The sequence below is a fragment of the Symphodus melops genome (assembly GCF_947650265.1).
Source record: "Symphodus melops genome assembly, chromosome: 22".
In the NCBI taxonomy this organism is placed as follows: domain Eukaryota; kingdom Metazoa; phylum Chordata; class Actinopteri; order Labriformes; family Labridae; genus Symphodus; species Symphodus melops.
Genome location: NC_136712.1, coordinates 8,594,851 through 8,707,392, shown reverse-complemented (window position 1 = coordinate 8,707,392; position 112,542 = coordinate 8,594,851). Strand labels below are relative to the sequence as shown.

Here is a 112,542-nt window from a genome sequence, read left to right as displayed (position 1 = left end):
GCAGGAGCCTTCTGCTGCTGCCGAGGCTTCGACTGAGCCCCGGTGCTGCTGTCGGCCAGGCTGGACTTGACGCTGGACTGCACCTGTATCACAAGAAAAATTCAAAAACAAACTTACATTGTATGCGCTCTAACGACTTTTTAAAACACACACATGACAAAGCCGAATCCCTCTGTATGCATCGCCATCAATATTTGACACAAAGTGCTCCGTAATTCTCAAGTAATTGCCTTACAAAATGAACTTCGTCCTCGTCCTCTGTTCGTCCTTGATGACGATGACGGGCCCGGGGGACACCCGTCTTCGTCGCTTGGCTGGCGGTGCAGACGTGGTCTCAAACGTCGGCTTCCAGTGAGACGTCCTTCGAAGACGAGATTAGAAGAGAAATGAGATAAAATATAAAAAACATGGTGATGACTGTCTACTTGTGTTTGGGGGACTGTGTGGATACATTGAGCAGATTAAAGTTGTTGGAACAGTGAGAGGAGGGGAGTATATGTTTATGGAGCTTATCTTACCCGGTGCTTCTGTCTGAGGAAGTCGGCTTGGCCATCGGAGAGTTCTGTCTTGCTTGAACTGAAGAGAAGCAGAGAGAGAGAGAGAGAGAGAGAGAGAAAAAAAACCCAACAACTTCATTTACAATTCAAGTTCACATTGGAGGGATGTTGCTACGTAGCTGTGCTAATGACCTGCTATGTGATTGGGTATGCTCGGTTTGTCTGTGGCGGCTGAAGTCAGAGTGGAAGCGAAGCTGGGTTTGGGGACGGAGATGGTGATGGAGGGGACCGATCCTCCTGCCACCTCGCTCCTCTTGAAGTAGGCCGACTCCACCGGGCCCCGCTGAAGAAAAGCACAAACACACACACAAAAAAAAAAAAGTTTGAAAGCTCCAAAAAGTGATCCGATATCACGCTCAGTTGACGTCGACCTTTTTTAATCTCCTCCTGTACCGACCTGATGGAGTTGAGTCTGTGTTGCTGTACCAGTGGACAGAGGCTGTGGGTAGCGGGACGTACCCTGCAACATATCCACGAGTTTAGGAGGGTAGCTGGAGTTATGGATCAGTTCTCTAAGAGACTACATAAGGAGAGAAATCTGGATGAAAGAGCATCTCAGGTTGTCTTGAATCTTCAAGTTCTGCTGTGTGGAAGCCCTCGAGCTTCACTGTTCTTGTATTCACTGACCTGAGCGGGCGGGTATCGCGTGTTGTGAATCATGGAGGATGTTGGACTTCGGGGGTTGGGGTTGGAATTTCCGTATCTGCGTCCCGGCTGCATCAAGCTGGGCGGCCCTTGGGAGGGAGAGGAACCACCGTGGATGGGTCTGGTTGGGGGCGGGGGGCCCGGGGGGCCCGGGGGTCCTGGGAGCTGGGTGTTCTGATACCAGGACCAGTGGTTAGGAGCGGGCTGCCTGTGGGGATGCTGGGAAAGCTTGTCGACCTTTGAACAGAAGAACGAGCACAATCGGTGCACTGCATGTGGAGGCGGAGGGTGGAGGGGTGCGAGTCGGGTCACCGTGACGGAAATCTAACCTGCAGCTGGAGCTGAGCCAGCGTGCCCTGACGCTGCTGGGCTGCTGTGATGCCTCCTGTGACGCCTCCTGTGGGGGCTTCTGGTCTGATCCCGGCCTGATGGTTGGTGATGGGCGGCCGGCCAGGTCCCCTTTCTACGAGCAGAGAACCTGGAGAAAAGAAAGAACACAAAAACGCTCATTTTAACCCTGAATTGAAGCATTTAGGGAAGTAAACCTGTATTTTACGTTTTAATGGATCAGAATTCTAAAGAGCTTTGGCGCCATCTGTTTCAGTCCACAACATTTAAAGGTAGAAACAAACGTCAGCTGAGGGTTACACCTGCTGTTTGTTCACTGTCAAACTACAGAAGACATCAGTAAAAGATCTTCAGCAGAAAGGTTCTAACAACCGCCGTGTTGTACATGTTGTGTGTATTGTGTCTTTAAAACACTCAGCCCGGATAAGATGAACACGTTGTTCTACTGTGTCATCTCTATATTCATAATGCCAGGAAGCATGCAGCGTGCACACGGCCAATCAAATTGAAGATAATGGAGAAGATTCATTAAAAAAAAATGTTTTAACAAAAAAGGACTCAACACGGAGAAGATAAAATGACGTTTTAAAAAAAAAGTTCCCATGTTTATCTCCTGATCTGATGACTTTGCACTCGTTACTGGAAGTCATTTCTTTTTTTAAATTCCTTCACTCCCTTTGACAAACCACAGCTGCTTACAGCATGACCTCACCATTTTAACATCTTTGTCTGTTTCACATTTCATTTGTTTGCCGGTTCTCCTTGGAGCCCAACAAGTTAGGTCAGATTAAAGAAAAAATTTAAAAAAGAAAGAAAACTTGATTATAATTAAGCTTCCGATTCACAGTGAGAATCGGTGGCAGGGATCAAATATCAGGCGAGCGGGTTTTGTCTTTGCGTGTGCTGCCGGTCTTACCCAGGTCTACATTAGTGGCCCAGAAACCAGAGCGACACTGGAATCGAACCGTACTCTGAGGGACGATCGAGGGATTGCAGCTTGCTCTCATCAGGTAATGGATCTGAAAAAGGATCTAAGACCAAACAAAAAAAATGACTTTAGAGGAGACGGGTAAGGTTTTAAACAGAACAGCAGTGACATACACAAACAAACAAACAAACAGGCATGATAAAGTCACTCACCAGCCTCTTGCAGTAGAGGAGGGCTGTGCCACTGTGGCTCGCTGTAGCCCATTTAGTAAAGTTGATGACGTGGTCGAGGTGGCGGCTCAGAGAGCTCACATCCTCTTGCTGCTTTTTTAAACCCAACTCGTGGTCCTTGGTCAGAGCCTTCGAGAAAATGCATGAATTGACTTTTAGAGGGACGCTAAAACGTCACATTTAAGGCTCGAGATGCCATCAAAAAAAAAAAGAAAAAAAAAAAGCAGAGTGATCCAACCTCCAGCTGATTCACGAGGATCTTTCCTTTCCGGTTGATCTCCATGATCAGGTTACAGATGGACTTCTTTATTTCGTTCGTGACAGCCTTGCGGTTCTCTTCCACTTGCTGAAGCCTGCGAGAACAAAATCGAATAAATGGCCTCAGCTCAGACATGAAGGACCGATTTTACTACAATTAAAATGTGTCTGGAAAAAGTGAACAGCAAATATCAGCACAGAAGGCTGGAGGGGATAAACGCACCCATTGCCGATGCAGTTGGACACTTCCTCGATCGCCTTTTTCTTCTCTTGCAACTGCTGCGTCATGTTCTCCAAGTGATGCCTGTGGTTTCTGTACGCATCCTCCAAAAACTGGTAACTGCACAGGAAAAAGTAGATCCGTACAAAGTTTGGACATTTACACTCAGAAGTTAATTAAACGTGTAGATAAAAACTAAAAAAAAGCTTGTGAAATAATGAGAGCTGCATCACCATTGGTTGTGATTTAGGACAATGCATTCAATGCCAATATTTAAGGTGACAGACACAACACTGCCTTCTTTTTTTTTACATGGTAGAAGGGGGAAACAAAAGGAGAGCCTACTTGTGATCCTTGTGCTTGAGCAGCTGACAGTCTCGACAGGTGAGTCGGTCGCATGTCTCGCAAAACAGCTTGAGCGCCTCCTGCTTGTGGATGTCGCAAAACACAGGCTTCTGTGCCGAAATACCAACTGCTTCTGGGATGGAGACAAAAAAAGGGGGGGGGGGGTTCAAGAGAACAGAGAAAAATGAAGTCAGATTATGTCCCTTTAATAGATTATTTTAAATATTTAAACCACTGGTATTAAGGCGTGTGATAAGTCAATGTCTTTTCGAAGCGCCTGCCAAGCTCCTCTCTTCAAAGTTGAAAAACCTCACTACTAACTCTGCCGTATGTATTTTTAAAACAATAACTTATCTCTGTAATGTCAGTGGGGGGAAAACAGAGACCAAATACTAAGCGTAGACGCCTGAGTGACATCAGCGTTTCCCACAGAATGACAAGATACCTGGACAGGGACCTTCTTTTTCTGTGAAGCAGGCGTGATGCTGCTCTCTTGGTTTTGCCGTGAGGTCCAGAAAGTCCCCATGCTAGAAATTCTGTCTCACCCCTACCATGTAAATGCCGTCTATAGAATGAATAATCACAATAAAGCATTGAGAAATGACCTGGTTTTCCTGAGGTACTAATCGCATGAAGCTGTTTTCCTGCCATGCACATCACACAATACCTGGGGACATCTCCTCCTTCTGGCGTATAGTGTGATCCCTTGTAAACTTGACCCTTTGGTGCGCCTCGATACACGTCACACACAGAAACTCCACACACTCCACGCAGTAGCCAGTGGCCTCTGTGTTGTCGTCGCAGCTCATACACACCTGTTTCAGACAAGACAAAACAAATGCACAGAAGACATGATGACTAGGAAGAAAAGAATAAACAAATTTACTGAGGGACGGACACAAAGCATGATCACAAACCTGGCTGGTTTTCTCCACCGTGCTGCTCGGCACCTCAGCGGAGTCCTTCACAAAGAAGTTATCCAAAACGTCCATTTCCCAGCATTCTTGTCTGCATACTGGACATCGGATGGCGCCCACTGGAGCAAGACATCAGATTAACAACAGAGTATTTTAGACCTTTTTAAGTAGCTGTGGAGCATTCTGAGAGAGCAGGTTTCTACAGAGTCACAAACCTCCTCTGGTGCTTTGTTCATGTTATATTTGGACTAAAGTCCAGCACAGATGTTTCATTTAGAGCACAGAGGACTGTTTGAAAAGATGAAAACAGGTAAGAATATGTCCCCTTTAACTAATATGAGACTGAAATATGAGTCAAGCATGACTGTAGGAGGATTGTTTATCCTTATCAATGCTATATTAAAGTTTGATGAGTGATGGGGCGTTAACAGCTGCATTGCAATCACAGCCTAAAAACACCAGACATGCTCACATGGTTTGTTGTCTCCTTGTCCCTGTTGGTCCCGTCTCGGCTCTGCGCTCTTGAAGGGAGCAGGAAGACACCTCTTGCAGAAGGAGTGAAGGCACGGCAGCAGTTTGGGCTCTCGGTTGTGAAAGCTCAACTTGCAAACAGGACAGGTATCCATGAGCCCGAATGTACCTTTCAGCCTTTCTTCCTCTGCGGGCAAACTCTCCGCCTCGTTCTCCACGATGATGACAATGTCGTCGTTGTCAACATTTTCACCACTTTCATCCATTTTCTATATTTATCAGATCTCTCCAATCAATCAATCAATCAATCGATCAATGTGTCGTAGTGAACGGAAACAAAAGATACTTAAACTGACTTGACAAGACATACTGTAAATATCAAAATGGATCTCATTAGTTGTAACTTTAAAAACACAGTCATCTCTGTATACAAGGTGTCTGTTAGCGTATTTAGCTCATATGTTATTCTTCCGTTTTTTGAAGCTAAATTAGCATCTTAGCCTTCTCAAATTGCAGATATGCTCATGACAAAAAAAACACATTCCCCGGTTTCTTTTCTTCTTTTGTTTAAATGCTGCTTTTAAAAAGACCTGACGCCAGATACGTACTAGTACATAACAACAATGCTTCATGTATAGTATTTTTAAAGCTCATATGTCCACTGGAGAGGCGACCATCTGTTAGCTAGCTCAAAACACACATACCATACATTACCCAGACTGCACTGCGGTGTTTTAAAGCCACAGCGCCCGTCAAAGACCAAACTAAGTTTATGGTGGTAATGGGCAATTTAACAATGACGCGCTTCTAATTAAATATAATTAGAGTGACTTATAGTTTAAATGGTTACATGAAGTCAGACTTTAAATGGCTACATTTAAACTATATTACAAACATTATATGTTTGAACTTATTAGAACACTGTTTGTGTTGTTTTTTTTTTTTACTCTTTTTTATTTGCTTGCCTTTGTGGGAGGCTTCTCTCTCTCAATGGGAGGAGTCTGCACAAACAGAAGTTTTAATGCGATACAGAAACTTATCAAGGGTGTCGACGTGGATTGAAAAACATATTTATATAGTCTGTTGTTTTAAATAGTGGGCAAAGGAGAAAGCTTGGACTGACATGGACTTCACAGCAGAACATCACTCCATACCTCTGAGTGATGGAAACAGCATACCTTTGATAGGACTGGGAACTTATGGAGACCCCCGCAAGGTAAGACGCATTATTTAGCACGTTGAACATAGGACAGATGCATAAATAATTGACCTGCATGTCAAATATAAAGAAGATGAATAAATTGCATGAGACATGTTTACTTTTTTCACCCCAATAGACTCCCAAACGGACTGCATATGAATCAGTCAAAGGGGCTATTGAAGCAGGGTACAGACACATTGATGGAGCTTTGGTTTATTTCAATGAAGACGAAGTGGGGGAAGCAATAAGGGACAAAATTGCAGATGGAAGTGTGAAGAGAGAGGACATATTCTACTGTGGAAAGGTTTGTGTCATGTCTTGTAGTGTGTGAAGTTGTTGTGAAGTTGATTTCAGTAGACTGACCTACTTCTCACTGTAAACTTCATAGCTTATTTTGTTTTGCTACAAAACTAACACTTTTTTTTTGCACTGATATGCAGTTGTGGAACACATTCCATCCTCCAGAATTGGTACGACCTGCTCTGGAGAGAACTTTGAAGGCATTACAGCTGGATTATGTTGACCTCTATATTGTTGAAATGCCCACAGCCTTCAAGGTATTGATCTTGTTTCGTCAACATCAACAACATGCCTGTTTTATAGTAATAAGTATAGTAATAATTGTGTATTTAAATTGATTGCATTTCATAAAGCTGTGTATTATTGTGAAACTCGTCACAGAATATTCTTGTTTTTAAAAGCCAGGAGATACATTTTACCCCAAAGATGAGAATGGGAAGCACATTTATCACGAGACAGATCTATGTGCTACTTGGGAGGTGAGACACTTTGTTCATTCGATGTGACACTCAAACAAGAGAAATCACTGGCAATGATTGTTAGGAGGAGGATTGTTAGGCTGAAGTAGGCTTATACAACTAACTAACTATCAGCTTGTTCAAAGGTCAAAGTCTAACTTGTTTTCTAACCATGACACAACTTGCAATGAGCAGGCTATGGAGGCTTGTAAAGACGCTGGGCTTGTAAAATCGATTGGTGTGTCCAACTTCAACAAAAGGCAACTGGAGCTGATCTTGAACAAACCTGGGCTGAAACACATACCTGTGTCCAACCAGGTACATACATAAATAGTCTCTCTTTATAAACACTCACTTGGTATGCATTATAGGCTAAATAGTAACTTATACAACCAACACAACTCAAAAGGAAATATTATATCAGTATTAGGCTACGTAAAATATTTTGTGTTTGCTTTTTAACAAAGGTTGAATGCCATCCATATTACACTCAGCCCAAGCTTCTTGAGTACTGCAGGCAAAATGACATTGTCATTGTGGGATACAGCCCCTTGGGGACATCCAGAGATGCATCCTGGTATGGGAGAAAAAATGGTTGTTTGTAACTCGTCACATGGAACATATACATTGCCATGTCATAGTTATACTTATCATTTTAACAGGGTGAACCTAAAATGCCCCCCGCTGTTGGAGGATGAGCTACTGGTATCAATTGCTAAAAAATATAACAAGTCCGCAGCGCAGGTGGCCTTGAGGTTCAACGTGCAGAGAGGAGTGGTGGTCATTCCGAAAAGCTTTAACCCTGTTCGCATCAAGGAGAACTTTCAGGTGTGTTCATAATGCAACATGCTCTGCACAGTATGCATGAAAAAAAGCCATTTAAAAAAAGAGTCTGCACAGCATGAGATGTGTTCAGATTGATCTCTTTTCAAAACTGCAGATATTCGACTTCTCTCTCTCCGGGGCTGAAATGAAGGCAATTGAGGGACTGAACAAGAATATTCGATTTGTGGAGCTTCTCATGTAAGTATCGTGTGATTTATATTCTGTTCCTTAAAGGAAATAAATAAATAATTCCATTGTCACTTCTGACTCAACAGGTGGTCTGATCATCCAGAGTACCCGTTTCACGATGACTACTAGACCCTACAGAAAACTATTGTCAGAGCACTTAAATTCGCCTGTTGATTTAAATGCTTTTGGACACAACCAAACATAATTTCATGCCACTTTTATTTTATAATGCAAAACCAAATTTATATTCCATGTATGCCTAACATAACCTGAAAATAAAGCTAATGCCAGTTCATTTTGTATTTAACATGTATCCCTTTGTAAATGACATTAATAATAAAATAATATTAACGAAGAGTAAGATTTGGACCTGGTCTTTGTGTAAATGGTCTCAATATAACGTTTGGTATGAATTAACGATATACAAATAAAGATTTATTGATATAGTTAAATTATCTCTTTATTTTTATAAAATTGGAAACAATTTAAATAATATGTTAACTAATGCATTTCTTTCAGATGGGGTTGTCTGGTCTAGAGGCTTATAAAGCAATATTAAATAATGTATTTATTTTACACAGTAATGTGACGTCTTCAATAAGCCATAAGGGTAACTAATATTGTTAATGTAATGAAAGTCAGACATTACTCTAGGTTATTTAATAACTATACATTGCCTTACGTTCTTTGAATCATATTTACTTTACTAATTCAACTCATCATTGCTGCTTTAATATGCCGTGTTTAGCAAAAAGTTGTCACACATCAGACAAAAACAGTGCAGCTTTCTTCGGTGTCCGAAGTTTCCGGATGTCCCTGAAGGCATCATGAAAGCTCACTCGAGCCTGCTAGTGTTAGCAGTCTATGGTGTTAGCTAGCACGTTATCTAATACGGATGCGTTACTCACAGACGACGTTACAATTTGCTGATAGTGACACCTGGTGAATCAATGCAAACGGATATTGTGTTTATTTATTTATTTTTAAACGTTTTCTTGAATAAGATTAGTAAGCCACGTTGGATTTGTTCTACTTGTCAGCTAATGTCGTGAACGTCAATGTTAGCTGCGCAACACTGAGCTAAGCTGAAATGAGCTAGCCAATTTAGCTGTATGCTAGTGCTCCAATGAATGAGGGTGGAGGGGAGGGGGGTTTGTTGGGTGCATCATCCAACAATGTACGCTTGCTAATGCTAGCGATCCTCCTTGTTGTTTGTCCGACTTGTTGGAGGAGTTGACGTCAAAACCGGACAAGGGGAGAAGCGTGATATACGTGAGGTAACAAGACGGGACTTCACCTTAAACCGTGGATAACTTTGTTTGAAAAATGCATCATCACGAAGAAATCAAGGACTACTACCCAGACACCTAGCTGGAGCCAGGCTAGCTTTAAGAATCAAAACATTGCAGCACAACAATTTTGTTTTCCTTTGTTGCTTCCAGACTTGTTGTCTAATAATGCAATGATTCTTCATGTCTGCAGCCTTTTGTTTTGTTTTTGTGGAGCTGTCGTCTTTAGAGTAGGAACGATGGCGTTTCCATCTGACCCTGCCCTCCGTCCCAGGTAGGGGAGTGGTGCTGAAGACTCCCCGGTCTTGGCCTGGTCTGATCTGGTCTGGCCCTGCTGATTACAGATCAGAAAAACATAGATCAACCCTGTTGTGATATTTATACATTAAGTTTCTGATCACATCATGATTTAAAGACAGTGTCATTGAAGTGACTTTTTTTGTTAGTATGTGAAGGATCATGGTGGACACGGAAGAAGAAGAAGTTCTTATTGGATATAATCATGGACTTCTGAGCACGTTTTATTTGATTTTTAGCGCTTATAATTTTTTTTAAAGACTGTTACACTGAACACCATCAAACATGTCTGCGTTTGCTGAGTTCGTCCCCCCGCCTGAATGTCCGGTCTTTGAGCCCAGTTGGGAGGATTTCTCGGATCCTCTCGGATTCATCAACAAGATCCGTCCAATCGCAGAGAAAACTGGCATCTGCAAGATCCGACCCCCAGAGGTAAAGTGACACATCCCTTCACCCCATTTAATTGACCTGGGTTAAAAGTGCTTTTAATACTGTCCCCCTCTCTCTCTCCCTCTCACACACACACACAGATGGAGCTGCTTTATTTGGGCCTGTGTGATTTTTAGGATAGGCAGCGACATTACCACTAATAGAGGTCAAATAAAGCCTTATTTGTTGTGCACTCTATTCTGCGTCATTTTGATTTTAGTGAAATAGTGGATCATTATTTGTAAAAGAAAAAAAAAAAGTTTTGCAAACTCAATGCAGCTCTCTGGTTTAGTTTTCCTCATTGCTAGCTGAGTTTCAGTTCTGTGTTTGTACCACGTTAGCTGCGAAGATGCGACATGAAGGCTTCACGTAGGCCTGTCCTCTAGTCCTCCTACTCATCCATGTCACTGCTGCTTTGCTATATAGAAAATGTACCATTGTGCATTTTTAATTTCTTGGGCTTTAACTCCTGGATTGTGTTTATGTTAGCCGGCATAATAACACACGATCTGTCCAGTCACATAACACGTTCTCTATCTACAAGCTTCAAACCAGCAGGCGTTATGCACAGAAAGGATCCACTTTATTGATCCCTCAATAGGGGGAAATTTGGTTGTTAAAGCAGCTCAAAAAACACGGATTATAAGCAGCATCATAGCAAAAAAGAAAAGAAAAAAAACAGCTATGAGCAAATTAACATTAATTAAATAAAGGGAGAAAAATAAATACACAAGCCTTACATAGTACTATAAATCTACCCGTGTGAGTGATGGTATTGTGTTATGAATACTTCGAACCCCTATCTCTCCTTGATAAGCTCTGCTTTTTTTTTGTTTTGTTTTGTTTTTCCGCTTGATCAACACTGATTTAAACCATGTCATGGATCATCTCATTGTGAGTGTTGTTCTGAGACGAGTTTACGATGTCTCCTTGTTTTCTTGTAAATCAGGACTGGCAGCCTCCCTTCGCCTGTGACATACGCAACTTCCGCTTCACTCCACGAGTGCAAAGACTGAACGAGCTGGAGGTGAGTTTGTGGAGAACGGTGGCATCTTCTGTAATTCCAAGGGAAGGTGTGTCATGCATTGCTTTTGGAGGCTCGTGAAAATAATACAGACTCTTGGGGGTTGTGGCATAGTGCAGACTTTGTTTTCAACTGCAGTGTTTGTGACTTTGCAGCTGTTAACATGTTTGTGTCCTCTTGCATTTTTTTATTTTTTTTTGTGACTTTGTGCTTTCACATAACATTTTCACATAACAAGAGACCTATGGTCATGGGCTAGCCTTCCTATGATATTCACCCACTCCATCTGTTTTTATTTATTGTTTGTTTTATTACTGTCTTATGCTTAGCGCTGCTTTTACTGATATTGTCTCTGTCCTGTGATTAACACCTTTGATTCTGTTGTTTTATCCTGTAAAGCACTTTATAAACCTTGATTTGGAAAGGTGCTAAAATGTATTATTATTATTATTATGTGTCATTAAAAGCCATTTTAAGCCAATGCTGCCTAATTTGAAAAGCCCTGCCCTGCATTAATGTATGTGTCCTCCCTCTCCTCCAGGCACTTACCCGGGTTAAGCTCAACTTTCTGGATCAAATTGCAAAGTTCTGGGAGTTGCAGGGATCCAAAATTCGATTCCCCCACGTTGAGAGGAAAGTTCTGGACCTCTATCAGCTAAGCAAGGTTAAAAAAAAAAAAGGCTATCATTCTCTGAACTTTTTGAAATTTATATTACAATGAGTGTAGCTTTTGATTTGTACTTAACCGTTAAGTTTGGAGTTTTTAAATGCAGACCTGACAAAAAGTGAATGTTAAAAACGCGTGTGTTTCAGATCGTGTCATCAGAGGGAGGCTTCGAGATACTGTGTAAGGAGAAGAGGTGGTCCAAGGTCGCCAGCCGAATGGGCTTCCCCTCAGGCAGAGGAACTGGTTCACTTCTACGATCCCACTATGAGAGGATCCTTTACCCGTATGAGCTCTTCCAGTCTGGAGCCACGCTGACTGTGAGTGATGCTGGTAGAAAACAAAAAAATGTATTTACCATCGATGCATACAGTCTGTAGTCTTGCACTGGTCGCAGGAAGTACAAGTCATCACCTGCTCGCTTGTGGTGAATTTTCCTGCTGCGTGTTCACATCAGGTCACACGACCTCAAGCTGAAAATCGACGTGGGAGCTCGCAGGCGAAAACTTGACCTGACCAAATGAAATCTGTTTAACAGAACTGGGGCACACAAAATGATCCCCGTTTCTCTAAAGTGTTAAATGGTTTGCTCTCAGCAGGTTTCCAAATGGATTTTTCACCCTCCTCCTGTTTCCAATCAGGGCATCCAGCGACTATACGATGAAGGAGACGACGGGGAGGACCTGGACGAGGGCGTCGGCGAGGAGACGGTGGAAGACGAGGAGCAGGACGAGGAGGTGGAGAGGGACAAAGATGGAGAGGGGGACGCGACGCTAACCAAAGACCAGCTTCTGCCTGAGAGACGCTCCAGGCGCCTGAAGTCGGAGGTAAATGCAAAGACCGGAAAACCAGCAAATGGAATCCACAGATGTTAGGGACTGCCTCCTCAAGCCGCCATATTTACGCCCCCCCGTGGCGTTTTGCTTTCAGTCTGAATGTTGTGGGGATGGAAGGATGTCGCTGAATGGACTGTCTTCAGGAGGAAGTAAAGGGAGGCGAGACATTACCAGTGGAGCACAGCGATGAGTGTGTGTGTGTGTGTGTGTGTGCATGTTTGACTGTGTGTCTATGTGGAGCTCCTGCTTCGCCAACACAAGGTGAATTAACGGCAATGTTAACCCGTTGCGGAATCAATATGAGTACACAAAGACGTGATGACGGCTGGGCTTAGTGACGGCCCACAACAACAACAACAACAAAATAAAAGGAGGTCATGATAAGCTGATCTGAAAACTGTTACACAGTTAGAAAATAAAGTCATAACAAAATCTAAATTTAGATAACAAATACGTTTGTGCTCAGTTTTCAATTGAAGCTCAGCAGAGCATTCATCCCATCGCGGAATCTTTACTGCTTTTTCGTGTGAGGGTTATCGGAGGGAAGCCACGAACACACACGGAGAAGGCAGTAAGGCTCCTGTTCCGACAGGGATTTGAACCAGAAACCTTACGCTTGTAAGCTGTAAGAATCTCAAGTGACGTGTGAGTAAGGTCGCTGTGTTTCACGCTCTGCCTTTCCTTCGGTTGCAGAGAGAAAACAAGGAGCCGAAAGGCCTGAAAATCTTTGGTTCAAGTCCCAAGATGGTTGGATTGGAGATCGTACCAGCTGGTAAGAATTTATTTTTTTGACACTGAGCAGAGAAAGGAAAGAAAAAAAAAAGCATTGTGTTGCTTGTGAGTATTTCTACCAACTCACACTACAATTGCAACCATTTGTTTAGACGATGGATTCAACAAGAAGCAGCGTCACCTCAAAGCTCAGGCCTTCGCCATCAAGATGAGACCACGCAAGGAGACCTTGGAAGTCAACTTTGTGAGTGCCAGCTTGTTTGTGTTGGCCGTCGGCCTCAGTGGTTCTCTTAATTCTGGGCCTGACCAGCCTTTTACATTGTGCTGCACTAACCCCCTCTCAGATCGACCTCTACCTGTGCCTGGTGTGTGGGCGGGGCGACGAAGAGGACCGCCTGCTGTTGTGCGACGGCTGCGATGACAGCTACCATACGTTCTGCCTCATCCCGCCTCTACATGACGTGCCCAAGGGGGACTGGCGCTGCCCGAAGTGTGTAGCTGAGGTAAGGGGTTAAACACTATAAAGTTCTTAATGGCCTCATATCTGTGGGGAACATTTCACCTTTTTTTTTTTTATAAATATAAAGCACCCGAGATGACTTCCTCTTATTCTGAAAGGGTCGTTTTGCTTCCCTAACAGGAGTGCAGTAAGCCCAGGGAGGCGTTCGGCTTCGAGCAGGCGGTAAGAGAATACACTCTGCAGAGCTTTGGAGAAATGGCCGACCACTTCAAGTCGGACTACTTCAACATGCCCGTCCACGTACGTAAAAACCGACTCGCCGAGCCGATGTCTCGCTCTGATGCTTTTTTTTTTTTTTTTTTTTTTTTTTGATCTGTATATTTTTCTGAACGTGCTTCCAGATGGTCCCGACGGAGCTGGTGGAGAAGGAGTTCTGGCGCCTGGTCAGCAGCATCGAGGAGGACGTCATCGTGGAGTACGGCGCTGACATCAGCTCCAAGGAAGTGGGCAGCGGATTCCCGGTCAGGGACGGTAAACGGAGGCTGCTGGGCGATGAAGAGGTGAGAAATATTGTCTGGACAAGCCTCTTAAATTATTTCAAATCGTCTGAACTCAGGTCATGGTATTGGTATTTTTCTTCGGATGGAGATTCCTGAAGTGGTTTGCATACTTCACTCGATTTCAGTCGAGCATTTATTTTTATTTACGTAAAGCTTCTTCGTGATTAAAACCTGGAATTGGCGCTTGAAGTGTTTTTCTCCCCCCCTCTAATAGGAGTATGCAAACTCAGGCTGGAACCTGAATAACATGCCAGTGCTGGAGCAGTCGGTGCTCACACACATCAACGTGGACATCTCGGGCATGAAGGTGCCCTGGCTCTACGTGGGCATGTGTTTCTCCTCATTCTGCTGGCACATCGAGGACCACTGGAGCTACTCCATCAACTTCCTGCACTGGTGAGACCAGGCAGCCCTTTTTCCTTTTCTCTTCATTCTGACCCTGATGAATCCAATTCTTGCTCGTTGAAGCCACCCTGTTGCTAAGCGATGATAAATGTTTTTTTTTTTGTTTTTTTTTCTGCAAGGGGTGAGCCAAAGACCTGGTACGGGGTTCCGGCCTCTGCCGCAGAGCAACTGGAGGCCGTGATGAAAAAACTGGCCCCGGAGCTGTTTGACTCGCAGCCGGACCTCCTGCATCAGCTGGTCACCATCATGAATCCGAATGTCCTCATGGAGCACGGCGTCCCTGTATGTAGTCTGAGCCTTGGTTGTTTTAAGTCGATGCTGGATGCTGATCACGTTTTGATTGTTTGTGTCACTCACGTGTCCGTTCCCCCCTCCTTCCTTCCCCTCAGGTGTATCGGACCAATCAGTGCGCAGGGGAGTTTGTGGTGACCTTCCCCAGAGCCTACCACAGCGGTTTCAATCAGGGTTACAACTTTGCGGAGGCGGTGAACTTCTGCACAGCCGACTGGGTGAGGGCGTCGTCGCTACTTTTCAGACGTTCTCATTCTGTTTGAATGTCGGCGCTCATCTGTCACACACACACTCCTCTCTCTCTCTCTAGTTACCGATGGGTCGTCAGTGCGTCGCCCATTACAGACGCCTCCATCGCTACTGCGTCTTCTCCCACGAGGAGCTGCTGTGCAAGATGGCCGCCGACCCGGAGAGCCTGGACGTGGAACTGGCCGCAGCTGTCTTCAAGGAAATGGGAGATATGATGGAGGAGGAGACGAAGCTGAGACAGGCTGTCCAAGAATCAGTGAGCATTCTTTTCTTCCAAATGAAAAGATGGATGTTTGACAGATGTCAGTTCTCTTACCTCATCGTCATTCCTTCCACAGGGTGTTCTGTCCTCAGAGCAGGAGGTTTTTGAACTTTTACCCGACGACGAGCGCCAGTGTCACAAATGTAAGACGACCTGCTTCCTGTCCGCTCTGACCTGTTCCTGCAGCCCCGAACGCCTGGTCTGTCTCCACCACGCTGCAGACCTCTGCGACTGTCCCCATGGCAACAAGTGTCTTCGGTATGAGTTTTTTTTTTTTTTTTTAAATCATTACATTCATATGAAAAAAAAAACTTTCCACAAACTTCTCAACTAAATATCCCATTTCCCTCGTCAGGTATCGCTATGATCTGGAGGAGTTCCCCTCCATGCTGTACGGGGTTAAGACGCGGGCTCAGTCGTACGACACCTGGTCCAAAAGGGTCAGCGAGGCCTTGGCTGCCGACCAGAAAAACAAAAAAGGTATTTAAGCCTTTGAAACTACTACATGTCGAATAAACTTAAATGGGGGGGGGGTCTTTTGTTGAGGCGTCTCATCGATCCTTGCTCCTCTCAGATCTCATCGAGCTCAAGGTTCTGCTGGAGGACGCAGAAGACAGGAAGTATCCCGAGAAGGCGTTGTTCCGTCGCCTGAGGGAGATGGTCAAAGAGGCGGAGACGTGCAGCTCTGTAGCTCAGCTGCTGCTCAGTCGCAAGCAGAGACACAGGTAAGCCGACGTGGGAATTTTTTTTTATTTATGGATCATTTATGGATTTATTTATTTTTTTATAAAGAAAATATGCCAAATCCCCTTTTCATAATAAAACACAACAAGGTCTGATTTCCTCTTTGCTCAGTCTGCTCAGTTCAGAATGTGGACTAACCCAGTCCTCTTTTTCCCCCCCGCCCGCCCTGCAGTAGCCGCCTGCGTTCCGAGAGCAGCCGCAACCGTACCAAACTGACAGTGGACGAACTCAAGGCCTTTGTGGATCAGCTCTACAGACTGCCCTGCATCATCAGCCAGGCCCGACAAGTCAAGGCGAGTCCCCGACACATCCACCTGCTTACCCAGGAAAACCAGTTCAAAATAAAATCGAGCTCCCAGCCTCATTTCTTGTAGCTTTTTTAATTTTATTTTTTTAAATCTTATCTCCTTCACTCCCTTTGTCTCCGCCCCCTTCAGGAGTTACTGGAGAATGTGGAGGACTTCCACGAGCGAGCTCAGGTGGCTCTGTCAGACGAGATGCCCGACTCCTCCAAACTGCAGGCACTGTTAGACCTCGGTAGCGGCCTTGACGTGGAGCTGCCAGAGCTGCCTCGCCTGAAACAGGAGCTCCAGCAGGCTCGCTGGCTCGATGAGGTTTGGCCCTCACTCTACACACATGCACACACACACGCACACACACACTCTCCTTGATTGGCTGAGGAGATACTGTGACTGTGATTGTGGCTTCACACGACACTTTCCGTCCTCACCATCCCCAAGGTACGAATCACCCTCGCCGAGCCTCACCGCGTCACCCTGGAGCTGATGAAGAGGCTGATCGACTCCGGCGTGGGTCTGGCTCCCCACCACGCGGTGGAGAAGGCCATGGCCGAACTGCAAGAGATCCTGACCGTCTCCGAAAGATGGGAAGATAAGGCGCGTGCGTGCCTGCAGGCCAGGTAAAGACGCGCACAAATGCACGCAAACGACACGAAAAACCCAAAAGAAGCTGCAAGTGAATCACCCCCATGCCTTCTTCTTCTTCTTCTCTCATTGTACCCAGGCCTCGACACAGCATGGTGACCTTGGAGAGCATTGTTTTGGAAGCGAGGAACATCCCTGCATACCTTCCTAACATCCTGGCGCTCAGAGAGGCCCTACAAAAGGCTAAGGAGTGGACGTTCAAGGTGGACGCCATCCAGGTACGCCATCCTCAGTCCATCTGTCGCACCGCACGTGGAGCTCGACGTTTTCCCCTTTCTGAGAATGTCAAATTTGAGACGTTTGCTGATGCGTCTGTCGCCTCCACACAGAGTGGAGGGAGCTACGCGTACCTGGAGCAGCTCGAGAGCCTGCTGGCACGAGGTCGCTCCATACCCGTCCGGCTCGATCCTCTGGCCCAAGTGGAGTCTCAGGTGGCTTCAGCTCGAGCCTGGAGGGAGAGGACCGCTCGCACCTTCCTGAAGAAGAACTCCACGTACACTCTGCTGCAGGTGGGCGGGGTTTCACTTGTATTCCATTGGTTGTATTTGGGCACTTAAAGACATCGCAAATGTAATCTTTTTTTTTTTTTTTGTAATTTTTTTTTTTTCCTTCGTAAGTGGACTTTCATATGTACATTAATAAATACTGTGTTGGATAACTGCATCTCTTCTTTTAGGTTCTGAGCCCCCGTTTGGATATCGGAGTCTACGGCAACAGCAAGAGCAAGAGGAAACGCGTGAAGGAGCTCATGGAGAAGGAGAGAGGAGGCTTTGATCCGGACACACTGAGCGACCTGGAGGACAGCCAGGAAGAGGCGCGCGACCCTTCCGCCGTCGTGGCGGCCTTCAAAGCCAAAGAGCAAAAAGAAGTGGATGCCATCCACTCGCTCCGCGCCGCCAACCTGGCCAAGATGGCCATGGCCGACCGCATCGAGGAGGTCAAGTTCTGCTTGTGTCGAAAGACCGCCAGCGGGTTTATGTTGCAGTGCGAACTTTGTAAAGACTGGTTCCACGGAGCTTGCGTGCCGCTGCCTAAGACGGGAACGCAGAAGAAAGTGGGCGTCGGTTGGCAGAGCAACAGCAAAGACTCTAAATTCCTGTGTCCGCTGTGTCAGCGGTCGAGGAGGCCGAGATTAGAGACCATTCTGTCACTGCTGGTGTCGCTCCAGAAGCTGCCGGTGCGTCTGCCTGAAGGGGAAGCCCTCCAGTGTTTGACTGAGAGGGCAATGAGCTGGCAGGTACGTCACCCACGCCTCCTCTGGTTACCACACACACACACACACGGCTGCTGATTAGCTGTTGATCACGTCTTAACCTCGGGCGACTTTTTTCTTCCAGGACCGAGCGCGTCAGGCTCTGGCCACGGAGGAGCTGTCCTCAGCGCTGGCCAAGCTGTCCGTGCTGAGCCAGCGCATGGTGGAGCAGGCTGCTCGGGAGAAAACTGAAAAGATAATCAACGCAGAGCTGCAGAAAGCTGCTGCCAACCCTGACCTGCAGGTACTTAAGAACTTAAAAAAAAAAAAAAAAAAGTTTTTTATTTTTTTTATTTTTTTTTAAACACAGTACAACATCATTAAGATTCTAGGAAACTTACTTTGAAGGGCTCAATGTTGATCTTGTAGCTTTGATTGGGGGCTTTGGATGTAAAAATAAAACATACCAGCAGAGGGCATCATTATGTAAGTGTAAAAAAAAAAGACCAAACTGTAACAGACAATTTGAAAGGTGAGGAAGGCAGAGAGTTACGGGTGTCACACTTGCGCCATGATTTCTCACAGCTGTAAGACTCGTGCAGAATTCCTTTGATATGTTGTGATGGAAAACGTCGGGTGTGTTCCAGGTCTGATGGAGTAAGCGTCAGTCTTTTAGAGAGTTGAAGCTGGTGACATTAGAGACACTGAATTTGCATGTTTTGTTCCCCCTCCTCTTTCCCAGGGTCACATCCAGACCTTTCAGCAGTCGGGTTTCAGCAGAGCCGCGTCACCTCGCCAGTCCGTGGACTACGACGACGAGGAGACGGACTCAGACGAGGACATCAGGGAGACTTACGGTTATGATATGAAGGTAAATGAGGCGGCAGAGAAAATCAGTCATGAAGCAGAATCGTACAGGACTTTATTTCTTATCCTTCCGTGTTGTTTTTCTTGTTCTTTTGTGTGTGTGTGTGGTTTTCTTGCAGGATCCAGGCGAGGTGAAGCCCTACCTGTTTTGTGATGAAGAGATTCCTGTTAAGTCTGAGGAGGTGGTCAGTCACATGTGGCCTGTCGCCACGCCCTCCTTCTGTGCCGAGCACGCCTACTCGTCAGCCTCCAAGTCTTGTGTGCAAAGTAAGACTTTGTTTCATCTTCTCACGTAACATCGGTTGCTCTAAGTCTGCCTACCCATCATCCCTTGCTGTTTTGAATGCATCTGTGACTCAAGCACATTACATTCCGTTTCAGACATCAGCACTCCCAGGAAGCAGCCCAGGAAGACCCCTCTGATACCCCGCAGCCTGGAGCCGCCCGTGCTCGAGCTTTCCTCGCAGGCCAAGGCCCAGCTGGAGGACCTGATGATGCTGGGAGACCTGCTGGAGGTGTCCCTGGATGAGACCCAGCACATCTGGAGGATCCTGCAGGCCACGCACCCCCCCTCTGAGGAGCGCTTCCTGCAGGTCATGGAGGTAGGGAAGTCGTTCATTATGCAAACTGATAGAGCAGCTTGGACCTGGATGACAAATAGGACTCATCACTGGGTTTGAGCTGGAATGTCTCTCCGGTTGCTTGAAGGTCAAATGAAGGAAATAGATGTGTTTAATAAGAGCAGGAACACTCCTCCATATCTCAACTTTCTTTCTGTTTCTGCAGCCCGATGACTCTCTAATGGACAGGCCCCTGAAGCTGAAACTCAAAGATTCAGAGAAGAAGAGGAAAAGGAAGCTGGAAAGAGCCGAGCACCACCACATGATGATGGCTGCTGCGGTCGCCGCAGGCGGGGCTTCCGGAATAGGAGACATGCGACCAGTCAAGTCCAAAGAGCTGAAAAGGGCGGGTCTGGAACTGGGTCTCGGCGGCAAACCCAAGAAGAAGAAATTAAAACTCAACTTGGACAAAAACCGGGAAATGAAGCAGCTAGCTAAACGGTTAGCCAAGGAGGAGAAGGAGAGGAAGAGGAAGGAGAAGGCAGTGGCCAAGGCGGAGGCCATCAGAGAGGGACTAGAGAAGAGAAAGGAGAAGAAGATTCTGGACATTCCCTCAAAGTACGACTGGTCCGGGGCCGAGGACTCCAATGATGAGAATGCTGTGTGTGCAGCCAAGAACTGCCAGAGACCCTGTAAAGATAAGGTGAGCGTTATCATTTTCCTCCACAGTGTGACGTTACTCCGAGTGTCCCAACCGGGATTATTGTCAAGTTTTCGAGTTGCTTTCAAAAGAGGCACGAGGAGTAAATCATAGATGATTGATAAACACTTCCCTGCATCGACAGTTTAGCCATTAACGGAGGTCAGAGGCGACCGTGTGACTGTGGACCTTTTTTTTTTTTTTTTTTTTTTTTTTTTTTAAACTCAAAGGTCTGCATCTTTTACTTTGTTTAATCCTCGTTTAAAGCCACGTCTTTACAGCGACTGCATGGGACTCAGGGTTTTATAATCTCAGCAAAATGTCATAAAAGTTTCACATTTTGAAGAAGTTTTTTAGAATACATTGATCATTGAGAAGCAGATCATTGTTGGTATTTTAGTATAAAAAAGAGAAGAGAAACAAACATGACAGGACCGTAGTCAAGTCGAACATGTGAGCCGGACCAGAGGAAGTAAATGTTTAATATTTGTATCTAAGCATCATTTTCAAGCCTTCAGTAGCAGCTCCCGCTTCCTTATGCACCGGTCTTTGTCGGTCCGTCAGATCATCTTCATCAAGTTTTTCCTTTCAAAAAAGATGACTGAGGGTGTATTCACACCTAACTTGTTTGGTTCGCTTGAAACGAACTAAAAACCCCTGGTGTGGACCTTTTGAGTAGGTGTGAATACAAACCATCGAACTCAAGGTGCGCACCAATCAGCTGGACCGAGACCCAGCCGCTTCCAAACGAACCCTGGTACGGTTCGTTTGAGGTGTGAAAGCAACCAGACCTCAGTCCGACCCAGCTCTAATCGTACGGCTTTTTGGACATAACAGGCTCCCGTAGCCTCGCGCATCACGGGAAATAATTGTTTGGTTAGCAGCACAGTATTCTTGTTTGTTTCTATTGCCTACTTCTTTGATATAAGACGCGGAGGTAATCTTTAGTCTATCTTTCAGACACTTTCACTGGTGTTTCATCGCTCTGTTCTTTTATTATCTAATACATTTAAATCACTATGAACAGAACAGCAGCTGCAGCAGAGTTTTCCTGGCACTTTCCCCCCCGAGGCAGTCTGATCCTCCTCCTTTCCCCTGCGCCACATACTTCATTTATAACCTCGGCCACATTCATCATAACACCGGTTGATTGCCCACACATAGATCTACATTTTTTACACAATTAAATATTTTCGTACCTGTACTAAATGGATGAAATTGTTGCTAAAATGTTCAATACCAGGACAGCGAGTGCAGCATGCAAGTTCTCCATGATTGTTTCATCTTGCGATTACCGCTTTACCCCGCCCTAAACCTTTTTCATCCAATGATTGAACGATCTTTGCACACATGTGGTTTTGTTTATGAATTCTGGGCCTCTTGCGAAAAGTGCAATGTGAAAACAAACCGCACCAAACCAAAAAAGAAATATTGTATTTGGTCCGAACCAAAGAAAGCGGACTAAAGGACTTTTCTGGTGTGAATACATCCAGAAATATTTTTTTTAAAGACAAGAGACGCTATACAGTGTAGATGCTTATAGTTTACTGTTTATAAGTTTTGATTCTCCTGCTGGTATCTTTCATTATCAATCATAAAAACATCCATCAGGCGAGTTTTCTTAATTCAGGCCTGATGGGGATTCTGTAAATGTTCAGGTTATAATTTAGCGTGGAGCTGTACTGTCCGTGTTCTGACGATCAGACGACTGTCCTTTAAAAGCTTCCTGCTGTCCAGAGAGAAGCAGTCAGAAACTTCTTCAAACTCGAATCAGCCAGGTGCCTCCTCGACAGTGACGCATCCTTTTTTCTTTTTTTCCTTCTTTTTTTTCTGGGCCGAGTTAATAACGAACACTTTTCAAAAATGATCATCATGGAACTTTATAGAATATCAACAGCTGATAACAGCACTGGAACACCTTAAAGAGAGTTACACATAACGTATTAACAGAAACACACTGATGTGCCCCTTTTGGGAGACAGACCTGCAGACGCTCCTTTTAGGTTAACCAGTGGCCAGTCTACTTCCCCTCTGCGTCCATAAGGCAGCCAATCAGAGCCGAGGAGCTGGTAGGCCTGCAGGTCTGTGGGTGGAGGAGTGATGATGAACTTTTGAAAGGAGCTGTGCTGACCTGTTGTTGGCAAGATTAAGTAGATTAATTAGATGTTATTTATTAATTAGTCACAAAATGAGACTTTGCATCTGATACCATTTCCTGTCTGAAATCGTCGGCTTTGTGCAAAGCAGAAAAAAAACAAAAAAACAATCCGGCCTGAATTCATTCTGTGTCATACATGTGTTAACCCTTTGGTGAGCGAGCGCTACAGGAGCGACAATGACTCACATGTTCATTGTTATCCTAATATGAGCACTTTCCATCAACCAGCCAAAAAAGTCTTGACTTCAATTTTGCAATTACGCAACATTAAATAATAATCTATGTTTGATCTGTAGAGATATATGGATGTACACAAGATGGACATCATGCTTGTTGTACTCCTTATAGCTCCCTCTCTGGTGACAGGCAGAAAGTGAACTGCTGGTGGAAAACAATAAAACTCAAATAACACGCTTGTGAAAAGTGAATAAATCTACAGCAGTTATATCAAGAGTATATTAACGATAAAACGGATTAATGTAGCAGTGACGACTAGAAATTAAATGAACGGACATCAACCGAAAGTAGCAAACAAAAACACACCTGAGGCTAAGAGATAGTAGCAGTCAGTGCGAATAAGGGTTTGATTTCCGGGTTACTCTGCTAGTGTGAGTGCGCCCTTAACCCCCATTTGATCGGGCTGCTTTGTCAGAGGATTATAAATGTGTTTGAATGGGATAAGTGACTTTTTATCAGTGTGTGAATGTGTAAGTTTTCGAGACTTCAGAAGACTAGAAAAGAGCGACACAAGCTCAAGTCCTTTTGACTTATAAAGAGCACTTCATATGAAAAAACACAGTCACATTAATTTACTTCATGAAGTCTGTACAAAGCAGATAAAGAGGAGCAGAGGGCCTTTTAGAAGGGCTCCAATGTTTGTTACCCTACAGGACATTAGCATACAGTGGTTCAAAGAGTGTAAAACAAACCAAGGTCATGGCAGTCCATCTTTGTTTTTGCAGCATGTTCTGTTAAAAATTACACACAATTCAGTGTTTTCTTTCGCTGCCACGTTTTTGTTTTTTTTTTCCTTCTTAATAATTGCTTCAGTATTGCCGTGTTGTTCCTCCAAACCCTCGCTCACATGTCTGCCGGCGGTGTGTTTTCAGGTGGACTGGGTGCAGTGCGACGGCGGCTGCGACGAGTGGTTCCACCAGGTGTGCGTGGGCGTGTCTTGCGAAATGGCAGAGAGCGAAGACTACATCTGCGTGGACTGCTCCCGGAAGGCGGCCGGGGTCAGCGCGGGCGGGGCGGGGGTGACCGTGGAGGAGGAGGAGGAGGATGAAGAGGAGGAGGAGGTGGTGGTGGCGACCGAGGAGAGCGTTGTGGTGATGGCGACGTCGATGTGCAGCGGGGGCGCGCCGAGTCTTCTTCCAGGGTCTGTGGTGACGACGTGGTCCCCCTCTGCTCATCTGAACCCAGCGATCTCTCATCAGCAGCAGCAACAGGAGCCTCAGCAGGGCAGTTAGCAGTAAACAAAAAAACAATACCTAGGACTGAGATTGAATACTGTACCTCACATCATGAGCATCACACAGAAACCTAGGATCCAGGCTCGAGCTCCAACCTCCCAAACAGACTCGACAGGGGGTCAAAAAGGGGAAAAGCAGCTTCTTCTTCTTTTCTTTTTTTCTTTTTTTTATGAGCTCTGAAGGAGAGTCAAAAAAAGACGACCTTCGCTAACAGCCTGGATTTAGGAGCACAAACAAAAAAGAATAAAAGAGAATCCGTGTGTGGGAGACGGAGAAGACGAAAGTCTTCCTCGTCACCGCGTGGCTTCAGAAATGACACACCCCCCCCCCCCCCCCCCCGAGCGCTGCCACACATGACACGGTTCTTATTGAACAGACACATGTGAAGTCCTGCTGCAGAAACAGTTTGAAGGGTAAAACATGCGCCCGCTACTTCCTGGTCCTCCCCCGAACAATCAAACAAGTCACACTTACTTATAGTCAAAGAAACACCCTCTTCCTCCAGATGTTGTATTCAGTGCAAACAGGTAAATAAACAGATGTGTCCCTGTTGTGTCATTAATGGACATCCAGCTCTACAGACAGTAACAAGTCAATATGTAGGAGTCCAGACTAGGAAATACAAATGGCTGTAATGTAGTGGAATTATTTATAATGTACATACTTTTAAGCAATTAAAAGAAATGGATTGTGGCTTTTTTTCTCACCTTTAATAAAACTATTCCTAGTCAAATAACTGTGAAGTCTGACGTATTTTCTTTATCTATCACCAGTACTTTTTTTTTTTTTTTTTTTTGAGGGGGGGGGGGGCATATTTGCTTTGTCTTAAGTGTGTTTGATACAAGAATTACATTATTATTATTTTTTGTTCTTTGATTTCGCTCACACCTTTTACCAGACCAACACGTTCTTGCAGACTTGCTCAGGTTACACTTCTGAAGTTCTGATTTATGACTGTTTTAAATGCCAAAAAACCCCCATAAAACGTCGCTTTTGTGTTTTTCTTTTTACCCGACTGTAACGTCAGAATTTGACCCACCAATCATCCGGAATGAAGCTGATTGTAAGTGGCAAGTTAAGCCTTTCATTTCCTGTCTTACTCATTAAGCTCAATTAGAGGAGAGATGTTGTGGTATGTTGTGCAAGTCTGGGATGAGGACTTGCATGGGGTAGCGCTCGGTAATAAGGCTGACAATATTCCTGAGTTGAACAAAAGTGTTTGTAATAATTAACCGTTGAACCAAATATTTTTATTTTTTCACTTGGACATGCTGACGTTTTATACTTTTTTTTCTACCATAGCCTCTCAGTTTTCATATGTGGATGAAACGCAACAATTTGTAATTATAGAAGAATATCTGTGTTTCCAGGAACATGAATCAGTTGCTAAGGGAGGGGGGGGGGCAGTGTATGCTGATGTCCACTTCTTACTCAGCCGAGTCAAATCCGGAGTGAACTGACCTTAGCCGCTCTTGTGCCTCACCTCTGTCACCATCCTGACTGTCAGAGGTAGAAATATGTGATCACAGGGGGGCTGGTGCAAGACAGTAATACACGAAATGAACTGTAATGATCCATTATATAACATCTGCTCAGTGGTCTTATTATGACAGTACCACAGGGACTCTAAACGATTTAGTAGCTATAGTACTGTCTCTGCTAAAGTTCTTTTTCAATGACAACAGGAAACCGACTTACAGACTTCCTCTCACCATTAGCCCCTCTGCTTGGTGACCATACAGAAAATTAAAGCAGCAACCTGATGCAAATTCATTTATCAGTGTTTGCACTCTCAGTCCTCTGATTTTCATCATTCTAAACCTGACATTTACATAAAGTGTGAACTTTATTCTGCCTTGGTCAAATCTTGATTTCACATATATATATTTGAAATATATTTGAAATCTTTTTGAATTGAATTTGAAATCTTATTTTTGTTACAGACATGCAATCAGGATCTGCTGCATTGCTTCAAAGACATAATGTAACCCCAAATCCACAATATGGGCACTTTGTCCTTGATAACATTTAAAATAATTTATGGGAGACACATTTCACATAGATACTCATCATGTGCCGTCTGGAGCAGAGGTTTGTCCGCTGTTCCACCTCTCTGTTGCACCTCATTGAAATGATGCACTTTGCTCAAATGAGAAAGGGGGAGAGGGGGAGAGGGAGAGGGGGGGGGGGTGGGGGGGTGGAGGCTGGCCTAAGTTTAGCATTACAAACCCCCCGCCCCTCACTCTTCTCATGTTAAATACTACAACTTGAGCATTTAGTGACAAATCTGCAGAGACTTTGTCAGCCTTGAGACCAGAGTTATACACGGGAGATCAAGTGACACTGCAATGAAAGGTGAGCTATAAACATCATTTTAATTTCTCTTTTTGGAGATTGGCAAATATGATTTATTTAAATCACGATATTTTAAAACGTTCTTTTTTTTAAGCTTAAGATAAGGATTGCATTGCAACCTCCTGAATTGTGGTGTCCAAAGTTCAAACAGAGCTTCACATGTTTAAATGAGTGTTTTTAGACTGAGCATGCATGTTTGCTTATCTTCACAATTTGAAACGTTCACATTTTAAACAAGAGTAAAACTACATCTTCCCACTGTTTGCTTGCTGCTCAAGGGCATTTTTATTACAATACCAAGCAGCTTCTGCAACTTGCCTCTTCCCTCCCTCGTCTGTTTTGCAGGAGAGGCTGCCAAAGCAGGCCTCCCGAATGGCACGAGACAAGCAAAGGACCTTCTGCCCACCTCGGAGGAGAAGATGGAGGAGCGGGGCCAGTGGGGAAACAAGGTGGAGTTCATTTTGTCAGTCGCAGGCTCCATCATCGGCCTGGGAAACATGTGGCGCTTCCCTTATCTCTGCTACAAGAACGGAGGAGGTGAGTGGAGTCGAGACTGAAGCTGCTCCCATGGATTTATAAATCAGTGTCAGCAATGATAGATGGACTGAAACCTTTAAAACACAGATTTGCGTAAGCTATGTGCGTAGTTTACTTCAAGAATTCATAACGGTTTTACTACATTCAACCATGCAGTATGTGTAATGCACCAAAACCAATCATAAGAGAGAAAAAAAAAAGTCAAGAACAGAACTCGTATAGATTTTTCTCAGGGACGCTTGAGCCCAGGTAAAAGAAATACAAAATCAAGAACTCAAAAACAGACAGTTGAAAATCATTTCCCCCCCATTAGATGTCAGGCATGCTTATGTAGCTGCTAAATTGGACGCCCCTCTTCTTCGCTCTGTGGGGCAGCAGGGTCAGGGGTTTGGAGCTGAGTTGGGTCAGGCAGCTGTTGTTGCTCCTCGCTCACAGCAGCTGTCCCGGCAGAGAGGCGGAAATCTGAGTGGGTCAAACATCCTGGGCCACTTTATGGGATGACAACAACAAAAAAAAAAGGCAAAAGAGAGTGGCAGTGGCTCAGGCCAACGTGGCCAACACATCAACAAAAATAAATATTAAAGGAACTCTTCTTGTTTCTTTCTTTTTGTCTGTTTGAAGCACATCATACCTTTCATAAAGATTTAGAATACAGCCTTAGTGCAGTTCAACTTACGTAGTCGTCCACACTTAACATTGCAGCAGGTGATGTGATAGTTGGAGACAGGAGAATTCTCAGATTTTTAAACCTGGACCAAATGGTTTTGGTTAAGTTTTTATTTTTCCACAAGATATTCCGCATGCAGGGGGCTTTTCTTTTCTTTTTTTTCTTTTCTTTTTTTACCATTTGTCCTTTATGATGCTGCAGTCTGGATTTGTTTGTTAATTGCACAAGCACCCTGGTGAAATACATTTCTGGAGTATTGGAGCCCTGCAGCATGCGGGCTGTCTTTCTCTTTGCTTTAGCAAATACACAAGAGGGCCATTTGTTGTGTTTAAGATTTAGCTCAATGATTTCCCATCAAGGACACACCAGTAAGATAGATAAGAAGCTTGTGATGTATCAGTTGATGATTTTTTTTTTTTAAATTAAGAATTCAACCTGTGACCGATCAAACTCATTTTTTGACCAATTTTAACCAAACGCATGCTCCTCATACGTGCAAACACTGTTAGAGGCTAAGATTGTAGCCAGACCGAGATGGTCCAACATTTTCTGATTTATCATGTTTAAATCATCTCTAAACTTGAATCTATTGCATGTCTTTGACTCAGGGGCATTCCTCATACCCTACCTGATATTCCTGTTCACCTGTGGCGTTCCTGTGTTCTTCCTTGAAACGGCGCTGGGCCAGTACACCAGCGAGGGAGGCATAACCTGCTGGAGGAAGATCAGTCCCTTGTTTGAAGGTCGGTAGGGAAACCAAAAGCACGTTTTAATTACCACAAAATCAGTTTTTATTAACAAAAAAGTGGTTAATGAGAAGTGTTGCCGTTTATTTCTATTCATTCTGAGTGACATGTACTCTTGTCTTGCAGGGCTTGGCTATGGCACACAGGTGATAGTGACTCTTTTGAACTTTTACTACATCATTGTTCTGGCCTGGGGGATTTTCTACCTGTCTTTCTCCTTCTCCTGGGACCTGGCCTGGTCGTCCTGCAACAACACATGGAACACAGGTAACGGATTGTGTTCTTAATAACAGTGCATGAAAAGTGTTTTTTTTGTTGTTGTTGTTGTTGTTGTTTTGAAAAAATATATATCTTTAAGAAATTTTGCTTCTTTCCCCGCAGAAAATTGTTTGGAGTTCCAGAGGAGAAACACGTCAATCAACCAAACAATCAACCTAAATGCCACCTCTCCTGTCATGGAGTTCTGGGAGTGAGTCTTTTAAACCCCCCTAACCTCCTCCTCTTGAACCCTCTCCATCATATAATTGTGATGGAAATGACAAATTTGTTTCATCTCTGTGTTTCTTGATGGTCTCTGTAGGAGACGAGCGCTGAGGATTTCCCCAGGCATTGACCACATGGGATCTCTGAACTGGGACCTGGCCCTTTGTCTGTTCATAGCATGGGTCATGTGCTACTTCTGCATCTGGAAGGGGACAAAATCAACAGGAAAGGTGGGTGAGAAGGACCTCCATGAAGATACCAGGTCACTATTTTTTAGCTGTATATTTTGCTGAAGAATAAAAGAACACATCTGGTATTTATTTCTTTTAGATGACATGTTACTTGTTTGTTTAACTTCTGTGTGCGCGTGTGTGTGTGTGTGTGTGTGTGTCTACATAGGTGGTCTACTTCACTGCAACCTTCCCCTATATAATGCTGATTGTGCTGTTGATCAGAGGGCTCACCCTACCTGGGGCAGCGATCGGCATCAAGTTCTACCTTTACCCAGACCTGGGAAGACTGGCCGACCCTCAGGTACAACCAAACAAACAAACAAAAAAAAAGCCTTGGTTCACCATGACACCAAAAGCACAATTTGGGATGATTTAGTGAAGTGGTCCCCGTGGGCAAGGGTACGCCAGGTGCTGGTGTCCCATGGTTCTCCGCTTGGGAGTCTAGTTTCTGCTGGGTCCATCTGCTCTCCATGAAAGAGACAGGGACTGCAGGGATCAAATACAGGGCAGGGACACCACTGAGACTGTAAACATGACATCTACCAGGACGGAGCCACAGAGTCTAAACTAAACAGGCCTTTTTCCCTTAATTTTTCATCGTTTGCTCAAACCCATTCATGTCAATTTGCTCATCTGCCATACGATGAAGTTATCTCAGAAAATGTATATTCCAATACACTCTGTTACATCTCCAACATGGCTTCTCAAAGGGCTGAGAATTGATCTATTACCAGAGCCTGAGTTCGGCTTACTCCTAACTTCTTTTGCTTTTTTAAGGGTTCTTATCTCGTAATTTTTGCTTGTTATGTAATCCGTCACAGATCCTACACTCTGTGTTTTCGGAAATCTGGTTTGAAAAATTAGTGTTTAGAACATGACAATGATTAACTTTGAACAGTTTTCTATTGTGTAGTTACACAAGTCACTGATTATGCAAAACCAGTCCCCTGCACGTGTATCCCTTTGGATTGTCTAAACACAGTGTGACACGTTTGTGGATGAGGATGAGTTTTCATTATGCTGGCTACATGTGTTTTACCATCACTTAAGTTTCAGCTGCTGAATGTTTTAACTTGTTTTCTCCGTTGTATAAGGTGTGGATGGATGCCGGCACGCAGATCTTCTTCTCCTATGCTATATGTTTGGGGTCACTGACTGCTCTGGGAAGCTACAACAAATACAACAATAACTGCTACAGGTCTACAAGTGTTCTACTTTAAAAAAAAAAAAGATAATAATAATATTAAAATGATCAACTAAGCAGTTTGAATGTAACCCAAAATAATACAAATTCTCTTGAAGTCAATATCTTCCATGTGCTTTGTGTTGCAGGGATTGCCTGTCTCTCTGCTGTCTGAACAGTGGCACCAGTTTTGTGGCAGGCTTTGCGATCTTCTCCATCCTGGGTTTCATGGCCTATGAGCAGAATGTTCCCATCTCAGAAGTGGCCGAATCTGGTGAGGCTTCATCTCAGCAGAAGGAACAGTCACAGAAAAATAGAAGAAGTTTATATTATATTACTTGTCGCTGTAGGTCCCGGTCTGGCCTTCATAGCTTATCCCCGGGCTGTATCCATGATGCCTTTCTCTCCTCTGTGGGCCGCACTCTTCTTCATCATGATTGTTTTCCTCGGGCTGGACAGTCAGGTAGAAACTCCCTCCTTATCTCAAGTTAATTAACACCGACAATTTTCACTGTTAACTCCTTTTGAAGAAACTTTTCGTCTGGGGGAAAACCAGACATTTTGGAATAATGCAAACTACATTTCATGTCTTTAATGATAAACAGATTTTCATCATATTTCTGTGTTTTGCTCTCTCCTTCTCTTCCACGCCCTCCCTCTTTTTTTTTCACAGTTTGTGTGTGTCGAGAGCCTTGTGACGGCGATAGTCGACATGTACCCTGCCGTATTCCGGCGTAAAAACCGCAGGGAGCTCTTCCTGTTAGGGGTCAGCTTCATCTCTTTCTTGGTGGGCCTCGTCATGCTGATGGAGGTAGGGGTCACAAGAACACAGATACAAACTACGCAAACAAATGACCGGCAATATTATTTCCCTGCTATTTTCCTTAGATGACAATATTTACTAGTTAGTGTCTGAAACTCTTGTTACCTAAGATGTTTCCTCCTCATTGTATTTTCCTTACAGATACACATTTACACATAAAGCCAAGACAGGTTTTCTTTTTGTGGTTGCATCTGGCGGTCCCCCAAATTCCCCCGGCCCACACCTGTGGGTCCCTGGTGTTGAGCTTCAGAATTTCTCTCATAAATGACGTGTTCGAACCAAATCAGACCTGAGTTCCTGACATGTATTGAAAAGATGAAAAGGAACATTTCTACCCTTTTTTCCTTGAGCCTTTATTCAGAAAGATCCTTTGAATGTCATGTCTTCTCTTCATGGCCATGGCCATTTAAAAAAAAAAAAAAAGTCATTCTTTTTTTTGAGTATTTTTTTTTTTTACCCAGTACTTCCTAGTCACACAACTCTAAGTCAAAGTCTTTTTTTTATGACATACAGACTCAAAAAAAATTTCCAACATGGAGTTAGTTAAGTTAATATCCATATTTATATCTTTACACAAACGCAGGAGTTCACTTTATTTCGTCTTTATAATTCTTTTTTCGGTTTCTCTCTGGTTTTGTGAGGCGGGTGTAAAGCTTAAAATGTATTAATTTTTGAGTTTATTGAACTGTCAACTTGTTTGGTGTAAAAAACCCTTAAAATCGGTTATAAATAAGGCAGGTTGATAAGTCTTGATAGGACTAAGCATTTTTGATCTCTCTCTCTCTCTCTTTGTAGGGAGGAATGTATGTCTTCCAGCTCTTTGATTACTATGCAGCCAGTGGCATGTGTCTTCTCTTCATGGCCATCTTTGAGACTGTTTGCATTGCATGGGTCTATGGTAAGAGTCATTTAACATAAAACAGCTTTATTCATAAAGATGAGATACATGTTATATATATACATGTACATTTAATTTCAACATTTGATAATATACATAGAGAGACATTTCTATTCCTGCAGCTTTTTTGGACACATATCGTGGAGAGAAATGTTTTTCTCCCCTGTTTTCTTGCAGGTGCTGATCGCTTTTATGATAACATTGAGGACATGATTGGCTACCGTCCTGGACCGTATATCAAGTACTGCTGGTTGTTTTTGACCCCAGCGACATGCATTGTAAGTACAAACTAATTCGGTAGTGTCAAAGCTTTCAAACAATGAGAACAGCTGAGCAGATTCATTCTTAGCAATACAAGTAATTTAATTTGTCCTGTTTTTCCAGGGTACATTTGCATTCTCCCTTATCAAATACACTCCTCTGAAGTACAATAATGAGTATGTGTACCCACTGTGGGGCTACGTCATTGGCTGGCTGCTTGCTCTCTCCTCCATGATCTGCATCCCGCTTTGGATGTTGTACAAACTCAGCACCACCCAGGGGACTTTCAGAGAGGTAAATGTTGATCCTCACAGAGCTTACTTTGGTCTTTAAGCTTTGTATTGGGTTTTCTTCACACTTTGGTCCTAAATAAGCTGTCCTGTGTCCCAAACCCTTCGGAAACTGTTCTCAACTTGTACACATTCCATTAGGGAATCAAATCAATAATCCATAATGCCACTGGTTTGTCTTTCCACAGCGCATTCAGCTGCTCATCACACCCTGTGACAGCTTACCCCAAACCAAAAGGGAGCAGGAGAGGTCACTGGCCATCTTCGCTCCTGAAGTAGAGCCCTCCCTGAATAGAAACGGCTACTACCCCGTGTCAGAGAAAGACTCCAACTTATGAGGCTCCAGCGATGATGTGTATGGAAAAGACTTTAAAGACCATATTTGTGTTTTTCAGGGACAAAAGGTATTTTCCTTTAAAAAAAGAAAACAAAAACAAACATGGCTATCATGGTTAACCTTTAAACAACGTTTTTTTCTGAGAAAGTGTAACCTTTTTATTATGAGGGCATTAAAGAAACAGACACAGGTTCAGACGAGAAGAAGTCTGAAGTTTGAAGCTAAATACTGTACTTTTCTTAGTAAGGATACGTTTTGTGCAAATGTGTCAGCTTCAGAGTAAAATGGGTATTAGAACAGGTTTGACATTTGTTACCATTCAAAAGTGTGCTATGGCTTTTTTAGTCACAATTGTATCATATATCTTAATTACTGATTGGGGAATTGTCCCCTTATTTTATTGTCAATAAATACAAAGACATTCAATGTATTTTTTTAACCAATGATCTGTGTAAAATGATATGACCTGTCAGTAAAATTCTAATGCTGTAGCATTAACTGTAGGCTTAACATGACATATACACTCAACAAAAATATAAACGCAACACTTTTGTTTTTGCTCCCATTTGTCATGAGATGGACTCAAAGATCTAAAATTCATTCCAGATACACAATATTACCATTTCTCTCAAACATTGTTCATAAATCTGTCTAAATGTGTGATAGTGAGCACTTTTGCTTTGCTGAGACAATCCATCCCACCTCACAGGTGTGCCACATCAAGATGCTCATCAGACACCATGATTAGTGCACAGGTGTACCTTATACTGTCCACAATAAAAGGCCACCCTGAAATGTGCAGTTTTGTCTCACAGCAAAATGCCACAGATGGCGCAAGCATTGAGGGAGCGTGCAATTGGCATGCTGACAGCAGGAATGTCAACCAGATCTGTTGCTCGGGCATTGAATGTTCATTTCTCCACCATAAGCCGTCTCCAAAGGCGTTTCAGAGAATATGGCAGTACATCCAACCGGCCTCACAACCGCAGACCACGTGTAACCACACCAGCCCAGGACCTCCACATCCAGCAGGTTCACCTCCAAGATCGTCTGAGACCAGCTACTCAGACAGCTGCTGAAACAATTGGTTTGCATAACCAAAGAATTTCTGCACAAACTGTCAGAAACCGTCTCAGGGAAGCTCAACTGCATGCTCGTCGTCCTCATCGGGGTCTTAACCTGACTCCAGATCGTCGCCGTAACAGACTTGAGTGGGCAAATGCTCACATTCGATGGCGTCTGGCACGTTGGAGAGGTGTTCTCTTCACGGATGAATCTCGGTTTACATTGTTCAGGGCAGATGGCAGACAGCGTGTGTGGCGTTGTGTGGGTGAGCGCTTTGCTGATGTCAATGTTGTGGATCGAGTGGCCCATGGTGGTGGTGGGGTTATGGTATGGGCAGGCATCTGTTATGGACGAAGAACACAGGTGCATTTTATTGATGGCATTTTGAATGCACAGAGATACCGTGATGAGATCCTGAGGCCCATTGTTGTGCCATACATCCATGAACATCACCTCATGTTTCAGCAAGATAATGCACGGCCCCATGTTGCAAGGATCTGTACACAATTCTTGGAAGCTGAAAATGTCCCAGTTCTTGCATGGCCAGCATACTCACCGGACATGTCACCCATTGAGCATGTTTGGGATGTGCTTGACCGGCGTATACGACAGCGCGTACCAGTTCCCACTAATATCCAGCAACTTCGCACAGCCATTGAAGAGGAGTGGACCAACATTCCACAGGCCACAATTGACAATCTGATAAACTCTATGCGAAGAAGATGTGTTGCACTGCATGAGGCAAATGGTGGTCACACCAGATACTGACTGGTTCTGAGTCCCCAGACCCTCAATAAAGCAAAAACTGCACATTTCAGGGTGGCCTTTTATTGTGGACAGTCTAAGGTACACCTATGCACTAATCATGGTGTCTGATGAGCATCTTGATGTGGCACACCTGTGAGGTGGGATGGATTGTCTCAGCAAAGCAAAAGTGCTCACTATCACACATTTAGACAGATTTATGAACAATGTTTGAGAGAAATGGTAATATTGTGTATCTGGAATGAATTTTAGATCTTTGAGTCCATCTCATGACAAATGGGAGCAAAAACAAAAGTGTTGCGTTTATATTTTTGTTGAGTATACATTGTAATTTCATATTTTCTACTGTAAAAAAATATATTACTGTACAAAGAAATGTGAATCTTGTGAATGTGTTTAAATAAACATGGAACATTTCATTTGGCTTTCATTTGTCCAGTGCTTAGCAGGGCTGTTAAACTTTAATTTATTCATTTGGAGGGAGATTAATAAAGTCAGGTGAAAACATTGGTGTATCATGGGAAGTGAAGGACTTTTAGTGACTACAAGACTATATTTTCGTTTCACTTTATCTTGTTTTTGCAGCAGTGAAACTCTTGATCCTTTCGCTCGACACACTCATCAATAATACTGACAGGACACAAAGAGGGGTGACTTGAAAATTGTGCCTACATGCTATGCAAACAACTTCAAGGCTGTTTCAACGAAACACTTCAAATACGTGTTTCACTGAAAACTCCAACCAGGTACATTGTCATGAAACTTTTTTATTCATTTAGTTTAGTGTATTTTTTTTAACCCCATTTCTAGGCACTTGGCTTTTACAGTATTTAAATAAAGTCAAATAATGTTTAGTTGAATTTATTTCGAGCATGTAGAAAAATAAATAAAAGAAAAAGAGAGAAGAAAGCAAAATGTAAAAAAGTAATATAGACAAAGAATGAATGAGATCATATAAACAAGCTCTCAAATACTGTCTATATAAATGTGACATACACGACTGAAAAGGAGTGGGAAAAACTGATTTAATCTTACCCCTTCTCTACGTAAATCTAATATAAATCATTGCTAAAAGGTGAATACTTGTTTTAAGTGAGGTAAACTTCCTTAGATATCTATCAGTCTACACAGTCACAATGATGGAGCAGTTTTGAACACTTCCAGACTTATTCTCCCCGTGCTGCTTAGCGAGCTGATGATTGGTTGAAGCAGAAACGTCACTCTCTGCGCGTTGCCTCGGTGACGCCCCGAACTTTCCCGGCATGCAGCGCGGGGTGATGTCTGTGGAAAGATGGCGGAAGGAGGAGCGGCTGATCTGGATACCCAGAGAGGAGAGGTCGCGGCACTGTTAAAAACACAACTAAGAAAGGGAGACACCTGGTAAGACGTGAGCTCAGACCTTTTCACAGATGCTGCGTGGCCGTCGGCCGGCTCCGCTCAGGCTGTCAGCGTCGTTAGGGACCGGAAAGCCTTAGTGACGGGCCGTGTTGACAGTTAGCTCCGAGCTAGCAGCTTCATGTGTGTCAGCAGGCTAGCGCTGTTTGAGCTACTATTAGAAAGCAAGCTGTCAGTAAAGAACTACAAACACACAATTTATTTGTATTTTGGATGTGCTGTTCTGCGAGTCTACCTCTAAATGAATACCTCTCTTTTTTTATCTGATGTAATAATGTCAATGAGAGGACTGGTCTAGTTAGCCGGCTAATAGCTAATTGGCTAGCCTTCATCAGGGGTTCATCCGTCGACTTCTGCAGGGCGGAGTCGGGGGAAAAAGAAGCACCTGTCAACATTACAGAGCCAGCTGGCAAAGCATGAGGCAACCTGAACTCTAGTGCTACTGTAACATCTTCTAATCTGTGTCATATAAACCCCCTGAAATAATCAGGGTTGACAAGATAACGTTAGCATTAGCCCACTGCCCTTCATCGTGCATACATGAATACAAAACCTTTGATTTACACTCTTTTAGTTTGTCCCACGACCCTTGAGCAATTGTAGCTTAAATTGTGTTTCATCCTGCTTCAATAGACCGACATATTGCTGCTTGCTTTCTCTACAGGTACCTGGTGGACAGTCACTGGTTCAAACAGTGGAAAAAATATGTGGGCTATGACAGTTGGGACAAATACCAGATGGGAGACCAGAATGTCTACCCAGGACCAGTTGATAACTCGGGTCTGCTCAGAGGTAAGACTGGTAACATTTTCCCTCCTCAGACCTGAAAACACACACTCGCACACACATACACACTAGGAGGTTTAGATAAAAAAGACCACACCACACACCTCTGGTCCAAAAAGCTTCATCGTTCTGGAAGTGGAAACAAAGAGTTCAGAGGAAAAGGGAACAAAAACAACATTGTTGACTGACTCCATAGATGAGCTTTTTTTTGTGGCCGTTTGGCAGAAAGCTCTCCAGCGTGCCGTTTACTTTGTGTAGTGCGAGACAGTCAGTACCTTTTCTCTCCACCTCTAGATGGGGACGTGCTGGCCATCAAGGAGCATCTCATCGATGAGCTTGACTACATCCTGGTCCCAACGGAGGGATGGAATAAGCTTGTCAGCTGGTACGGATTGACGGATGGTCAGGAGCCAATTGCGCGCAAGGTAAGGGTTCAGTTATGAGCAAAACGCTACGATTGGACGTGGTGGATTGAGCGGATTCTGCTGACTAAAATGATCAAAGCTAGGATAAGTGGATTGTTGTTGTTAGTAGCTTTGTTGTATGGTGTAAGATTATTGGCAGATTTTGTTTGTATGGCCTGGTTGAATTTGAAGAATGTGTGCTAATACAGCCAATTGACTTGAGGAAAGCAGAGAAACTTGAACTGTGTTAATCAACTTGAAATAGTACAGACAAATACAATTACATATAAAGAATGTGAGGACAGTAAGGCACAACATTGAGTTTCAAATGGGCGACTATGGGCTTACATATAACTAGATAGATAGATAGATAGATAGATAGATAGATACTTTATTGATCCAGAGGGAAATTCAAGAACGTGGAATGTAGAGACGAAGAAACACAAGAGCAGTAAACGTGTAAAGATAAAAAGAAAAGAAGGGTTATGTTTCGACGAGCTTGTGTTATAGTCTGTTCCTTCAGCGTTTCATTCATTTCTGCCAAGGAGATCCTTCATCTTACGGTGACTCAAACGTTCACAAACATTTTGGTAAAGTGGAAATCCCAGCTGAATAGTCGTGAGTGTGCTTTCCGGCAATAAGACAAGTAAGAATACTTTTGTGATGGCAGCTTCATTACGCCAGAGCTAAAGTATCAAATCCCCACTTCAAATCTGGCTAGTCATGGCATCATGGCTGCTAGTGGAGGATCTCCTATCGCTCTCTCTCTCTCGTTCTTTCTGCCCCCCCCTCCAATGACCCTCCCATTTTGCCATGTATGTCGTGGGACATATCGGGTGGCTGCTGGGTTTCTATTTTCAGGCAACGGTCTGGATGACTGAAAAGCTACATGGAGCGATCTGCGAGACACAACATGCAGGAGGTTCATCATCTGTTTTTCTTCTGTGTTTTTTAAGTGTTTGTTCTTTTTGTGGGTTGAAAGGGAGTGAAGAGGATTGAGGTCACAGGTTTTCGGGACACGTTTCCTTCCGTTTTTTTGTCCTCTTTGCTGATCTGATTCCCAAAACGCCGGCGGGAGTGTTGCTTGGGTGTCCTTGTTTTTTTTTTTTTTTTTTTGAAGTGGAGGAATGCTGGCTGAGGTCACACTCAGAAGAAGCAGCGTAGAAACGTTCTGAGAGGAGTGCGAGAGGCATAAACCAGTAAGGGAGGAGGAGGAAGAGGAGGAGGAAGAAGAGGAAGGGGTGGGGGTGGGGAATATGGTTTTGGCTCGGCTCTCATTTGAGAAAATTCAGCGAGCGTTTGGCGACGAGTTGGGCTTTTGCTCCGAGTGTACAAACACACAGGGCGTTCTGCTGAAGGGGGGGGGGGTTGTGTGTCAACCTGTGTATCTGGGTACGGAGCAGCGACGTTCTGAGCGGTGTGTGTGAATGACCGTTGCAGCTCCTGAGGAGATTTGTGAAGTCGGTCCTGCGTGCATAGCAGTGTGTGTGTGTGTGTGTGCGTGCGTGTCGGAGGGGGCTCAGCTGTGAAATAAATAGGCTTGGACCCCTCAGCTGTTTCCACGAGGTGCTGCTAATTTAGGCTCCTCACTCTGACTCTGCTGCTATCAGGACACCGGATGAGTGGCACAGTCAGCAGGCTGCACTTTGTTCTTCATCAGAAACGAAAGCCAGTACCACCCTCATATTTACCTGACAAGTGTTTAAGACATTCATCAAAATGATGTCATGCAGGAAGTCCAACACATGGGCTTGTACTGCTGAAAGTTGTACGGAAGCTGATTTATGTTTGTGTTTGGTTTAAAAGTGTTTGCAGCTGTAAAAAGCGGCTCACACGACGAGGCTGTATTCTCATCAGCTACACTGACAGCTGAGATTAACTCTGGTTTTGAGCCAGCTGAGTCTTGTGTTTTGGATTATCATGTTCTTGTTGCTGCTGCACAGTGTTTCGGAGCTTCACGCTCGGACTCGCTGCAGTCAGCTTATCTCGGTCAGATATGACCCCCGAGTTAAAATACGTAGCTGAGTGGAGTTGATTTCCTTTTCATCACGAGGGATGCTTAGCACTGCTCAGGTGACGAAGCGGAGGTCGACCACTCACGCTTCAGTCGACTGCCGCTTCAGTGCACGTCGTTGGAGTTGCTCCGACAGCCGTCGCGTGTGTGAGTACGGACGGCGTGTGTGTGAATGAGATGACAGAACACGGCTTCAGCAGCTTCCTCCCATCAGCGGATTCAAATAAACCGCATTAAAGTAGGATGTAGCGTAAAGCTCTGAGGGCTCAGAAGACTACACATGCCTGGTAGGAAGTTCACTCTATTTGTTGTAATGTGCCCTTACCTGTTTAATGAAAGACTCTTTAGTATCGTGAGAAAGGACGTTTTTTCACAAAAAGACAGAGTCTTTTTTGTCCCTTTACTGGAGAGTTAGGACAGTGGATAGAGTCAAAAATCAGAGAGAGAGAGTGGAATGACTTGCGGGAAAGGAGCCACAGGTCAGATTCAAATCTGAGCCGCCCGCCCGGAGGACCGCAGCGTCCACACATGAGGCCCGCGCACCAACCGATCCCCGTCGATGAATTCCTTGACCGCGTGCTACAGTTTGTCATTTTCCCTGTGATTTGTCCCTCTCAGGTGGTGGAGCAGGGTATGTTCGTAAAGCACTGCAAGGTGGAGGTGTACCTGACGGAGCTGAAGCTCTGCGAAGACGGCAACATGGACAACGTGATCACCAGACGCTTCAGCAAAGCCGACACAATCGGTAGGCCCCGAGTTCACTGCGGAAAACGTTTTTCTGCTCGGTTTAAACCGAGTGAACGCCAAGGAGGTCGAAGTAGACTGGAAGTTGGTTCGACTTTTTTTGTGTCTAAATCCAACCCGACTCTAAAAATAGACTAATTCAGTCATTAGCCTTATTAACCTCCCTTCTTTCTGTAAGTAAGAGTTTTTTTAACCGTGCGATGTGGCCGTTATTTCTCGCTTATCTGCAGACATGATCGAGAAGGACATGAGGAAGCTGTTCAGCATCCCTGATGAGAAGGAGACCAGGCTGTGGAACAGGTACATGAGCAACACCTTTGAGCCTCTCAACAAACCCGACAGCACCATTCAAGACGCCGGCCTCTACCAAGGACAGGTAGGGACTTTGGAGATCAGCTGAAATTGTCACGATGCATGAAATAGTATGTGTAGGTCTGCTAAGTGTTTTTTTTTTTTTTTTTTTTTTTTTAAGTCTACCATGAATATAAAAAGTAAAATAAATGAATTGACCAGGAGTCCAAATGTGGCTTGCTAGGATAACATGCTCTCGTCTCAATCCCGCGTGTCAGATCATTTTACCGTATTTGTTCTCTCTGTAAGTCAGCCTCTCTGGGCCACAGCAGAGTGGAGCTTCTGAAAATCCTCTTTTTCTGCTTTCTTTGAATCTGCACTGAACAGGTCAACATGACCTGTAGAGGGCAGCCTAACTTATCTCATACCACTTTAAACAGACACGTAAGTTATTTGAAGAAAAAAAAAAAAAAAAATCACCTTTTTTGGGGGGGTTTCTAATTCTCTAAAATGTACCCTGACATGTCCCTGTAATACAGCTGAAAAAAAAACCAAAAAACAAACAAACTTCAAAACATGTCTTGTATGTGACGCCGCAGGAGGCACACCACCTCTCATTGTAAGCCGCTTAAACTCCGCAAGCGCGTCCTGGCATCCACTTTTGGCAGTCGATGAGAGCAGACACAGTTTGATTTCAGCACCTGCCCACCATGAAGCCTGCAGGCTGCAGCTCACAGGGCCGTCCTGCTCACCAGCAGCTGTTCCAGAGGACTGTTGAGCTTCGGACAAATCCCTGCTAAGTGAAGCGGCGGATAAGATCCAGCTCCCTGTCTTCCTCCCCTTTAGACACACTGACCCCACAGTGAATACATTTACACTGAAACAGCAACACGGTGGGCGATGGCAGATATTTACAGAATTGTGAACCCCATCTTTTCCTTTATGTTGATTTATAAATATGTGCACCTTTTTTCCTGACCTGTTTATTGTATTTCTTTTAAAGTATAAATCTGATATTTCAATCAAATTTAAATATAAAAAAATATTTTTTGGATATGTGTATGTCTTTTAATAATTTCTGGATAGAAAAAAACAATAGATTTAAATGTCACTCAGCACTGATTTATTTCTCAGAAGGCAGATAGCATCTTTCTTTTCAGTCACTTGTTGTATAGGAAAACAATACTTTCTTATAAGAAAGTTTCTTATGCCTCAATCCTTCAGAAGCAGATGGAGCCCCCTTTTTTTTTTCTTTTTCCTTTCTGTCGTCTCCCACAGGTTCTTGTAATAGAGCAGAAGAACGAGGACGGCTCATGGCCCCGAGGCTCCACGGCGCCAAAGTGAGTGAACAGCACGTCACCTTGCGAATATTGCTTTGTTTGAATGTCGGACAGATATAGAAAGTTACCAGAGGTAAAGATGCATCCCACACACGAGATTGCACATACGGGGCCTTTCAGATGGGACCGCAGTGTTCGCTGCGCTCGCCACAGAGCAGAAGGGGGAGTGGACACTGTGCTGGTCCTGAGGTGAGGTCACGGAGCGCTGCGCCTAAGTTGGCTTTTTTCCTTTTTTTAAACTTCAGGCACACTGCACAACAGATACACATCGACTATGAATGGGCTCGACAGTGACACGCAGCGTCCTTTCTGAAAGGCCCTTTAGTCACAATACTGATAAGGACTTTTCTTTTTCATCCCATGTGTCATACTTCCAGTATTTCTTCTCCAGACAGCGTCCTCACACACATTTAAAGGTCCCATATTATACTCTTTTTTGGGGGGGGGGGGGTTCATAGACCGATTTTGTGTGTCTGCTCAACTACGTTAAGAATCGTTAATGTACTGCTGCTCCACGCAGCCCGGTCTCATCTTCCGCCGTTTCTAACACTCAGAATCCCCGACGCTCAGGGTCCCCGCGTGTGCCAAGTCTGATCTGATTGGTCGGCCGATCTTCTCTGTTGTAATTGGTCAGTCGTTCGGGCACGGCTCTCGGGAAATGCTACGCCCCCCCCTTTTTTTTTTTACCATATTGGGAATGAACGGAGCAGCATGAGCTTGTGCTTGCTGCAACCAGCCAATGGGCTCAGATCAGTGACATCACACTTCAGTTTACAACGGGGGGGGGGGGGAGGCTAGGCTAGGGATCGAGCATTTCATGCAGCTACAGCTCACAGAAGGAGGAGGAGCTGTGTTTCTGCGGACTTTGAACAAAAACACCTGAAAAACACACTAAAGATCAAATAAGACCAGTAAAGGCAGAATATGGGACCTTTAAAGTCCTCCACTTTTGTTAGTACTCAAAATGAACTGTGCATCTTTTTCCACGATGCCACCACAGCACCTCATCGCCTTTTCAAAATCTATGACTCTGCCTCAGACGAGCTCTTCTGCTTGCCGACACATTCCTCTGTTTAATTGAATCCATCTCCGTTTGATTTGATCGACACTTGCACGCCTTTTTCTTGAACGGCTCCTTATTTTATTTTATTTTTTTCCCCCCTCTCCTCTAACTCATGATCTATTCTTTATCTTTTGAAGGTCATCTGGTGCTTCCAATCTCTCTGCTTTGCCAAAGATCTCGCCTTCATCTCTCACAAACAATCATAACAGCAGCTTCAACAGCAGGAAGTAAGGCTTAGTAGTGGGCTCGTGTTAGTCAAGGGGTGGATGTGGATACCAAACAGCCAGAGATGGAGCCTGGAGAATCTCTCACCTCGCTTTGCCTCAGCTTAAATTGACTCCAAACATTTGTATTCTGCAGAAATTCATCAAGTCATATTCAAACGAGTTCAAACTGCACGTACACATTCTGTCATAATGATTGGACAAAATCCCAGTTTGAAGATCTTTATTTTCCTCAGCTCTGTCTCTATCTCTGGCTGTGGTTTGGGGCTTACAGTTATCACATTGATGATGCACTTTCAGCTGGAAGCGCTGATTGCAGGGAGGGGGGGGGTGAAGGGTCTTACCGGGGATTGATCTCTTCAGTGACAGCAGTGGTGGTGGGGGGGGGTCTCTGGGTACCTGAGTCAGCCTGTGTGTTAATATGTCGAAGCTGATTCTCTTCCTCACTAATTGAAGCTCTTATAATAATGGTGACGGTAAATATGGTAATCCATTTGCAAAAAAACTGCCTCCTCACAGTTGTGACTATCTCAATGTTGTAGGAGAACAATGACAGAGAACAGAATCCCAATGTGTACATTTCAAGTTTGGGCAGTTTCTGTTCAAAGCCCTAAAAGCAAACTGAAATGTAGCTTGCCCATCCAAGACGAGGAACTCGGTGCAGCCAGTTTTTTCCGTCCCGTCAGCGAACAGGCAACATGTGGCCTTATTTTGGAAACGGCTCAACTTCTGCAAAGTTTTAGCACATTTGCATTTTCTGAGAGAGAAAGGATATAATAACGCACATTTGCTTGCTGCCTCCTTTTAAATGTGGCCTCCCAGAGTTATTCAGGCATTTACAGGTCTCTTATAGTCATGGAATTAGTCTTAGCTGGGATCGCTGATTTTTTAAATTTTTTTATTAATATTTTATTTTATTGATACCATTATGAAGGCTCTTCAACAGTCTGAGTCTCTTCCTTGCTCAGAGTCACTCTGAGGCTGGAAAAAAAAAAAAAAAACCTTGCATGGAATTTCTAAGCTTGTTTAGGAGCTCACAGAGAGGATTCTCAGAACGTTTGTGACGGCGGGTCCCGGTGTTTAGCTAGCCTGCTCGCTTTTATCCTGCCGATGTCGACAAAGATGTCAGCGCTGGATTTCTCCCTTTAGTTTGTGCTGCTTTGAGTAGAGGAGGCCGGGGACTTTTACGACAACAGCAGCACCATGCGTTGACGTAGCTTCTTTCGACCGAAAGACGGTCAAACGTGCCGCAGATGAAAAAAACATGGGAACGTGTGTAACGTTACAGGACCAAAGAGACCCGATAGCTTGATCATCTGAAAGGACGGTTGATGAGAAATCTCAAATCCCAAACAAATCTTCATCATCAAGCCATATATACATTAAAAGACCGCCAACTTCACTCACCAACTTCAAGCATCTGTTTTTAGAGCCCCCTCATGTATCCTGAGTGAAGGCTTCCGAGCTACAGGAGCGGTACCCAGCGGCTCCACCAGGCCTCTCTGCGAGAGAGCGCACGCTCAACTGTGGGCGGAGCTTCTGCCTCTGATACACCGTCTCCCTCTTCTCACCTGATTTTACTGCATTTTCTGAGTGTGTCCTGTGTCCAACGCTTCCCAGATAAAAAAGCCTGTTTTTGCAAGGCAGAAATAAGCTTTGGCCACCTTTTGATTTAAAAAAAAAAAAAAAAAAAAATCAATATTGATATAGAAAGGAGGTGTTGAAGTAAGCTGAGGCGATATCTTCCTACACTCAGAAGCTGAACAGAGAAAGTCTGTTCTTTATTTCACCTCTTCTCTACTATAGCCCTGTACCGAGGAGTGTGGTTGTCACAGCTGTGCTTTATGTTCAATAGCAGCGGCATCTTTTTTGCCTGCACCCGTGAGGGAAGCGCAGAGTGGGTGACTTGAGGAAATGAGATCTTCACTCCCAGCAGCTCTCCAGTCCCTGATTCACTGTGGTGCTGGGGCTGTCGTTTCCTCTGAATTATGCATGTGGCCTTTTTTTTTTTCTCATATGAAGTGTTCCTGCATTACATAATACTTGTCTTTTGGATATCTGCATTTTTTTTGTTTTTTTTGGTCCTGTTGGATGTCACGTCGGCAGCAATGCTCTGTAACAGCAGTGTCACTGTCCCACTAGGCGGTGTCCCCTGATTCCCTCTCCCTCCCTCTCTCTCTCTCTCTCTCTCTCTCTCTCTCTCTCTCTCTCTCTCTCTCTCTCTCTCTCTCTCTTTCTCTCTCTCCCTCTCTCTCTCTCTCTCCCTCTCTCTCTCTCTGTTGGTCCCTTTACCTCTCCTCTCCCCTGAGCTCAATGCGATGCGCACTTTCTGCAGTCTAAGTGACCTTCAGAATACATTTCATCTTCTCTCGCTCTCCTCTCGCCGCCTGCCTCCACGCACACTAACCCGGACCCCCCGCCATCAAACCCGCTCAACACTTCAGGTGATTCAATCAGATCGTCCCCCCCCCCCCCCCCTTTAAAAGCTCAACGTTGGGACAGGCGTCGCATATTAAAGAGGACAAAAGAGGGAGTGTCAAAGTGTTAGTAGCGTTGCCAATAAAACAGGCGGGGGGGGGGGGTTTGAGGGGGGGCGAAACGTGAGCGAGAACTTGTGTGGTTGCCTGTCGGGACGAGCGAGGAGGAGGAGAACGATTGTGTGTGTGTGTGTGTGTGTGTGTGTGTGTGTGTAGAAAGGGGATAAATGGTGTGTAGGCCTGAGTGAAAACGTTAATATGTGACTCTATCTGTGTGAAGAGAGAGATAGTAACAGATAGCCAGTCCTGCGAATACTGCAGCCTCAGCTGGATGCAGTGGATCAGCTGCTCCCTCCATCCCCATCTCATTTCTCCTCTGTCACCCCCCCCAACACACACACACACACTTCCCCCACGTACTGTCCGCCCCTCCCCCCCCTTTTTTTTCCTCTCTGCCTCTCCCTCCTCCCCTCCCTCTCTCTCCCTCTCTCTCGCTCTCTCTCTTTTCCGTGCACCTCTAGCTTGGATAGCAGTAGTCTTGAGCATCCTTTGCTGCTGCTGATGCTGCTATAAATATCTGCTGGTAGCCGTAGAGCGGCAGTGAGCAGCAGGCAGGCCAGAGGGAGGAGCAGAAGACCAGAGGACAGGACAGGACAGGACAGGACAGGACAGGACAGGGGGAAGGGATGTGAAGCAGAGAGGATAACAAGATGACAGGCGGTCAAGCTCGAAGAAGAAGAAGAAGAGGGGAGAAGAGAAGAGGGGAGCTGCTTAGTTAGCTCAAGGAAAAAAGGAAGGTGTTTGTTTTCCTGTGTTTACGCGTCCTGTAGTTTGGCCTGTGGCCTGCGCTGGACTTGGAAGTCAGATTTCGGCCTTAACTTGGCTCTGTCTCCATCCTCGTTGGCACTGGAGCCGCCAACTGGGTTGATCTGAGGTAACAGAGAGAGCAGGAGCTGGACTTTTCGCTACAGAGCAAGGCTTTCGCATGCACCTGACCTGACCTGAACCCCCCCCCCCCCCGAATCCCTTATCCACACTGCCGGTCGGTTCGGTTTCGTCTGGACATGTGGGCCGGCACGGGCCGGGGCGGCGCTGAGATGTCATGCTCCTGTGTTGCTGGTGGTGCCTGAGGTCTGAGGCGGTGGAGCTGGACAGCAGGAGGGTGGACCACCGTGTGCTGAACTGCGAGGCCACTGCCTCCACCGCCATCACAGCTGTTTCTCTTGACCAGTGGGAGCCGGAAACCGCCAACACCGCTATAGAGCCCTCGCAGAGGTCTGCCGCGGTTGGCCGAGCTTTAAATTGTTTTCACAGCCTTGACTTTTAAAGCGTTGATAGCGTGTTCTTTTTGATTGAAGAGAAAACAAGTTCATGGAAATCCAGCATGTGACTGAAAGCAGAAGTAGCAGGGTTATGTGGTTGTTTTCAATAAGGGCATTTATGACATTTTATTTGCAGTCTGACCAACTTTGTCTAACATGCATAACCTTCCTGTTTGTGCATTTTGTTTTGTTCATGGCACAGCGTGAAGAATTCGAGCTACAGTCTGCAGTCCTACCACCCCTACAGCAACAGCTATGACTACACGGACCAGAGCAGGCAGAGCGAGCGCTCGGGCCTCTGTGGACTCTCCAACCTGGGAAACACCTGTTTCATGAACTCTGCAGTGCAGGTAACAGCATGGCCCTGACAAAGGGCTACACAGGTGTTCCCTTTTAAAGTATTCAAAGATTTACCCTGGGAGTCCCAGAGGGATTTCTTAAGCAGGTATTCACGTGTGTGAAATGGTAAAGAGGCTAAAGGTGTGCTCGGCTGAGAAGTGTCCTCTCCCTCCTTTTCCACCGCCCGCAGTGTTTAAGCAATATCCCCCCTCTGACGGACTACTTCCTCAAAGACAAGTACACGGAGGAGCTGAACGAGGACAACCCGCTGGGCATGAAGGGGGAGATTGCCAAAGCCTACGCCGAGCTTATAAAGCAGCTGTGGTCGGGCAAATTCAGCTACGTCACTCCAAGGCCTTTCAAGGTAACTCACCCGGAAAACACTTAGGCTGGAAAGATCCTCGAAACAGTTGTGTATAATCGACGATCCACCAACATAGTGCAGGGTTTATAGATTTTAGATGAGAGAGGGTTAAAAGGTCTCTTGGAATACAACACTATAAACAAGCAAGCAAGACCAACACAGGACCAATCACAGTATTCATAGTTTCCCCTTCCTCTTTATTATTGTTTTCTACCTCCAGACCCAGGTGGGCCGCTTCGCCCCGCAGTTTTCGGGCTACCAGCAGCAGGACTCTCACGAGCTGCTGGCCTTTCTGCTGGACGGCCTTCACGAGGACTTGAACCGCATCAGGAAGAAGCCTTACATTCAACTCAAGGACGCTAACGGCAGGCCCGATAAGGTGCGAGCTCAGGGGGAGGGGGGGGGGTCTTCATGTCGCGTTCACTTGTGAAACTGCCTCCAGATATTTATGTGTATGCAGCTGTTTGAAGGTTACACAAAGGTTGCTCTCAGTCCCTTTTAAGATGTAAAATTATCCTTTTTTTTTCATGCACTTTTCTTGTCCACTCAGAGGCACATTTGCACTCTGTGTGTTTTCACTGTTTTTAAAAAAAGGGGGATTATGTTGTCTTTTTTATTTCAGGTCGTGGCGGAGGAAGCGTGGGAGAACCACATCAAAAGGAACGACTCCATCATTGTGGACATCTTCCACGGCCTTTTCAAGTCCACCCTGGTCTGTCCTGTGTGCTCCAAGGTGTCCGTGACTTTTGACCCTTTCTGCTACTTGACCCTCCCACTACCCATGAAGAAGGAGCGCACTCTGGAGGTCTATCTCGTCCGACTGGACGCTCTAACCAAACCCACACAGGTAACACTGCGCTTGCCTTAAAGTGTGCCACCCTGACGGGATGATTCCACGCGAAGGCTGCGAGTCTGACGCTGCTGCTGTGTTTCCATTTCAGTATAAGCTGACGGTGCCAAAGGTGGGCTACATCTCTGACCTGTGCACCTCCCTCTCCAACCTGTCTGGGGTGCCCGCTGAGAAGGTAGAACCATCACAGTCAGCGCTGCTCTGTGCAGTATCACGCGATAATGCTGACATCCCCTCATGCAGCGAAGACCAAAATAGCTTATTCCCTTTTGAAACCGTCTCCGCACACGTTCGTTCGGTAGCGAGTTGAGAGAAACGCTCATATTTCTTACATCGAGGGTTGAGAAGCTCAGTGGAAAGAAAAAAAAAAGTTTTTAGTAATGCTAGTTTGCTGTATGACCTGCAGAAATGCATCAGCCTCATCCTCTTATCCTGTAATGACTACTGTTGTTTTTCTCCCTCAGATGATTGTCACTGATATCTACAACCACCGATTCCACCGGATCTTTGCCACCAACGAGAACCTCAGCAGCATCATGGAGAGAGATGATATCTACGTGTGAGTTAGTCTCTCCATTAATAAAAAGCCAATTAGACTCTTGACTATACGAGATACGATCACCGATCTCAGTCAGTGTTTGTGATTTCAGTCATGTGAAGCATTAAAGGGACCTTACCAGCAATTAAAAAGTGTTTTTTTTTCTTTTTTTTGGGGGTGGGGGGGGAAAGGACATCAGTGTCCAGGAATTCAGTTTTGACTTGTCACTCTGGCTCCAGCTTTATCGACTGTGCTTCTCTCCTCAGCTTCGAGTTGGCGGTGAATCGGGTGGAGGACACGGACCACGTGGTGATCCCAGTGCACCTGAGGGAAAAGTACAAACAGTCGGGCTACAACCACACCAGCACGCCACTGTTCGGGCAGCCCTTCCTCATCGCCGTCCCCAGAACACTCAGCGAAGACAAACTCTACAACATGCTGCTCCTGCGCCTCTGGTACCGTCATTCATCTCTGTATCTGCTAATATAGTGTAACAAATCAAAGATGCTTTAAATAAAATGGTTTTATGTTTGCAGCCGGTTTGTTCGATCTTCAGTAGAGGAGGAGGAAGAGGAGGACTGTGAAGAGACGCAGCCAACCAAACAACACACTGTCAATGGTAACGCCACCAATGGACTGCTGGAGGAGGGCTCGCCAAGTGAGTGCACGCACACGCACGCGCACACACACACGCACACACACACACACACACACAAACGTTTAAAAGTCAGACATTTTGCGACCTCTTCCTGTCTTTGTTTTGCCACGTGGGTCGTGTTATTCTTTTTTTTTTTTTAAGAACATTGCTTCCCCATTCATTTCCTTTCCTTCTCTCAGGTGAGATGGAGACAGACGAGCAGGATGACGAGTCCAGTCAGGATCAGGAGCTGCCCTCTGAAAACGACAACAGCCAATCAGAGGACTCCGTGGGCGGGGATAACGAGCTGGAGAACGGCGTGGTCGGCCCGCAGAACTCAACCAAAGGCCAGCAGACCGCCGGGCACAACCGAAAGAGACTTTTCACATTCCAGTTCAACAACATGGGAAAAACGGACTTCTCCCTCATCAAGGAGGACACGAGGCAGATCCGCTTTGACGAGGGACACCTCCGACTCAGCGGTAGGGACTTTTCATGAATCATGAAAAGTAACTGAAACTGTTCCAAAGTGTTGGTTTGAAAGATCCTGTAGAAACATGGATTCTCTACTTTATTGAATTCTGATGCTTATTTGTGTAATTACATTTCCCCCCCCCCCCCCCCCCCCCCTTTTCATAGACCGCTCTTACCTGTCTTTGGACTGGGAACCAGAGATCAAGAAAAAGTTCTTTGATGACACCATCGTTGAGGTAAGCCAACATCAAGAAATGAAAACTAAAAAGTCCTCCGACACTGATGTTGAACGTTTCAGTATTAACGCAGCAGCACAGCTGCTCCACTTAGCATGCGTACACGTCTGGGTACAAAAAGCGCAGTGTGCCATTATGTTACAAAGTATGGCGAAGTGACCCAGACTGGATCTGTAGTCTGAAAGCAAAAGGTCACTGATTAGAAACCCACAGCAGCCGCTGAATCCTTAATGAAGATGCTCAATCTCCACCTTTCTCACAAGCAGAAATATTGAGTATCCAAGTGTAGGGCTGAAATAAGATCAGCAATCTTATTTGCTCTGTGTTTTAATTACCCACACAAAGGATCTGATAAGATGAACTTCCCTATATAAACTACTAAATCATCATATTGGACTGTAAAGAGTCAAGCCCTGTTTTAAGATGGGCTTCAGACACTTCAAGTATTGTGAGTGAATTAAACGAAGCCACTTCAAAGAAGTGCATTCTCTTGTTTGTTCTCTTAGAGGGTGGGTGGTAATCCATGTCCAATGATACTGATAGTGCTGTGAGGAGTGTTTCTCTTCAAACAGCTGTGTGTGTGTAATTCTGTGTGCAGGACTTTGACAAGCACGAGAGTATGGAGTACAAGCCTCAGAAGAAGGCTTTCTTCAAGCTGAAGGACTGCATCGAGCTGTTCACCACCAAGGAAAAGCTGGGAGCAGAGGATCCCTGGTGAGAATCACACGACAACAACAACAACAAAAAAAACATGTTACAGTCAGGTTAGTGCAGCCAGCTCGTATCCAAGTAACTCAAACATGTGGTGTCTTGTGCGTTTGTCTCGCAGGTACTGTCCAAACTGTAAGCAGCACCAACAGGCCACGAAGAAGCTGGACCTGTGGTCTCTGCCGCCGGTGCTGGTGGTCCATCTGAAACGCTTCTCCTACAGCCGCTACATGAGGGACAAACTCGACTCCCTTGTTGATTTTCCACTCAGGTATGCCCCCCCCCAACACACACACACACACACACACACACACACACACACACACACACACACAGAAAGAAAAGGCAATAAATTACTACAGAAGTGCACTGCATTCTCAGCAGTTTATCCATTGTTATTGTTTTCCCATACACATTTACTTCACCCACATGGAGTTTATGCAGACCTGCAGTATTTATGCAGCAGATGGATAGTCTCATGCAAATCAAAGGTTTAATTACAGACATATTAGTTCTGTGGATAAATCAATGTTAAGTGTCTGTGCTGCTACATCAGATTGCTCAAATCTGTTTGTGTTCAAATTGAAGTTTTCACATTCCAGCTGTTTTCACACATGCACTCCTGAAAAAGAAATTTCTAGAAATTTTCACTCGGCACTCACTGTCATATCAATGCTCGACACATTCAGAAGAACACACTGGCAAACAGAACACATTATAAAGCAGTTTCATTACATGGAGGCTGCACCAGGTTGCGCGAATACAATCTGGGGATTGTCGCGGGACTTAAACATCGACAAACCTCTCCTGCTCGCTCGTGGTGAAAGGTCCTTAGATTCTCCTGCTATTACCTGACCCTCACCTGCAAAATTGACGAGGAGGCTGTCAGGAAGAAATGTCCGTTTGAAGTGGGAGTGAAAAATGAGGCTCGTGGCGTTCACACATGCAGCAGCAGAAGCAGCTTCCATCGAAAAAAAAAAAACTTCAGGAAGCTTCCGGGAGTTGTGTGCATGTGTGAAAGAACCACATGTTACAGATGTTGATTTCACACACACACACACACACACACACACACACACACACACACACACACACACACACACACACACACTTTAATGTTACATTTTCACATTAGACCCATTCACCTACACACACTGTTTTTAAGAACTGTTCCATGCAGGCTTGTGTTCGCACTCTTTGGAACACCTGGTGACCTAAAACTTCTCGTGTGATGCGTTTCCCGCAGAGATCTGGACATGTCGGAGTTCCTGATCAACCCCAACTCTGGGCCCTGCCGCTATGACCTCATAGCTGTGTCGAACCACTACGGAGGGATGGGTGGAGGCCACTGTAAGATTCACTACTCGTTAACTGAGCTCATTCAGGTCTTTTACTAAAACCCTGTTCGCTGCTCACCTTCATGTAGTTCTACTACAGAACTAGACACCTTTCATTGCACTCTTGTGTTACTGTGTGCACCGACGGGCGCAATCACGAAACATGCTGCTGTTTGAATGCAGTCTTCACCACGCGCCTGTAACGCAGTGATCGCAACAGTTAACATGAGTTATGACAGGTGTTTGATGGTCCTTATCAAACAGAGCTGTGTTTCACTCTGAACTCACCACAGGCGCTTTGCAGCAGGGGTTCGCTGCCTTTTGCATCGTCACTCTGTTAGAATTGCCGCACAACATATGCTGGTGTTAGTGCTCAGAGTATAGACGATGACGAGCTGTCAGAGGGTGTACGTGCGTGAGGTAGATCTGTCCAATCGAGGAGGGATACAAGGAAGAAAAGAAGATGTGCACAGATGTGGCATTCATACCACAGTGTGTGTTTGTGTGTGTGTGGAAGTACGTATTACAGCCGAAGCATGTTCCCCCAACTCTGTTTTCTCCCGTGAAAATAAGTGCACTCATTAGTTCTCCTCCCAGTGTTGATGTTTTATTGAACAAGCCGTGTGAAGAAAATTGAAAAGCTGTATCATACTCTGTTGATCTCCTGCACAGATACCGCTTACGCCAAGAACAAAGACGATGGGAAGTGGTATAACTATGATGACAGCAGTGTGTCTCCTGCTAATGAAGATCAGATAGTGGTGAGTGTCCTCATCTGCCAAAATGACTCTACCTTACACTACATTCATCCAAGGCTGTTGTTATTAGTCTGGGATTCATTGTTCAACTACTGATTAAGATTAATTTAAATAAACGATGAGCACTACAAAAATTCTGAGGATTTCTATTTCTGTTTTTTTGGACAGGTTGTTGCACTTGTTGTTTTTTGGGACAGTTAAATATTAGCAGGTTGACATAGACATTTACTCAGAGGCCACATGGAACATGCAACATGGAAGTTAAATATACAGTCCACACAAATATACACCTGGCCAACCATAGATTATTTTGACTAACGTGGACAAAACAGTGTCCTTTAGGAAGGGTGTCTCCTGGGTCACGACTGATACAATGGACACTGTTTGGAAAATGTCTTAAAGGTCACATGTTTTCCTCCTTTTCAACAAGTTTACAATAAGTCTCAGGGGTCCCCTACATGTCTGTGACACTTCTTGCTGAAACTCTTCTCTGATCCTTTATTTCATCACGCCTATAAACTCCTTTATTTCACCCCTGCTCAGAACACTCTGTTTCTGTGTCTGTGGCTTTAAATGCAAATGAGCTGTGTCTGGCCACGCCCCTCTCTGGAAAGGAGACCTTGCACCATGCCTAAGTTGCTTATGTTGAGAGGGCAGACTCAGAGGGCAGAACAAACACCTAGCTGTGGGAGTGTCACCCAATTGGGGGAGGGGCTTACTGCCCTTTGTGATGTCATCAAGGAAAAAGGCCCGTTTGAGCATTTTCTAAAAAGACAAGCAAAGAGAAGACGGAGAATATAGACTTTTCTCATAAATTGGGGGTTGTAAACAGGATAGAGACACATGTTGGTGTTCCAGAAACATGTTAAAGTGTACTTTAATTTGTGACCTTTAAAGTCTCCACAAACAGAAGAGAAAGTGGGAGGATATGACATTCATTTATTACGTGCGTCTGAAATAACTCATATACGCAAACACATAGAGCAAGTTTCCTTTAATTTAAGTAAAGACTGCTTTACGTGGAATTAGTTTTTCAACTTCCTGTGGACAATATTGACATCTGAGATGTATTAACATGTGTTTTTGATGTAAACAAATCCCATGAAAATAACAGAATACACAATATTTCAGGCAATCTCACAGCACTCTCCTCCTCAATAGAAGATCTTTGGCTAGCGTTCTGTTTGAGCATGTTTCCAGTTCAGTGTGTCTTACTGTTGAAAAAGGCTTCACCTGATTTAAAGTAACAGTGTTGGTTTTTCACCTGATTAACTGTTTTTATTGTCGTCTTTCTATTAGTCCAAAGCAGGCTACGTGCTATTCTACCAGCGCCAGGACACGGTGAAAGGCACGGGCTACTTTGCTCTGGACCGCGAGGAGGAAGAGGAAGACGAGGAGGAAGAGGAGGGAGAGGAGGAGGAGAACGACGGCGAGGAGAGGCAGGAGAGAAAGGTCGCCTCGTCGTCTCAGGGCGCCTCGTCCGCCGCTGGCGCAGCCCCTCAGAGCGACGAGGAGGACCTGAACGAGAACCGTCTCAGGAAGAACGACAACGAGAAGGAAGACGAAGAAGAGGAGGAGGAGGAAGAGGAGGAGGAGGAGCAGGCGCCAAATCGAGACGTCGCTATGAAAAGCAACTGAGGCAAAAAAAAAAATAGGACCGGGATAAACGGAGAGAGAGAGACAAGGATCTTTCCATCCAAAGCCATATGGACACACAGCATGGCAGCGGGCGCCACCGGTCCCACCAAGCGGCTCGGACTCGGCCGCTCAACAGGCGGAGCCACTGCGGGGAGGACGGCTGTTAGATTGAGGAGCTGCCGGGGTACGCAACTCCAAGAATCAGGGCCCTCCTCTGTGATTGGATCACTGTGTGTGTGTGTGTGTGTGCGCGTGTGTTTGTGTGTGTGTGTGTGTGATTGTGTCGCCACGTCCATTCGTTTAGGATTTGCTGCGTGCTCTCAGAAAAGACTCTGAACGACATTGAGGGATGATTTCGATTTTTTTTTTTTTATTAAATCACCCTCTCGTTTCTGTTTTCATCAGTTGTTTTTTTTTATATCTTTTGAGAGCAAAGTGTCGGCATATCATTTTATCATTTTTGATTTGTAAATATTTTAAACACTGAATTATATTGTGATGCGCTGAAACATTTTTGAACTTGCACAATCACCCACCATCCACCCTTTTTTTTTTTTTTTGTATTTTTTATTTCTTTTTTTGCCAGACAAACTGCAATCGTTTAACAGGGTTTATTCTCTCACAGGGTTTTCTCACATAGAAAGCTTTGAACATTGAACCGCTGCTTTCAGCCGGCCAGTGGTGAGACGTGTCTACAGTCTAGACTGAGCGGAGAGAGATATCTTCTTAAGTTAAACAGCCAAACTGTTCTAGATTTGTATGCTGCTGCTGCTGCGATCTCGCATTTCAAACTAATTAATAGTACGACATGAACCTCAGTCATTTAAGGTTCTGCTTCTGCTATCTCTCGTTGGTTTTCTCTCCTCATAATTCAAACTTCTTCAACTAAAAATACAACTGGATTAAGAAGTTGCATTTTATCTTCAGAAAAGAACTACAAACCCCAGTGGCACATACACTTTTTATAGTGTGCACGGATGGCAACAAAGAGCTGTTTAAAAGTTAGCTGGAAATCTCGTATACATATCCCACGCCACAAGTCTCCTCTTCCAACCTCCATCTTAAGTTATTCATCACTGGTGTTAAAGCTTTACCATGCCTCCTCTCTCTCTCTCTCTCTCTCTCTCTCTCTCTCTCGCTCTCTCTCGCTCTCGCTCTCGCTCTCGCTCTCTCTCTCTCTCTCTCTCTCTCTCTTTTCTTCATCTTTGAGGCTCTGCGAGATTAGAAACACGGGTGATTCCGCTGACAGCAGATGTGTCATCTCTTGTTTGCATCACCTCAGCCTTAACTCTTAATCTCAGACCAGTCGCCTTTTTTCTTTGCACATCATCAGCTTCTTATCCCGTCGTTCTCGCACGGCCCCTCCCACGCAAACCAAACTCCACGTACGAATGTCCATGTGGTTCGCCTGCTTGTCATATCAGACACAGTTAGTTTAAAGCCGCAGGAGGCCCAGAATGTATGCTGAATGGACTGAACACTGACCAGATGTATGTGGTTGATGCCTTTTTGATTCTTTACAGGGCCGGATTTGTGATTTTTCTTTTCTCCTATTTTTTTTTTTTTTTTTCCATCCCTCTTTTGGTTTGGCTGAATGTGATGGTAATGGGTCTTTCGCCTTTGAAATGAGCTGTATGAATACATGGGGACTGCTGAATGCGCCCCTTTCCGAATGGGAGAGGAAGGGGGGGGGGGGGTTGATGCTTCTTTGTGGTCCTGAGCTTTGAGGATGGGAAGGGAGGGAAGGAGAGAGAGGAGGGGAAAAACAAAAAAAACAAAAAAAAAACAACTACGGGGTGAGTCTGTCTAAAAGGCCTTTCAGCTTTTTGGGATCATGATACAGTGAAAATATTTTGTGGCACATTGTTGCAGGGTGGATGTTACTCATGATACAACTCTATTCTCCATGGTGGAGTGTTATGCTTTCTTTTTCTACCTGTTCCTTCCATTGTAAACAGCATTAGCATACCTGTTGTTGCCTCAGAATATTAGACGTGTACCATGCCTTTACGAGCATCTCTGTGCTTTGACTTCCGTGGGCTTTTACTGCCTCTGCGATGCCTTGCTTTTTAGACGACTCACCCCATCCTGACTGAGTGAGATGTGATTGCTACTATAAGCTTATACAATACTGTACATAAGAGTTCACTCTGTGAGTGCACATTTGATAAAGTTTATTTATTTATATGTAAGCATTTAATAATAAACAGACAATATATTTAAAACCTTGGCAAAACCGGAAATGTCAAAGTGGGGGGGGGGGGGGGGGGGGGGGTCGTGGCCTCAGTCCACACCTACACACTAGTTTGCAAATTCTTGCCTGTGCTCTAGTCAGGGAGGGAATCTTTTTAAAAGAAAAGGATGGTTCTGTTGTTTTTGGGACTTTTTTTTGTAAAAAGAATCCAGACATCCTTGCATGATGACATAACAGGGGTTTCCAGGTTTGGCTGCACTTGAGTTCACTTGGGTTTACATTTGAAATGTGCATGTGTATTTCTACACAATCTTCAATAAAGTTGTGTAAAGCTTCCTAAAGGGTCCTGCTTTGGTTTTCTTCTCTGCATTGCACTGCAGCAGTAGTTTCTCCATCTGCGTGTTTCATTGCCAGACTCCCATCACTGTTCCTGATGTGTGTTTTTCATAAATAATGGAAGACACCGTTGTTAGTTCTGTTTTACTTGAGAGAAGAATATAGAAAATACCAAAAGGTTGCATCTGTCTTTACTGAGAAATTTTACATTCAGTGTGTAATCAATCATTTATGGATGCATTGCACTGCGTCCATCATTAATTTGTACAGATTTGGATCAGAACACAGAATTCATTCAAACATTCAGCTCCTTTCAGCCCGCTGGATCATGTTTACATTGTCAGCTTATTAGCTTAGTATGAATGTAAATGATGCTCGCTGTTGTCCTTTATGTTCCCATTGTCTCTAATCAAATATGTGCAGCAGCTGCAGGCTGATCTGCAAGGAGGAACACGGTGTTCTCTCTGGGTTCCGACGGCTTCTCTGCCCGCTCACAGCTGGGAGGTTCCCCCGAGCAGCGGCTCCTCAGTTCTGACCAATAGGAAGCAGGAGAGGATGCAGCAGCTGTGTGCAGAACAGAGCATCACTCCGGAGGAAAAACAGGAGCCTTACTACTGCGCTGTCTCTCCGTAAGTGCTTGAAATATATTACTTTGTGTAGAACAGGGAAATAGAAGTAATAATAAATAATTTACATGAATGTAAGCGGATTATATTACGACTCTGTAGGTATTAAAGCTTGACGTTAGTGTCTAAATTAAACGCATTAAAGTATCACTTTTTTTTGTTTAGCTTGTTACTGATTTAAAAAAAGAAAACATAATCCAAACGCTTGTTAGAATTACCAAATTGTGTAAACTTCTGACAAAATACAAATGACACTTAAGGAAACACTAACATAAACAACCACTATAATGTTATTAAACAAGGACTTGAGACTTGTCACTAAGCACTGCAATGTAGATCAGCTGCCTTTAAAATGACAACTGCTAAAATCTAACAGCAACTGATGAGGTCTTTTGGCAGTGCTTCGCAAGACTCCCTATCATAACGATAGATAGACAGACAGACAGACAGATCGATAGATAGATAGATAGATAGATAGATAGATAGATGCTTTATTGATCCCGAGGGAAATTCAAGCTAAGACGAATGTGTTGTTTAAAATGCATCCATCTGAGGGCGCACTCTCACAGTTACTCTTCTTTCTGTTTTTTTTCTTGCAGGTGTTTGAAAACCCATTCAGAGTGAGACCTCTGTTTTTCTCTCTACTCTCTGGTCGTGCCTACACCCGTCCTGACGATCCGCGCGAATTTTATCCACGCTGCTCCGCCAAATCCACTCATTTTCCACACCTACCTGACATGCGGTAATTACTGGGAGAAACGGGCTGTGAAAAAAAAAATCATCATCAGTCCTTCGTGGATTTGTAAGAACTTTTCTCTTTCTAATGGAGTGGAATTGATACCGGAACAACTTTTTGTCACGACGCAGGGACAGAGACAGAGACAGAGACAGACAACAATAGATTATAAAACAGTCTGCTGCAGTTCAGCTGCAAGGTGAAAAAGGAGTGAGTGCGGAGTCAATGTGGGATCTCGGCATTACCCCGGTAATGTTTGCGTGGAAGGACTTCTCTTGTGGCTTTTCATTGCTTCTTATTGTACGCGGTTCATTACGCAACCAAAACATATAATCGTTTTCCCCCTGTAATTTTAAAAAGAATAACCAGCTCATGTAAAGATATTACTTTTTTTTGTTTAGGGGGGAACGTGTTGTAATGTGTTTTTCGTGATATTCCTCGCGTAAATTTTTTATTTTTTTTTAAAGATTTCCTGTCTGCAGATCTCTACAGCTCTGTCTTTCTTCGTTACTTATTCATGTTATGCAGAATAAATATTTATGTTATTATGTAAAAATTTACGTGTATAACCAAATTTCCCCCCCTGTTCCAGCAGGATGATGAACGTCGTCTCTGCTACTCTCGGCGGAGAAACTCGCCGTCCTCACCTGCCATTTGACATTTTTACTGAGGTCATCTGAGGAGAGCAGCGGGTGCAGGAAATTTGGGGAAAGGTACAGGAGGGGTGTTTTTTTTCTCCCTTTTTCTTTGGGTGGGGTTTTTGTCTCGTATTAATGCGGCCACGTTTTTGCGCGCACGCCATTTTTCCCGTGCGCTTTTACGCACAGCGACACGAGACCCGACTGAGACTCGAAGTGGAGCTGAGGAGGACAAAAGAAAAGGCAAAGAGCAGCGAGAGCCAAGTGCTGGTTGAGGTAGTAGTTTGTGCTGTTGGTCGGGTTGTCATATTACCCCTTGTGGAGATGACTGCGCAATCTACTGCCTTGCTGGCGCTGGTGACTTTACGACAGAGAAACCAAAGGGAATCGACTTGAAGGACGGAGCCCACTGTGTTGTTTGTAAACACAGGAATTTGGAACGAATACGCCTTAAAAATAGTCCAATGTAAGATATGCTGTGCGTAAATGTGAAAGGAGGCAGACGTGAAAGAATGAAACATCTCTTCTTTTGAATGTAATTCGTAATAAAATGACCTTGGTGGTATGCATCATGTTGTTCTGTGATTCTTCTCTCTGAATGTGTGTGTTGATATGGGCACCCTCCCACCTTGAAGATACACAGGTCTGTCAATGGTAAAGTGGATGTCCTGGAGAGTACATCTCACCTCTCGAGAGTACATGCCATTTGTCACAGCTTAAACCTTCACTTTGTTAGGAATTTAAACGGAAAGTAGCATAAATGTGTAAAAACAAAAAAAAAAACCTCGAGATTAAGTAAGAGTGAGAACTCCTGGTTTCAAAAATCAAAGATTTCATATTACATGCACAAACAATACATCTAAAAAAAAAACTTACACAAAATCTAAGAGACACCTGAGACCGCAAACAATACAAATAAAGAATGGCCAGGATATTCTCTATGAAGGACAGTCACATTTTTGCGGTCTATTAGAATCCGTCCTATTTATTTAAGCCTAAATTGGAGTAAATTCTTTGGGGACTGTTAATGGCAAGTCTAATATTTAAATAGAGATTTGACTTTTCTTTTTTTTTTGAACAGAGTTGTGCCCCTGTTGACCCTGTTCTGTCAGCTTGTCTCCTGTAAAGTGTTTGAGATTCAGTGAGCACTCCATAGTTCCACTAATGAATCCCTCTGCTCTCAAAGTCTAACAGTCTTTGTGAGACCAGTTGACCCTGTTTGCCAGTTTTTGTTGTCCCACAGGAAGTATACACAATAAAATGTATACATTTGTTGGCTCTTCTGCACTTCTCTTTGTTTTGGAAACAATTTGTGTGCTTGGAGTTTCATGAAATTCCATTTTTACTATAAAATAACACAAACAACTCTCTTTTTTTTACATTGATCTTTAACATTTATTTTGTTTTTTATTTCTGGAAAAGAAACACTGAAGGTAAACATTGCTTATTCCCCCCCCCCCCCCCCCCCAAAGTTGCACAAGGAAACATTAAAAATATTTCTTTTTTGACTTCATAAGTTATCCTTTTGTTTTACAAAATGTACATTTCACATTCACAAGTGGAGAGGTTGAGGGTAGCAAGTAGCAAGGGTCTTTTTAAAACGGTTCCCACTGAGCTTCACACTTCCTCTCTGCTACAGAAAAAAAGCCATCTCTTCTCATTTTCCATATCAAACCTTAATATTCTAAGGTAGAAAAAAAAGCAGTGGCTACTTTAACAATGCGCAATTTCAAAAAGTTGGGTCAAAAGGACAAAGTAAACGTTCAGGTCTAAGAGCTTCCCAAACATACCAACAGACTCCTATTTTTTATTTTTATTTTTTTATTTTTTTTATTTTTTACAAATGTAGTGTTACCTATACTCCACCTTGGAGGACTCCCTTCCTTTAAATAAAATAAATGAAGTTCAGACACTTGAACTAATCATGATAACTGAACCTGAGTCGATGTCCAGGCTGGGTGGCACAGTAGGATGACAAAAATAAATCATGTTTTCATTCTTTGACATTCATAGATGAGAAAAAGGCTTAATGACAGGTATAAGGATGAACATTCAACACATATTCCCCAATCAGGCATTGTCTTCACACGTTTACAGTTCAAAACATTCACTCTTTCTCTGTCGGATGAATTCTGATTGTAAGGAACCACTCTGTTGAACGAAAGCGTATGTTACAAACAATGCTGAGGTGGGGGGCAGGGCAGTTTTTTTTTTAAGTTAAAGTAAAACAGATACAAAATAATTGACATTCAATAAATAAAACAGAAAAAAAAAATCAGGTAACTGCCATCTTGTGTGATGGAAGCAATGTACCATAACATGTAAAACAGATTATAGAACAATTATAAAATGTATGACAATGCATACATACAGTATGTTGTGGAATGTACAGGAGGAAATATGCACCATTTGACTTCAGGCAAATATAAATGACCACCGCTTGAAGGAATGTAGATAATTGTCATCTGCAAAATTTCTCAAGCTAAGATTATTAAGCCTATGCTACACAATGGCACATATCATTTCATGTAAAACAATAGTTCAACATTTTGGGAGGTGCGCTTTTTTGTTTTCTGGCTGTGAATTAGTTAAAAAAAATAGATACTTCTGTTTGTACACAAACACGAAGTTATACCAAAGACGCAGTAAACAAAAAAATGGAAACAAGGGAAAACAGCTAGCTTACTTCGCTAACTTTACAACATTTACCAGTCAGCACCCTTAAACCACTTATTAAAATGTTTAAACTTCATTTTTATAACCCTAGCACATAACCCTTTTGGAAGGGTTATGTGTTAACCTTCAAGCTGTCTATGCTGGTAGGACTAGCAAGACCAGTTTACGTTGAGTTTTGGTCATACCAGCATATGACTAACACCAAAACACAGCTGAGGCAGGTAGCGCCTTGTTAAACAATTCTTCAAAGAAACAGAATACAAAGGTTTTTTTTTTAAGTGTATTTAATGAGCTAATGAATTAACTTGTGCGCTGGTATGTGGTATTTGTTCCCTTATTAGCATAGAGCAAGGCTAGCAGTTTCCCTGTTTTGATTCTTTATGTTAGCTAGATTTAGCCAGAGATTATCTGCTAAATGTAGCTTCCATGATTTATCTCATAATTGTGCCATAAAAAAAAAAAGAGTTCAACTCCAAGTATGTCTGAACTATTCCTTTAACATGGCTTTCTTATACTAGTCCAGCACCATTTCCTAACAAACTTCTTTGGATTCAGTTGATCACTTTTACTATCTCATGAAATAGAGAGACATATTCTAAATACAGCTTAAAGTAAACCAAACCTCTACATATCCACTGGTGGGGAGCAAAAGAGTCATGATAACTAGCAATGACAGTTTCTTTTTATATCAGTCAAGGTTGTAAAACATGCAGCTTACTTTAGTTCTATGCCTATAATATATATTTTCTTAAGCTTGGAATCCAAGTTTTTTTTTTTTAAGAAATGATGTACTTTTTCATCGATCCTCTACCCCCAGGCTAACTCACATCTCCTTAACAAATGTGTCTGGATGACGAGTATAGCCTGTATTAATGCAGAATAGTTATGTGGGAGAGGCCAGGAAAAAAACACATGCACATCCGTTTCGAAAGCCCTGCCACATAACAGTGACCTCTTCATAGTTGCTTTCTTTAAAACCCCCAGGCAATAAGATGACAAAGTGCAAAACATACATGATCTGATTTTGAGTCAATCCATTACCATTCTGTGTCACTTTATTCCCTTCCTTCACAATAAATCTAGTCCTAGATTTATGCTAAATTTCTGGAACGCTAAAACCCCTTAACGAAAAAGAAACATTTATAAATATACGATTGATCTCTGCACATTAACAAACAAATGACATTATCGCTAACTCTTCGACACGTAACATAAATAAAAAATGTGTCCATTCAAAACAAACAGGCGAGTACCATTGCACCGTTGCTTATATTCCCAGGCCTAGAATATGTAATGCACTAACACAAAAATCACTACATCCAATAACACATCATTACTCTCAAACATGTCCCCCAAGAGACAAACAGGATCAAGCATCTAAAGCTTGCGAAAAAAGGACAAGGTAAAGGAAAAGAAAGCTATCCAATTTTCTCTCATGGTTAAACTTTAGTTGATCTTGATGTTGATTGTATTTCAGGATTCAAAGAGTCCTTTCATGTGACTCCTTTGTAAGTGATGTCTGCTATACCCTTAAATCCTTGTTTTTCCTTTTTTCGGGGGAAATAACAGCGTACTTTCGGCTCCGTGAGAGTGGTGAGACAATCAACTCACTGCAGTCAGGTGTGTGTGTCACTGATTGGCTTTGATTCAGCTCAGGTGTGGGGAGCTTTTATAAACCCTGAGCCTCCACTGCTCTGTGCTGACTCATTATCTCACCTTCAGAGGTAGTGAGAGCTTCTCCCTGGGGTTTCTCAAGTTGTCTGTGTGTATATATGTATAAACACCAACTACAATCTTTGTGTGAATTATATTCCAATTGCCACAACCCAGTGTATAACTTTGGGTGCTGAATAGTTTCGTTTTGGCTCCAGCCTTTTGTCTTATCAAAGGTCTCTCTGGCAGCCTCTCCCTTTAGTTTTGTGTTTTCTGGGTCTCCTGGACAATTTTGGTTTTCTGTCAGCTGCGTGGGAGCAGTGGTTCAGTTGATCATTTTTGGTGCATTATTTAGTTTAGAAAGCCTGTTGTGGCTCTATACGGTCATGTGGTTTCCCCCACCCCCCTTTCCAATCTATTGCTTGTGATTTAGTGATTATTCTTTAAGACACCCCTGGGTCCATGCTTGTGTCCCAATCCCCCTTTGTACTTACAACTTTGCTGAATAATAATAATGAGATAAAAAATAATGAGATTGAAACTACTCTTAAATGTGCATTAAAACTTAGACCTTAAGCCAGGAGACCTTTTGAAAAAACAAAACCTTAGCAGAAAAGGAAAGTGTTATGTGTGGGAGTTTTTCTGTGTTAAGACAAAACAATTATGATGGTTTCAATTACATAATTTAAAGGCTAAACTACTGATTTAGCCTGTTTAGTATTGAGCTAAGCTAAGCTTATGATCTCGTGGCTATTGCTTCACGTTACACACAGATATACAAGTTACCAGTACCCATTCTTGTAATCTAAATCTTTGTAAGACATCATTGATCTACAGTCAAACTTTTTTACTGAAATGACAATTCATTATACCCAAATTTTAGATTAATTCTTGATCCAAACAGTTTTATGAGCTCTTAGTCCCCACTTTATCTGGTTTCTGTTCCACCTTGCTCCTCTGAGGTCTTTGTGTCTATTCCTCTGCGTACATCAGCTACGCACTTAGGGTGAAACATGAAAACTATGCAAGACAGCAGAAAACACTCCCCTTGCTTTCCAAGTGACAAATAACCGCAGACTCTCTTGGACTCAAAAATCTAAATTCTAACATGATGTTCAAGGGAAAGAAATGAAGGTCCAAGCCAAAATCTCATCACTGCAATCAGTCAGGAATCTGAAAAACGAAAATGGAAGCAGTTCCTTAGCTTAGGAATCCTTCAAAGCCACACTGTGGCAAAAACAGAAAAACACAGCTGACTTGTCAGCCTGGTCCATGGTCACGAGACGAAAGGAGGTATTTTTTTTTCTTTATACAAACAAGTTGACTGTACAGTATAAGAGAAAAAAGGGGGTGGGGGGTTGAGTGTTGTACAGCACTGCAAGAGAGGTAAGAAGAAGATGTGAAGACCTTAATAGAGCATTTGAGCCGTCACATTTCTGAAGAAGTTCAGAGGCAGTCAGCCTGCTTCATTCTATGCAACTGTAATCACTTCTATTCCAACTTTTCCCTTCATCACTTCTATCAACTCAACAAATTACTTCTGACTCTTCGAGCCAGAGTACAAATACTCAAAGCAATACTGACTGTAGTTAACCTGATCAAGTCAGCAGACTGACCAACTGTGAACTTCTGTAGAGACATGAAACACCAACAAATGTAAATATCAACATTTGAGTATACGGTTGGTCCAATGAGAAGATCTATATATTAAACAGCACTCGGAAATAGAAAGGGGGAACAAGAGCCTGTTGATTTAAAGAGCATACATGCTCTTCAGGTCCTTAAAAAGGAAGCACCTATATTGGGCTCCTCAGGGTTGGCGGTTTCCGTACATCAGCGGTATGATGAAGACCGAGATGTCATCTCCGGAGCCCAGGCGCTCGTTGGTGATCCTCCAGCCTCTGTCCCTCAGCACGCCACGCGCTCGCATCACCAAGTCTTGAGCTGCCATGGTGTACCTGATGATGACAGAGAAGAGGACACCACAATAAAACAACAGAATACAGGGTCTCTTTCACTGGGTTAACAAAGGAACTGAAATTAATCATGCAGTGAGACATGAGGCCTTTTTTGTTGGATTGAAAACACGTGACGTAATTGCAGAATTTTTCGCAGTACTGAGCAACATTCCAGTATAATGATGCGAACCTCTACACCTGAGATTATCAGAAAACTGGAAACATTACCCAGGTGTATAGAATAACACATTTGAAGCAACTAAAACCGCACAGCAGACCTGTGTAGGTCATCAGGGTCACAGTTGGCGAGGAATGTGGTGACTGCTTCGGCGACTTCCTGGTTGGAGAGGACGTCCCAAAGCCCGTCGGTTCCCATTACCAGAACATCATCAGCCCCGTGTTCATAGTGCATCAGGTTGTAGACCTTAACCTATAAACCAAAATACAGACATGCAAGGCTATTTAAAAAAAAAAAAAAAGTTTCACTTGACCCCTAATATTGCTGAGTAGCCTTATTCTTGCTAGCTAGCTGGCCATGCTAGAAATCTTGTGAAGCAGCAAAGCTGTGTTTCAAGCTAAACGCTAATACCGTCATGCTAACATGCTTAACATAGCGAGGCCGACATTGCTGATGCGTAGCTAGTGATAACATTGGCCTAGCACGTAAGCTTGGTAAATTGCTGATGAGCACTCAACATAGAATAATGTTACAAAGGTTTTTAAAGTGATTGAAAGGAATCCAGGCGGTAAAAGTTTCAAGATAACTCGCAGATGTCTGTCCAAGAACATATACCACTTTCATGTGATAATGCTACTTCTCGACTTTAAACATTCTGTTGCAGACTGTGTGATTCCTTGTTTTGCCTGACTGCCTTAGTTTTTACACTAATGGTAAATTCAAGATTAAAAAGACATGTAGTGACCAAGACCAGCTTCAAATGTTGGTAGTTCTAAGCTTGAAAACTGGAACGACAGAAGCTTCAAATATCCCTGCCACTTGAAAGTGGCTGAAGGTCAATAACACTCAAATAGCAGTAGTCTAATAGGCCATATAGAAATTCAAACTGACGTTGCCCTTACATAGAATATTGCAGAGCATTTCATCTGAATGACTTCAACATAGTTTTCATTCACTGAGAGCATCTCACTTACACTTAGTTGAGAGGCGAGAGAGCAGTTTGTGCAAATTTACAAAACGTACTTGAGCTTGTATAGCACATTTTGGATTCTTCTGTCAACTCAAAGCGCTTTTACACCACAGCTCACACCTACACATTCACACACTGATGGAAGTGGCTGCTCGTCCATCAGTAATATTTTGTCAATTCACATGCTGCTGACAAAGCAGCAGGGGCAACGTGGGGTCATAAGTCTTGCACGAGGACACCTCCGACATGTCCTTGCAGGATCTGGAGATCGAACCCTTGACCTTTCAGTTGAGAGACAACCGACTCTACCACTGATCCACAGCCCAATGTGTCTCTTTCTTTCTCTCAAAGACCGATTACTAAGAGTCTTCTGTGTGAACCCAGCATGAACCCTGGTGTTAATGAATAAAAGATCAAGCAGAGAGCTGTGGGAAGAAAAAATGCTAAACTTCATAAGACAAACTACAAGATGAAAGCGCTTTGAAACCAGAGCCAGACAGTCATATAGGTGAGCTTAAGTTTCCCCTCAGCAGAAAATCTTTTTTTTCTGACAGATATGCTGTAAAACACTACCTGTGGTGATTTTAGTGCAGATTTGACACAAGTAGAAGCAGTGAAAAGTCACATGACAGACCTATTCTTTGATATATGACAAACAAGCCAGAGAGAGCAGGGTTGTTCAGCAGAGCTGGATGAATGGAGGAAAAAAATCCAATCTGAGGTTCAATGGGTTCGGGGAGACAGAAGCTAAGGCATCAATTTAAAATGACTTGCTTGGAAAAGCCTCTCGACATCCACTCTACGTGCTCTTGACTAGTCTAGCACCAAAAAGGAGAACAAGTTCATGACGTTATATGTAACTGACAGTAAAATTAATCAAATACGTGTTGTGTTCGTACCTTTTTAAAGAAAAAAGAAAGTTAGTCTATAATATACAGGCATGGATTACTAACGCTCAGTGAGTCTTAATAACTGAAAAAGGCAGTGTAAATTGCACAAATAGTCACCTCACACAGTAACTTCACATTTTGAGATGTGTGCTTAATGTTTTGATGAGGGCAATAAGAAGAAACAACTCCGGCTAGAATAAACCAATGCAAACAGAGAAACAGTTAGCCTAGCAATAGCATGTGTGTAGTAATAGCATTATAAGGAAATGAATGAGCTCTGTAGGTGCTGGTCGGAAAACGTTGTTAGCTTCTAAAAGTGCCAGGCTAGCCTAATCCAGTCTAAGTGTTAAAGCTAAGCAGTTGCTGATTTTGAAAAGAAAACAATTAGTAATGAAATGAAATGTTCTTTTTTAAATGGCGCAATAACTAACATGCTCAAGCTTGAAGCTAATTGTGTGAAAAGGCTGCGTACACCCAAAAGACCATTTTTTTTACTAATAAAACATTGTTTGTTTGTTCTTAAATCTGAATGATATAGTTGTCTTTATTACTGCTTTTGTTGGCACGTGACTTTGTGTGACATCGCCCCCCTTAGACTTGTACTAGTGTGACATGATTGCTGTCAGGGCTGCATGAAGTCAATAGTTTGCACAGGCAACCACTCCTAGAAACATCTGTCAAATAATTTTATCAAAGTAAGTATTATATTTAAATATTCATTATAACGAAAATTAATGAAAATATTTTGGAAATATCAGTAATGCTCATCTCAGCCATCTGGAGAGGTGTGTTGTTGTTTGTTTGGATTAATAGCAGCTGGCAGGCTGCCAGTGGTGGTGATAGAACCGTAGGGAAAAAGAGTCAAAGCTGCTTTCTAGCCATTATGCCAAGTGAGGAATATAGCAGCCTCTAAGAAATCAAAGGGTAATATTTGTGACGAGCTGTACATGCAGTCGGGTGTTGATGGCCCAGCGATTGAGTCACGTCCCATGTAAAGAGGAAGTAGTCCATCAAGTAGACGACCCGGGTTCATGTGTGACCTGTGGCTTCTCTCCCATGCCACTTCTCAATCTCGCTCCTAATTTTCCTACTCTATACACTGTCCAATCTAAATAAAAAGCACCAAAACACACCCTAAAAATGTATATGCTGAGTCGGTCATCTCTCAACTGGAAGGTTGAGGGTTGGATCCCCAGATCCTGCCACATGTCCAATGCATCACCCAAAGTTGCTCCTGCTGCTTCGTCAGTGGCGTGTGAATGTATATGAATGGGATTAGTTAATAATGTTGGCCGCCTCTGCCATTATGTGCGACTGTGTAGGTGTGACATGCGCTGTAAAAGCTTTGAGTAGTGAGAAGACTACTAGAAAAGCGCTATACGAGCTAAAGTCCATTTTCCATCACTGATCGATAAATTAGTCAGTGGATTAATCATCCAGCCTCCAAACTCATGTACCACCTGCTCACACTCGTGTAGGATAAGACATGTGTTCCTGTTTTTTTTTTCAACATTTTATTTCTTGCTGGTCTTCAAAGTCTTGGCTCTGTGATGTTGAGCAGACTTCTGTCTGGGCCGGTGTTACCGCTCTGCCTCAGTGTAAGCAGGCTAATTGCAGCATTAGCTCTTACCTCGGGGCAACAGGAAAGGAACGGTTTGATGTAGATGTTGGAGTCGTGAACTTTGAGGTCATGGTCACCGAGCCCACGGGTCACACCAATGGTGGCCAGCACACGCGCCTGTAGAGCATGGTCTGCTTTAGTAAAGGCGTCTCACACAGTATGATATCACATAGCATTTTTAAAAGGGTATCTCAAAGACTGCTAATACATGTGTCAATATGGTGGGTTAAAGAAGAAACATAACAACATGTTGCTTTAACTATGAAAGTATCTGTCAATATTCCTCCTGACTTTTATCTCTGCGGAAACTCATTTTCATTTGATTTCAAACCAAACTGATTGAAAATACGAAAAGAAAAAAAAAAAAGGACACCACAGAGAACTGAAGGCGTCTGTGCGATTCTTTTTAGTGGACTGTTTTCCAGTTTCCATCTTGTCTTCTCAACTCTCCCCTGCTGTCCCCTGTGGGGATTAACTCCACTTCTCAGAGAGACGACTGTCATCTCCCGAGTGGTGTGTGTCTGTCTGGATGTCTGTGTGTGTTAGCTGTAGCTACTGGAGTGAAACCGATGGACCGTCTTCTTTGTCTTCCAGCGAGGATGCACTCACACTCTTGCTCGCACATCAGAGAACAGAGTATTTACTCTCTTGTTGGCTGTCAGGCATGTTGCAAGTGTGTGTGTGTGTGTGTGTGTGTCAGATTGACTCTACAATGTTAGAGTGGGTGATTTTCTGAAATCCAGAGTAGAAGCACAGAGCTCGGAGGTGACACACTCTTACCTTTTTTCCTTCACCGTATATCAACGGAAACTTGAGATCTTCATCCTCAACAGTCTTATACGCCCTGTGTTGAGGAAAGAAAATAAAACAAAAGCAGTTGAACAAGTAAAATGATCACGTTTTCAAGCCTCGCTTACACATGCATACACATATTGTTAATCCACCAAACGTTAATGTAAATGTGTGAAGTACAGTAAGAAGTGTAAAACAGACTTTGAGCTGTCTTGGAATAAGCTCACTTTGATTTAGTTTTGTCGCGAACATCTTAAAAAACCTCCTTGTTTTTGAGGGGATTAGGGTTCTACAATACAAAACCCAGCCATTCAGCTCATTTCCTGAATGAAAGGACAACTTAATTCAACTCATACAGACAAACAAAGTCCACATCCATAAATGCCATGTGGATTTTATTTCTTAAATATCTGCTGCATGTGTAAAAAAAAACTGCAGCTGGCCATCTTGCAAAGTTTTAAACATGATCCATAGCTTGTTTATTTGTCACAAACAGGAGATAGAATTCAGTTCTAAACTTCTTAAGTTTTCTTATGACGACAGCCGAAATGAGAAACATAACGGTAGAATCCGCAGTGGAACAGCCTGGCTGGTATATTTCTGTTCCTGAGGTGGAGTCTTCTCCTGAACTATACATCAACCATCACAGTGCACACTGTACTGTGCAGTATGAGCCTCTGTGTGTCAGAGAGTGAGTGTGTCTCATTACTGGTTTCTGCTGCAGCCACAGTCAGACAGGATGGTGCATCACTAGCCCACATAGCCCCACACATATAGGACAATCCCTGCTGTATCATTATAGCGTATAGGTTAGGCTAGCTCCCTCATTAGCTCCCTGCTGGTTTCCTCAGCTGTCACTGAAGATAAAAAAAAAAACAGAGGAAGCAGCGAAAGAGGAGGGAAAGGGAGTCCATGGCAGTGATTAATCTAAGCCACACATTATGAGGATGCAGGGGTCTTTGTCTGGGTGAAAATAGTGTGTAAAAGACAGACAAAGGACTTACCATCCTTTCATGGTGAAATCTCTGTAGAGCATCCTCTTGCCAACCTCCTTTCTCTGAACTCTCCGGGGAAATTCCAGGTGCGTGAACTCATTTCCTAACAGGTGAGGCTGCATGAAACCCTGGAGGACAGAAAATGACGGCCTTCAAGTCAGCCAGGCGGATAAACGTGCGGCAGATTTGCAGATGGAATTAAAGTCAGCTGCCATCACTTTCTCCCCTCCCCCGATGTCACCTAACCCTGGAGTCTGACTTGAATTTTGAGGCAGATAATATGATAGTGGAGCGTTAAAAATTCAGATTATACATTGTCAGCTAACTGTCTTGTTCTTCCAGTGATTTTAAATATTGGGCGAGTATCAAGCGATTACATTGGCCAAGGCTGTGGAAATTCTCAGGTGTAAAAAATGTTAAAAAGTTTGAAAAGTTAGGAGGCACGTTAATTATTGTTCCAAAAAAAATTCTGAAGAAAGGGAAGAAAATGTCAGACTTTTCGCTATTTATTTCGGTATTTTCTGAGCCAAGGTTAAAAGCTCCCCAACATATTTAAAAACACTTCATTTGAAGGACAAATAAAATCTGTTCTTTCATCTACAAAAGAATACCACAAAAGAATCACATTCTTCAAACACAAATATGTGTCTCAACAAAACCCTAATTATGAGAAAAGTCTGTCCTGTTTTCTTTTTCCTACTCCACTTTTCAGGAAAAGTATGCTCAAACAGGCTGTTTAGAGATTTTCCCTTTGTGACATCACAAAGGGTAATAAACCTCTCCCCCACGTGGGTGATACTCCCACAGTTAAGTGTTCGTTCTGCCCTCTGACTTTGCCTTCTCAACATAAACAATAGGACACGGAGCAAAAAAGCCTGAGCTACACAAGCCCTTCCAGAGAGGGGCGTGGTCAAACGCAACTCATTTACATTTAAAGCTACAGACGCAGAAACAGCCTGTTCTGAGCAGAGCTAAAATATTGGGGTTTATAGTAATGATGAAATACAGGATCAGGGGGGATTTTAAACAAGAAACTTTACAGACATGTTTTGGGGAGCTCTGAGATTTATTTAAACATGTTGAAAAGGAAGATAATATGCAACCTTTAATAACTGACATGCTGCAGTCACATATAACAGTCTACCCATATATGAAGATCTTAACCCCATTGCTCTCTGTTGGTTAATAACCATATACTGCCATTTACTTTACAGTATCTCTGTCAACCTGACACTGCATTTTCCTTAAACCAAATGGCTGACAAATAAACTGTTGATATTGATATACAAACTGACATACATTTGTGATATGAAAAATGGGTCCAATAATTCAGCCCCCAAAACAGTGACTGTTAAAGCTTGAGGCCAAGGAGAAAACTGTCAATCCAAACGCTTCAAAAGGGACTATCAAAATATGAGTCATGGATTGCATAAAGGTAAATCACCACCAGTTATTTTCAGCTGACAAGCTTGTTGAGCTGTTGTATTTCTCTTTATGAAATGTATGATTTTAAATGTCCTGCTGATTGTGTTGCTTGTCGTGTGAACATAAAGGGAGACTCTCCAATAAGCAATGTTTTGACAACCTACAAAAAAAATAACTTTTACTCCATAGGCAGGGTCTCCATCTGCTAACTCTGAGCACAGGCTGAGTTTGAGGGAGACTGTATTTATGAAGATTAAAGGAGCATGTAACACTCCTCACTTCTCCTGCCTCCTCCTCTCAATAGATGATGGGCACATAGATTGCCATGTCGCCAACACTGAAGCTTCAGTGTTTAGCCACTCTCCATCAGTTTTGAAACCTTTCTGCATTCTGATTTCTCTCTACTTTTTAAAAAGCATCTACAATTTTGATCCTAGTTTGACCACTTTTCTAGTTGTAGAGCTAATTAGACAAATGTAGAGGCTTTTGAGGTCGGGTGGAATCACATTTATCTGAACCAGTTCTCTTGCCTACTTCCATCACTGCAACGCCTGTTCCTGGCAAACCGAGGGTGCCTCCAACATGGCCATGTGGGGTTGCCTTAAACCTGCGTATCTTATCTAGTAAAACAAATACATGGATCGAAACTGAAATGTAGAAGGCGGACAATAACTGTTGTCAGTGAAGCCAGCACTTTAACACAGCACAGTTTCCTTAAAGTCTGATGATATATTAAGGTCATTTTATGAGTTAATTCAGTAAATGTCACATCTTGTGTCAGACTTCAGAGCAATATTTCTTTGACTGTTTATGGTTTGTTTTAAGGATTTTGAACTTTTTTTTCTCCTTTGCCTTGATGCTTTTAATGTCCTGTGTGAACCACTGTGAAGCACCTCGTCGCTGAAATGTACAATACAAAGGAATTGCCTTGCCTCGCCTTAAGACACATTCTCTATTTCTGTGTTAAAGTTTTTCTTACCAGGAACTGGAGCCGCTGTCGTTCTGACTCTGGTGTGAACTCTGTCGACATGGGAATGATTTCATTGTTTCTAATGATGATGGCCCTGCAGACAAACAGAAAAAAAGTTTGACATGTCATGCACAGGAAACCTTATGATTGGCTCAAGCTGTCAGAATGAATAGCTCAGTTAATGGGAGAGGGAGGAAAAAGAATACCATAATTCATTTCAATTCAATTCTACTGTTCCACACCAGTTATTAGGAGGACAGAACGTTTGCATACACACCTGCTGTCACCTGCATTGCCAACATATAGTTTCCCCAGCAGGTAGACCACAGTCAGAGCCGTGCATCCTCCTGTCACATTATAGGCTTGTTTCTCCTTCTCAATCTGAGCGTCCTGAAGAGAGCGAGAGAGCTTTTTGTCAATCTTTAATGAAGGCCTCACTAAGACAACAGATGCAATCTATAAGAATGCCCACATCCACCCACATGTGACATGAAAATTAAGAAGTGTCAGTAAAGTCAATCTCCAAACTGCATGCAGCCCACATATGCAGGAATGATAAAAAGGCAGAAAGTAAGCAGCAGGCAAGAAAAAGAAAATCTGATTAATTATTTTTTTTTTTTTAACTCCAGACGATGTGTGGGTGGCATGGCAGACTATTGACGAATCGATCGGTTTAACCTGGACCTCTCATTGACCACATGTCAGTAAACAGGACCTTGTTGTGCATGAATAATTTAGACAGCGATATTGGAGGCTTGTGTCCTGACTTTGCACGTCAACGTTTAACAACCTTTAATATCGATTGTTCATGCAGATATTTAGCTTCACGGACGCCGTAACATTTCACAAAATCCAGTTATAAAAATGTAACCTTCACTTCTCCCTGAAAGTTTTTTTTCCCTCTATTTTAAGTTTTTCACAATTACAGCCACATACAGTCTTGCAGCAATCCTGTATAGTAAACACTGTCATATGTGTGTAATGTTTATACTCTTCTCTGTGGATGACTCTGTTTCCAACCTTTAAAGTCATATTCTCCTTAAAAGAATGACCAGTGTAGAGTAATGCTTCTTTTCCCTGTTGGTAGAAGCGGCAAGTTGAACTAAGAGTTACTATAGTGACTTTTTAAAATCTGGGCATCTGCAACATCTAGCGTGGACTGTTTTATATCGCCATCTGGTGGTAACACTGGGTAGATTTAGGTTTTTGAAGGAATTTATATAAAAATGTAAAAAAAAAAAAATCTCTTCCCCTTTTGGATAACATACTTCAGATATTTTCAGGTTAAGGACACATAGAGCTTTATAGACATAAATGAATCTGGAAACATTTGATAACTTGCTGTGAGTCAGAAATCCACTGTGATTCTGTTCAGCCTGAGCGAATGTTTCATAAGCCAGCACTCGGAAGCTAAAGGACTCACTAAACTGTGAGACCGTGGAGACCATAAAGGTTGTGTTCTATCAATAGCTTTTGTGTGCAATCTCTGGGGGGGATTGTTGATCTACAAACTGGTGGCTCCTGTACTGAATGCCAATGTTGTTTTTCTTTCATCACACTGTTTCAAAAACGTACAGTTGTCGTGTCATGTATTTCAAACTAGAGAAAAACATCTGAACATTGTGTGATTCATGGGGCCAACAGCGTCGTTTCAATTATGTTTTTTCTGTCTGTGCTCTTCTTTGTATAAATCTGAATCAAGTCATGAATTAATCAAAGTCACTTGTTCTTTCAGAAAGGGAACCTTTTTTTGACGTCGCAAAATAGCCTTTCAGTGGGGGTCTTGATCTGTCTTGATTTTTAAAAACGGACTCCGCCCGGTCTTAGATCGAGACAAGACTGTCAAGACTTGTTTTCATAAACAAAGATGCTGCTATGTTAACAGTAACAGTGCTTTTATCCTTCTTCCTGCATGTCCCTCTATCCCATGTTTCTAACCCAGCCTTGTTTTGCTCGTAAAGCTTTTCTTTCCTCACCACTGTAACATTGCTAAATGTTGCTCAGTGCTGTGCCCATAATGGATTAATGTTGGGTCTTTGTTATATAACAATGAGTAAGGACTTTTCAGTGATTTGCTGCCATTTCTTTCTGATGAAGTTGAACTAGGGCAGAATAAAGTTGATTCCTGTCCAGAAGTTAAGTAGTGATGCATGACAACGTGGCTTAGTGTGCAGCCTTCAGGACAGATCAGGTTACGTGCACGAGAACCTTTGCACCTGTCTCTCACCATCTCTTTGAAGGCGTTCTCGATGGCTCCTATCACCAGGCTCTCGTGCTGGATCTTCTTCTCCGTGAAGAACCGCGGTGGAGGTGGGGTGCCGCAGGGCGGACCCGGCGGACCCGCCGCCCCGCGCAGGGAAGCGGCACGAGTCAGGCCTCGGTGAGAGCCTGGGGTGTTTCCTTGGAGGTAGGGGTTGTTCTCTGGCTCCTCGCCCATGACAGTCGGGGGTAGGGAGGCGAGGTTTCGCAGAATCTCGATGACGGCTTGGAGCTGGCAGGCGATGTGGTGCTGCAGCAGGCGGGAGGCGACGACAGCCGCACCTGAACCGGCGTGGCCGTCGAACAAGGCCCAGTAATGGAACACGAGCCCTTCACTGTCCTGCAGACACATGTTCAATAAATGTAGTGTGACTTTAGACTTTTATACAAGACAATCTCAGTCAATGACACACTTTTAAATTCCAAACAAGTCCCTGTAATAAGATCCACGTTAGATGAGGCCCAGAGTCAGTCCACCCCTCAGGATGTTTTTTTTTTTTTTTTTTACATTTGTTAATATGTTAATACTTCAATTTGATCCCAAGATGACCTCTCCACATTGAATATTGCATTTTCTGATGCTCGAAATACTTCACTACAATATCAAATCAGACAGAAAAAATAAATCTTAATCCCAGACAGTGGAAATGACTTCTTGTGATAAATCCTTGAGTACAGAATGTGCCATAGAAATCCCCGGATATTTGACACGTTAGTGAACTCTTTTTGACCCATGCACAAACAAACATTCCCATTGTTGGACAATGGTGCAAAATGACTGGACAAATTACCCCAAATACTCTTTTGCCTCGTTGATGATAAGCGTGGCTCATCATGCTGTGATTCTCAAGCTTTTTGGAAAATCATCTGATCAACAAAACATGAAGCTACGGGAGTGATGCGACCACAGTTGAACTTGTAGTATCTGTGAGTCATCGCCGAGAGGATAGACCCGCGAGAAAACATCATGACTCATTCCATCCAGAGATGCATGGGAGCTCCAGAGGTCAAACCCTCCTTCACCCTTCACTTCCTCTCTGATAGAGCACGAGCAGCACCCGGGCTCACACCTTGGTGGAGTCTCTGCCATCACACGCTCTGCTGGTTATTAGTTTTTTTCGGAGGTAAATTCAGCTACGTTTGTGCTACATTTACCGGGACTGAACATTGTGCTGTAACTAAAATAAATCCACACTAGCTATTGGTGTGTAATCACTCAGAATGAGCTCATCATTCCCTGACAGACTTTTCACCACTCTTTCCACCGCACAGATCACAGGGTGGAACCCTGGAAACTAGTAATGTCTCCGAAATGACATCACTGGTTCAGTCGCAATCTGTCTTCTCTGCTTCCTGTGAAAACAGTTTGCACTCTTTTGTGGCTGATGACCAGTTTGAAGAGGCGTCACTGAATACAGAAGCACATATATAACTAAGATTAACACTATGCAGATGCCAGGACACCTTTATCTCTTATTAAATGTATGCAATGTTCCATCACTGATGTTGACAAGTGGACCAAAAATCTCCTTCCGTTCTCTTTTCGCTTTCTCACTTTCTCGCGGATAAACAAGACGTAATCAAACGGGTGTTGCCGCGTTACGTCAGGATGGGTCAGACATGAGGTCACCTTCACCCTTAACCTTAGACACCCTTTAGTCTAGGCAGGCATTTGTGACACATTTCAAAATGTTCCTACGATATAAGGTTCACAAGATCAGGACACACGCTGCTGGAGCAGATTCATTTGTAAAAAAACCCCCCAAAAAAAACACCCTATTAATTCTTTCATACAACTATTAACTGCTGAGTCGCTGCACTTTTGCATCACGTGTTCACCCTTATTTATTTAACAGACTGTATGAAATCTTTGAATGCATTCTCTTACCTCTCCCAGCATGCCGTGCTCCATACGTAGCCCCAGACTCTCTCCGTTGGGCAGGGAGTTGCGTCTCTTGGCCGTGGGGGTCTTGCTCGGTGTGGAGGGGGGGCAGTAGCTCATGGGCCTCCTTCGCGCAACGACCACCTCGCAGCAGGCCTGGTCCTCATTTAGAGCACTCTTACCAGCGTTAATCACCCTGAAACACACAAACAGACAGGACACACACACACACACAGGTTGACTCGTACTCTGGGCTTTGTTTTTTTTTTTTTCAGACATTCATCCCGTAGGTCTAATTACATACAAATCATTTGGCACGCACATGCCCAGAACTTTTTCTGTCTTTCTGTTCAGGCATTGCTCCAAGCAGCCGATGCATCGCCTGCTATAATTTCAAAGTCTGACATCTGTGGTCCGGAACAAGCAGTTAAAAGAAAAAGGAAAAAAAAATAAGTCCAACATCAGACGCTTTTTGTTGGATAAAACAGTGCCGAAGTCTTTCATGGTCATTATGGCTCACTGCAGGATCACAACAATTAGTCGGAGCCACAGCCTGAGGTTTTGTATCTGCACACTGTGCTAGCTTCACGTGTAGCTTGTGTTCCTAATGAAGATCAAACAGGAGAGCTTGTTTGTGGTCCTGCTCAGCTGATGCAACAGGACAGCTACTGCTGCTAGGTGAATTACAAGTGTGACTGTGCGTACCTGCCCAAAGCAGTGTGTGTGTGTGTATTAGTGTTGTAGCTTTTCATCTTTTGTACCTTATTTAACTAAGCGGGAGCTTTTATGGTATACAAGACAAAAGGAAACCCAATAGTGATAAAGACCACAAAAATAAGATTTGCATTGAATTGCATTGTCTCTTTACCTTTTAGACTTCAGCATTTTATCTAATTTGTCAACGGCCCTTTTTTTTGGGGGGGGGGGGGCGGATTCAAACCTGGGCCGCTCGCTAACTTTTGCTAACTAACTTTAATTCTTGTCGAATCATTTACTTAAAATTGTTTGTGACGGGACATCGAATAAAATGATTAAGTTCAAAATGGTTATTTTCTCCAGAGTTTGAAGCATTTCTGTTTTCATTGGTCGATACAGCCAGCATTGAAACTGGACTTGCCGTGGTTAAGACTCAGCATCAAATGGTTTGAACTCTACTTCTTAAGCTGCTGTATGTTGAGTCATTTTACAGATACAAATCAAAAAGACATTCTTGCAAATTCAAGTGAACTCAGCCACGTGAAACCAGAATATTACAAATTACACCAAAAAAACAGACAAGAGGGAGGAATATTTTAAGTATCTGCTGTTATTCTTAACTAAAAAAAAACAGCTGTTCAAGGAAATTCTTTGTAGGAAATGGTCATGATCCAAAATACGTATCGTATCTTGAGGTTGTGCAATACCCAGGCCTAAAGCTTACGGATGGAAACTTTTCATAGCAATCTCTGCTTCTGCCGTGCGTTTAACGAACAGGTGTGACCTGCATCGTAACACCGTGTTGGCTCGTCAGAAGAAAAGAAAAGCGCAATACAAGCTACCATTGAGCAAATCCAATTAAAATGGGATATGTTTGAAGGGAACAGCCCTCTTTTTTTTTTTTTTTTTTTTTCATTTTGGGTCTTAGCTTTTTTGGCTCACTCTCATATTTTTCCTGACGTCTTAATGTTCGCTAAACCTGCTGAATAATGTAATGGAGCTTAAAATAGAGAATGGAAGAAAAAAAACAAGAGTGTATAGACAAATCCAATGAGACTGACAGACATCTCTGGAGGCTGTTGGGAGAGAGAAATTGGCATGTCTATATATAGATGTTTTCTGTGAGGCTGCATCATGGTCTGGTTCTCTGCCTCATACGTTTGATAATCTTTGATAAAAAGGGAGAGATAGAAGCCCCTGAAAAATCACAGTCCTGCATTGTTATGATTGTATTTAAAAAGAACGCAAAAAAAAGATAGAGAGCCATTTATATCTGCTCCATTGCACCTTTTGTGCACACTCTGGTTTCCAAAGGAGAAAGGAGACAGAAGTTGGACGGTGCAGAAAATAAGTCACCATAGGAAGAACGAAAAAAAAACACTCAGTCCTTCTTTGCATTACATTCATAAACCTGCACTATAAATGTTCGCACACAAAAAACATACACACGACTGTTAGCTTCGATGAGCTACCTGTAAAAACGATGGTTGTTGGTGTGTTTTTTGGTAAAAGTGGCCTCCAGTTTCAAAACTACATTGGTTTTGTGTTATTCAGCATTGCATGCCTCGTATAAAAGCCATGATGTCCAGGGGGGTGATAACCTGGCTCTGCTTTTTAAACCTAATATGTATCCACAACAACACTAATGACAATTGAAAATGTCCTCTGAGTTATTACGGTCATAAAACGCTGTGATGCATTGAATAGCTAAAAGTGCAGGAAGCCTATGTGTGTGTGCCTTTGTGTGTGTGACTGTGTCCTATTTATTTCTATAAAATAATGTGTCATATACTTCTATAAAAGACAGAAATCTGAGTGCAAAAACTGTCCCCATTCTTCATGACCACAATGCATTTAATGGGTTTAATCAATAGTGGAACCATTCGGTGCAACTTAGTGCAAGGTGCAGCTGGTGTGTGTGTGTGTGTGTGTGTGTGTGTGTGTGTGTGTGTGTGTGTGTGTGTGTGTGTGTGTGTGTGTGTGTGTGTGTGTGTGTGTGTGTGTGTGTGTGTGTGTGTGTGTGTGTGTGTGTGTGTGTGTGTGTGTGTGTGTGTGTGTGTGTGTGTGTGTGTGTGTGTGTGTGTGTGTGTGTGTGTGTGTGTGTGTGTGTGTGTGTGTGTGTGTGTGTGTGTGTGTGTGTGTGTGTGTGTGTGTGTGTGTGTGTGTGTGTGTGTGTGTGTGTGTGTGTGTGGTTGGTTCAAAGTACTCTTGCATCTAATTTGTCCTCATTTCAGCATTTGCAAAAAAAAAAAAAAAGTAAGTTCATTTTCTTGCCAATCAAATTTTTTCTTGTATTTGGAACAATTAGCTTTCCTCCCATTAGGAACAAAACCTAATTTTCCCCTCCATTGTCAGACATCTAATAACCTCTTTGTTTCTCTACCCCTGGCAGTAGATTCTGGGCCAGACACCGGCCTGAAGGATGTGGATTATTGTTTGGTGAAGCACAATGGTTCACAGCTTTGCCTCTGGTTAACTCGTAACATCAAAGGGGCAATTACAACAAAATAGAAACTCGTGTTGAATGCAAAAAAAAAAAACCCCAAAGGAAAATACTGTACAAATGTAGGGCTTTATATTCAGGCGTTTGGTCGTGAATACAATACACCTGAATGTAAGAGATAAGAAAGACATCCCAGAACATTGAAGAGACTGAATAAAATGTAGCAAAGAAGAAGTTCAGATGGTGTCTCGCATATTTAACTCTAATGGGCCTATTTGGCATATTATTAAAAATGGAACATGTCCACTTTAAAATGACAGTTTTACAAGATATAATTTTCTGTTCAAGAGTCTTATGATGCTTTCACACTTGCACAAAACTCCTGAGATCCCGCCCTCCCCTCTAATAGACTTAGTGAATTGCTGTGAGGTGCAAACAAACAACAAGCTACAGCGACTGCCTTCAAGTTTCAATTTTTGACATTCAGGTACTGCTAGGTTTGCTATCTAGTTGGACATGCTAACATTTGCAGTTTGAACCTTTCACACTTCAACCATTCTTGACACTGCTGTGTTGTTTAGTTTTTTTCTAAAGCTTACTCTCATACAGAAGTACTTGTTACAGCCCAGTACAGAACACTTACAGACAGTTTGACAGGCTAATATGTAAGCTCTGTAAGTTCTGGAGAGGTTTTGCTAGCAGTTGTTGATTATTAGCACTAAAACAAAAGAGTCAACTGACTTACTTTGGATTGTCTTGGATTTACCTTTATTCCACAAAGAAAAAAAAAAAGAGCCAAAATGACTGCTGTAATGACAACTCTGGAGTCTTTAATTACAGATTAAAAGCTGAGATGAAATGAACTCATTATCCATACTGGTCCCACAGAGACACTTTGTGCCTGTTCTGAGTATCATTGGGACAGTTCATGTAAGTATAGAAAGGGAGAAGGATCATTCTCGCCAGTCTTTTTGCTTAATTATTGTAACATGTTACTAATAGATTAATGATGCATTTCCACTAGTGTACTGTTTGTACTTATAAGGTTGCAAAACTATATGAATGATTAAGTACTGAATGTAAAGCCTTATAGGGATGTAGACAGTAGACACACACGACAATGTCCCAGTTATACGACTAAATCTATCTACATTATCTACACTAGCATGCTAATCTCATCTTTATCTATTTAATAAGCTCTGTATTTGTTCGTTATTCAAGGTTATATGAATCTTTTAAACAACACAGACACTACACACAAAAACTTTAAAAAAAACTCCAAAGTGTCATCTAAAAATAGAATGGTGTGATAAAAGGCAGGAAATGGAGACAGCGAGGAATAATTTGATCAAGTGATACTTTTTAAGCTGCTTATTCTTCAGACTTTTTCTCTCTCCCACTTAAACAGAAAAGCACACCGCTGCTCTGAATTACATCTTATCATTTTGAATTGCCGGGGGGAAAGCTTGAGTTCAGGTTTTTTTTATCTGTGAAGTTATGTCATGTCTTAGGGTAGCTGTGACAGAAAGAGCATGAAAGACATATGAGTGCTTTTCCATGCGTCATGTGAAAATACTGCTCAAAAGATAATATAACAGAGAATTTAAACTAACTGCTGGCCCCATGGGGTGTGACCTTACCACTAAGCAAGCTGCATCCCATAATGCACCTGTCTAATGTTTCAACAAGGAGTTAACTATCTTTATTGATTTGGATTGCTTTATGGATCCATTGGTCAACTGTTACCATGACTACAAAGCACAAACAGTAAAGTCATCATTTAGTCAGCTGACAGATATCGGTCCGGCTCTGTTACTTCCCTCTCAAATTAAATTAGCTGTATCCTAATTGTTGCATCTGCAGAAAAGATTGGTCCGCACAAAGCAAATGCTGTATGCAAATATCTCCATCATGTGATCATTATACTCATAGAAAGTGAAACATAGCACTGACTCTTGTGCAAGCATATAGGCCTAGTTTAATGTGGCTTTAAAACATGACGTAGTCAGAGGCTGTTTTGTTTTTTTTTTAAATCACAAAAGGACGTTAGATGACATGAGCGTATTAAATGTGCTTCCAAAAATCATCATTAATCCATTGGATGACCATGGCATGATTCCAATCAGTTTGTACAATCAGCAAATAATATCTTGTTGTCCAACCAATTAATGATGTACGGTTTCAAAATCAAACGCCTAAAAGTGACATTTCTTACAGTTAATTAAGGTTCACACCACCTACAAATAAATAAATAAATAAAATGAAGCTCAATGAAGTACAACTAGAATTGTGACGATGAAATCAACCTTATGAGCCATTTCGTGCAGTGCTGCATTTTTAGACGAGTTAATATTCATGGAATCAGCATATTCTCAGGATCCTGGGCGTTACTGAACATTCATAGCAGATCTATAGATTCGTGTGCACGTGCATATCTGCAAAGGAGATATTATGACAAGAGATCTATGTTCCAAGTCGATGCTGAACAGGCAGCGAAGACGAGCAACACACTCATACACCAGACAATTCATCAGCAGTCTTGATTCCGGCCACTGTGTGTGGTTGCATCCTCCTGTTTGCTCTACTTCATAGCTTTTAACGTGCAATCACACTCTGGCACACTGCTTGTGACAAACAGAGCACAGATGCTGCTGGTAGAAGTTAGTCTTCATCATCCTCTTGCACGTGAACAGCAGCTTGTGCTCTTGAGTGCTGTGTGATCCTTTTGGATGAATGCTGTCATCATCGCCTCAGAGCACGCGATTAAACAGATAAAAGGTTTGAGGGTGGGATGCAAGAGGTTGCTGCCTGAGGTGGATGTAGTCTGGGTCACAACAGGTGCAGGTTTTTGCTCTCAGTCGATGCCCTTTCATTGCTCTGAGAGTAAATTTGAATAAAAGGAGGAGCAAACTGTTTTTGTTATGAACACCTGCAAGCATTTAGGCCTCAAAAGGCTTTACATTAAACGCCTCTCTGATGACACCTGAAACACAATAGGAGCTGCTTCTGGCAAACAGCTCAGGTCGGGTTACTTACTCAGCGTATCCGGTGGCCCATGGTAATCTCCTGGTTTCCTTCAAGATGAGGATGGGCCGGGCTCCGTGGTCCGCGGAGCACTCGATCTCATCCAGGGATAGTCCAAGGAACTGCGGTCTCATATATGGGAATTTCAACGGCAGTTCAGAACCATTGTTGCCCCCTCCACCGGAGCTGCCCCCGGTCATGATTCCGCCCATGAACCCTGCCACGGCCGACTTGACCCGGGTGAGCATGTTGTTGGTGCGTCGCGGCGGGTTGTCAGTCGGCCGGTGCGCAGCGCCGCGGCTCCCTTTCCCCGGATTCCCCCCCAGGTCGGCCGCGCTGGTCGAAGACAGGCTTGATGGAGAAAAGAGGCAGCGGATGAGAAGGAGAAGGAGGAGGAGGAGGAGGAGAGCCTCAGATAGTTACAGCTTCATTCATTGAGGATGGAGACAACAGGCGTAGCCGGAGGGGAGGATGATGAAAACAGCAGATATGCTTTTTGCTAAAGCCTTACACAGCTCCATGGAGAGTCATTGACAACAGCTCGGCCGTCGTGAACGCGGAAATACACAGAAGATTAACTGGTCATGTGACGCAACCATGGATGCACACTGCAAAAAGTGTTAGCCTAATGGCATGCATGGTACCAATTGTTATTACTTCGCTATTCTAAGAGCATAAAGCGACATAGGCTACAGTTACTGTATGGCAACATTATTTTTTAACAAACTATTAACGTTGAAACCTGATGACCAGTGTGTCATCATTTTAAGATTTTTACACCTTTTACTATACTAAAATGCAATCAAGTCACAATATTTTCATGAAAGAAATGTATTCTACATTAGGGTGACCATATTTTGAGTTCCAAAAAAGAGGACACAAATTCAGACAGGCTTCTCAGAGGTCTATGATCTTGATTTATTTTGCCTCAATGGTGCAAATGTAACTTCTGTAATGAAATCAAATGAAATATGTACCTACCTGTAACAAAATAATAGCTGTCTTTTCAAATAATGTGAAAATATGAACTCTTTGTGTTAGACAATCCAGCTTTTAATATATCCCTTTTCAAGGTAACAATATATATAATAAATTAGAAAAAATGCTCACAAAAATACTAACTTAACAAACAAAAATGATCTACTTTTAATCTTTTTTTTTTTGTCTTATTCATCCTGCTTTTCTTCTTCATCCTCCTTGTCTGCCCATCCATGTTTTCTGCAGAACTGGTCTTTCCCAGCAGTTTCCAGTTGCTCAACAAATAAGCGTAAAAGTCTTTGCAAGACATCTCTTTGCTGTTGCTGTGTAGCTGCTGTAGTGTTTTACAGTGTTTTTGTAGTTCATCTGTGAAGCTGCACTTACGCTTCGGCATTTTGTGTGCAATCAATGCTGCTCCGCTGTCAGCTCTGTTGCCGCTGTCTGCTGTTCCCTGTGCACGTGCACGTCGCAGAGCCGCCCATAAAGCAGCCTCGAGAATTACGTCACGCAACGAAGTAGCTACCGTAGCATTTTGCGCCGGTCAATTCAAGTACAAACTTGATGGTTTCATGAAAGACAGTGAACCCCGGACATTTTCATGATGTTATAAAAAAAAAAAAAAACCCGGACAGGACGTAAAAAGTGGACATGTCCGGGCAAAAGAGGACGTTTGGTCACCCTATTATACATGATACACTATCAAGGCTCATAATGCTAAATGACTGTTGTAGTGATCGAGAAGAAACAGCTCACTTACATTTAAAGCTATAGACGCAGAAAACGGCTTGTTCTGAGCAAGGCAAAACTGAGCAGTTAATAGGCATGCTAAAACACATGATCGGAGTGAATGTTTAACAAGAAACTTCCGGAACATGTTTAGGGGAGATCTGGGACTAATTTAATCTGGTTGAAAAGGAGTATAATATGTAAACTTTAAACAAATTTGGAAACTGTCCTGAATCTAGTCTGTCTGTTTCGTCGAAAGGATGGCATCCAGAATTATTCACTTAGGGTATGCTATTTATGTTGTTGCAAGTGTTGTGCCCTTTTCAAAATGTATCCTAAAGATAAAGAATTTTTTTTTTTTTTAGCCCACTGATAGGACTGGCAGGACTACTTAAGCAGAATTGGTAAAATGACATGTTGGATTGTAGTGCTTTTTTTAAATGACAATTCTAAAACAACGTTACTCCTATAAGAATTTCTTACTTTACCAAGTTTATTTGTCAGATGACCCTTCCAGTGTTAAAAGAGCTGCTATTCATCCAACATCTAGCATTTATACTGAAAAAACAAACACATTACCATTTCGAAGTGACGAAGATTGATAGGAGACTTGATGGTTAATTATGATGATGTGTCAATGATTAATTTTCACAGGGTTATTGTAGACCTACAGACGATCCACTCACCTAAGAACTGTGGGGGTGGGGTGTGTGACCTGTACTGTAATACACACTGTTTCCCAGCAGATAGAGCCCTTACACAAAGGCAAAGGAGCATGTGTATCACATGCTAACAGCAACAAAAGGCTATAAGGTAGGACACAGTTGTATCAAAGTGCTGCTATCATACCATCGCTCTCTCCTGACATAGTAGGTCAACAAGTTACATGAAGGAATTCCTGTGTCAATAGCTCCTTCATTCATTTCCACCAGGTCAAATAAATATTGATTTAACCCTTGTTTTCCCATTTGCAGACAATCAAGTTCTAAGTGCTATAACCAACTTCATGTGTTCTTTATTGATTCAAGCCAGAGATATGAGCAGAGTGTTTGTCTTTGTGTTTCTTCTATGATCATTTGGCGCAATGACAGAGCTTGTTTATAACTACTGTACTATAAATAGACAAACCTAGAACTGGGTCAGAATAACTACTCAGATTGTTTAAAGCATATATGTTACAGATAAAGTTATTTTGCATTTAAACACATACTAGGGTTATGGCCTTTAAGAATCAGTTTTGTTTTCACTCTATTGAGCGTCCATCATGTTCCAACCCATGATGTTCAACTTAATTGGACCACACCATTTAGGAGAAGTGCTACTCCTGACAGTAATACACAAGTGAATCTTTTCCTCTAGACTTAAAGCATATGCTTCTCTCTACCCAGGTTGACTCAAGTTCATTTAACTAGTGAATGTCAAGACGATCAGATAACATGAGATTATCTTGGAAGTGGTGTCTTCCCCGTCTTTTTCCCAGAATGAGGGTTAGAAGGGAGTTGCCTAAAGATATTCTTTTTAACAGTTTTGTTGACGTTGAAACCTTGCTGTAAAAGAACACTTTGCTCCAGGCAATACAAGGTGTTCTCTAAAGAATTGTTGCTGTCAAAAGTGGAAAAAGACTACTTTGTCAGAACTGCTGTGAGAATGAATCATTCCTGAGCGCTGTGTCACTCTGTTAAAATGGAAAATTCAAGAATTTTAACATGATGATTGGTATTGGAAATTCCTTTTATTTGTCAATTATCAGTATCTGAATATGTTACAAAAATGTCATTTCAGTCTGGCCCGATAAATTAGTACTTTAAAGCAGTTATACACATATATTAAAAGTAAAATGACTGGGTGACACGGAAGGTGTCTTGTAATGATGAACCATCAGAAAATATCACAGATGCAGCAATTCTGCTCAGCTCTATCAATAGTTTCTTTGAGGATATTTTTTTTGTTTTTTGGACTAACAGTGAAAACATACAGTCGGCATGTAGGCCTGTATGACTCCTCTGTTTTTTTAACCTTGAGATAGCCGTATACCATCTACTTTCAACCTGACAGAAGTTGTCCATGTAAGGACATGCTGTTGCAGAAGAGGAAGTTTTCTGCGTGGCATCATTGGGGAGTTAAATGTCAAGCTCAGCCAAGCCAATCATGACTAACTGATGCCTCTGGTTAAATATTATTAGTTTGTTAAGATATCAGCCAAAAGCTGGATAACTTGTATTTTACATATAGTGGAACTTCCTTGCTCTGGGGCTGTTGGGAACACAATATAAAGAACATTACAAGTTTGAGCTCACTTGTATCCCCCCTTTAACCCTGACAAATTTAACTTGATTTATTTATAGGAATAATGTATTAACAGTAAATGTAAAAGGTGAACTGTTGGGAAATAGTGAAGAGAAGTACTGTGTAGTATGAGATGTTGTGAAATGTTGCCGTCACCCAGGAAATTTTGATTTGGTCTCACACTGCTTATATGATGCTTCCTATATGTGTGTACAGCCTGTTGCATACAAATAGAACTTTTTAAAGTGTCAAAAGTGGTGTGTAAAAAATAAATATATAAACATTTATAAATATATAAAATACATAAAACAATTTAACAAAGTATTGCTTTAGAGGAACAAGCCCTCATGCTTCAGATTCTCATACAACCAGTTACACCTATATTCATAATCTGTAAGCCCCGCCTCTACAAGATATTTAAATCCACTCTTTGCAGCTGCTTGTGTTCCACTGTGTGCTTGGCTCTTCCCCAGCACACATCACACTGAATGACATAACATTTAGGAAAATATAACGCAAAAGAAGAAAATGAATACTCGACCACTAAAAGAAGCCCAGTGCTGGATAACTAAAATCATCACATGGCTGGCCTTGATGATTTCTTACTGTTGTTTGGATCTAAGTGGAGCTGCAGGACTTGAGAGGATAGACAGATGTGGTACCAGATGTTCACAGGTAAAAACTGCACCCTCAAGAGACTAAATAAGAAATACTAAACATTGCAACATCCTTATAGTCCTGTCCTTTCTATAAACATTTGCTATTTCCTGCTATAGAAGCTGCTAACATCACAATACACCATTGGCTATTTTTGTTTTTACTAGCAGCATGACTGTCACTTATTGGATTGTTTTAAACAAAAGAATAAATGACATCCATGTCTATCATATTCCTTTGCCAGTACTACTACTACTACTGCTTCCGGCTGCAGATGCTAATACTACTAATCCCTACCCAGTTTAAGGCGACAGGGCTTTGGAGGTAAACCCTGAGCTAGAGTAAGGATTTCCTAGAAGGCTGTCCAAAGCATGAGTTGCTCGGTTTAGTGAGTTGTAAGGCTAAGGCCAATTTCTTCCTTGTCCTGTATGCCAGTATCTGTTTACAGCACTCCAGGAATACAGAAATGTTTCCCATAGAAGTGTTGAAACTGTTATGTGAGCAGTGTTGACTTTCAAAGCATCCTAATTAATTACCTGAGGTATTAAGAAGGATATCATATACTGTTGCGAAATGTTTTTTCTGTTGATAAAATCATGGATGGCTGGGAACAAAGTAGCCTGAAGACAGATAAGTTATATCCGCCAGTTTTTTCACACTTAGGAAAACCCTAAAACTTTTCATGATGAGTGACATGTTCTAGACTACACTGTTAGTCCTCACTGAATGCAGCAACTGCATTTAACACTGTTCACATATATATTTCCTGACTGATTTATCAACAAGGATGTACATGCTAACAAAGTATTGCATATGTTCCTGATCTGTATCTGAATACATTAGCATATTCCTGGAAGTGTCCAATTAAAGCAGAACAACATGACTAATTTGAGGCTACATTTAATTCTTGTACTTACCTTGTTCCTGGACAACAACAAACCAAGACATTACTAATAGGCTGGATTGTCCTGCTGGAGCAATGAGGATGTAAAAAGCTCACTGCTGTCTGGGAAATCCCTTCAACCTTTGTTCTCTTAAGAATGACTTTATTAATGGAGCTGCTCCAAAAGAATCACAGAAAAGAGTTACACCCTGATATGTGAGTGCATCTTTTTTCATCTCTCTTTGCAGGGCCTCCGCTGCAAGACCAAGCCAGATTGTAAGTACAGATGTGTGGTTGCTGCTGTACATCATGTCTGCACTGATACCTCCTATTGTGTGTCGCTTCAAAGGGAAATGTTTGCATACCAGTATTTGACAGTTTTGTTGCCAAAGACAACACTCAAACTTTCACTGTAGGCTTTGACAAAGAAAACCACAATAGAAGCATCACAAACAAAAATGTCTTTCATTGAAACACATAAATAGTCTCCATCCATTATGAGAAACCTTTGCGAACATTACTTCCTGACATGCAATGAAAATAAAGTTGACCCACCAGTGCTACAAAAAGCATCTTTGACAGGTTGGGGGGAAGTTGTATTTGGCAAAGGGATGCTACTATATAATTTGATCCTTCCTGATTTAGATTTCATAGGCTGTAGTACACCACATTGAAAAACAGTGCTTTAAAATACATGTAGTATTATTGCTGTCAATTTATTATCCAGTTTATACTTGCACAGATGTGTTATGGTTAGACACAACTTTGTCCGTTAAAGGAGTCCTAACCTTTAAACAAGGCGAGGAACTGGAAACAAGATTAGCTAACATTAGCAGCAGCTAGTCTCAATCAAAAAATATTAAATAAATCTTGATTTTTACAATGAAATACTGGCTTTTATGTTCAAATGCAGATTTAATTATCTTCACATGGAATAAAAATGGAAAATATAGCTTTAAGATGTGTTTTTGTAAAATACTGTTTGCTGACATTTTGCCAGCTTAGAGCTACCAGGTAGCCTACACTTTATGTGCTAACACCAACAACCTATGGTATAGCTATGAAAGTTAATGTTTAAGGGAAGAAAAAAGTTCTGTCTTTTTTGGGGACATTGACTGGTTTACATGCTGATACTAAAATAACTGAGCAAAATGGATATGAATCCAAAAGTGGTTTATTCTGCCAAATAAATAAAATAGGGGGGAAAAGCCTTGATTATAAAGTCGGCCTACGTCTTTTTGAATCTGAGTAGTACATCTTTTGTTTGATAAGACAACCTCTTTCCATTGGAAAAACAGTCAAAGTATGATGTTATGGAATGTAATATAAAAAAACCCATTCTTGATATGACTCAAAAAACATAGTCCCTTCTTCTCTTAAGCTGTTCATATGTGTTACCTGAAAGAGGATATGTTCCATGTGTTTTGATTCTGGACCTGTCCTGTTTAGACATCTTTCATCCTCCATGTCAGAACCCTCCTGATGGTCACAACAACTCGTTCCACAACATCAGCCTCTCCACAGTCATGAAATGTGAAGGGAGGCAGAAGTGCTCGCTACACCTTAGAGTGAAAACTGCTTTACAACTTTCTGGTAAGTTTATTTGAAAGATTTTAGATTTGAAAAATATTTACAGTCATTTTTATAAAAAATAAAAAATAAAAAAAAGGCTGCTTACGTTTTTCCGTTTAATTGACCAAATCTAGAGTTCCTATTTGCCCTCTAGAACATTGGTTATGTCAGCCTATTGTCTGTTTTTATGTCCACTGTTGTGTGACCCAAAAACTGTACAGGAATTAATTTTATGTCGTCTCACCATGAATGCTGGTTTGTCTAGTTGTAAATTCTTTATAACTGATTGTGACATCCACAGTGTATGTATCCCAGCTCAATGAGGACGTTTTAGTTGTAACTGCTGAATTTGGTTAGACTAATGTGTTCATGACTCAATAGGATTATCACCAACGACATATTTAGGAAGGAAGTGTCATTTATGAAACCAGACACTTTCCATGATTCAGCTTCTGCATAATAATGCATCACTCTGCGTTTTAATGTTCCCAGTCAGCTCATAGAACTTGACATGACCTGTCAAGGTTAAGGTCAGAGCACATGTGCACGAAGACATCAGATTTACTGTCGAAGCTAGAGAGGGGAATTCCATTTTATCCTCATTGAGCTATCTGTCCACTCGCTTATTTTTTTTCCTGTTTGATATCCAATAGAATGCTTACTCATGCTCTGTAATTGTTGTTTATATGATGGTAAAACGTTATTGGTGTGTTTGATAACTGCTGTGTACCTTGTGCTTTTCAGACTTTCGTCTGTCCTCTGATTTGAGTAATGTTTATCTCCCATAGAGTCCATGCTGGGATTGTCCATCTGCGTTTTCACAGAAGGGATAATAAGCAACTGCCAAATCCTCAAGTTCAAAAGGCATCGAATGTCTGGAACTCAGGTACTGTTTGTAGACATGATTAGGCAGTTAGGCATGATTAGTAATTGTGTATCTACTAATCTAATATCTGACATTCTGTTTCCATCTTTTTATGTTATTGGTATACTTTAAGGCTGTCAGCATTAATTAATCACTTTACAATTAACGTCAGGAATTAATGCATCTTCTTTTTTTATTGTATTAGTCATATGCTAAGCTACCTACGCCTTTAAAGTTTATGTTGTCACAGTGATGTATGATACCAACCACTCCCGCTATGGCTTAGAATGTGTCATCATTTCCCTTAAAAAACTGCTGACAAGATAGTTTTCAACAAACATCTTATGATGCACTCAGACACATCATCAATGATGTATCTTGGGTCGATTAGTGTTTCCACTTTTGATACCTCAGACACCCTCAGCCACGGGCCCCCGTAAGAGATAATCAGACCTCGGTCTGTGTCTGATCAGCGTTCCTCCAAGACTCACTTCTCAACCACAGACATCCTTAAGGCCCTCTCTGCTGTCTCTGGCACTTCTGGATTCCTGTGATCCCCAGGAGATGCTATATGCTCTGCAGAGGGACCTGCCAGCAGACATTATACAGTCAACTTCAGTGTGCGCCATGCCCTCCATGCTTGTCTGCAGGAGCCTTTGACCTGATGAGCATATTTCCCCTTCTTCCTCTCAGTGGCCTCCGCCATTCAGTCTTCCCAGGGAACTGGAACTGTTTTGATGTTTTTGCTGGCCGGCCAACAGCTGCTAGTCTCAGGTTGTGTTATGGGCTTCTCTGAAGGCTTATTGAAGGGGATTGCAAAGGACCGGGCGATGGCTAGGCTGATGGTCTGAGCTATCTTCTTTAGAACCTGATTGTGACACCAACAATAGTGGCCCTCTTCCAAGGGATTCAGGAAGCAGCTGAGATCTTGCTTTAGAGTCCCAGCCCCAGAAGTGGCAAGCAGGGGACTCGAATATGCACTAGCAGAAGAGGTTGGATGGAGTGGGGAGCATGTCATACACTGACTGCACAAGGAACCTAAGATGCTGGGGTTCAACCCATCACAGGTCTGATCATGATTCTGCAGTCAAGTTCCTGTTCCTAACAGGTCAAGGCTGCCTGCAGACGCCTCCCCACTCCTCTAGGTGGCACACTCCTCCTCCACACCTGCCCTTACCTCCTGCAAGACAAAGTGACATCTATCTCTAGCACTGTCACTGGCTTAATTTTGCTCGTTGTTGGGTTGCTACCTAACCTAGCCCGTCCAGAAGATACCCAGCTCATAAGCATCCTGTGTGGGAGCCGGGACTTGACCTTTTAACACAACCTTGCCATTCCACTTCCTACCTGTCTTCACCTCAATCCCAGCACCAGAAACCTTGAAGTCCCCGTACTGCAGCTCTTTTCTTGCATGACTGACCATCATCAATCCCCTTGCTGAGTGTGAGCTAGTTCTTCTACCCATACAAAGCACCTGCAAAGTGCTGACTGATCTTCTACTCAAAGCCCCCTGTTGACACTGGGATGTTGTATATAAATTGCAGATTTATGAGATACTCTGACTTTTCTTTGAGCCCTAAAAGTTCATTTTAACACATTAAGTTACTTTGTCAGGATATTTTTTTCCCTGCGGTGCTTTGTTATCTTTACAAATACCAAAAACTGTTGTTTCTTGAATTGAACTCTCATAATCATTTGCTACATTTGTTTGTGCCCTATAACACTGCCTTAAAAAAGATATTAATCCAAAGCTATCCAACTTTCACCACTATTAAACAGACATGTAACAGTTTTTTTCTTTTTTTTGATTTGCCCTCAAGGTGGAAATTGAGAATGATTGCAATGACATTTTGCCGAGCCAACGTGTGAAAGTAACAGTGAAAACTCTGGAGAACTACTGTGGCATTAGCTGGACAGGCAACTACATAGCTCCAGGTAAGAGCATGTGCTCCTTGTTTTAAAATGATGCAAACACACGCTCATGACAGGAACCATGACAAGCAGGTGATAAAGGAAGTTGTAATATGTAACATAGTCAATCATTAAAGTCAATAATTAGGGGTGTACGCTCCAAGTACTTCCGTGTGAGTCAAATCATTAAAATAATAAAACTTTGATCTTTACTGTAGTTAAGATGAAAGAGAAAAAACATCTCTCGAAGATACTCACACAGGGATTATGTAACAGTTATCCTTTTTCACATAGCTTTTACTATTTACTCTTAATTACTTTGTAATTTATATTTATTTGCAGGGTGTAAGAATGAAGATTTGAAAAGACATGTCCCAGAATGCATCAGTAAGTACTGTGTTTCATGTGTTTTCATCACCAAACTAGGTACTGCATGCATATGTTTAGCACACACTGTTATAGATTCTTAATAGTTGAACCTTTTTGTTTGTTAATTAAATGAACAGTTACAATTTACCTCTACAAGTGTTTTGAGCACATCTCTGAGGCAAAAACAGTCCAAATGATATAATTGAGACAGTAACCAAAGTGGAAATCGGCAAAAGCCAGCGAATGAACCACATCTGTTGCAGAATTTATTTTTAGTTATCCAGATTTTTTTTCCGCAAACCTTCAGTGGGTCCCAATGCTCAGAAGGATCTTTGAGAATTTCCCATGAACATCATCCTCTGTCTATTTCAGCTGGGAGGCTTTCATACATCATAAAGCCGCAAAGAAAGGAGCTGAGTGTTAACGTGTCAGACATGCTGGAAGACCACAACTACCATCTTCGTCTGTGCCTTAAGGATTTCACCTGTGTTGGCACGGGGGCTTATAGACAGGTTAGTCCCATTTATTCTGCATGACGGACATTTCTGGAAGGCCTGGTGAAGGCCCTATATGGTTTTGCATTTTGTTGGAACAGATGAGTGCAAGAAGACAGGAACACAAAGCAAATGCCACAAAACAAGTATTCTCCATTTCATTAAAGCACAGTCTGCGTACTGTAATGTCGCTCAGTGAGAGTCTGTCGTCTCTCAACTGTAAGGTCAGAGGTTCAATCCCCGTCCCCAGGTCCTGCAGCCACATGTTGATGTCTGCTTGGGCAAGACACTTAACCCCAAATTGCTTCTCTGCTGCTGAATGTGTTAAGTTAATACAGATGGACACTTTACATAGCAGCCTCTGTCTTTAGGGTTTGAATGGGTAGGTGTGACCATTGTGTAACAATAAGTGCTTAGTCACAAAAGCGTGAAACAAGCACAAAGCCTGCTATCCATTGACCAATAGGATTGCTCAATTTAGGACAATTGAAATCACAAAAAAATCCTTATACAGACATTCAAGTATGCGCATGATGATCACATGCATCATAAAGTTTTGTTTGACTTCCAGATAAAGAAGGAGGAACCTGTGAAGAGTATTACCTTCCCATACTCGCGGCCTTTGCCCTGTCTCTGCATAGAGGTAAAGCACTGTCAATAAAGCTATTGTGATTTTTAAGGTCCGTTTATGTTTGTGTTATCAGTATCACGTTCATGAAAGGGATTGCACTTCTGTAACTCATGAATTGATTTGTCACAGGGATGGTCAGCAGTGACTGATGCCCCTAGAGTTCAAGTCTGCCCCTTCAAAGACCGTGAGTCACTTTGAGTCATTAAAAAAAATGCTGATTGACTTTAGTACTTCCAGAATGAGATCTCGTCATTAAAAAGTTTTTTGACCGCTCCTTGCTGCAGGTGTCGAGGAGCTGTTTTTTGGAATAAACTTTGACCCACTGGAGGAGACGCTATCATGGGAGCCCGCCTGTCCAGTCACTGCTTCGGTTGCTTTGTGTCAGAAAAAAGAGGATGGTGTCTGCGTGGATCTGCCTCACGCCTCACAGAATGTGAACAGAGCAAAGGTAAATGTCTCAAATGTTGAAATCGCAAATGTGTTTCTGTCGCTCATTTAAGTCACTAATCACTTTAAATTCTTGAAAATTTGTCGAGAACGTACAAGATAGCACACATTCTTATCTCGACAGTCCAGAAATGTGATACAGATAATAGCCTGTGAAGAAAGTATCATGTCGAGATTAATAACACATGTGTTCAGGCTTATCTAAACTATTGCTTCTCATAAAAAACTGCCTACAGAGCAGAATAGTTGCAGAATAGAAAAGAAGACCGAGCTGACGCACTTGGCAATCCTTACACTGAAATCTGATTGGATTTAATCAGAGACAGTTGCTGGATTAACCTGTGATGATGTCACTTAAGAAGGGAATTCCCTGTAACAAGTGACGCAGAGATAGTCTCCCATCTTTAAGCTACACCGGCTGACCCAGAAAGAAAAAAAGAATCCAGTCTGAAGCAAACTATAAGAGACGAAGGGATATGTCATCAAACATCACTTATATTAGTTGCACACCAATCTGTGTATGGATAACATTATTTTTCTAATACCTATATCATCTTTTGTTTTCCAGATTACATTTACTAAAGTGGATCCACATCCTCAACTGTGCATGAAGGTAATGGTCAACCCCTTTGGTTTTTAGAAAAACAATAACTCTGGCACAAGTCACAAGATATTGTTGGTACATTTTCATGGAAATCACTTGCTGATTTAACATTATTGTTCAAATATAACCAAACTATCACATAGTGTGTTGTTGTCGCCTGGTATTAGCTTTCAAAGGAAAGGTACTCTTGGAGGTGTTCATGTTGCTTCTCAACTTTTTACTAACTCATAACTGAAATGCGGTTAACTTTGGTGTGATGTCATTCCCTACTCTGATATCCGAGTTCTGAGTAAAAAGAGACACACCGTAACTCCTCATTTTTTGACTAAGCAAGAACAGGTATGGCGAAATGTCACCACTGAACCTGTGGAAATTCAGCTCCGAGCCTAACATGGTACCACTCTGTGTCAGTTGAAAAAGCTCAGCTGTGATTTTAAGGAATATATCCACATGTTGGGAAATTCACTTTCAACCAAAAGTGCATTACAGGAGATTTACAAGACTTGTTTGTATGGAAATTAATCTACAGTTATCAGTTTGCTAGCTTAAGAGCTCCCAGACCACTCAAAAAAGGGGGGAAAACAGGTTTGGTTCTGTCTAAAGGATCAAAGTCTGTGCTTCACCCCCTCGAAATAAGTGTATAAAACCACTTTTTAGTTGACCAGTTAGAGAGATAGAGTGAGATAGCAAGTTAAGCTAGTTACTTAACTGGTTGCTGGAGTATTGTTGCTGAAAGCAGCTCTGCATTTGCCATATTTTTTTTTTTAATTCAAGGGAAACGTAAATGTTTAGTTTGCTTCCCAGGGATAAGTCATAAACACACGTTTATTTGGAATGAAATGTAATTATATGACAATTAAAGAGTTATTAGGATAGTTAAAAAATGTAGCTATTATTTGGATACAAACAACGACCTGCCTCTGTTTTCCTCAAGGCCAGTTTGTTTCTATAAAAGGATATTTAGCCAGTATGCTTGTTCTAAGGTAACGCTGACAATGAAAGGGAAGCTGTTTTTTACTTCTCATTTTCCTTCTAATTTGTGAGAGTTCTCTGGTAACATTTCCACAAAGGAGAAGTAAGTTATATAGTTAGTTATTTAGAAGTTACATTTAAATATGCTCTGTTCTACACTGTACATCATTATCTGAACTGGTTCACAGCAGGGGTTAAGATCCTTGCTGGAATAAATATCCGTTGGCATGAAGGTACAAAATGTCAAATACCTGTTGAATTAAATCATAAAATGATCATCAGACATTAAGGAAGCACGCTATGTTGAAATGTTGGTTTCTCTGACAATGCAGCAGCCAGTATGTCTAATTTTCAATTCCAGTCCTGAGGCGTCTTTTTTTTTCTTTTTCTGAACCAGAGAAGATAAGGCAGGGACGCCCCTCTGTTTGCCAGTTATCATGGCAATCCAACAGGTGTTGCAGCAACTGAAGCAAACTGGTTCAGATACAACTTATTCTACCTGACCTAAAAAGTATTTATCAAATAAGCTCCATGACCTGAAACATGGTAAAACTGAGATAAATATTGGAGATGCTTTTAAAAACTGGAAAGATGTTAGAGCACAAAAGGATTTCAAGACAATGCAGAGTTGGCTAAACACTGAAGCTTCCGTGTCAAGGCAACCTACTTGCCCATCGACTTTAGGGTGGAGGGGTGCAGACAGCTTGCTCCAATATTTTGAATTCTGACTTCAGTACCAATGTTAAACAGACTTACATATTGCTCCTTTTAAAGTGTCAAAAAAAAAAAAATAGCTGACACGTCATATTTTAGCCACTCTTTCTTGGAGCTGAAGAATATATGGTAATTGTTTTTTTGTAACACTTGCATAAAGAGAAAAAAAATGTCTTATTTCTCTCAGTTCACTACAGTCTCTCAGTCCTGGACAAGGTGCCCATTTGTGGATTCAAGATTTCAAGGTAACACTTTTTTATAAAATAAGCATGCACATGATAATCTAATTACAGCACAGTTATGGTAGTCTGACAATTAATTGACATGATGATAGTTATTAAAGAGCCATATTCATATCATATTATATAGACAATAACCATCATTATCCTCTGTGGGACATTAGTATCCGTCATTTCACTGGTAGCCTTGCAATCATTTCCAGCATGGGAGTTCACCGTGACGAAGCTTCGGGGACAGGAAGACGTGATGATGTCGTCACAGATCACTGCCAACTTTTCCATTGGGCTGTGTGTAAAATCCGAAGGTTCTACTGAGTGCAACGTCACCAGAACACACACTGTGCATGTGGTAAGTATCACACCCTGCAAAATAAGGTGTAATGGAGGCAATGCAGATCCCATGTATGTTTATGGTGGTTCTTGACAGTGCTGTATAACACGGTCTTTCAAAATAGACATTAAGTCTTCAATAAATCCTGTGCATACATATGAGTAATACTCTTTTCATTCAGCTGCATTTGTGTTTGTCAAAACAGGCTTGTCATTTCAGCTTCTGTGTACCAGATTATCTTTCTATATTTCCAGGTTGTTACCAGTAAGCAACAACTTTGTTCCAATGAGTTGTATTGTAGCCTCAAACCATGCTTTGTCACACCAATTCTTTTGAAGATAATTATAACTCTTGAAGTAATGCCATGACTCAAAGTCCATTAAAATGTTTTGGTGTACAGTTGCAGGAAGTAGCTCAGTTAGGTGTTTGTTTCCGCTTTGACGGAAAGCTATTATCCTTTATCAATCAATCATCTCTCTACTGAATTGCTTCTGAGTAATGGCATGGCTGAAAGCACATTAAAGAGACAATACATCCAAAAGAGAAACCACGTCACTTCCAAAACACCAACATGGTTATTTGTAAGACGTTTTGTTTCTTTTGTGTCTTACACAGGAAAAGCGAAAGGCGGTTGGCTTGAACCTGACAGGAGAATTGCACAACACTTGTCTACAGGTATGTTTGTCATGTTTGTCATCAACTGCAGTATCTTTCAGATTGAGGCAGATCATGACTTTAAATACACTTTTTTGGTATTTTGATAGGTCAAGAGGTTGGAAACAACGTTTGCTGCCACAGTCACTCACTGTTTTGAGGACTACAGTAAGTATTTTTATTCTCCTATTTAGTCCCATCCTGTGAGGCCTAATCCAAGCTTATCCCGTTTTACTCCCCTTAGTCTACACAACCTGAGGCGCCTCACTGATTTTCTCAATGGAAAAAAAGTTCCCCTTACTTTCTTTTTAAAATGTTTATAGAATTAACAAACTACATGTTTACTGTCATCTCATTTTAAAAAGAGTAATGTTTGAGTGTCTTTTGAAGTTTGCACTAAGTGGTTTCTTGGCATCAAAAGTAAAAGGATTTTTCTGCTTCAGCATCCTTCACTGCATTTAAACTTGATGTGTAACGATGGATGACGCATTTGGATGAAGTCTTTCTTGGGATTCTTTATAAACATACAGGCTCCTAAGAAAGATGATATCTTTGATGCGATGAGAACTGAGCACTTGGTGTATCATCACGCTCATTGCAAAGCAATGTTTCTAAAAACCTTCAGACACACTTTTATGAGAGTACCACTTCAACACGTGATGCATTTGGAAGTTTGAAACAGACCGAAAGAACCAGTATAAAGTACAAGCACCTCAAAACCTTATAATTAGCATGAGAAGTCAGATTGTCAGTATTTACAAAAGTTTTTTCCCTTTCTTTCGACTCTTCGCTCCATGCACAGCTTATTGTCTTCCATGTCTAACAATATTTGTGTGATATATACATAGCTTTTTTTTTTTACTACTCAGGCTACAGATTTTCAGGTTTGTTTTTTTTCAAAGTATGATTCTGCACACAAAAAAAGGAAATTATTTATAGGAGCTGATGTGTCACAGACAAGTAGGACTTTCAATAAGGATTTTCAATTGTGATGAATCGCTATATTTTTATGGTTAATTGTGATTAATTACATTTTAATTGCATGCTTAAAATTCCTTGATGTAGAATTTGAAAACACTGTAAATTTATGACTTTAACTTAGCTATGGAAAAAGGAACTTGGAAACTAAATAAAAAAAAAAAAACTAGATACAAATCTATTTTGACTGTTGAACTTTTTAAAGTGAAATTAGATGTTTTAAAGGCGCAGAAGAGTTACTTCTTTCCATCACTGTGACTACAGGAAGACGTTACAAAGGCAAAAGACAAAATAACTTGTGAACATAAAATGAAGCAATTTGGGACTCCATTGAATCGCAATTAGTGCCTTTACGCTGACAGCAGTCAGAGATATTTCCGTGACGGCACAGGAAGCTTCACTCACATGAACTGTGTGTATGTCATGTTTCACTTTCACATTCGTTTTGATTTTTGTCACTTTTTCGCTTGTTGGCCGGCAAAACCTTTCATCTCAGCCAGGCATAAAAACAGTATCTAGATATCTTGACATTATTGCTCAAATTAAAAATGTGCATAAAAACCGGAAAATGGTACCTATCCTGCATACTGTCATCAAAGGTTGGTCACACTCCATGTTTTTGTTTTGTGACTCAGGTATCACGTTGGTCCCCAAACCTGTCATCTCCCCTCAAGCGTCTGGGGACTTGACCTGGGTTATTGTGCCTTTGGGCGTGTGTCTCTCTGGTATCATAATTGTCACTCTGATTCTCCACATACTTTTAACTGGTAGGTAGAAACTCCCTGTCATGCACTGACTTGCAGCGTTGTTTCCATTGTTGACACACAGTTGAATAAACACCTGTATTGTAAATTGAATGGGCTCAGTTCCAGTTTCCATCCATTACAGCCCGGTTCACACACTCTTTGTTAAGGCTAAGGAGTCATAAATTGTGTTGATGCTTCTCTGTATGTTTGATTTTCTGTCTCCTTTGCCTCTGATTGAACGTTATGAAAGACCACATCTGCATTAAGATGTTAGAAAAATATTTGATTGCTGTGTGTGCTTGCATGATCACACGTTTGGACCCTGACAGATCTTTCATTTTATTAAATGTGAAGTTGCTTTTTATTTGGACTACTTCCTGAATTATTGGCTACAATGTCAGGAAGGAGAAGGGGGAAATGAGCAACCCGTTTACGTTAAGGAACTTAACATGCAGCACTGCATTTGCATCATGTGAGGTGACTTGACAAAAATATTCACACTATGTTCTTCGTCACGAAGAACATAGTGTGAATATTTTTGTCTGAGTCACTCGAGATTTGAATCAACGATGATGGCTGTTTGACCGGGAAGTCAACCGTTCCAATAACCCCCACATCATTAAATCACATTGTTAGTGTAATACTGAGCCTTTAATGAAGCAATCATTTCACATGTTCAATCAATATGTCAAAACAACAACACACTTGCGAGGTGATTATGTAAACCTTGCAGAGCTAACAGTACGAGACCTCTTTTTTTTGACAGTCTTTAAAGGCATTTTTACTCAGTCTTCTTGCGGTATCAGACTAGGCGGACCCCGGATTATAAATCAAGACCAGTCAAGACCACAACTAAAAGGTATTTTTTTCATGTCATTACTGTATTTAGAAGGAAAACCCCTTTCTAAAGGTGAATACAAATTGAATTTATTCACAGTTTGATTTTTATTCCCTGTTTACGGTCTAAGTGAGTGACACGCGACCTGCCCACAAGATGATGATTTTTCATGATATTTATGGTCTTGACTCAGTCGAGATCCCTAAATATTTAGGTCTTGTCTCTGTTTTAGGAGCACTGTGGTCTTGTCTTAGTCTGGTTTAGTGTGGTCTTGACTAGTTATTTCTTCGGTGCATAAATTCCTTTTTTTGCATAGGCGTATATACACTTTTCTTTTTTTACAAACTTCCTCTATGTGCGTTATAAAAATTGCAAGTAGTGTTAATGAATTGTGTGATGCAAAATTCTTTGGAAATATATATATATATATATATATATTTTATCCTGATCTAATTCCTGTGTATTTTGTTTTTAGTGTATCAGAAGAGGAAACAGAAAAGAAATGCAGGTGGTGTCCCTGAAAAGCAAACAGGTGAGATTATCACTATCTTTGTCTTTGGTGACGGCATGCATTTGTATAGACATAAAGCCTTAATATAGTGTTAATCGTTTCTTTTTTCAGATCCTAATAAGGAGTGTGTGATGCCTGCATTACAAAGACATGGTCCTATACCTGATTCACCTCCGAGCAGGAACACAGAGAAGGCCAGTTTAATCGCTTAGAGACCGAAGAAACTAACATTTAACTTACATAACTAACTATTTAACTAACATAGCATTATATGTCATTGGCAGAGAGCAGTGAAGATGTTACATACAACAAAAAAAGTTCTCTGTTGAATGCAGTGTTTTAATATTAGTACAAATAATTTCAATGTTTTTTTATTTTATTGTGTTGTGTTGCATTTTTGTGTTGTACTGTCTGCATGTGTGGAACTCCTCAGGACATACAGCCTCATGCATGAGGCATTTCCTTTTTTTCTGTTTTCCTGCAATAGAGAGAACATTTTGGCTGTTTCCTTCAGATTTCAACATATTTATCTCGTTGGGCAATAACAAGACTGGTTTTCCGATGCTAACGCGTGCATTTCTTGAGCTCGGAACCCCTTTTGAACCCTGAAATTAACTTATTATCACAGGAAAACAACCAAAATCTATGTTATCGCAGGAAAACAGAGTGAATGAAAAGGAATGGGATGCATGTCTTCTCAGGGCTTCCGTACGCCTTGGTCAAAGTTAATGTGCGTTTTCTTATTTGTTCAAGTTACAGCATTCATTGTATGCAGCTAAACTTTTCATTCCACAAACGATTGAATGATGTTTTCAATAAAATCTTCAAAACATGCAGCTGTTTGGTTTTCAACATTCTGTTTTTCAAAATGAACCCAAATCAGGAAATCAAGCAATCACTTCCATGTAAAAAAAAAAATAAGGAGGTAATAATATTTAATTTGATACAAAATACAAACAACCTTCTGTAATTAGGACTCAAAAGCAAAACAACAGAGGTGGGAGACCTTACTTAGGGACCGAGGGGCCTTTATTGCTCAGGCTCAGTTGCCTCTAAGTTTCTGATGAGAATAGCAGTCTGGAGGTTGTGTAAAATTTGAGCAGGCCTGTTAAGTAAGTGCAAGTAAAGCTATTTAGAGTTTAGAAATGATTAACCTGTAACGTGTTGGAAATAAGTGAATAGAAGCCGATATGATTTATCTTACGTTGGCCAATTAGAAGCCTGGCTACAACATTTTGTATCAATTACAGTCATGACAGAGGTGACTGGCTGATTGTGGTTACAATAGTTGATGGGTGCATTACTAGTTCTAAGTCATGTAAATGGAGGATAGATTTTAGTTTTGGGATGGTTTATAGCCAAAATGAAGCTGTTTTCTTTTTACTTTTTTTGTGTGATGATCAAATGTTAAAGTGGAATCAAATACCACTCTGAGGATCTTAGAATGTGGCTTGATCCTCAGAGCTCGAGGACAGGTGACCCCGAAAATGTTCTTACAAAGCTATCAACTGTATCTACAGTATTGACAGACTTCACCCCATAGCGCAATAATGGTTTACTCTTTCTTCGTCAGCACTGAAAACGATGTTGAAACCAGTTTCTTTTGAATTCTAATCTTTCAAAACTTATCCGTTCAAACATGACACAATATGATAACTGGAAATGTGAGCCAATGACTGATCAGAACCTCTGACACGTCGCCTCACTAAAAATTTCTATTTCTCTGAAGTCGTGCTGCATGCAAAGGGACTGACAGGAAACAGTTTTACATCCTGGTTGCGAGCCATGATAGAAAGTTTCAACTCCCTACAAAGGACAAAGGAGCTTTTTTACATGTCTCTCCTCTTCCCCTCCCATCCTGATGTGATGTGCACATCTTTTTATGTGTGGGAATGAGTTCCGCTTGAAGTACATAGGCAAATGATTTTCTCAAACAGGATGCAGGAGACCGAAAACAGATAACTCTCTGTGCCTTTCATGCACGCACAAATACGCAATCCTGCATACAAGCAGACAGTCACACATGAGGAACTTGCTACTTTAAAAAAGAAATATAAGGGTCAGTCCTTTGGTGCAGGCATAGTGGAACCAGATTCCTCGTTAGATTAGTTGTGAATACACAGTAAACAGGACTGTTCTGTCTTTCTTATGCATTTCTTTATCAAAAGTCAAGCTGAGGGCTATCCAACCATCACCTGGTTCCAATTTCTTTTTTTCCCTGGTACAATGGAGTTCTTTCTTGTCAATGTTACCAGAATGCTTGCCCATGATGGAAATGTTGGATAACTTTTTAGCCAGTATGATACCCTCTCTACATAAAAAAATTAACTTTAACAGACATGCAAAATCATGCTGAATCATATATAAACCGGAAGAAGAAAATAATTGCCTCTAAAATTACATAACTGTACATGTACACAACTGTTAATTGTCTTTACAGGAAGAAGGAAACTTCAGTCTTTTTTTTTTTTTCAAATCTTTGTTTAGACTGATAACACATGACAAAGCTATAAATATTGAAGAGCTTTTCCCCAAAAAATCTGCACACACACACACACAGGTTATGCATCCTCATAAAATGAATCACATTTTCTTCCATGAGTCATAAAACGTGTCCTTTTGTGTGTCTGTGAAAGGACAAAGGTATGACTTTTTCCTGGCTTTTACTGACTCATTATTAAAACGGGAAGAGAAGGAAGTAATCGAGAATAACTGTAATTTGAATTCATTGTGACAAAGCAAAAATAGAAACATAAACAAACAAACAGGTGTCAGGTTGTGCTCGAAACAAGAATATGATAATATTAGACTTTATTCTGCAGTGTCTTTACCGTCCTAATGGGTAAGTTCATTCAATTTCCCCACCTATCATGTATACTGTCACAGGCACGTAATTTTTTGTATGCCAGCGTTGTAGGATTTTTTTTATCCCTGATTTTTCTTGTTCTGGCTCAATAAGTAGTTACTTTCTTTACCTTGAGTGTTTGATTATTTATTTTTAATTCATTCTAATTTGAATTCCTTGATCATGATACAAATAAAGACTGTATGTCACTTTTGAGAATGTAAACAAAGACACTTCTGGTTTGCGTGCTGTGAATCACGTAACAGACAACAGGAAACAGGAATTAAAATTGCTGTTAAAAGACATCACCATTCCTTATGTGTAAGTGAACTTTTGAGCCTACACAACAAGAAGAATTCAGCAGGTTTTTAGAAAGACACAGGTCCGTCTGTCACAAGCTAACCCCCAACAATTGTTTCTGCCCTATAGACCAAAACAAGTGGTGGGGAAACACACACCTTGGTGTATGAATATTGTTGTCCTTGATGATAGTACCAATGCTTTCCTTCAATCATTTTGGGGTATTTTTCCCTTCAAAGGGTGAGACTGGAAGTTGAACTTGTGGCAAATACTGTTGCCTCTGTGCGTGATGCCACCACACCCAAATGAGCTCAACCAGCATCACCAAAAACACAAACACATCATTCTTGCACCCATCCACCCACACACTGATAAAATCAAAACAATGTTTTTTTATCAGCTATGCGCAACGTAAACATTTGTTCCCCCTCATTCAGCTTCACTCTCAGTCTTTTCTATGGCGTACTAGTAATTGAAGCCTTTACTGAAAGAATGTGTCGTAAAAACAACAACAACAAAAAAACAAAACAGCTGATAGTCTGACTGCCATCCCTGAAAAGATAACTCTTCTTGGCACCTGTGACATCACTGACTTAATGTATTACACTGCAAAAAGTGAGATTGGAAATACAGTTGGATTTTTATAATGAAGTACATTTCTGAACTTGATGATGATTTGTGAAACGACACAATATCATAAATATTTGAAAATATGAAGAATGTTTTTAAAGCCACGAAGCAAATACATTAATACAAAACTGTAACATCTTTCAATCACATAATTACAAGTTATAAAATAAATCCTCATGTTATAATTTTCTTTTCTAAATGATCATTCTGTATTAATTGATTTAACATGTTCTAACAATGATGGCTTGACAGTTGTGAAAAATGAATCTGGTATACACATGGCGAACAGTGACACCTTCAGGGCAGTTTTTGTGTTTCAAGAGGGGAAGATTTTTTAGATTAAGGACTGAAAACAAAGTAAACAACAGTTACAGAACCAGTTCAATTATTTCTATTATAGTTATTACCTTAAAGAGATTTTGATGCCAACGTTGCATTTCTTTCCGAAACCAAAGTGTAATTTGATATTTTAATATCTAGCCTACTCTAATGCTAATTCTAATTTGTGGGTTTGTCCCAATACAGCTTACATCTTACAGTTGCCATATTATATATGATTAATAATATTGTGTTCCAACTTTTGGCTGGTAGTGTATGTGGCCATACACTTCATGGCGCTCACTGTGTGAGCCTTAATCAATTTCAAGGCAAGACCAACAGGTGAATCTTTGTACGTCTGGAAAACAAGACTCTGAAGTTGGGCAGAGCAGATAACGTCACCATTACAAATCTGAAGTCATTTATATTTTATATTTCAACATCTTTTTTTAGGCCAAATGTCGTATTTTAGTATTTCTTTTGGACCGTCTCTGTATTTGCTCATGGTTTATTGTAGTGATTTTTAAATGGTTTCTTTTCCCTTTGCCTGAATGCTTTTGCTGTCTTGTGTGAAGCACTTTGAATTGCCTTTTTTGCCTGAAATACGCTGTAGAAATCACTGGCCCTACATTCACTTAATTTCTCTTCACACTGGTGATATGAAAAGAAAGAAAACCAAAAACGAACCAAAAAAAACCAGTGTTTAGAAAGAGTCTTCAATCTTTCCCTACATGTTGTTCAAAAATGTCCACCAGATGACGCCGTTCACCAGGACTTGAGTCGGGGGGAAACATCAACGTCGAGGAAGTGAATGGATTCAGCTCAACTTTGCCAATCACTACACAGGGACTAGACAGAGCATCAAACCTCAGAGGAAGACGTGGGGTGTTACAAGGAGACTCAAAATGAGAGTAAAGATTACAAATATAATCTGACAGACCATTAGTAATATTAAAGGCGTCGTTATGTAAGGAGGGTAAGGAAGGTTTAACTCATTTGCTGTAAAATCATTGTTGTCTTGTTTAACTTGAATATTGTAACTCCTATATTGCAGAGAATCCCTTTTTAAACCTCCAAAGAACTGAATTCATGTATACACATAAGGATAGAGAAACTGTCTCCAAAAGTAAGAACATCATGATGAAAGAAGCGTTCCATATTTCGCAGCTGCGTCGTATGTCTGTGTTAGTGTTTCAAAGTGAAACTCTACAAAGAACTCAGTCTAAGTGAGTGCTACTCTTTGATATTTTCATTTGATTAAAACACCCCCTAAAATAAAACACTGTTGTAGCTCTGTTTGAATCGTCCAAACATGAAGTCATGCTGTCTCGGCATGGCCTCTTTTTCACAGGGATAAAAATGCACAAAAGGCCAGGTTGTGTGCCAGCAGCTGTTTTGATTTGACTTTTCCTTCAAAACAGTTAGAATAAAAAAAAAGGAAAACATAAAACTAATCCAAGCATTTTTTAAATCATTGCACATGGTTTGATATAAGACCTCAAGGTCCTAACACTAACCATGCCTCCTTCTTTGTGTCCATCTCTGTCTGTCTGTCTGTCTGTCTGTCTGTCTGTCTGTCTGTCTGTCTGTCTGTCTGTCTGTCTGTCTGTCTGTCTATCTCTGTGTCCACGTACTGAGAGAATGACAAACAGGGAGGCCAGAGACAACAGACAGGGATGAGCTAATCCTTGTTGTGTATAATTCCAGACATTCCGATGGGGTGTTGTTCCCGGCGGGCTAATCGTTGAGCACCGATGCAACGTTGCGCTGGGGCTTTGCGCTGTGCAAACAAACACGGGGCCTTTAGAGCCACGGAGGGTGGAAAGCTGAAGTCAAACAGGCAAGTATTCACACACAGAGGCACTCACAGCCCCAGGTATGAATGGAAAGACATATATCCGCAAACATATATGTACACACAGAAGAGTTGGGTAACTGGGACAAAGGTGAAAGGTTCAAGGGTGGATAAAAAGAGAGAGAAGGCACAGGGGGATGGGAAGACAATCTGCTTTTCTCAGGAGACTAGATGAAGGAAAATTGCTTTCACTTTTTTTTTTCAAAATGATTTTACTGTACCACTCTGTGCTTACATGTACTTCTTAAAGGGATTTCTGGAACCGACTAAAGAAAACTGTGAGATAGTAAACCTGACATTCCATCTGAAGTCACATTTTTGAGTGACACATGACCTCCAGGTTTTGAGGTCTTGCAGGGTTTAGACAAACATGATGTATAAACGACTTTGTCTAATTTCCAGGTGAGGAGTTGATGGGGAACTTTTGTATGTAAAGAATGTGGCGATGTATGACGAAAACACAAAAGGAAGAGGGTAAAGAGGCGCTGTGTGTGGAAATGGTGACAGACGACAACATAAAGAACCTCCTGCAGATGAAAGATAGAGGATTGTCAGACAGAGACGACAAGAAGACAGGGAGTCCGTAGAGGAGATGACAAGCTTGTCAAAGTGGGAGAGACAGGAGAGCTTTCGAAGAAAATATCTACAGTGCACGTCGGTAGGTTGTGTTGACTAGAATAGGAAAAGCTCTCCCGCACACAGAGGCCTCTTTGTTCCTTTGTGAGTCATTCTAGAAAGGCCACAGCTGTAAACAGTCGAGATCAGTCCATTAGGCCCAGAGGTGCCAGTGCTCCAGTGTTGACTGTGTTTCCGGAAAGAAACGGCAAGCTTGAGTCATCAATAAACAGAACAGTCGGATGAGTGTTTAAGTGTGTGTGTGTGTGTGTGTGATGGGAAAGGGGGAGTGTGATAGGATGCAGAGTGAGGAGGAGTGCACGGTTAAGGGGGATAATGGTGCAGAGTAGCACGGGGCAATGAGCTCATGCCTCTCCCAGCTGGCAAACAAGGCCTTTTCCATGGGCTCGTATCTCTCAGTCACCCCTCTGCTGTTGCTCCAAATTCCCCTCTCTCTCTGTCTTACAGTGACTATTCTTCTCCCAGCTTCTTTCACATCTTCAGCGTCCCTCTTTTTCTCTCTAATCTCATCATTAAAAAGTAGCTACCAAGAGAAATATCTCTTGGCGCTGGTGGCCATTTTTCGCTGTCAATGCTTCTGTTCAAACCAAGTCAATGTCCAAGCCTTTTCTGACACACTCTATTTAATGGTTTAATGGCCAGTGGCTTGATTGGCCATTTTATTGGACTGCTGTCCTTAACCCACTGTACAAGCACCGGGGGAGAATCAATTTTTAAACAATATGTCCGACTCCACTAACGGTAGGTGGCAAGATGCGCTCTTTAAGCTAGTTATTGGACCTTCTTCCGGTTGACCTTGTACGTCACATACCAAACAATCGCCAAACAACTTCGCAGGTGGTTGTCCTTCCAGCCGTGGCCTTCATTATATCTGACTCCTTCAGTTGAACAAACATAAATTGTGTGTATCCTTGTCTGTATCACTCAAGCCTTCGCCTTGTCGGCGAAGTTTGACCTCCTGGTAAAAGCCTGGCGCCAGACCACCCTTTGGTTCTGACTTAAGTGTATACCTGCAAGAATAAATTGACCCCCAAACACACATTATTTAGGCATTATTTTGGTGAGATTTAGTTATATTCAACTCAATACGATTTACTTCGGGTTTACATGTTTACATGTGTTGTAGCAGTCCAGTTTTAGTTTTTTTAACAAACACAATAAATCTTTTTTGTGTGTAATCATTTAAATGCTCTGAGCCTCTTTACGCCTCCAATAAACAGTTCCTGAGTGAGTAGATGTCAGGTACAGGTGTGAACACAACCAGGACACGTTAGAACCTAATTTCTTTATCAACAAATGGAGGTGGTCTTGTAGACTAGACAAAAACATTCAAGGACTGCCAACAGTCTTAAACAAAACCTAAACTCTAAAAAATCTAAACCTCCTTTACTTTCAGCTCAAAAAAAGCCTAATCATGATTATTTCAATCAATACTGAGGTCATGATTATTAAAGATGATTAACACTAGATCACATGCATTTATTGTAAGGGAAACGCTCTTTCGGCTCCGTGAGAGTGGTGAGACAATCAACTCACTGCAGTCAGGTGTGTGTGTCACTGATTGGCTTTGATTCAGCTCAGGTGTGGGGAGCTTTTATAAACCCTGAGCCTCCACTGCTCTGTGCTGACTCATTATCTCACCTTCAGAGGTAGTGAGAGCTTCTCCCTGGGGTTTCTCAAGTTGTCTGTGTGTGTGTATATATATATATATATATATATATATATATATATATATATATATATAAACACCAACTATGATCTTTGTGCGTCTTATATTCCAATTGTCACAACCCAGTGTATAACTTTGGGTGCTGGGTAGTTTTGTTTTGACTCCAGCCTTTTGTGTCTCTGGCAGCCTCTCCCTTTTGTTGCATCTTTTTTTGGGGGGGTCTCCTGAATTTTTTTTTTTCAGCTGTGCATTATTTAGTTTAAGAAGCCGGTTGTGGCTCTCTACGGTTATGTGGTCCACCACCCCTCTAACCCCCTTTCCAATCTGTCGCTTGCGATTTAGTGGTTAGCCTTCTGGGAGAACTTTGAAACACCCCTGGGTCCGCATCTTCGTCCCAGTCCCCCTCCATCCTTAAAATGTTCCCACTTAAACACCCTTAACAGTTTAATATTCTGAAGCAACAAGTGAACGTAGTGTAAACTACGACTATATAAAAATCATGATTAAAAAAAAAAATCAACTTAAAATTTAATTAAATGCCCAGCATGTAAAAAAATATATATATATTTTTGGGATTTAAAGACATGTTTGGGGCAATTGTTTGCTTTTAGTTGATAGGACAGCAGAAAGGGAGCAGATATATTGGGTTCAGTGCACAGGGGAAGAAATGCAGCAAATGTTGACAACATAGTCTGCACATGCAAATGTAGCTTAAACACAGTCAATCACCAGGGATCACACCACAAATGCCAGGTCACTCAAAGCTGGACAATAAAAAGCTGTGAATGGCCTAAAGAAGCCCTGGGCTGATGACCTCGCTGGAGTCACTGGCCTTTGTCCGCTTTGTTGACCTCTGACCTGTCATGACCCCGGCACACGCCAAGCCTGCTCCTGACTCACTTCCCCTCTCTTTGGTTTCTTGTTGCCTCGTTTCAACCATGTGAGGACACACACACACACACACCTACACACACACACGCGCACACATACACACACTCAGAGAGTCCATCTGTTGGAAGGCAACCTGTGACCCTTGACATTTCAATAGTAGAGGTCAGGCCACGTGCCGAATGGGCAGCTGTGTAGGTTCCACACTCTTGTTTGTTCATGGGTCATGTTGACAGAAGTACAAGTACAGTGGTGGCTGAAAACAATGGTACAGGCAGAAGCAACATACAATGGACTAGAAAAAAAGAGAAACTACAATTTTTCCTGAGAATGGGAGACAGTTAGTTTTCTGGCCACTTCACCCGATTTACAAAACACAAAAAAATCTGTCTTCACAGTGGAGGGCTTTTTTCAAACACCTGTCTGCTGAAGAAATAGTCCCACAGAGAACTGGTGGTAGCTTGTTTATAGTACCCGGGATATTCTACATTAAAAAGAGTTTCTGCTTCTGCACTGTTGCATTGTTTTTTAAGCTGTGAGCCTCACAAATGAAATTCCCTTCAGCTCCTTGTATTGGGAAGACAAAAGAAGTCTCAGGAAATAGATTGCAATAAACCAGAAGTTCCTGAGTTTTCCAATGAGTGGTACTGTAGTGAAAAATCATACATTAGTTATTATTTGTTGTCAAGTGGTCCTTTAATAACCAACCTCAGTGGCTTTATTCCCAGTTTGTGTTTTGATCCTGAAAGTTAACAAAGTAGACACATGTTGCGTGTATATGCGTGTGTGTCAGTACTGAAACACTTTGAACTGGTTGAGATGTCTTTGTCAGAGTGAAAGCTGCCCTGAAATGCGCAACTCCTGTCTTCACCTCGAGAGCCGGGATTGGCTGAAAAAGAAGAATAACACGAAAACACAATACAGAAGCTGTTTTTTCTGCAGGGGGGGGGTGGATGGAGTGTATGCGTGTGTGCACTGACCCCCCCCCCCCCCCCCCCCCCACTGTGTGCTAAGCACAGAGGTGGGGGTGAGGGTGGGGGTAAGGAGGCCCGTGGGTGGATGAGTGCCAGGCCTTTCCTGCAGTTCTATAAGCTCCCCACTTGTCGGGCTTTGCTTGATAATCACTGATGTGTGTGTGTGTGTGTGTGTGTATGCACTCTTGGCACAGGAACTGGCAAGGCTTCAGAGGGACCTGCCACCCCCCCGCCCCACCCCACCCTGCACAATGGTTTTTGTCTCTACAAGTCCACTGCACCAGACCTCAGTCATATTTCTTTGCAACATACCCCATCAAAGAAAGATTAGTGTGTGCGTGCGTGTGTGTTTGTGTGACTGTCTGACTGTCTGAGAGAGAGACTGAGGGAGTATCATTGACTAATACAAAGTAATTGAGAAAGAAGGGTAAATGAAACGGAGAGCCAAAG

The 112,542-nt window shown here is 42.3% G+C and overlaps 7 protein-coding genes across 13 annotated transcripts in view; 5 read left to right on the top strand and 2 right to left on the bottom strand.

Moving 5' to 3' along the window:
• LOC306818129 (transcription intermediary factor 1-alpha-like) overlaps window positions 1-5,686 on the bottom strand; it is a gene marked incomplete at its 3' end in the record, with an annotated part of 6,140 nt that extends 454 nt beyond the window's left edge. Inside the window, 16 exon segments of the mRNA XM_079335504.1 lie at window positions 3-83; window positions 236-261; window positions 264-361; window positions 519-576; window positions 690-840; window positions 955-1,077; window positions 1,185-1,439; window positions 1,532-1,680; window positions 2,467-2,581; window positions 2,691-2,837; window positions 2,947-3,061; window positions 3,190-3,306; window positions 3,532-3,664; window positions 4,199-4,346; window positions 4,449-4,567; window positions 4,921-5,686. Coding sequence (XP_079191630.1) covers window positions 3-83; window positions 236-261; window positions 264-361; window positions 519-576; window positions 690-840; window positions 955-1,077; window positions 1,185-1,439; window positions 1,532-1,680; window positions 2,467-2,581; window positions 2,691-2,837; window positions 2,947-3,061; window positions 3,190-3,306; window positions 3,532-3,664; window positions 4,199-4,346; window positions 4,449-4,567; window positions 4,921-5,185 — 2,100 coding nt within the window. The 5' untranslated portion in view covers window positions 5,186-5,686.
• LOC306818229 (aldo-keto reductase family 1 member D1-like) lies at window positions 4,986-8,247 on the top strand. The gene is made up of 10 exons (XM_079335677.1): window positions 4,986-5,066; window positions 6,016-6,135; window positions 6,257-6,424; window positions 6,561-6,677; window positions 6,822-6,899; window positions 7,074-7,196; window positions 7,346-7,455; window positions 7,541-7,706; window positions 7,819-7,901; window positions 7,979-8,247. The coding sequence occupies exons 2-10, from the start codon at window positions 6,043-6,045 to the stop codon at window positions 8,019-8,021; spliced, it is 981 nt and encodes a 326-aa protein (XP_079191803.1). The 5' UTR covers window positions 4,986-5,066; window positions 6,016-6,042; the 3' UTR covers window positions 8,022-8,247.
• Window positions 8,248-8,674: 427 nt separating this feature from the next.
• kdm5a (lysine demethylase 5A) lies at window positions 8,675-24,763 on the top strand. Its single transcript, XM_079335183.1, has 29 exons — window positions 8,675-9,910; window positions 10,857-10,934; window positions 11,473-11,595; window positions 11,745-11,915; window positions 12,237-12,422; window positions 13,125-13,203; window positions 13,316-13,407; window positions 13,508-13,666; window positions 13,804-13,923; window positions 14,025-14,183; window positions 14,398-14,579; window positions 14,708-14,870; window positions 14,978-15,097; window positions 15,190-15,384; window positions 15,467-15,648; window positions 15,746-15,870; window positions 15,965-16,115; window positions 16,307-16,427; window positions 16,572-16,748; window positions 16,875-17,053; window positions 17,158-17,296; window positions 17,408-17,587; window positions 17,755-18,315; window positions 18,416-18,574; window positions 19,013-19,141; window positions 19,257-19,404; window positions 19,519-19,739; window positions 19,924-20,400; window positions 23,665-24,763. The coding sequence occupies exons 1-29, from the start codon at window positions 9,764-9,766 to the stop codon at window positions 24,022-24,024; spliced, it is 5,283 nt and encodes a 1,760-aa protein (XP_079191309.1). The 5' UTR covers window positions 8,675-9,763; the 3' UTR covers window positions 24,025-24,763.
• Window positions 24,764-26,325: 1,562 nt separating this feature from the next.
• LOC306817810 (sodium- and chloride-dependent GABA transporter 2-like) lies at window positions 26,326-33,357 on the top strand. The gene is made up of 15 exons (XM_079335000.1): window positions 26,326-26,382; window positions 26,728-26,919; window positions 28,195-28,329; window positions 28,459-28,599; window positions 28,714-28,801; window positions 28,913-29,045; window positions 29,215-29,349; window positions 30,143-30,246; window positions 30,381-30,505; window positions 30,582-30,694; window positions 30,905-31,042; window positions 31,850-31,952; window positions 32,130-32,230; window positions 32,337-32,507; window positions 32,692-33,357. Exons 1-15 carry the CDS (start codon window positions 26,376-26,378, stop codon window positions 32,839-32,841), a joined length of 1,836 nt encoding a protein of 611 aa, XP_079191126.1. The 5' UTR covers window positions 26,326-26,375; the 3' UTR covers window positions 32,842-33,357.
• A 2,541-nt stretch (window positions 33,358-35,898) lies between these two features.
• On the top strand, window positions 35,899-57,144 carry usp15 (ubiquitin specific peptidase 15). Of its 5 annotated transcripts, XM_079334902.1 has the most exons (23): window positions 35,899-36,050; window positions 36,730-36,857; window positions 37,146-37,276; window positions 39,888-40,014; window positions 40,244-40,389; window positions 40,692-40,748; window positions 41,583-41,644; window positions 42,845-42,934; window positions 46,933-47,080; window positions 47,260-47,433; window positions 47,654-47,812; window positions 48,056-48,280; window positions 48,375-48,458; window positions 48,748-48,842; window positions 49,088-49,276; window positions 49,358-49,479; window positions 49,659-49,940; window positions 50,098-50,168; window positions 50,767-50,882; window positions 50,998-51,147; window positions 52,123-52,226; window positions 52,886-52,974; window positions 54,271-57,144. In XM_079334902.1, the coding sequence occupies exons 1-23, from the start codon at window positions 35,962-35,964 to the stop codon at window positions 54,607-54,609; spliced, it is 3,177 nt and encodes a 1,058-aa protein (XP_079191028.1). In that variant the 5' UTR covers window positions 35,899-35,961; the 3' UTR covers window positions 54,610-57,144. The 5 variants fall into 5 exon arrangements, with proteins under 5 accessions (XP_079191028.1, XP_079191029.1, XP_079191030.1 ...); XM_079334903.1 differs by lacking the exon at window positions 40,692-40,748; XM_079334904.1 differs by lacking the exon at window positions 42,845-42,934.
• Window positions 57,145-61,252: 4,108 nt separating this feature from the next.
• Window positions 61,253-84,199, bottom strand: LOC306817580 (protein phosphatase 1H-like). 2 transcript variants are annotated; one of them, XM_079334572.1, is made up of 11 exons: window positions 83,584-84,199; window positions 77,415-77,604; window positions 75,495-75,866; window positions 73,545-73,657; window positions 73,277-73,361; window positions 70,882-71,000; window positions 69,866-69,929; window positions 69,095-69,202; window positions 65,705-65,856; window positions 65,265-65,426; window positions 61,253-64,843 (listed from the first exon to the last, which is right to left on the bottom strand). In XM_079334572.1, the coding sequence occupies exons 1-10, from the start codon at window positions 83,817-83,819 to the stop codon at window positions 65,279-65,281; spliced, it is 1,587 nt and encodes a 528-aa protein (XP_079190698.1). In that variant the 5' UTR covers window positions 83,820-84,199; the 3' UTR covers window positions 61,253-64,843; window positions 65,265-65,278. The 2 variants fall into 2 exon arrangements, with proteins under 2 accessions (XP_079190698.1, XP_079190697.1); XM_079334571.1 differs by having other exon boundaries at window positions 61,253-65,426; window positions 83,584-84,198.
• Window positions 84,200-88,069: 3,870 nt separating this feature from the next.
• Window positions 88,070-102,811, top strand: il17rel (interleukin 17 receptor E-like). Of its 2 annotated transcripts, XM_079335004.1 has the most exons (18): window positions 88,070-88,236; window positions 89,350-89,377; window positions 90,551-90,694; window positions 91,462-91,559; window positions 93,359-93,473; window positions 93,792-93,836; window positions 94,191-94,330; window positions 94,884-94,955; window positions 95,073-95,127; window positions 95,228-95,391; window positions 95,959-96,003; window positions 97,868-97,925; window positions 98,123-98,268; window positions 98,866-98,925; window positions 99,015-99,072; window positions 100,518-100,649; window positions 101,942-101,998; window positions 102,089-102,811. In XM_079335004.1, exons 1-18 carry the CDS (start codon window positions 88,090-88,092, stop codon window positions 102,187-102,189), a joined length of 1,665 nt encoding a protein of 554 aa, XP_079191130.1. In that variant the 5' UTR covers window positions 88,070-88,089; the 3' UTR covers window positions 102,190-102,811. The 2 variants fall into 2 exon arrangements, with proteins under 2 accessions (XP_079191130.1, XP_079191131.1); XM_079335005.1 differs by lacking the exons at window positions 101,942-101,998; window positions 102,089-102,811 and adding an exon at window positions 101,418-101,814.
• The last annotated feature ends 9,731 nt before the right edge of the window (window positions 102,812-112,542 follow it).

Excerpts from the sequence above, each read along its gene's own strand:
- usp15 (XM_079334902.1), top strand. The coding sequence starts at position 35,962 with ATGGCGGAAGGAGGAGCGGCTGATCTGGATACCCAGAGAGGAGAGGTC. Across the intron at positions 49,480-49,658 it reads GCTGGAGGAGGGCTCGCCAA|GTGAGATGGAGACAGACGAG; the intron begins GTGAGTGCACGC and ends TCCTTCTCTCAG. Across the intron at positions 50,169-50,766 it reads TTGATGACACCATCGTTGAG|GACTTTGACAAGCACGAGAG; the intron begins GTAAGCCAACAT and ends TTCTGTGTGCAG.
- il17rel (XM_079335004.1), top strand. The coding sequence starts at position 88,090 with ATGAATACTCGACCACTAAAAGAAGCCCAGTGCTGGATAACTAAAATC. Across the intron at positions 91,560-93,358 it reads ATCGAATGTCTGGAACTCAG|GTGGAAATTGAGAATGATTG; the intron begins GTACTGTTTGTA and ends TTTGCCCTCAAG. Across the intron at positions 94,331-94,883 it reads GCACGGGGGCTTATAGACAG|ATAAAGAAGGAGGAACCTGT; the intron begins GTTAGTCCCATT and ends TTTGACTTCCAG.
- LOC306818229 (XM_079335677.1), top strand. The coding sequence starts at position 6,043 with ATGGACTTCACAGCAGAACATCACTCCATACCTCTGAGTGATGGAAAC. Across the intron at positions 7,197-7,345 it reads ACATACCTGTGTCCAACCAG|GTTGAATGCCATCCATATTA; the intron begins GTACATACATAA and ends TTTTTAACAAAG. Across the intron at positions 7,707-7,818 it reads GCATCAAGGAGAACTTTCAG|ATATTCGACTTCTCTCTCTC; the intron begins GTGTGTTCATAA and ends TCAAAACTGCAG.
- kdm5a (XM_079335183.1), top strand. The coding sequence starts at position 9,764 with ATGTCTGCGTTTGCTGAGTTCGTCCCCCCGCCTGAATGTCCGGTCTTT. Across the intron at positions 11,596-11,744 it reads ACCTCTATCAGCTAAGCAAG|ATCGTGTCATCAGAGGGAGG; the intron begins GTTAAAAAAAAA and ends CGTGTGTTTCAG. Across the intron at positions 20,401-23,664 it reads AGAGACCCTGTAAAGATAAG|GTGGACTGGGTGCAGTGCGA; the intron begins GTGAGCGTTATC and ends GTGTGTTTTCAG.
- LOC306817810 (XM_079335000.1), top strand. Across the intron at positions 26,920-28,194 it reads CTGCTACAAGAACGGAGGAG|GGGCATTCCTCATACCCTAC; the intron begins GTGAGTGGAGTC and ends TCTTTGACTCAG. Across the intron at positions 28,600-28,713 it reads CAACAACACATGGAACACAG|AAAATTGTTTGGAGTTCCAG; the intron begins GTAACGGATTGT and ends CTTTCCCCGCAG.
- LOC306817580 (XM_079334572.1), bottom strand. The coding sequence starts at position 83,819 with ATGCTCACCCGGGTCAAGTCGGCCGTGGCAGGGTTCATGGGCGGAATC. Across the intron at positions 75,867-77,414 it reads AGCACGGCATGCTGGGAGAG|GACAGTGAAGGGCTCGTGTT; the intron begins GTAAGAGAATGC and ends ATGTGTCTGCAG. Across the intron at positions 69,203-69,865 it reads TATACGGTGAAGGAAAAAAG|GCGCGTGTGCTGGCCACCAT; the intron begins GTAAGAGTGTGT and ends CATGCTCTACAG.